Raw genomic sequence first — 125709 nt, forward strand, 5'->3', positions numbered from 1 at the left:
AGCTTCAGACCTTCTCTACTCTCCTCCCAGTAGAATGTGCCTCTATAGTACTGTGGTGCTTATTTTTTTTTTTTCAATTGTACTTTAGATGAAAGTTTACAGAGCAAACTAGTTTCTCATTAAGCAATTAATACACATATTATTTTGTGGCATTGATTGCCAACCCCACGACATGTCAAAACTCCCATTCTCGACCTTTGGTTCCCTATTACCAGCTTTCCTGTCCCCTCCTGCCTTCTCGTCCTTGCTCCTGGGCTGGTGTGCCCCTTTAGTCTCATTTTATGAGCCTGTGTAATCTTGGGCTGAAGGTTGAACCTCAGGAATAACGTAACTACTTAGTTAAAAGAGTGTCCGAGGCCATCCTCTCCAGGTTTCTCCAGTAAGTCTGGTCTTGTGTGTGTGTGTGTGTAGAATTTTGTTCTACATTTTTCTCCAGCTGTCTAGGACACTATTGTGATCCCTGTCAAAGCAGTCTGTGGTGGTAGCCGGGCACCATGTAGTTGTGCTGGACTGTGGTGGAGAATGTGGTAGTTGTGGTCCAATAGTCCTTTGGACTAATCTTTCCCTTGTGCCTGTGGTTTTCTTCATTCTCCCTTGTTCCAGATGGGGTGAGACCAGTGGAGTATCTTAGATGGCCGCTCACAAGCTTTTAAGACCCTAGAAGCTACTCACTATGGTGGTTAATTTCATGTGACAATTTGACTAGGCTGTGATGCCTGTGTTAGTCACCTAGTGCTGCTATAACAGAAATACCACAAGTGGATGGCTTTAACAAGCAGAGATTTATCCTCTCACAGTTTAGGAGGCTAGAAGTCCAAATTCAGGGCCTCAGCTCCAGGAGAAGGCTTTCTTTGTTAGCTCCGGGGGAAGGTCCTAGTCATCAATCTTCCCTGGTCTAGGAAATTCTCAGCACAGAAGGCCTGAGTCTGAAAAACTCACTATTCCGGCTCTTGTTTCTTGGTGGTATGAGGTCCCCTGTCTCTCTGCTAGCTTCTCTTTTTTATATCTCGAAAGAGATTGATTTAAGACACAACCTAATCTTGTAGATTGAGTCCTGTCTCATTAATATAACGACCTCTAATCTTGCCTCATTAACAGTATAGAGACAGAATTTACAACAAATAGGAAAATCGCATCAGATGACAAAATGGTGGGCAATCACACAGTACTGTGAATCATGGCCTAGCCAAGTTGACGCACGTTTTGGGGGGACAAAATTCAATCCACTACACATATTTCCCAATTTCATTACACAATATTAAATAGATGTGTACCCAAGGATCAAGATTCAATAACTTTTACTCCCTCAGGGATAATCTTAGGAGAAACTGGCTTTTTTTTTTTTTTTTATATAATAACTTTTATTAAGCTTCAAGTGAACGTTTACAAATCCAATCAGTCTGTCACATATAAGTTTACATACATCTCACTCCCTACTCCCACTTACTCTCCCCGTCTTGAGTCAGCCCTTTCAGTCTCTCCTTTCTTGACAATTTTGCCGGCTTCCCTCTCTCTCTATCCTCCCATCCCCCCTCCAGACAAGAGTTGCCAACACAATCTCAAGTGTACACCTGATATAATTAGCTCACTCTTCATCAGCGTCTCTCTCCCACCCGCTGACCAGTCCCTTTCATGTCTGATGAGTTGTCTTCGGGGATGGTTCCTGTCCTGTGTCAACAGAAGGTCTGGAGAGCATGACCGCCGGGATTCCTCCAGTCTCAGTCAGACCATTAAGTTTGGTCTTCTTATGAGAATTTGGGGTCTGCATCCCACTGCTCTCCTGCTCCCTCAGGGGTCCTCTGCTGAGCTCCCTGTCAGGGCAGTCATCGATTGTGGCCGGGCACCAACTAGTTCTTCTGGTCTCAGGATGATGTAGGTCTCTGGTTCATGTGGCCCTTTCTGTCTCTTGGGCTCTTAGTTGTCATGTGGGCTTGGTGTTCTTCATTTTCCTTTGCTCCAGGTGGGTTGAGACCAATTGCTGCATCTTAGATGGCTGCTTGTTAGCATTTAAGACCCCAGACGCCACATTTCAAAGTGGGATGCAGAATGATTTCATAATAGAATTATTTTGCCAATTGACTTAGAAGTCCCCGCAAACCATGTTCCCCAGACCCCCGCGCTTGCTCCGCTGAGCTTTGAAGCATTCATTTTATCCCGGAAACTTCTTTGCTTTTGGTCCAGTCCAATTGAGCTGACCTTCCATGTATTGAGTGTTGTCTTTCCCTTCACCTAAAGCAGTTCTTATCTACTGATTAATCAATAAAAAAACCCTCTCCCACCCTCCCTCCCTCCCCCCCTCGTAACCACAAAAGTATGTGTTCTTCTCAGGTTTACTATTTCTCAAGATCTTATAATAGTGGTCTTATACAATATTTGTCCTTTTGCCTCTGACTCATTTCGCTCAGCATAATGCCTTCCAGGTTCCTCCATGTTATGAAATGTTTCAGAGATTCGTCACTGTTCTTTATCGATGCGTAGTGGCTTTTTTGTTTTTTTAACTGCAATTGCATGGTGGTGATAAATCCAAAGACTACTAGTACCATTTGGTGCCACTGTCTTAGTTTATGCTAAGGTGTCAGCAGTTTACCCACAGCTGCTTTTGCACCATTGGTGAAAAAGGCAAACAATTTCTTTGTATGATCATGAAAAGAGTTCTGACATAATGGATTCCCTGGGTCTTGGGGACTTCCAGGGGTCTGCGGACTACACTTGGAGAACCAGTCTTCTAGGGCGGAAGGAGATTGGCTGGGGGTAGAATCTGCGTTTTCTGCAGGGAGGGCAAAAATTCTGCCTCCTACAAACATAAGCTGTTGTTGTTAGGTGCTGTCGAGTTGGTTCTGACTCAGACCGGTCCTGTGTGCAACAGAACAAAACACTGCCTGGTCCTGGGTCATCCCCACAATTGTTATGCTTAAACCCATTGTTACAGCCACTGTGTCAATCCATCTCATTGAAGGTCTTCCTCTCTTTCACTGACCCTCTACTTTACTAAGCATAATGTCTTTTTCTTGGGTTAATGTCTTTCTCCAGGGACTGGTCACTACTGATAACAAGTCCAAAGTATGTAAGACAAAGTCTGGCCATCCTGGCTCCTAAGGAGCATTCTGTTTGTACTTCTTCCAGGACAGATTTGTTCGTTCTTTTGGCAGTCCATGGTGTATTCAAAGTTCTTCACCAACACCACAATTCAAAAGCATCAATTCTTCTTTGGTCTTCCTTATTAGTTGTCCAAATTTCACATGCATATGAGGTGATTGAAAATACCATGGCTTTTTTTTTTGGGTCAGGCACACCTTGGTCCTTAAAATGACATCTTTGCTTTTTAACACTTTAAAGAGGTCTTTTGTAGCAGATTTGCCCAGTACAACAGATCTTTTGATTTAATGGCTGCCGCTCCCATGTCTGTTGATTGTGGATCCAAGTAAGATAAAATCCTTGACAACTTCAGTATTTTCTCCATTTACCATGATGTTGTTGGAAGGCACTCAAAAGACAACAGGAGAAGAGCTGCCTTCTCAAACTAGAGTCAACCTTAATGATATGGATGGCGTAAAGCTTTCGGGACCTTCATTTGCTGATGTGGCATGGCTCAAAATGAGAAGAAACAGCTGCAAACATCCATTAATAATCAGAGCCTGGAATGTAGGAAGTATGAATCTAGGAAAATTGGAAATCATTAAAAATGAAATGGAACGCATAAACATCAATATCCTAGGCATTAGTGAACTAGTATTGGCCATTTTGAATTGGACAATCATATAGTCTACTATGCCAGGAATGACAACTTGAAGAGAAATGGTATTGCATTCACTGTCAAAAAGAACATTTCAAGATCTATCCTGAAGTACAACGCTGTCAGTGATAGGATAATATCCATATGCCTACAAGGAAGACCAGTTAATAAGACTATTCAAATTTATGTGCCAACGACTAAGGTCAAAGATGAAGAAATGGAAGATTTTTATCAGCTGCTGCAGCCTCAAATTGATTGAACATGCAATCAGGGTGCATTGATAATTACTGGTGATTGGAATGTGAAAGTTGGAAATAAAGAAGGATCGGTAGTTAGAAAATATGGCCTTGGTGATAGAAACAATGCCAGAGATTGAATGATAGAATTTTGCAAGACCAATGACTTCTTTATTGCAAATAACTTCTTTCACCAACATAAATGGCGACTATACACATGGACCTCACCACATGGAGCACACAGGAATCAAATTGACTACATCTGTGGAAAGAGATGATGGAAAAGCTCAATATCATCAGTTGGAACAAGGCCGGGGGCCGACTGTGGAACAGACCATCATCAATTGCTCATATGCAAGTTCAAGCTGAAACAGAAGAAAATCAGAGCAAGTCCACGAGAGCCAAAATATGACCTTGAGCATATCCCACCTGAATTTAGAGACCACCTGAAGAATAGATTTGACTCATTGAACACTAGTGACCACAGACCAGATGAGTTGTGGAATGACATCAAGGATATCATACATGAAGAAAGCAAGAGGTCATTGGAAAGACAGGAAAGAAAGAAAAGACCAAGATGGATGTCAGAGGAGACTGAAACTTGCTCTCGAATGTCAAGTAGCTAAAGCAAAAGGAAGAAATGATGAAGTAGAAGAACTGAACAGAAGTTTTCAAAGGGCGTCTCGAGAAGACAAAGTATGGTATTATAATGACATGTGCAAAGAGCTGGAGATGGAAAACCAAAAGGGAAGAACACGCTCGGCGTTTCTCAAGCTGAAAGAACTGAAGAAAAAATTCAAGCCTGAAGTTGCAGCAGTGGAGGATTCTATGGGGAAAATATTAAATGAAGCAGGAAGCATCAAAAGAAGATGGAAGGAATACACAGAGTCATTATACCAAAAAGAATTAGTCGATGTTCAACCATTTCAAGAGGTAGCAATGATCAGGAACCGATGGTACTGAAGGAAGAAGTCCAAGCTGCTCTGAAGGCATTGGCGAAAAACAAGGCTCCAGGAATTGATGGAATATCAATTGAGATGTTTCAACAAACAGATGCAGCACTGGAGGTGCTCACTCGTCTATGCCAAGAAATATGGAAGACAGCTTCCTGGCCAACTGACTGGAAGAGATCCATATTTATGCCTATTCCCAAGAAAGGTGATCCAGTCGAATGGGAAAATCATAGAACAATATCATTAATATCACACACAAGCAAAATTTTGCTGAACATTCTTCAAAAGCAACTGCAGCAGTATATCAACAGGGAACTGCCAGAAATTCAGGACGGTTTCAGAAGAGGGCGTGGAACCTGGGATATCATTGCTGATGTCAGAAGGATCCTGGCTGAAAGCAGAGAATACCAGAAGGATGTTTGCCTGTGTTTTATTGATTATGCAAAGGCATTCGTCTGTGTGGATCATAAACTATGGCTAACACTGCGAAGAATGGGAATTCCAGAACACTTAATTGTGCTCATGAGGAACCTTTACATAGATCAAGAGGCAGTTGTTCGGACAGAACAAGGGGATACTGATTGGTTTAAAGTCAGGAAAGGTGTGCGTCAGGGTTGTTTTCTTTCATCATACCTATTTAATCTGTATGCTGAACAAATAATCTGAGAAGCTGGACTATATGAAGAACGGGGCATAAGGACTGGAGGAAGATTCATTAACAACCTGCATTATGCAGATGATACAACCTTGCTTGCTGAGATTGAAAAGGACTTGAAACACTTATTAATGAAGATCAAAGACCACAGCCTTCAGTATGGATTGCACCTCAACATAAAACAAAATACCTCACAACTGGACCAATGAGCAACATCATGGTAAACGGAGAAAAGATTGAAGTCGTCAAGGATTTCATTTTACTTGGATCCACAATCAACACCCATGGAAACAGCAGTCAAGAAATCAAAAGATGCATTGCATTGAGTAAATCTGCTGCAAAGGACCTCTTTAAAGTGTTGAAAAGCAAAGATGACACCTTGAAGACTAAGGTGTGCCTGGCCCAAGTCATGATATTTTCAATCGCATCATATGCATGTGAAAGCTGGACAATAAATAAGGAAGACCGAAGAAGAGTTGACGCCTTTGAATTGTGGCGTTGGTAAAGAATATTGAATATACCATGGACTGCCAAAAGAATGAACAAATCTGTCTTGGAAGAAGTACAACCAGAATGCTCCTTAGAAGCAAGGATGGCGGGGCTGCATCTTACCTACTTTGGACATGTTGTCAGGAGGGATCAGTCCCTGGAGAAGGACATCATGCTTGGGAAAGTACAGGGTCACTGGGAAGGAGGAACAGCCTCAATGAGATGGATTGACACAGTGGCTGCAACAATGAGCTCAAGCATAACAACGATGGTAAGGACGGTGGAGGACCGGGCAGTGTTTTGTTGCGTTGTGCAGAGGGTCACTATGAGTCAGATTCGATTTGATGGCACCTAACAACAACCACCACCACGATGTTGCTTACTGGTCCGGTTGTGAGATTTTCATTTTCTTTTTGTTGAGGTGTAATCCATACTGAAGGCTGTGGCCTTTGATCTTCATCAGTAAAGTGCTTTAAGGATGCATGGGGACTCACTTACTTACTCAATGTTTTGGGCATTTAAAATTTGCCAGGGTCTGTGTTAGGAAACCCTGGTAGCACAGTGGTTAAGAGCTAGGGCTGCTAACCAAAAGGCTGGCAGTTCGGATCCACCAGATGCTCATTGCAAACCATGTGGGGCAGCTTTACTCTGTCCTATAGGGTCACTGTGAGTTGGAATCGACTCAACAGCAACAGGTTCGGGTCTTTTTTGGTGGTAGGAACTGAAAATACAAGGACAGCGTCCTTCTCTCAAAATGCTAGAAGACAAGAAAACAAATCATTACAGTTGTAGCACTTGATCAGAGATTATACATGAGCAAATAAATGAAGTGGGAGCCCCAAGGAGGCACACTGGAAACAGTCCAGGCTCGTCTCTTCTGAACAGAGAGGACTGTGACTCCGGGGAGCTCCCAATGTCCTTGTTTTATGTAGCGCAGGCCTCTCTGCCCACCCAACACTCACCCACACCTTCTGACTTCTCAGAACCTTCTCTCGGCTCCTTCTGTCTCAGTGAAGGACAAGTAACTACCTGAGGTGTAATTCCAATTGTATTTGTATTTTAACTTGGTCTAGACTCAAAGGATAAAGCTCAGAGAGCCCTCATTGTCCAGTAAGACAGACTGGGCAAGACTTTGGACCTGAAGTCACTCTAGTTTAGGCTAGTGTCTCTTTGGCCTACAGGTACATCTGGCTTTTCCTCAGCACTCAAAGCCTGGCTGTGTTGGACCCAGGCCTGTCACAGTGTCTGGAGACTGCCCAGTTTGTGCCATTTCCACCCCAAACATGGGGGACGCACCCCCTCTACTGGCCGTTTCCTGAACTTTTCCAGACTCGCTGAAACCTCACGGGATTGATGAGAGGAGTGTGTGTGTGTGTGTGTGTGTTTGCACACGTGTTTGTATGCGTGTGTGTGTGTGTGCATGTGTGTGTGTGAATGTGTGTGTGTTGGGGGTGGAGATAAACGACATGCCAGTTCATTTCAGCCGTATCTTCAAGTTGGAAGAAGTCACTTGCCCAAACACATACACTCAAATATTTGTTAAATGGGTGACTGGCCCCCCACTCCCACCCTCTGGGCAGCTTAGCACAGGGCAGTGGTAAAACATTAGCCATCAACAACCTTCCAGGCTTCTAGTGAGGCTTCCAAGACTGTACAATAGTCTCTTGGGAAACAGTCCGGTGAATGAGTTGCCTCAGTTTACCTGGAGGTAGAAGTTGGGTTCAGTCATAAAATGGAAAACACTGCGAGTCTTTCCTTCATGGGAATCCTCGAACCACTCCCAGGGCCCTCTGGCTGCCCTCTGGCCATGCCGCCCCAGGCCCCACCAGTGCTATAGTGACAGGGTTCCTTTCACAGCCACCCATCAGCTGGGCCCGTGTGCGTTGTGGGTCCTCACCCCGACTGACTGGAGATCAAGAAGTGGTGGGCTTATGACAAGCAGATTGGAAAGTTACGTGAGTGTCTGAGCCAGGTGACTGGGGAGTCTGTGGAAACCAGCGCCCCATTTTGGGATAGGTGTTTATCTGCACCGGGAAGAGCGAGAGCATCGTGCCGTAGGTGACGCTGATCCTCAAACGCCCTCCCAACTACACCTGTCCAGCAGGCTCCCCAACCTCTTCCACCTGATGGCACACATGGAGAAGGAGAATATTTTTACGATGCACAGGCAAATGGATGAGGCAGCTCCAACCGGAGGGGCCCTGGCTTGACCTCCAGCCCCCCAGGCCCTGCCTTCTACCTCAGGGCTGAGGACTCTTGGCAAACCTTAACTCAGAGATCCTCAAAGGTGGCTTCTACCCTTAGAGGTTCTGATTCTGAAGGTCTAAGGTGGGAGCCAGAGTCCCTGGGTGGTACAAAGAGTTAATGCGCTCGACTGCTAACCGGAAGGTTGGAGGTTCAAGTCCACCCAGAGGTGCCTTGGAAGAAAGGCCTGGTGATCTACTTCTGAAAAATCCGCCATTGAAAACCCTGTGGAGCCCAGGTCTGCTCTGACACACATGGGGTCGCCCAAAGTCAGAACTGACTGGCCAGAAACTGGTGGAAGGTGAGGACCAAGAATGTGCATTGCTAACAAGCTCCAGACACTGTTAACAAGTTTCTAGGCGATGCTAACAGGTTCTAACACGTTCGGGATGACACTTTCAGAATTCTCTACTCTAGCTGCTCTCTGGCCTTGCTTCCCCAGGAGGCAAAACACACTGCCTCTTTGAGTGAGTCCCCTACCTACGGCCGCTTGCTCCGGCCTGGTTGGGAACATGACCTGGCTGCTCCTTCCATTATCCTAGTTGGCAGCTTTTGCATTTCCCCTGCAAAGAACTGCACACAGATTTGATTTCTCAGACACCCCACAGTTTGAAGTCCTGTGGGAGCATCCGTGATGGCAGTGGAGGAAGAATACAGATGTCATGGCTGGACCATCTCCAGACTGCGTGGAGTCACGCGCCACCTGGCACCTACTTCTGTGGAGAGACAAACTGCAGCCCCCACGGGCCCCAGGGAGGGCGAGGTTCTTTCCTAGACAGCGTCTGGCTAGCTATCTGTCCGTCTGCCCTGAACTCTTCCCTGTCAGACGTTTATCATCTCTCCCACCCCCTTTCTCAGGACTGATTCAGAAAAGGAAAACGGGGGATTTGAGGGGGAAGCAAAGGACCCTGCCTCGGCCAGGGAGAGTTGGAGACTCTGGCCTCCAGAAAATCAGCTTCCTTCCCAGAGAAGACATCACTAACACCCCCTTCCACAGCCCCTGGATTGCCACTAAAGGGAGGAAAGGAAGCCACACCCTCTCGTGGTTTGGAGAAGAGGCAGCAAAGGAGAGAAAAGGTTCTGCCCCAGAAACTGGGCAAGGAACGTGCCACTTTCAGCAGGGAAAGCTCCTAGGCTTGAACCTAGGGCCCCCTTTCTTCTGAGGGATGTGATGGTGAGGATGATAGCCACCTTTGAGTCAACTCCAACCTGTGGAGACTCCCGTTGCAACAGGAGAAGACACTGCCTGGTCCTGCGTCACCATCACCATCACCGCCATGTCTGAGTCCACCTTGCAGCTGTTGTGCCAGTCCATCTCACCAAGGGTCTCCCTTATTCTCACTTACGTGATGTCCCCCTCTTGTGATTGACCCCTCCTGATGATGTCCAAAGCAAGTGGGTCAGACTATGTTCTCTTATGATCCATAAGGTTTTCATTGGCTAATTTTTGGAAGTAGACCACCAGATCCTCCTTCCTGGTCTGTCTTAGTCTGGAAGCTCTGCTGAAACCTGTCCACCATGGGTGACCCTGCTGGTATTTGAAATACCATTGGCAAAGCTTCCAGCAACACAGCAGCCCCCACAGTACGACACACTGACAGACAGGTGGAGAGGAGAGACACTTAAGAGTCTTGGAATTTATGCTCTCAGGCTCACCTGCTGATCCCCAGGACTGCCACGCTGGGTCAGACTCACACAGGGATGCACCCCGATACCATTCCCTGGATTACTCCCTTCCGGAACTATTAGTTATGGGTTCACCAAACCCTTCCTCATCTTGGTTATGCTTTCCCTGCATCATTTAAAAAAGTAATGAGTTGTATGACAAGAACTTTTTTTTCTTTTTTAACTATGTCTTAAAATTCAAGATCTCTAGGTTTCCATCCCACAGTTAATTCCGGGGTTTGTTTGGTTATTCATTCAACAAGCATTTAATAGCACGCTGCGGTTGTAGAGCCAAACCAGACCTCCTGCTGGTGCTCCTATCAGGTGAGGGCCGACATACAGTGGATTTTAAGACATACAGAGAAAGCTGTGCAGGGTGCTGAGGCTACAGACCAGCGCCACTGGGTCAATTCCAGCTCATGCGTGGAGTAGAACTGTGCTCCACAGGGCTTTCAAATCTATGGACTTTCAGAAGCAGATTGCCAGGCCTGTCTTCTGAGGCACCCGTAGGTAGGTTCAAACTACCAACCCTTTGGTTAGAAGTCCATATTCTTGCCACTCAGGAACTCCCTGAGGGATATTAGGAAGGATTGACTCTTTGGGTGGGTGTGGTAAGGAGGAGATGGATGAGGGAAGGCTGCACCTCGGAGAAACATCTAAGCTGAGCCTGACAGGAACGTCCACCGTCCCCACTGTGAGGCCTCCCCACACAGACAGGAGGTTCTCCCTTAGCAAAAGCTCCGGAAGCATTTGAATCCTGACTCCCCCACCCTCTTTCTTATCCCAGGTTTCCTCCTGCATTGTCTCAGCTGACTCTCTGGAAAGGATATGTGGCTGCTATGCTTTGCGTGTTCCTGTCCAAGAAGGAGTCAGCACTGGGTAGCCACCTTGGGGAGGTCAGGTGCTGGCTCCCTTGTACCCGGCTGGGGTCTCCAGCTGGCACTTCTGGCTTCCCAGTGCCCCAACAGACAATTGCCAGGATTGCATCATGGCACTGGGTCCTGTGCAGGCCCTCAGGAAAGAGGGCCTCCCCCCCCCAAAAAAAACCCACATCTGTTGTTAAGTCAATTCCGACTCATAGCAAGTCTATAGGACAGAGTAGAACTGCCCTAGGGGGTTTCCAAGGAGCACTTGGTGGATTCCAACTGCCAACCTCTTGGTTAGCAACCGTAGTTCTTAACCACTGAACCACCGGGGTTTCCACAGGGCCTCCCACACCCACCCAATTTGGGGCAGCCACCTCTGGTGCCTTCAGAGAAGCCCCATTCTTCTCTCACCTCATCCTCTGGCCTGGCAGTGAGGATCTGAGTCAGTGACAGAGACTGGGGGTAATATTCCAGGCATATAGAACAAAAAAAAATTTTTTTTTTTTTATAGAAATGAACATCTGAGGCTTCCAATCATGATGACGGTGGTGGTAATAGTGAGCCACACTGGTGATTTGCAAATTTGGGGATCTTTGGGATCTTTTGGGTCCTTGGGTGGCAAAGTTTACCCTTAACTATTAACCTGAAGTTTGGAGGTTTGAACCCACGCAGCAGCATTGCAGAAGAAAGGCCAGGAGATCGACTTCTGGGAAGATTACAGCCAAGAAAACCCTATGGAGCAGTTCTATTTTGTAACACTTGGGGTCGCCATGAGTCAGAATCAACTTAACGGCAACAGGTACCGGTGGGATCTTTTGACAAGGGAAAAGAACCACACCCACCTGCTCCCGAGTTAGATGCCCGTAACAACCTGATGAGCACGTACAGTAGTTTCGTTGATGATAGAGGTATATCGATAAAGTTTAAAGCATAAACCCACTCGTGCTTTTCTCGGGTTTATTTTTATGACTGTTAATAGTTTCAAGTCTGCAGTTTAAAATGTTCTTAAAAAAATACCTTAAGACCAGACTTAATGGCCTGAGACTAGAAGGACCCCGGAGGTCATGGTCCCTGGACCCTTCGTTAGAACAAGACTGGAACCATTCCTGAAGCCAACTCTTCAGACAGGGATTAGACTGGACTATAAGACGGAAAATGATACTGGTGAGGAGTGAGCTTCTTGGCTCAATTAGGCACACGAGACTATGCGGGCAGCTCCTGTCTGGAGGCGAGATGAGAAGGTAGAGGGGGACAGGAGTTGGCTGAATGGACATGGGGAGTACAGAGCAGAGAGGAGGAGTGTGCTGTCTCATTAGGGTGAGAGCAACTAGAAGTATCTAACCCATAAAAAAACTCATTGCCTTCGAGTCGCCTCCGACTCACGGCGGCACTATAGGACAGAGTAGAAGTGCCCCATAGAGTTCCCAAGGAGTGCCTGATAGATTCGAACTGCCAACCTTTTGGTTAGCAGCCACAGCATAGCAAGGTGTATGCAAGTTTTTGTATGAGAGACTGACTTGACTTGTAAACTTTCACTTAAAGCACAATAAAAAAAGAAAGAAAGAAAGAAAGAAAGAAAAATATCCTAGTTTTGAGTGTCTTGTTCCCTGAGAGGGCTGTGGCACACCTGGTGGACCCAGAAGAACAGTGAGGGGCCTGGGGAACACCAGGCTGGCTGAGCTGGCTCAGAACTTACGCCTGGGGCTCACGACAGCGGTGCTGCTCAGAGAACCCATCTGCGTCTTCTCTACAAGATCTGAGCATGTGCCCCCTTCCCCCCAAATCCCAGGCTCTGCACCACCCCCACCACCCCCACCGCTGGGAGGCACTGAGGGCGGAGGTGGGCACCCTCCGGACAGTAGCCTTGTTCCAGGTTGGGGAGCTGCTGTGGTCTTAGTGGGCTTCGGGGAAGCCAGGACCCCCTTCCTCTCTAAGGATACTCCGTCAGGAACACCGTTTAAAAGCCACCGATACAGCTGGAAGAGCCCCGAATTTAAGTTAGAGCACCCAGGTGCTAATCCAGGCTCTGCCACTGAGAAAGAGTAAGGCTTTGGAGAAGTCTAACCTCTCTTAGACTCGATTTTTCATCTGTGAAATGAAGATAATCATTCTTGTCTACTTTGAACGCCGTTGTGAACACCCAGTGCAGCCACGCGGGTAACAGCAGCTGTAAGACGCCACATAAACGTGAAATTCTCCTTCCCGTGACTTCCCAAAATCCTTGGCCAAAGGGAGGAGCCAGGCAGCTTGGGACCCCAACAGTACGATCTCCTTACTGTTGTGGTTTCAAAAGAGGGACGTAATTGCAAAGGTACATGCTTCAGGTTTTCCCCGCCTCTGTGCGGCTCCTGGGTTGCTCTTCCTACTTTTCTCTGACAGGCAGGCCGATTTCTGTGCTTCAGCACTCCTCCCAGCACTCTCCCACCCTTGTCAGAGCTGCTTTTGGGCCACCAACAAGGGGCCTGGGTGCAGAGCGTGGCCAGGTAAGCCAGGAGGCTCTCTCCTCGGGCCCTAGGGGTTCTGGGTGTGAGAAACCACCTGGCACGATAACCAATTCAGCAGGGGTTCTGAGGTGGGTGTGAGGGAGACAGCAAGGCTTTGGTGTTAGATCTTAGATTAAACTTTTGCTGTGTGACTTTGGGCAGGTTACTAACCTCTCTGAGCTGGATTTTCCATCTGCATATGGGGAATTAGGTGAGAGTGGCGGGGATTGAGACAGAGACTAAAATTTTGCTTCCCACACCCAGCAAACGCTGGTTCCCATGCCCTTCCTCCTCCGAGGCCAGGTCTCCAGTACACAGTCAGGACAAGCCAGATGTCAGGATGGCAGCCCGCCCAGCAAGCTGGGCAAGTTCCTGGGAATCCTGCGGCTGCCAGCCCCTTCCACAAAAAGTGATAAGCGGACCAGGCCCGGGGAGATCCGCGCCTTCTCCTCCTTGTGTCTGAGGACAGAGGGCCAGGGAGAAAGCAGGCGGCCTTTGTCTCTGGACACCTCTTTGCTGAGCTCAGGTGCCACCTCCATCACCACCCCAACGCTGGGATGCCTAATGACACAGGTCATGCCTGGGGGGTGGTCTCGTTTTCTTTCTTTCCTGCTGGCCTCCCCCAGCCCCAAAGGTGCCTAAGTTCCTGACAGAGGCCCAGAGCAAAAAGCTGCCACTGAGTTGGATCTGATTCATAGAGACCCCAGGTGTGTCAGAGTAAAACTGTGCTCCACGGGATTTTTAATGGCTGATTTTTTTTTTCCCCAGAAGTAGATCATCAGGCCTTTCCTCCAAGGCACCTCTGAGTGGATTCAAACCTCCAAACTTCCAGTTCTTAGATAAACATGTAAACCATTTGCACCAGCCAGGGACTCTGAAAGAGGCCCAGGGAGGGCAAAGCTCGATGAGCACAGGGGCCTCAGAGCCAAGGTGGAAGGATCCCAGCTGGAATTCCTTGCTCTCCCTTGGAGGACGAGGACTCTGCTCCTCCTGGTACCACTGACGGTGATGGTGGCATTTTGGAGCCTGACTCCAACCATGGGGGCCCCTTCTAGCTGGGTAGGCCTGGTTCCCATGAAACGTAAATGCAGTTGGGTTGCCCTTCTGGAAACAGCTCTGGGTGTGGTTCTGGGCTGGCCTCTAGTTCGAGCCCAGAACACTGCCCTTGAGGCAGAGCTGGGTGAGCCCCTGCTGGGCTCTGTGGACTTCTAGTGCCTTCCCAAAACCCCTTCCTAATCCCCCTGTTAGCAGCCTGACTTCACAGTTCCCAGTGTGCCCCAGAAGCTCCAGGCTGACTTTTCTTCACTCCGTGGCCACCTGGGGCAGTAGGAAGTACTTTCCCACCTGCATGCTCGCCCTGAAGGCATTTTCACGCCTGAGTGTGGGTCCGGTTACCTGAAGGGCTAGTTGCAGCACTTACCCACCCTGTTTCTGATTCTGCAGGTCTAGGGTGGGGCTGGGAATCTGCATTTCCAACACCTTCCTAGGCGGATCCTGCTGGTCAGGGGACAAGAGCCCTCTCTTGGGAGCCTGGCTGCCTGGGATTGTGCCCTCTGTGGGGTTGCTATCAGTCGAAATTGACTCGATGGCGATGGGCTTGGTTTAAGGGTCACTATGAGCTGGAATCAATGGAAAACAATGGGTTTGGTTTTGGGTCTTGGTATCACAGGAGGCAGGTGAAGGTGGCCAGGGCTCTCCTCCCTGGAAGCCTTCTCCCCCAGCATCCCTCCCCCATCTCTGTCACTGAACCTTGCAGCACCTCTCCACCAAAGCTCAGTAGCCAAACAATTAACTTTTCTCCAACCGCAGAAGTTCAACAGAGGTCGGGGCCATTGAAGAGAAGACAGGAAGAAGGAAAAGTAACTACAGAAAGTCAGAGAACAGGACAGGTGAGGAGCGAGCCCTGTGTGCGGGCAGTGGTCCCGGTGCCTGTCCCAGAGAGTGTAGCTGCCATGGGTGTTGGGGCCTGAGATGGGGAGAAGGCAGCCTAGCCAGCAAAGATGACCCCAGGACCCTCACTTCCTCTGGGCCATTGTTCCCAGGCTCCCTGTGGCATGTGACTGAGTTCTGGCCAATGGAATGGGGTAGAATTGATGCCATCCCTGTCCTGGCCTACAGAAGCCTCACTTGTAGCCCTCCTCTCTTCCTCTCATTTTGTGTGTCACCTGGATGTCACAGCCCTAGGGTGCCTGGGGAGCCACACCTCGGAGATTACAGGTTTCTGGCACTCTGAGTGACTGCATGGAACAGAGCAGCTGCCCAGCTCCATTAGACTTGGCATGAGAAGTGAATGAGCTCCTATTGAATTAAGCCACTGAGAGTTCAGGGTCTACTTGTTATAGCATGTAACATTACCTTAACCAATATACCAGGTGCTTGCTCTGATGTAGATCAAGAGGCAGTTGTTAGGACAGAACAAGGGGGTACACGGGGATTGGTTTAAAGTCAGGAAAAGGTGTGTGTGTCAGGGTTGTATTCTTTCACCATACCTACTCAATCTGTGTGCTGAGAAAATAATCTGAGAAGCTGGACTATAAAAAGAATAATGGGGCACCAGGATTGGAGGAAGACTCATTAACAACCTGTGTTATGCAGATGACACAACCTTGCTTGCTGAAAGTGAGGAGGACTTGAAACAGTTCCTAATGAAGATCAAAGACAGCCTTCAGTATGGATTAGACCTCAACATAAAGAAAACAAAAATCCTCACAACTGGACCAATAAGCAACATCATGATAAATGGAGAAAAGGTTGAAGTTGTCAAGGATTTCATTTGACTTGGATCCACAATCAACAGCCATGGAAGCAGCAGTCAAGAAGTCAAAAGATGCATTGCATTGGGTAAATCTGCTGTAAAGGACCTCTTTAAAGTGTTGAAGAACACGGATGTCACCTTGAAGACCAAGGTGCGCCTGACCCAAGCCATGATATTTTCAATTGCATCATATGCATGTGAAAGCTGGACAATGAATAAAGAAGACCAAAGAAGAATTGATGCCTTTGAATTGTGGTGTTGGTAAAGAATATTGAATATACCATGGACTGCCAAAAGAACGAACAGATCTGTCTTAGAAGCAAGGATGGCAGGGCTGCATCTTACATACTTTGGACATGTTGTCAGGAGGGATCAGTCCCTGGAGAAGGACATCATGCTTGGCAGAGTACAGGGTCAGCGGAAAAGAGGAAGATCCTCAACGAGGTGGATTGTCACAGTGGCTGCAACAGTGAGCTCAAGCATAACAACGATTGTAAGGATGGCGCAGGACCGGGCAGTGTTTCATTCTGTTGTGCATAGCATGGCTATGAGTTGGAACCAACTCGACAGCACCTAACAACAACTTCCCTAATAAATCCAATAACTGTGAGTATGGTCTGTGAGTTCTATGTGGCCGTGGGAGCAATGGTTTGTGTCAAAACTGGTAAAAAGTTTGGAGGGTGGAGGTATATCTGAGCTCTGCCTCATAGGAACCAGCCTTGGGCTGTTGATCTTAATTGCCCTTCCTCCCTGTGAAGTTAGAGAAGCCAGACGCCACTCCATGCCATCAATTTTACACCAACCTACCCTTCTCTGATGCCCTTGCCAATTTATGTCTCACTTTCCTTCCTCCCTCAGCTGACCTTTAACCCACTCATTCTTCTCCTGATCAAAGTTCTCTCCAGGTCACCCCTGCCCCACTGAGCTGCTCCCCAACAAGACCTGGACAAAAGTGTGTTTTGCCTCCTCCATTTTCATTCTCCTCATTGGCGACTCCCCTCTAGTCTGGCCCCAGAGGACCCGGCTCTGGCTTCCTCAGAGCTGGCAAACAGCTGCCTTGAGTCCTGGCCTTGGAACACAAATAATCCGCTCTCCTTTATTAAAGAAAACCAGCAGCCAAAACAACACACTGATAAAGGCCCTGGTGAAGGATGATCTTCAGTCTGCAGTGCAGTAAATGAAACCCCACGTGGGGACTTCGCTGAGAATATGGGGGGGCGGTCTGGAGACTTGTCAACGGTCATCAGCTGCAACTAAAAGTGGGCCCACTGGAGTTTTACACACAGCCTCTAAGTATTGAGTGGAACCTTCAGTGCCTTCGTGCAAGTGTTCCTACTAGTCATGCCTCCCAAGCCCTCATGAGCGGAGGAGGCTATTCCTGTCTCACAGGGTGAAATCACTGCTGCTCTCACTCCTGACAACTTCCCCACCTCCCAGCCATAGCCGTGATGTCATTTAGAAAATTGCCAATACAGTGGTGTCACTAGGGGGTGGGAATGACACTGCCAGAGGGGGTAACACCAAAATGACTGTCTAGAAATCTTTGTACAGTGTTTCAGCCTGAAATTTACTATTTTTATAAAAATATCTCTGTAGTTAGTTATAACAACAAAAACATTTTTTGTAAGCTCAGCTTACATGTATCAATATAAGGTTAAAACTCTGTGCAAATGTACTTTTTGAACCTTCTAATGCACTCGTCAGAGCTGTCATTATCACCCAGTTACAATGATGCTTTGAATCAGGAGGCCTCATCTGCACGCGCTATAAGCACGTACCATTGTTTTTGTTGCTGCCGCATTTTTACAGCTGCTGATTTTGTCAACGTTTCTGGTGTTTCAGCTACAATATTGTGCTAATTAGCATAAGGGGTGACACCATGAGTTACCATGATGGGTGAAACCAACCCTAGTGACACTACTGTACCAATCATTTTTCGTTGAGGCATGTTACAGCCAAAGAAGCCAGCATAGCGCTGTGGCATCATGTAGGCGGCTCAAACACCTAACTCTGAGATACCTGATGATGTGTGGCTGTCCCTGCGTGCTGCGAACGGGTTGTGCTCTAATGCTAATCTAAAGGTTGGCAATTCAAACCCACCTAACCGTGCTTCAGAAGACAGACCCGGCAATCTGCTTCCATAAAGAAGACTACAGCCAAGAAAACCCTGTGGAGCAGTTCTGTTCTGTAACTCATGGAGTCACCATGAGTGGGAATCAACGTGATGGCAATGGGTTTTTTTTTTTTTTGGTTAATGGCGTATGGAAAGCACTTGGCACAATGTCTTTGATACAGAGCAAAGGCTCTAGCTAATTCATTCTTTGGTTCCTCATGCAGGTCTTATTTAGTAATCCTTACAGAACTTCTATAGGCCAGTTTTCAAATGAAGAAACCAGATGCAGAGTTACATGGCTTGGCCAAGTCTACACAGTACTCTCTGCACTACTATACCTTAATACAACTCTGGATCACTTTGGCACGCAACTTCCTGAAGGGAGGGGCTCAGAGTCTGCACATACTAATCCTGCTGATGGCAGAGTCATGGCCCAGGGGAGAGGCGGAAGGAGAAAGAGTGTAGAAACCATCTAGTCCAGAGGGGCCAAACCAAACACCGTGGGTCAAACACTGCCCCTAGATAAGTCTTAATTGGGCTGCACACAGTCTCATGATGAAATTCATTGCTAACACTCAAGAAACTTGAACTTTCCCAAAAAAGATCAAGACTTTCAAGTTTGTCTTGAAAACTGTAGCACTGAGTACACTAGCCACCTGGCCAATGTTTTAGGCTGGATTCTCTAGAGAAGCAAAACCAGTAAAGTGTATAAATACATACATAGAGAGATTTATATCAAAGAAACAGCTCAGGCAATTGTAGAGGCTGGAACGTCCCAAGTCCCTGGATTAGAATAGAGTCTTCTCTGATTCACATAGCCGCAGGGGTGGTTGAACCCAAGATTGGCAGGTTGGAAAGCAGGGTTCTTGCTCACAGGCTGTGAAGATCAACGAATCCCATTATTGGCAGGCAAGACCGCAAGCCTTCTCCTGAGTCACATAGCTGCAGGAGCTGGCAAGCCCAGGATCAGCAAACGAGTTGATACCTCAAGTTCCAAGAATTGGAGGTCAGATGAACAGGAGGTTGCTATAGGATCCAGAGAGAGCAAAAAGCCAGAACGTCTGCTTATATTCAGATGCAGGCCACACCTGCAAGAAAACTCCCTTTAAACCGATTGGCTACTCACAGTCGGTTCTATCATGGGAGTGATCACATATAAACACTGAGAATCATGGCCCAGCCAAGTTGACACACGATCTTAACCATCACAGCCCAAAACTCGTTGAAGCTGAAAAGTGCTGCCCTCTTAGGCCCAGCTTGCCACAGTCCCACTCAGCCACCTTCTCTTACTCTGTCACCTGCCTGACCCCCGTTGATATTTGCGTTTATCTGTTTCCACCCTCACCCTTCCCATCAGAAAACCAAGACCCTGAGAAGTGAATGGGGCAACCTTAAGAAAGCTACTTAGCTTCCATGCCTGTATTTCCTTACCTATACCAAAACAAAAAACAGTTGCCATCCAGTTTATTCTGACTCATGGTGACCCTATGTGTTACAGACTAGATCTGCTCCATAGGGTTTTCTTGGCTGTAATCTTTATGCAAGCAGATGGCCAAGTCTATCTTCTACGGTGCCGCTGGCTGGGTTCAAACCAACAACATTTAGGCTAGTAGTTGAGTTTAGACTGTTTGTGCCACCTAGGGCTCTCTCCTCGTCTATAAACTGGGAATATTGATAGGGCCGATTCCTAGGGCTGTTGCCTGGGAATGAGTAAACGCATGAAAATCACTTAGAACAGCATCTGGCACATAGAAAATTCTCAGGAACGTTAGCAATAGTGTATGATGATAATACTGAGGCTGTGGGTTTCTTCATCAGTTCTCTTCTGCTCAAATATATGCTTGTCACGGACAACCGTCCTGTCCCGGAACCAGCTGCCATCTTTCACACAGCCCAGGCAAGTGCTGCAACAAGTTAGGTAATTTGTCGGCACATTTCCAGTGCTGCTCCTTCCCTCACATTGAGCCCTAAGGGAGACTATCAACCAAGGGACCCTTTTTCTCTCCTCAGGGAAAGCTTAGCCACCTTCCTACACAACCCAGAGCACACTCTCTATCCTGCATTTTCATTCCACAAGGGAAGAGACTGAGGTTTAAAAAGTTAGTTAACTTGCATAAGGTAATACAGTGTCAGAAATGAAATTTAAAGCCAGGTTCTCTTTTTCCCTTTTCTTTTCTTAAAAACAGGGAGAGCATGGACTTAAATGGCAATCACGGGGAATTCCCAGACATCCTTGTGATCAAAAGAGTATTACTGTCCTGCTGCTTCAAATTTTACCTCTGGGGAAAGCACCTTGAATTTCAGATTCGTTTGTTTTCCTAGCCTATCCCGTAAGGAAGGGTGCCAGAAAAGAGCCTGGAGGGGGTGAGAAACTAAAAGACCAAGACCAGGGGAGCCAGAAGGGAAAGGACCCCCCTGGGGCCTGAACAGTCTGCTGGCAGCAGCTCTGGTTGGTGGCCCTTCCTACCAGGGTTAGAGTTCTAAGGTGCTTTGAGGACATTGGCTAGAGGGAGCAGAAATTTAATACTTTCTTGGATTGCACCTACTTTTTGCCCAGAGAAGAAGAGAATCATCTGCTGTGAAATTACTGCCTCCTCCTACAGTGACAGCCTTCAGGGAGAAGCCAGCTGACCTTTCTTGGCCGGGCAGACGGTGGCTCAGTGCTCCCTTCCCCCCTTCCTAGGAAATCAGCCATCTTGCAAATACTTGGACTTGGCCTCTGTGGGGCTTTCCTGACAGATTCCCACGGAGAGAGAAGCAGTTGCTCAGACGAACTCAGGGGTTTTGTGGGAAAGCTCCCCTTTTGGTTCTCAGGCACTCTAGGAAGGCAAGAATGAAACAAACTTAACAAGATGGCCTCTGTGTCCTAAAGGAAAATGGAGACAGACTGACTTGGGCTGGTCTAGTCTGATGACAAGATCTAAAGTAGCTTCTACAGAAGCTTGTGACTGGGGTTATTCAAAGGTACAAAGGGAGTCTCTGAAGGTCCAGAAACCCATGTGACATGAAGAGACTATATCTGCTAGTCTTAGCTCGAGGTGGCATAATGGTTAAATGCTCAGTGGTTACAGTGGGTGTGCCGACTCACTGGGCAAATGAGACCTGAGACCCTTCAGGCTGGGGTCTTCCTGGTGGATGGGGCGCCTCGGGGCACTGGTCTGCAGAGCTAGGCTTGCCCACCCATGGAGCTAGAGAGCTAAGTGCCTTCCAGCCAAGGCTGGCTGGGGGAGTGGGGTGCCCCTGGGAGTTTATTGGCAGAGCTGAAGAGCTTTGTAACAGTTGCTTGAGCAGGGCAGAGGCTGGAATAAGGGGCTAAAAGGTGGAGGGCCAGGGAGAGGCCTGCCTGTGGGTAGGGGCAAGGAGCTGTCCTGACTGAAGAGCTATATCCTTAGTTGCTCCTGATCCTGAGTTGTAACCTATTACTTCCCTAAAAACCCCATAACTGTGAGTATGGTCTGTGAGTTCTGTGTGGTCATTGCAACAAATTATTGAAGTATTGTGTGGTTGTCCACTATTTTGTCATTGGAAGAGATTTTCTGATGTGTTGTAAATTCCAACTCTATGACGTTAATGAGGCAGGATTAGAGGCAGTTATGTTAATGAGGCAGGACTCAATCTACAGGATTAGGTTGTATCTTGATTTCTTCTCTTTTGAGATATAAAAGACAGAAGCAGGCAGAGAGGAGAGGGACCTCATGCCACCAAGAAAGAAGCATCAGAGGCAGAGCATGTTCTTTGGACCCGGGGTCCCTGTGCTAAGAAGCTCCTAGACCAGGGGAAGATTGATGACAAGGACCTTCCCCCAGAGCTGACAGGGAGAGAAAACCATCCCCCGGAGCTAGTGCCCTGAATTCAGACTTCCAGCCTCCTAAACTGTGAGAGATTAAATTTCTGTTAGTTACTTGTGGTATTTCTGTTATAGCAGCACTAGATGACTAAGACAGAATGGCTGCAGCTTCCAGATCAGTGGGAAGCTTACTGTGTACCCTGGCAAAGGTAGTCTTCCCTGGAAATCAGAACCTCAACGTAATGTCCCTGTTTCCACAGTCCCTGCCAGGACCTATTAGCTATGGCCTGCAACGACTTTGCGGGGTAGCTTTTTCTTCCTGGAGTGGGAACTTCGATTCCAGTGAGGACGGTACTACTCCATGACTCTGGGTATTGGCGGAGGCAGTGAGGGTGGGGCCAGGACTTGAGGAGAACAAGCCATGGGGAAAGGGTTCTTCTTTAGCCAGGAGAGGTGAGGAAATCAGAAGCCTCAAGATAATCATCTATTTATCCAAGAGCTGCCACCCCTTGTTGTCAGTTTGTCGTACTGTGGTGGCTTTTGTGTCACTGTGATGCTGGAAGCTATGCCATCAGTATTTCAAATTCCAGCAGGGTCACCTATGGTGGACAATTTCAATGACACTTCCAAACTAAGACAGGATAGGAGGAAAGCACTGGTTGGTGATCTACTTCAGAAATGAGCCAATGAGAATCCTGTGGGTCACACAGAATGTTGTCCAGGATCGAGCCAGAAGACGGGCCCCCGAGGCTGGAAAGCGCCACACACCAACCACAACGATGGGTGAAAATCTACCAGTGATTGTGAAGGTGGCACGGAACCAGGCAGCGTCTTGTTCTCTTGTGCATACGGTCGCCGTGAGTTGGAGTCGACTCGATGGCAACTAGCAAGAATAACCCAAGATCTCAGGGTGGCCCTCTTCCCCTACCAGGCTCTGACTTTGACATGGAGGGCCTGTTAACGTCACACATTTGGTCTCTTTTTGCACTCTGCTTTTTTTTTTTTTACCATTATAGTTAGATCCTGGGCTTGATTTCCAGAGTCTGTCCTGTTGCTGCAGGAAACAAAGTTCTTCTTTGCCTTTGGGATCCTCTGGCTTTCAGAGCATCCCAAAAGCTGGCGATTAACTACCCTGAGCCTTTTGTTTTGTTTCCAAGGTATCTAGTACCTCATTACATGTCACAGCCACTTGATCACACAACACCTTGCTTTCCACCCAATTCATCTCCATTAAACAAAAGTGAAGGCCGTGATGCTATTGCATGCCAGCTGTTATTCCCACCCCACGGATCACCAGAAACTATTAATCAGTTGCCATGGAGTCCATTCCAACTCATTGTGACCCCATGTGTACAGAGGAGAGCTGCTCCATGGGGTGTTCAAGTCTGTGACCTTTTGGAAGTAGATTGCCAGGCCTTTCTTTCGAGATGCCTCTGGGAGTGTTGGAATCACCAATCTTTCAGTTAGTAGTCGAATATTTAACACTTTGTGCCACCGAAGAACTCTTTATTACCAGAAAAGGGGTCTCTATTGATTTTAGAAAGGTGGACGGTACAACCCCAAAAATCCCATCTTGAGGATCTACTTTCTAGAACCATTCTGGAACCAACTCTCTTAGCTTAGTTTCCCTAGAAAACAGAACCTGAAGCAAGGATTAAGAGCTGAGTGATTATACACAGACACACAGACACAGACACACACACACAACGGATTTGCACAGCTGGAAAGGACTGCCTCTAGACCCCAAGCAGTAAAAGCTTCTAAACGACAATGTAAATTAACCTGGCTCAGCTAAACAGAGTGACTCAGCTTTATGGCAAAGATCAAATTAAGAGCATATTCTTCTCAAACAAGGAGTCTTGGTGGTATAGAGGTCAAGAGCTTGGCTGCTAACCAAAACGTTGTGCCTGGCAACACCAGCCCCTCAGCTTTGGGTGGCAGCCCCATCCCCCAGCACACCTTAATTTCAGTTCCACACTCCGGAACTGAGTTGAGAAGATCCGAATCTTTGAAACCTAGGAGGCTGCGGCCCCACCTGTTGAGATTCAAGAAACAGTGGCCCCGCTCTTTGAAATTAGGAAGGTTCTTCTTCCTGTGCTCCTTACAACAGTTCTGCTGATCTCCAAGCTGCTCCAAGGATGGTCCTTTCATTTTTTGAAAGACAACAGATGTAGCTCCTTTGGTCTGTTTCCTGCCTGTAGAATTCCAAGAGGCAGACAGCGTCCTCTCCCTTTGTTCTTTCTCTGTCCTCTTCAGTCTAAGCTGATAGTTTTCACTGTTGCAGTTGATTAGATCCAGCAGTCACAGACTTAATCTCTTTAACAAAAGATTGTGTAGCCATGTCCTTGGTGAAGATTTTAGGACACGTGTCTTTAGTTTGTACAACAGAATTTTCCAAATCTTGGAGTTCTGTTTTCATTTTGCACAGTTCATTTTTAAGTCTGTCTCTTTCACATTTTAATATACGCAGCAAGGAGAAACTACACAGCCCCTTTAAGGCCTTGCTTAGAAATCTCATCAGTCATATATCCAAGTTCATCACTTACAAGTTCTACCTTCCACCAAATATTTGAACATAATTCAGACAAGTTATGCCACCACATAAAAAGTACCACCCTTCCATTGTGCAATCACATGGTCACTACTTCATTTTAAAGCCTCATCAAAAGCACGTTTCTAGCAACATTCTGTTGCTGGCACCATATGTATTCTCTAAAATGATAGAGATTATCTCTATAGCTCTCCTCACTTCCTTCTGAGTCCTCACAGGAATTGCCTTTGACATCCATAATTCCACCAACAATCTCTTCAAGGAAATCTAGGCTTTTACTATTAAACCTGTAAAACCCATTGCTATCGAGTTGATTCCGACGCATAGCAACCGTATAGGACAGAGTAGAACTGCTGCACAGGGTTTCCAAGGAGCAGCTGATGGATTCGGACTGCCGACTTTTGGCTAGCAGTCAAGCTCTTAACCTCTGTACTACCAAAGCTCCTTGGGTGAGAAGAGTATGCTCTTAATTTGATCTTTGCCATAAAGCTGCATCACTCTACCTGAGCCAGGTTAATTTACATCTTTGTTCAGAAGCTTGTTTGAGATCTAGAGGCAGTCCTTTCCAGCTGTGCAAATCCCTTGTGTGTGTGTGTGTGTGTGTGTGTATAATCAATCAGCTCTTCATCCTTGCTTCAGAACAAGGTCTGCTGGGGCCAAGGGACTGGAGACAACACTCAGATGGACTAGGAGAATGGGGCCGCACAAAGCTGAGGAAGAAGAGTTGCTGTTGCAATGGGCCTAGAAGGCAGAGCTCAAGCCCAGGGCTGAGGGCCCTCCACCCAGAATCCAGAGAGCATGGCCAACACCCAGAGTCTAGAGGGTGGGTCTTTGTCTACATGGTCTGAAAGAACAGAGGGCTATTTTCAAGCCTTGAGAAAAAAAAAAAAAAGCTAATGTAATTTGTTCTGCTGGGTTTTGGGCTTTCCCTTCTTTTCCTCCAATTTCTCCCATTTGTAATGTAAATGTCTACCTTACACCTGGCCTGTTCTACCTTTGTATTTCGGAGGCAGATAACCTGTATTCCAGATTTCACGGGGTCACAGATGAAGAGGAATTTTGCCCCAGGATGGAAATATGCCTGAAGTCTCAACCATATTTGATTTAGATGATTCAGAAGATGAGATTTTAGACTTGGAGTTGATTTAAGACTTTTGGGATGATGTGACAGGGTAGACATGTTTTGCATGTGGGAAAGACATGAATTTGCGGGGGCAAAGGGTAGAAGGTTATGGATTGAACTGTGTCTCCCCAAAATATGTATTGTAAATCCTAACCTCTACACCTATGGTTATAATCCCATTTGGGGATGGGTTGTCTTTATTATATTAATGAAATAGAGTTAACGTATGGTGTATCTTGAGTCAATCTCTTTTGAGATATAAAAGATTAAACAAGGGAGCTAGAGAAGCAGAGATGGAGGAAGAGAGACTTCAAAGCACATGAAGATTGCCCAAGAGCAGAAGCTCAGAAGGGACAAGGACCTTTCTCCAGAGCCTACAGAGAGAGAAAGCCTTCCCCTAGAGCCAGCACCCTGAATTCAGACTTTAACCTCCTCACATGTGAGAAAAATAAATTTCTGTTAAAGACATCCACTGTGGTATTTCTGTTATAGCAGCACTAGATAACTAAGACAACGTGTATTAGAAGTCCCTGGATGGTGAAAACAGTTAACACACTTGGCTGCTAACCAAAAAGCTGGAAGTTTGAGTCCGCCAGAGGAACCTCAGAAGATGGGCCAGGAGATGGACTTCTGAAAAATCAGCCATTGAAAACCCTATGGACCACAGTACTACTCTGACACACACAGGGTTGCCATAAGTCAGAATCAGCTTGATGGCAACTGATTGCCAACTGGTTGCTTACTGGTTAATACATTAAGCCTCTTTTCTGCCTGTGAACACCACCAAGGAAGCATCGTTGAAGCCTTCCTTCCCACTGCTATCATGTCTAAGTCAGAGTCTCCTAAAGAGCCCGAACAGCTGCGGAAACTCTTCAATGGAGGGTTGAACTTTGAAACAACAGTTAAGAGTCTGAGAAGCCATTCTGAGCAATAGGGGGTGTTCACGGACTGTGTGGTAATAAGAGATTATACCAAGCACCAGAGGCTTTGAGTTCATCACTTATTCTACTGTGGAGGAGGTGGATGCAGCCACAAATGCAAGGCCACACAGGTGGATGGCAGAGTTGTGGAACCAAAGAAGACTGTCTCATGAGAAGACTATCAAAGAGCAAGTGCCCACTTGACTGTGAAAAAGATCTTCGTTGGAGGCCTTAAAGAAGACACTGAAGAACATCACCTAAGAGATTTTTTTGAGCAGTATGGAAAGATCGAAGTGAATGAAATCATGACAAGAAGAGAGGCTTTGCTTTTGTTATTTTGACAACCAGAACTCTGTAGATAAGACTGTCATTCAGAAATACCACACTGTGAATGGGCACAACTGTGAAGTAAGGCCAGCCCTGTCAAAGCAAGAGATGGCCAGTCCCTCACCCAGCCAAAGAAGTCAAAGTGGTTCTGGAAACTTTGGTGGTGGCCATGGAGGTGGTTTTGGTGCAATGACACCTTTGGTTGTGGAGGAAACTTCAGGGGGTGAGGTGGCTTTGGTGGCAGCCGCGATGATGTGGATATGGAGGCAGTGGGAATGGGTATAACGGATTTGGTAATGATGGTTGTGGAGGAGGTGGTCCTGATTAGTCTGGAGGAAGCAGAGGCTGTGGAAGTGGTGGACCGGGTTATGGAAACCAGGGAAGTGGCTATGGCGGAAGTGGCAGCTATACCAACAGAGGAGGTGGAGGTGGCTTTGGCGGTGCTGGTGGGAGCAATTTTAGCGGTGGTGGAAACTACAGTGATTGTAGCAATTACAACAATCAATCTTCAAAGTTTGGACCCATGAAGGAAGGAAAGTTTGGAAGCAGAAGCTCTGGCCCCTTTGCTGGTGGAGGTCAATACTTTGCCGAACCATGAAACCAAGGTGGCCATAACGGTTGAAGCAGTAGCGGTAGCTATGGCAGTGGCCGAAGGTTTTAATGACTGCCAGGAAACAAAGCTTAGCAGGTGAGGGGAGCCAGAGAAGTGATGGGGAAGCTACAGGTTACAACAGATTTGTGAACTCAGCCAAGCACAGTGGTGGCAGGGCCTTGCTGCTACAAAGATGACATGTTTTAGACAATACTCATGCATATAGGCAAAAAAATGGGGCCCTGGTGGTGTAGTGGTTAAGAGCTCGGCTGCTAACCAAAAGGTCTGCAGTTCAAATTCACCAGCGGCTCTTTGGAAACCCTATGGGGCAGTTCTACTGTGTCCTATGGGTTCGCTATGAGACAGAACCAACTGGACAGCACCTAAGAACAATAACTTGGGCAACAAACTTGAGGACTGTATTTGTGACTAACTGTATAACAGGTTACTTTAGTTTCTGTTCTGTAGAATGTGTAAAGTATTCCAACAAATGGTTTTCATGTAACTTTTTTTTTTGCACCCATGCTGTTGATCGCTAAATGTAATAGTCTGATCATGACACTGAAAAAATGTGTCAAAAAAAAAAAAAATTAAGCCCACAGCAGGTGCTTTCACACAGCCTACTTTTCCGAATCAGCACAATGTCCCTCTAAGATATTATTACAACTAGTTTGAGGAAAGTAAGGCTCAAAGCCGTTGAGTAATTTACCCGAAACTGCACCATCAGCACACGCTGGGGTTAGAAATATACGACCCAGGAACGTAGGATTTTCTCTTATTTATCTTTGTGACCCTAACAGCGTCACTTAAGCAGTGGGATAGTATTTGAACCCAGCTGTCCTTGTCCAAGGAGCCCTGGTGGTGCACCGGTTCAGACCTTGGCTATGAGTTGCTATGAGTCAGAATTGACTCATGGCAACGGGTTGGGTTTTTTTGGTTTTGTTCTTGTCCAAACCTTCCCACTGTATTTCTCTGCTGTGCCTGTTGTTATCCAATGAATGGGAGTGAGAGTGCTCTCAGAGGTTCAGTATCTAGCTACCACGTATCCCTGTTCAAGTCATAAGTTGGCCCTGTCCCACCATGTGTATCCATGGCTTTGTCACTCTTATGAACTAACTGAACTTTCAAAACCTATACTCCATCTGGCCTGAGTGTCATGTAACACAAAATAAACAAGGAAATGAACAATGCTGGTGCTTTATGCCACTAGACCAACTCTTAAATGCAAAGAAATTCTGAACGAAGGAGCTCCTCTGCCTTGCATATCTTCTGCCGGGACCCTGCAGGTCACTTCAGGGGCCTCCTCACCACCGCTTTGGAAAGATAGCCAAATCTTGCAGCTGTCTTCATATGTCTTATCACTGCTCCTGTTCCTTCTTCCTGGGGGACAGGAGACCAGACAACTGGAACATTAGAGATTAAAGTTAGAACAAGGACTTTGCCCCTCAACCGTTTGGGAGCCCTGGGATGCCTGCAGGCTGGAAGATGAACCAACAACCCACTATGGTTCCTAGGGTTTTTATTCAGGGAAATCAGAACCCAAGCCCTGTTTCAGCAGGGTAACTGTAGTTGTTTGGACTTGGCCTGAGCAGGGACACTGGGAAATGAATCCAGGGAAGCGGACACCTGCCAAACTTTCTTCGATGTTCACTGATTGGTCTGATCAGTTGAGCTTTGAGAACTGTTTTCTCCTGAGGGATTTTTAGGACAAATTCTCATCCTCTGCATACAGGTCTTTACACTGAAACCCTTGTCTCCTGAACTTGAAACTCCGGAAAAGTGTGGAGAAAGGGACAGATTTGAGGGATGAATGAAAAAATAAGGCAGGAAGAACATTTCGGGTAAGAAAATAGACCATTCTCTAAGATAGTCAGCACAACTTGACCAAGGCAAAGTCAAAGAAGCTTCATAGATACATCCAAATTCCCTGAGGGACTGAACAATTGGGTTGAGGGCTGAGGGGACCATGGTCTCAGGGAACATCTAGCTCAATTGGCATAACAGTTTATAAAGAAAATGTTCTACATCCTACGTTGGTGAGTAGTGTCTGGGCTCTTAAAACTTGTGAGTGGCCATCTACTTCACTGGTCTCTCCTGACTGGAGCAAGAGAGAATGAAGAAAATGAAAGACACAGGGTAAGATTAGTCCAGAGGACTAATGGACCACATCTACCATGGCCTCCATCAGACTGAGTCCATACTAGACAGTGCCTGGCTACCACCACTGACTGCTCTGGCAGGGATCACAATAGAGGGTCCAGGACAGAGTTGGAGAAAAATGTAGAACAAAATTCAAACTGACAAAAAAAAGACCAGATTATCGGCCTGACAGAGACTGGAGAAACCTGAAGAGTACGGCCCCCAGACTCAGTATTGAAATCACTCCTGAGGTTTACTCTTCAGCCAAAGATTAGACAGGCACATAAAACAATACGAGACTAAATGGGCACACCAGTCCAGGGGCAAGGACGTGAAGTCAGGAGGGGACAGAAAAGCTGGACAAATGGAAACGGGGAACCCAATGTTGAGAAGGGAGAGTGCTAACACATTACAGCCAATGTCACAAAACACTATGTGTATTAATTGTTTAATGAGAAACTAATTTGCTCCGTAAACCTTCATCTAAAGCACAATAAAAAAGAAAATAAACCATTTTTCTGTGGCAACTTTTCCTTTTCATCAGGAAGCAAAATCAAGGCAATTACTAAAAAAAAAAAATTTTTTTTTTTTTTTAATTACTAGTAGGGGATAATTTTCTTTCAGTTTCCTGATTTTTTTTTCAGGTGTGTTTGTTCACATGAATTATTCAGATAATTTCCTGAATTCGCCTATTTCCTCTGTCTTATTAAATCTCTAAAGCCCCAGGCATGGCTTCTGTTTGTCTCGGGCAGTAGTGCAGCGTTAGCTCCCCAATCCAGGCCTCCTCACACGCGTCCTGGCTGCTCAGCTGTACTCCAGGGCTCGGCTGGCGCTGGCCCCTCAATACACCCTCCTGTGGAAGGCAAGGTCCAGTTCCTTTAAAGGCAACTGTAGGGTGAAGAGTCCAGAAGCTGATTCTGTCATCAGGAGTGCTTTGACGATTCTATCCTTAATTCGAGGTTCACTTAGCATTGCTATGACAACTGCTTCACCCAGTCAAAGTTACCTGCTGGCCTGGAGTTCAGAGACAAAGGCTATTCCAGTCATGTTCCCAGGCGTCCAGGAGGAAGTCAGAGAATCACAGAATCTTAGAGCCTGAACAGACCTGGAGAGGGAGGGGTTTGCTTTTCAGAAAGAGAAGCTAAGGCCCAGGGCAGGGAAGTGGCTTGCCCAGGGTACACAGTTCAGCTGAGCAACCAGCTTGGACTTAGAGCCGGGCCCTTGGGTCAGTCCTGGTCCTTTCCCCACCTTCCCACTTTAAGGAAAACGTGTTTCAGTAGTGAATGGAGGACCAACCATTTCACCATGGCTGCATCTTTCCATCCCGTCCTCTAGCTCCACAGCTGTGACAGAGCCATCAGGACCTGGCTGGGTCTCCAGCGTCACAGATCAGCTTGGCTTCGGAAAGACTTTACTAACCATGGCTAATGCCCGAGCGTCCATAGCTGTGTCCACTTGTTAATTTAGGGGGATTTGTAATGCGGATTTTTTTTTTTTTAATTAACGATTTAAGTTTTTGCCTGCATATAAACATCCCCTGCCTGAGCCATCCCGCATCCCGAGCAGGGACAGGCGACTGCGTCCAGCCCTCCCTCAGGGAATGCTGTCCTAACGCCGAGTCCTCCAGTACCTCCTGGTCACTTCTGGGCTGGCTTTTCTTCCCACCTGCTTTACACACTTTCCAGCCCTCGCCGTGCCACGACGCCGGGGGGGAAACTCGGTCTGAAGTCCTGTGGCCAAACGCCCGGCCCCGCGCGGCTCCCAGGACGCGACAGCGATCGGATTTCGCGTGGCCGCCCAGCTCCCCCAACTCCTCTCCCCTCCCGCCCGGAACCCCGAAGCCAATCAGAGCGTCGCGAAGCTGGGGGTTGTAGAGCCCCGAGCCCCGGGACCCGCCCCTCTTTGTTGCGGCGGCCAATGGACGCATTGGGAACATCGGCGCTGCCCGGGTGACTCGGTTATATGTCACAGAATCACATCGCGAATGGAAATGGAATGAGGCGACGGCCGCCGCCGCCGCAGAATCCGCCGCCGGGAGAGGCTCTGCGGCAATGAAGCCGGCCGGCCGGAGGTAGGGGCCGTGGAGCTGCGGCGCGCCCTCCCCGGGCAGCCGGTGCCTCGGGCGCTGGGGCAGGCACTCCGGGACGGGAAGCGGGTGGAGGGCTCCCACCGCCGGCTGGGGTCGGGGCCGCCCCCTCGCCCGCCCGCCGGGGTCCGGGAGGGATTCCTGGAAGCCCCGGGGCCGTCTTGGCAAGCCGAGGCTGCTGCTGCGCCCTCGCGCCAGTCCCGGGCGCGCGCGTGCCGGCACGTTCTTGGCGCGGCTCATCGCCCGGCCACATCTGGGGACCGTGGAACCTCGCGGGGACCTCCTGTTGGCTCGCGCTGCCCGAGCTGCCTTTCTTCTCGCCACACGGTCCACTCCGCACCCCCACGCTGCTTTTATGTTTTTCCCGGTGTTTAGGTGGGTGCGAAGCTTTGTGGCAATTTCCAAGCCAGCTTTCTAGGTAACTGCCGGGCTGGAAGCCCGATTCAATCCCTGGGGGTCTGTCAGCGTGCCAGGGGGAGCCGGGGGGCTGACGCGGAGAGACCTCGAGGCCCCCGCCGCTACCGGACCCACCCCCGCCTCAGTTGCTCTGGCTTCCACTTAGCTGGGTGTCTGCTGTCTCCACTGATTTCAGGCACGGCCGGTGAGCCGCGAGCCCCGCCGCCTCCGCGCACCGCCCGCCGCTCCCCTTCCCGCGTCCGGCGGCAGCTAGCGGCATGGACAAGGCCTCCCCCGCGGGGCGCTGACCCGCACGGCGCCCGCGCACACGCCCCCCGCCGCCGCCGCGCCCGCGCCCCGCCCCGGCCCCACCATGACCGGCTCCGCCGCCGACACTCACCACTGCCCCCACCCCAAGGGCGCCAAAGGCACCCGGTCCCGGAGCAGCCACGCGCGGCCGGTGAGCCTCGCCACGAGCGGGGGCTCGGAAGAGGAGGACAAAGACGGCGGGGTGCTGTTTCACGTTAACAAGAGCGGCTTCCCCATCGACAGCCACACCTGGGAGCGCATGTGGATGCACGTGGCCAAGGTGCACCCCAAGGGGGGAGAAATGGTGGGCGCCATCAGGAACGCCGCCTTCTTGGCAAAGGTCAGTGGCCTTGAAGGGGGGCAGTGATGGGACCATTTCAGCTTGCACACAACACACAGAGGCGAATCCCATTTCCTTGGTTCTGCTGCAAACTCCCTTCCGGTCCCGCTCCTCCCGCCAGCCTCCCGCTTAATTCAGACGTTTTTCTTGGAAGCCTTAGAAGTGGAGGCGGGGCGGGGCGAGGGGGTTGGAGACCCGGGGCTTGCTGCTCTGGGACCGTGCGCTCGGGTTGTGCCAAGGTTTTGTTTTGTTTTTCTTTTGTTGTTTTTTTCGAGCCTAGAGCCAAACTCTATTATTGTTTCCGCGCCCCCACCTGCTTCCCCTCCCTCCGCAGAAGCTTAACACCAGCGATGCCAAGAATTCGTAGGACCCCCAGGGATCCCGACCCTGCTTTTTCTCTGGAGTTCTTGCTCCTCCCTTCACCCCGCACTTGCACATGATTTATGGGGCTGTGAATGAATTTGAAATTACCCAGTCAGACTTCTCAGCGTGTGAATCATTTCCAGACTTTTTGCCAACATTTTTTTTTATGACAGTGACTTTCACCTCTGAAACTTGTAAAACGATGAACTGCCTCTCTTCCCAGCTTATCTGGGCTCCAGGCGAAAGGAAGAGTTTGGCTATGGGTGAAGGGAGCTTTCCAGTACACGTGGTGAATTAGTCTCACCGTCCCCTGGTGGAGGCTGAGGAGTGAAACTCATTTTCCTTGGGCAGAAGCCGATGGGCTGCGTCACACAGCCAGGATGCCACTAGCGATGGTTCAGGTCTGGAGGGAGGAGGTGTGCTGGCGGGGTAGCTACCTTGTGAGAACCGTCAGAATGCAGACTGGGAGAAATGCCGCAGAGCCTGGGGTGACAGTCTGGCGGGGGTCCCCTGGACCTCAGGATGCTGGGATGGCTGCGAACGTTCCTGGGCAGGTCTAGGAGCGCCAGCCTGAGACCTGGAACGTGTTCTGGTCGGGCATCTGGTCAGGTCCCCAGCGCAGTGACAGCTGAGCATTCGAGCCTGCAGGCCAGAAAGCTGAGTGTGCCCTTGCGGAAGTGGCCCAGCCGCTAAACTTCCTGCAGGAGGGCAGTCAGTTACAGGGTTTTATCACTTGGCTCTCTGGTCAAGGAGGTCTTCCTTATGCCTGGCTGTGATGGCAGCTGTCATTGCCCTTACTGAGTTCTTCATGAGCATGAGGACAGTGCTGGCCCTGGCCTGCAGTTTCTTACTTCTGGATGTTTCCTTCCTTCAGTGAGGAGCTGGGAGCCCCTAGCCTGGAAGAGAGGCTGTTCCTATCCCATGCCTCCTTTCTGACTCATACCCTCAGCACTGACCCAGCTCCTAACTGTGACTTCACCCTTCTCCCTACCTTCTTTGTGGGGACCCCGTTCTCTATGGGGAACCATGGAGCTTTAGAAGGGGACAATCTCCCACCTTCAGCAGAATTCCTTCCTCTGTGTGAACATCCCCCTGGGAGTGGGAGGCTCACACCTCAAAGGGCAGTCCATCCCCTGCTGGCCAGATTTGGTTGTTAGGAAGCTGTTTTCTTAGACTGAACAGAAATCCTCCTTCTTCCCCCACCTTGCCAGTCACATCTCCCCACAGAGTCTTCTGCTGCCCTTTGAGCTGGGAGGAACATGCTTTATTCCTTGGCGACTCACAGCTCCTTGAAGGCTACGAGGCAGTGCTGTATGGCAGAGGGACTGGGAGTGAAAGTCAAGGGCTGAATTAGCTCGGCGACCTCAACCACTTAAAATCTCTGGCCTTAGTTTCCCTATCTATAAATGAGAGTAAACCAGAAGGCATGTAAAGTTCTTCCCCACTCTCAGATCCCATGGTTTTATGCTGCTTGATGTCTCCGGGTCTTAGGGCTGGCTGCAGGACACTAGAGGGTGGGTGGACTCTGAGCCCTGGGAACTCTTACCCTCTGCATCTTTCCTGGGTTTTCTTTGTCTGCAGATAGCTCTTTCACCCCCTTTTTTGCTGTGTCATTTCCAGACCTCCTCACTGTCCTGGGGTCTTTCTAGGACAATGGCTAGTTGTAACCAGTCCCCTAAAACAAGCACATGTGAGGTACAGTGTCCTCAATGTTGTCTGAGCAGTTCCCAACATAGGTTCCTTCATCCTGTGACCTGTTTCTGATACTTCCATTATTGTTGCTGAATGCTGTGTTTCTTCTTTTAAGTATGTAGCAGCCACATCATCTTGTGCTTTCTCGACATGCTGAAGGTCATGTGAAGCTTCCAGACCTTTTCTTGTGAGCACTGCTGCCAACTCAGGACTCCTTCGGCCCAAACTTGGGCAGTTGGCTTTTCGAACCTCAATAAAGAAGTTACCATTTCTCTCTCTTACATTGCGTCTTACTGGTTGGTGGTCCGTGGTCATCCCCACCATGGCACACCACCCCAGCCCCCAAGCCCTGCACGTGAACCCCACAGGCCCTGAGACGGGAGCAGCCTCCTGAGCTCCCTTTTGTAGGGACCACTCTCCGATTCACAGGCTGTCCCTGCGCTCGGCTTGGTAGGCTTCTTTCCTCTGGATCCAAGTCCTTTTCTCCTTTAACCAAGTCCGTGTCTTGCTGAGGAATTTGAATGGAAGAGTGGGGGGATTGGGGGTAGCAAGGGCTGAAGAGCTCCAGGGAGATTAACTGCTTTTTTTTTTTTTTTTGGCCATTGAATGTGGGCTGAGAAGCAAAAGGGATGTGGAGGGGGAAGGCTTCAAGGGCCTAAGAGGACCGCTGGATGCCACTTCCTTGACCGCAGGGAATTCCACCAGCAGCAGTGGTAGGGTCACTAAGAGGTCCAGGTGCCCCCCGCCCATTGAGCTTCCCCGTTATGTGATCCTCTTTCTACATTTGTGAGTGCAGACCTCTCTCCTGGCGGCTACTGGGTCCAAGGTTAGCACTTGTCGAGGGCTAGGCTGGGGTTTTTTAGGGATAAGTTTAAGAAAACAGCAAGAGTCAGTGGAGGGTAGTAAGGGAGGATGGGAAGTGGGGCAGGGAGGGCTGCTGGCCCAGAAAAACAGCCAGAGTGTGCTTGGAAAGAGCTCCTCACTCTGGACTGGCTGGAGCTGACTCTAGGGGCCGAGAACCAGGATGGATTCAGCAGGAAACAGCAACCGTATTTCCTGTAGCTCTCACAGCTCTACTCCTTGTTCTCATGTTGATTTCAAATTGGGAAACAATTCCCAGTTAGAGACCTGAGCTTGGCCTGAGTGAAGTGTGTGTGCACTCCTGCCCCCTGCTGGCACACATGGGGAACTCACTCCCTCCTCCTCCCTGGATTGACCACCATCCATCCATCCGTCCATCCTGCTCAGCCCAAGGTTGTGACCCTAGGACCTCTGTGCCAGGCCACCACCCACGATTCCTGGATGCCTCTGAAAGGGGGATTGTAGCTGCTATGGTAGGCCTCCACTCCCCACATCCCCAGGTTGCCACAGAGGATTCTTCTGCCTGGTGCCATCATAGCATTTTTTCAGAGCAGAGACGGGCAAAAGGCTTTGCTTTCTCCTTGTTCTTCCAAGCTCGAGATGCCTGGGGGCTGCGGGGCTCTCACTGTCCCCTGGCTCCTTTCCTGCCTTCCTCTCCCTCCCACTTGACAATGCCAGTCACACACCTGTGTCCACCTGTGTCATTGCTTGCATTTCCCTAAGAGGTCAGCTGTGTTTGCAGGAATGGAGTGGAAGAGAGCTGGTCGGCAAAAGCCTTGCCTGTGGTTTGCTTCATTATTCTTCTTGAACAACCATCCTCCTGTCCATGCCACTCCGTCCTCTTGCCCCCTGTGCCTCCCAGGTCCCCGACCTCCAGACCATGGGACTCTGGGAATAGGCTGGTTTTGATCAGGTTCCTCTAGGTTCTACCTCTCTAGCTGGGCTGGGGCTTGAGGGTGGTAGTGGCAGGAAACAGGAGGTGGGAAGCTTGAGGGGAGTTGAGTTGGAGCTTCAGGTCGTAATTGATGAAGTGGGGCAGGAACATACCATCAGGAGGGACTCCGGGATCCTAGTCGGGGAGGGAAAGGGACGTGCCTGGGGCTTTGCATAGAAAGCTTATGCCAATTTCCATTCCCATCAGTACCATCTGAGAGCACCCTCACCAGCTTTGGGTACCCCCGTTTCAGAATATCTTTGCTAATTGGACAGGTGAAAATGACATTTTGCAATGGCTTTCATAAATTATTAGTGAGCTTGGACATTTTATTCCAAATATTTATTCACCATTTGCATTTCCTGTTTTGTGAATTGCCTTTTCATGGTCATCCCTCCCCCCCACCACCCCCGACCTTGAGGTCTGAAGAGTTTTCTTACCACTTCGTGTGAGTTCTCCCCAGTGAAGGATATCAGCTCCTTGTCATCACATGTTCCCGGGGCAGGGGGTGAATGTTTTCATCCTCTTCCATTAGGGTGAAAAGACCCCTTCATGACATGAAGCTCCTGAGCTGAGTGTCCAGGGAGTCGGGCCACAGCTGGCTCTGTTTTCCAGTTCCAGAAAAGTGTAAACCATTCAGGCTTCCCCTTCCAGGTCCCCGAAACCTTTGCTGATGAATAACAGCCATGCAGCTAACCCTCAAGCAGCACTGTGTGTCAAGCCCAAAGCTGCTGCTATACAAATGTTAGGTCGTGTAATCCTTGGAGCCAACTTAGAAGGTCCAAAGTAGGTGATCTTAAAAAACTGAGGCTTGGAGAGGCCATGCAGCTTGACCAGAGTCCACAGCTAGTCCATGGCCAAGTAGGGATTTGAACCTAGTTGTGTCTGTCTTGAAATTACACGCCGGGGAGCCCACCTGGTTTATGGCTCATTTTCTGACACAGCAGCCTGAGGTGCTGGCTGGAGGCTGACCCTGAGTCTGAGCCCCATCCAGCTGTCCCCTGACCTCAGGGTGAGGAGGAACTGGATGACATTGTCCCTTGAACAATCTGGGCTCCTCCTCCCACCACTGCAGCTTCCCAGCTGGGTTTGTGGAATATGTCCATTTGTCCTCTCAGGGGAGGAAGTGTGGCTGTAGCCCCTGCAGTCCTCACAGCTGGGCTGAGGTAACCCTGCAGCTGTTTTTAAAAGCCCTGGGGCACCACTGGGCTGCTATTCTGAGCATCAGCTGCCGCCTGCCTCCCGGTCCACCACCCGGCTCTCATGGGCTCTGTTAGGCTTGGGGGAGTGGAATTAATTTGGTGGTCTGTCCCCACAGCACAGCAGAACCAAATCGCCCTGGCTACCTTCTGGGGATCTCTTAGGTAACTGGGGATCTCGGGGATATTTTCCCGCACACACCAGCTTTTCTGTTAAATAGGTGCAGGCAGCACTTTTCTGTGTGGAATATGCTCTTAATAAACTGTATAACGTCTCTCCTCCTGGCCACTTTCCTGTCCTTTTTATACCTGGCATAGAGGTTGGGACACAGGAGATGCTGGAGAGTGTGTTCCCCTCTCCCCTTCTCTCCTCACTTCTGTGTGAACTCTCTAGCACAATCCTACAAGAATTCCAGGTGCGGGCAGATCATTAGATGTTACCACAAAAGACAAGGATAAGCTGGACATCCCTAGTGTGTGTTGGGGTGAAAACACAACACACTTCGTATTTTGTGGGTGTGGGGCAGGGTCACGGGAACAAATGTCTGAATTGGAACGGAACCTTCTTGCTCCCCAAAATGACTCTCCAAGATGGGAATACGGTTTATGTCAGCGGAGATGTCAACAAAATGTAGTTCGCAGGACACTGCTGCACGCGTGCGCTCTTCTGTCTCTGTCTCTCACGCACTCACACGCACGCACGCACGCGCCTTGGCTGTGAAGTAGGAAGCGTGACTAGTTTTCTTAAGGCGGAAGGGACAGTTGCTGTGGGGTAGGAAATTTCAAAGCTGCGAGACCAGAAAAAAAACCCGAGGCGCGGAGAAAAAAGCAGTGCCAGGGAGCCTTTTACCTAATGCAGCCAAATGCGCCAAGGTGTGGAAAGAGCTGTTTGCCCATGGCTGCGTCCCGAGGGGGTACCCTCCTGTGTCACTGGGGACTTGAGCCTAGAGAGCCTGGAGGGAGCCATGGGAAGGGAGTGTCCTCAGCAGCCTTGGGTCTGGTGCCCAGCCAGGCCTCCAGGTCCCACCGCAGGGCTGTCCTGAGTCCCTGCACCAGCAGCTTCTCCTCCTGTCAGCTAAGCTCTAAATCCCTAGGGCCCCTCTTCTGTTCTTTTCTCCCAGAATGGAGCTAATCTGTCCTGCAGCCCCGTCAGCTCCTCCTGAGCAGCCTAAGCCTGGAGGAACCCCCTCTGTCCTCTTCCCAGAAGCTGTGCTGCCGCTGCCAGAGCCCCTGGCCCACATGAGCTGAGTTTCTTTTTCACCAACAGTCCCACTCCACCAGAGAGGCGGAGGCTGAGAAGACTGGAAATAAGTGGAAATAAAGCAAAAAGCATGCCTGGCTGGCATCCCTTGCCTCCCAGGAGTGACTTAAAGTCCCCTTGGCTCTATTTGCACTTGGCTTCCTTTGCAGAGTTGCTCACAGCTGAGTGGGTTCTTAGAAAATTCCTGAGAAGAGGCGCCTCTCCCCCCTTCCAGTCCTCTCTCTTCCCAGCAGGGATCAAGCTTCAGTTGCAGACACTGGTGAGTGTTGACCAAAAGGCAGCACTCACTGGGCTGCCATGAGAGATGGACGGGGGGACGGTTCGCACAGGTCAGAGGAGCTGCGCTTGTCTGGGAAGGGTTAAGGCCCAAGAGCAATCTTTCCTAATCCCACTTGGGCAGGTAGCAGGTGGAGGGGTGCAGTGGCTGTTGGAGGGGAAAGGAGTGTTGAGAAGAAATGGAGCCAGTAGCAACATCTTGCACTTCTCCAGGGCACCTTGTATTCTGGGTAAGCCATGTCCTGGAGTAGAGCACGTACACTGTATGAGTGAGTTATTAGTCAGTGAGGATTCATGGAGACCTCTTTGTCCATCCTGGGCTGGGCGTGGTGATGAACATTATAGGACATGGTCCTTGACTTCGAGGAGGCACTTAGGCTGCCATAGGGCAAATAAGCTGTACGCACACTCACAACACCCGGAGGCCATAGAGAACCCATACGACCCAGAGCTAAGTATGTGTAGAAGGAATTCAGAGAGGGGGGATTTCAGTGAAGGCCTTGTGGAGGAGGTACCCCCTGAACAGCTGACCACGACATGGTGGCCATCTGTTCCCAGCTCTCAGGAGGTCTGAGCCCTGTGTCTGCCCCTTAAGGCTAGACTCCAGAGCAGCTCCTTATTAAAAGATCCCTCCCTCTTTTTCTCTGCAGCCTTCAATACCCCAAGTCCCAAACTACAGGCTGTCGATGACGATCCCAGACTGGCTCCAGGCGATCCAGAATTACATGAAGACACTACAGTATCCTTCTAACCAGCATCTGAGCAGACCCAGCAAGGGAATTGGGATGATGATCCCCAGCCTGGCAGCACGTCTGTCCCAGCAAATGCTCCCCAAGGTTGGTGAAGCCAGATTTGAAGGGATCCCCATGAGAGAGCCTGTTGTTGGGTGCTGTCGAATTTTTGCCAATCCCATGTAGGGTTTTCTAGGCTGTAATCTTTTCAGGGGAACCCTCGTGGCGAAGTGGTTAAGAGCTCAGGCTGCTAACCAAAAGGTTGGCAGTTCAAGTCTACCAGCCACTCCCTGGAAACCTTATGGGGCAGTCCTACTCTATCCATAGGGTCGCTATGAGTTGGAATTGATTTGACGGCACACAACAACAACCACAACAGTCTTTTCAGGAGCAGATTACCAGGTCTCTCCCATGGAGCCATTGAGTGGGTTAGAACCACCAACCTTTTCATTAGCAGCCTTGTGCTTAACTGTTGTGCCACCGGCCTTCTTCAGGAAAGTCTAGAAAGACTGATAACAGGGGATTTAATTGCAGTGACCTGACCTTTCTCCCTTCAGACAGGCTTAGGACAAGGGTGCTAAGGGGCTGTAAGTCAGTGGTGGTGACCCACCTTCAGCCCCTCTGGCTTCTCATTCCCCCTCCCTTTCCCCGTCCTGGCCTTTTTCCTCCCTGGGCTCCTCTGTTTGCTGATTTCTCCTTTTTCTCTACCTCCTTCCTCTCTGCCATCTTTCTTTTCCTCTTCCTCTCTTTCTCTACTATCTTTCTTTCCTCCTCTTCCCTCCTATTCTTCTCTTCCCTGTCTTTTCTCTCTCACTATATTACTTTCTTCTCAGACCACCCCTAGATCTATAAGAGGCCCTCTTGAGACTGCCGTTGGCTTCCCAGATGACATAGGCTGATGGCCTTGCTCAGGTCGGCATGAATGGATAGAGTTCTGGGATGAGGCTTTGTTCCCACTTGAGCCTGAAGAAGACCTGAGGAATCCTGTGGGCCAGGCTGGGTTCAGAGCAGCCAAGCTTTTTGTCCCATTCTTTGTTGTCCCCATATTGTTTGCAATCAGGATTAGATCTGTTCTGACACCACCCCCTTCACCTCCCCCGGAAACACTGTAAGAACGAGACTGCAGAGACAGGTGGTCCACTTGCCACTTGTGGTTATTTCTTCAGGGCTAGGAGTCAGCTGGGCAGACAGGGTTGATGTGAGAGGGACAGTCATTTGTCCCAAGGAAGTTGGTGAGCCCTTTTCTGAGCTAAACCAGGATCAGACTCCCTGCTGAGGGCAGCTGCCCCTCCCCAAGCCCCCAGTGCCTTGTCCAGGAGATCAGACCCCTCTGGCCTCTGCCCTTCCCCCATAAAGACACAAAACTTAGGCTGTCCTGCCAGCCCCCAGGCACACTGGCTTGATTTCTCTTTGTCTGTCCAAACCCGGCCTGGAGGCAGAAGGGATTTCAGGAGCCATCAGACTAATGTTCCACAGCCCTGAAGGAGGCCCTCCTCTCAGTGCTGTGGGCAAGAATCTCTCTTGGAGATTTTTGAGCCTTCCCTGAAGGGCGGAACACCAGCACCTCCTCCATAAGGCTGCATATTACCAGGCAGGAGTAATGCCAATTGCTGCTCAATGTGCTGGAGAGATTACATGATTAGCTTCGCAGTTTCCGCTTCTTGGATCCTGAGTTTCCCTGCATGGCATCTTCCCATCCCAGTGAAATCTGGAGAAGATCTTCTAGGGAAAGTGGAGCACCAGCCACCAGGGTGAGGCGGACAGCTCCAGCCTGGGGAAGGCGGACAGCTCCAGCCTGGGGAAGGCGGACAGCTCCAGCCTGGGGAAGGCCTGGTGGTGCTGGTGCTGACCCCCCAGCTGGCACCCCACAGGGGGCATTCTGTGTGGGCCCCGCAGGGAGATTCCATGTGGTCCCAAAGAGGGAGTCCATGTGGACCCCACAGGGGGAGTCCATGTGGCTCAGAAGCACAAACTCCTGTCAAAAGAATATTCCAGAAGGTAACAGAAATTAGAGTGGCTCCCCACTTCCATCTAGGGCTCGGTCTTCACAAGGGTTATCTGGGCAGAGATTTTAGAGAATGAGTTTGTCCAGGAATGCATTTATAGGGATGTCTTATTTATCTGTAAAAAAAAAAAAAAAAAAATCTGTTGCCATTGAGTTGATTCTGACTCAGAGCAACCCTACAGGACAGAGTAGCACTGCCCCATAGGGTTTCCAAGGAGTGGCTGGTGGATTCGAACTACTGACCTTTTTGGTTAATAGCTGTGCACTTAACCACTGTGCCACCAGGGCTCCCTTAGTTACCTCGCGCTGCTATAACAGAAACACCGTAAATGGGTGGCTTTAACAAACAGAAGTTTATTTTCTCACAGTTTAGGAGGCCAGAAGCCCAATTCGGGGAGCCAGCTCAGGGGAGAGCTTTCTCTCTCTGTTGGCTCTGGAGGAGGGTCCTTGTCTCTTTGAGCTTTTGCTCCTGGGCAATCTTCATGTGGCTTGGCATCTCTCTTCCCCTGTGTCTATCTCTTTTATATCTCAAAAGAGTTTGATTCAAGAGGCACCCTACACTAATTCTGCCTTTAACATAACAAAGACAACCCACTTCCAAATGGGATTCTAACCACAGCATAGAGGCTAGGATTTACAGTAGCACACATTTCTGGGGAACGCGGTTCCGTCCACAACCAGGAGCATGTTTGCATGTGCTTCACATAACGCCTGCTCAAGCTGCCATGGACCGTGGAGCACATCCTCGGCCCAGTTGTAACGGTCGCCCTGAAGTATCTGCTCTTTTGTTTTTCTTTTCTCTGACCCGTTATGGTGGTCAGTGATCTAGATCATAGACTACAGAGTGGGCTGGAGAAGAGAAAGCGCCAGCAGGCTGCTGGGATTTTACGCCTGGTCACCTGGCCATCAGAGCCACCACACAAGGAAAGCAGAGTGTGGACTCTCTCCTACCTTCTGACCAGACTCAATCTAGTTCCTCCGGGCTGCCTACTGCCTTGTCCTGGACATGGTGACAGGGTACGGAGACTGCTTAGGGCCAGCCCTGACTTTAGGTGTGCTCAGCTGGCAGGGGGGTTGTGAAAGACAAAACCTGCCTTTCCCTCCGACAGCTCAGAGCAGTGGCCAGGAGGAGGGCTGATCTTGCATGGGGTTCTGGAAGGAGATGTCAGCTGTCCAGATGGGGAGAATCCTTCTGAGAGTGAACTCGGATTCAGTGGGTGTCTTACTGTGAACTGAACGTTTAGAGGAGGCTTCCCTAAAGATGACAACCTTGGAAACCTTATGGGGCAGTTCTACTCAGTCTTACAGAGTCGTTATGAGCCGGAATCAACTTGATGGCAATGGGTTTGGTTTTTTCCTCTGGTTGACATACTCAGCTGCTAACTGAAATGTTGGAGGTTTGAGTCCACCCAGCGGTGCCCCGGAAGAAAGGCCTGGTGATATACTTCTGAAAATCAGCCATTGAAAACCCTAGGGTTTGGCTTGGGAGTGTTTCTTTAATGTTTTTTATGCACAGAAAAGTACACTATATAAAACTAAAAAAAGAAAAAAACCCTGCCGCCGTCAAATCAATTCTGACTCATAAACCTCTATACGGCAGAGTAGAGCTGCCCCATAGGGTTTCCACGGGGCAGCGGGCAGATTGAAACTGCTGACCTTGTGGTTAGCAACCGAGTTCTTAACCACCGTGCCACCAGGACTCCACACTGTATACTATTTACTAAGAAAAACATTTGGCTAACAGAAGTTAGGTACAAACCGTACTTAACTGCTCTGTCATAGGTACAAACTCAACTTAAAGGCAGACTTAGGAGCGGAACTCGTTTGAAATCCGGGACCTGCTTGTGTGTAAATGGAGGGAAAGTTGAGCATAAAACTAAATTTTTGCCAATTGAATTCTATTCTAAATGTACCAGGAACCCCCCTGCTTGAATGAAATCTTTGATAAAGTTAAAAAAAAAAAAAAAAAAATCACTTCACAATGAGAATACTTAGTCCTTCATTTTTCTGGTTTATCTCTAAAAACAAAAACCAAACCCGCTGCCATTTAGATTCTGATTCATAGCAACCTTATAGGACAGAGTAAAACTGCCCCATAGGGTTTCTGAGGCTGTAATCTTTACCGCCACATCTTTCTCTTGAGGAGTGGCTGGTGGGTTTGAACCACCGACCTTTTGGTGAGCAGCCAAGTGCTTAACCACTGTGCCAGTGGGGCTCTTGTTTGACCTCTAGAGTTTGGCATATCAAATTTTTTAAGAGCTGGGAAGACCTGTATCATTAATGGTTATTCTTATGACCCAGGTTAGTAACTCCAAAACTGATAAGCTTGTTAGAATCATCACCCGGCCCTCACCTGGAACTTCCAATCAGTAGTCTGAGGTGGGGAGACTCTGAATGGTAACCAGAGTTCAGAACCATGGCCTGAAATCAGTCTCTGAGGGTGGAGCCCAAAATCTGCAGTAACAAGCTCCCCAGGTGTCCTTGTGTATGCCCATGTCTGAGTGGCCAAGAATGTTGATGCCAGGGGAGGGATCCCAGCCCTCCTCAGGAGCATGTGCGAGACCTCCAGGAACTCATCACCCCCTTCTGCGGCTGTATTTCCCACTGTGGGGCACAGATCTACCCTCATGCCCCCTGTCTGGGTTGCAGTAGCTCCACGCATACAAGTTCATGGTTCAGTTCCACCTTCCCAGCATGCAGTTTTTCTGTAGGATTTTGTTTGAGGCAGGAGAGGGAAATATACAAAGCAACTTTTCTTTAGGCTCAGAAAACTTAAAATCCAGTCTCAGAGATTACAACATCGAGGAATCGTTGATCTCCTTGTGGATGACCTAGTACAGCCTGCCATTCCTTGAGACCTGGGCAGCCAGCTGAATCCCAGCTCATGGAAAATCGTATCCGATTCCCAGATTTTATCATGTCCAGTGTTAGTCCAGGCAGGAAATACAAGTGATGTCTCCACAGTAAGCTCTGCTGCTGTCTGGCTCTGCCAAGAGAACCTACGGCCACTTATCCTTCCTTTCTGCCCCTTCCCTCCCATCCACTCATCCATGCATCCATCCATCCATGCATCCATCCATCCATGCATCCATCCATCCATGCATCCATCCATGCATCCATGCATCCATGCATCCATCCACGCATCCGTCCGTCCGTCCGTCCATCCATCCTTCCCACTTATCCATCCCTTGTTCTATTCTTCCTTCCATCCACCCATCCACCCACTCATTACTGATTTATTTTAATAATATTTGCTAACCAATGTACGTCAAACTTGCGCCAGGCTTTATGGGTGATGTAAAGATGATAAAGGAATGGCCCCAACCTTCCAGCAGCTTATACCCTAGTAGGTGAATTAAGACATGTATCAACTAACTAGGAATATAAAGCTAATCAGAAAGAGCCATTACAAAGGTACAAGGTGTTAGGGGATTTAAGTTAGAAATTAGATTTCCAGGACAAGTGGTGAAGAGTTAGAGGCTGTTGTCTGCCTTTTGGCTACTGGACCCCTGGAAAGCCCGCTTTTTTATCCAGTTGGGCAGTGAGAATGCTGGATCATTGGGCCTTTGGAGCTTCCTGTCACTTTCCCTTGACTGACTTCTCACAGATACAATCACACAGGGACCCAGTTCTTTGAAATTAGGAAAATGAGACCGCTGAGTGGGTAAGTGGTGCATGGTCTTTGGGCTGAGAGCTGCCACCTCCCTCTCCCACCCTCTATCCCTGTCTTCCAGTGCACACTAGACTAGTCTCTAAAGGGTGGGGGTAGGTTGGAGGTGGACTTGGCCACTCTGACCACCAAGTTCAGTGGTGAAGACTCTTCAAGTGGAGGGGGCGGCTTGTGATATGTTTGGTGTGAACCTCCTTTCCTTGCTCCAGTATAAGCTTTTGGAAAGGCCCCCTGTCCTGGAGCAGTGGCAGGGGGCTGTGGAAATTTAGCACTAACCTCTGGACCTCACTCCTGGTGAGGGGCATGGAGAATTTAGGATTTTAGTTATGCGAAGTGCAGATGTGTTTTGGAGCCCCCCTACAAGGCAAGTTCTCCTCTCCCCCTCCATATTCCTGCATGGTGCTGTGTGTGAGGTCAGGCATACAGGTGGACTGGCTGACAGACTGACTACAAGATTAAAGCAGTCCTGAAATTGAAATCCTTTGCTGTGCTCTATCCTACAGGTTAATGGAAACAGCAAAAGAAATGACCCGAGAGTCCTTGCCTATCAAATGCCTTGAAGCTGTCATCCTGGGCATGTATCCTTTAAGTCTTGTGTGGTCCTAAAATGGCGGCCTCACTGTGGGGGCTGGCTGTGCCTTTCCATCCTAGAGTCATGGTGATGATGTCCATTGTCTCCTTGGAGAAAAGTTTCAAGCTTCCCTGGCTTCTCTTTAACTTCTAGCATCTGGAGCTGAACCAAAGCTTGGCTCCTGAAGCATCCTCAGTCTGGCCTGTTAGCTGCAGTCTCCAGCAGGGCCAGATTCCAGGCCAGTGACCCTGCAGGTTCACTAGTCACGAGAAGAATTCTGACTTAGAGGAGTAAAGACAGCTTGTGATTATTTCTTGCGTTAATCTGACATCGCAACAGGAAAGACACTCAAGGAGAAACGGGTTCAGGGCTGAGAGGGCTGGTATCCAAACCTGTCTCCAGGGAAAATTGTAGGTGTGCATTGTGGGGGAGACCAAATAGTGGTGTGACTGGGGACTCCCACCAGTTTTGAGTCCTCGCCTTATGGAACACAGAGCTTAAACAAAGGACTGGTCTCCTACACTTTCTTTTCCATTTTCCACCAGACTTCTGGCTCCGCAGCCAAAAAACTTGTGTGGCACTAACTTATTAGAGATGATGGCAATAGAATGTGATCAGGTAGAAGAGCAAAGAGATTCTAAGTCCCCTGGGGTGGATGACTGGAATTTGTTGTTAGGTGCTGTCGAGTTGGTTCCAGTTCATAGCGACCCTATGTACAACAGAACAAAGCACTGTCCTGTTTAATCCTCATAATGGTTGCTATGTTGAGCACATTGTTGCAGCCACTGTGTCAGTCCGTCTCTTTGAGGGTCTTCCGTTTCTTTTGCTGACCTTACCAAGCATGATGTCCTTCTCTAGGGACTGGTCCCTCCTGATAACATATCCAAAGTACATGAGATGAAGTCTTACCATCCTCGCTTCCAAGAGCATTCTGGCTGTACTTCTTCCATGACAGATTTGTTCGTTCTTCTGGCAGTCCATGGTATATTCAGTATTTTTTGCCAACACCATAATTCAAAGGTATCAATTCTTCTTTGGTCTTCCTTATTCATTGTCCAGCTTTCACATGCATATGAGGTGATTGAAAATACCATGGCTTGCGTCAGGCGTACCTTAGTCCTCATGGTGACATCTTTGCTTTTCAACACTTCAAAGAGGTCTTTTACAGCAGATTTGCCCAGTGCAATGTGTCTTTTGATTTCTTGACTGCTGCTTCCATTGGCGTTGATTGTGGATCCAAGTAAAATGAAATCCTTGACAGCTTCGACCTTTTCTCTGTTTATCATGGTGTTGCTTATTGATCCGGTTGTGAGGATTTTTGTTTTCTTTATGTTAAATGTAATCCATACTAAAGGCTATAGTCTTTGATCTTTATTACTAAGTGCTTCATGTCCTCTTCACTTTCAGCAAGCAGTGTTTTGCTACCATTCATAAGGTTTTCACTGGCCAATATTTTCAGAAGTAGACTGCCAGGTCCCTCTTAGTCTCTCTTAGTCTAGAAGCTCAGCTAAAACCTGTCTATCATGGGTGATCCGGCTGGTATGTGAAATTCCGGTGGCATAGCTTCCAACATCACAGCAATACGTAAGCCACCACAGTATGACAAACTGACAGACGAGTGGTGGGTGGCTGGAAGAATCTATGTGAAAGGGATACAAGATATGAACTTGAGAGGTGGTTCCAGGTAAAACCAGCTAGGTTCTTGAGTGATGTGCTAGGAGGTGTGGCCTTTTTCCAAAAGGCCTTGAAAAGCCCAGCTTTGAAGCAGAGGATGACACGGCTAGGTGTGCACTTGGGTAGGTGGCTCTTAGGGCAGATGTTAAGGAGAACCTGGGACTGAAGTCTACAAAGCCAGTTAGCGGTGCTTGTTGTTGTTAGGTGTCTTTGAGTGGTTCTGACTGTAGCGACCCCAAGTGACAGAGTAGAACTCTTACATGACAGAAATGGTGATGCTTGAACCAAGGCCCTGGCAGTGGGAATGGTTTCAAGAGATACCAGGGAGATAGAATTAACAGGACTTGGAGGCCAGGTGGATGCAGGAGATGAAGAGAAAAGAGGAATAAAGGTTCCTGGATCAGGCAGCGGTCTTTGGAGGATGGGTTGGAGGGATGAGAGTGACAGAGAGGTGAGGTACCTCAGGGCAGATGTGAACTAAGAGAGCAGCGGTAAAAATGCAGGAAAGGGGAGCAACCATCAACAATAGTCACGGACTGACTAAATGTGAGGAATTAGAGGAGAGCTAAGCAATGAGTCCATGTTTCTGGAAAATTCAGTGGGTGAGTGATTTAGTCCAAGTATGAGGTAAGGACTTCAAGGGGAAGACCAGATTTATGGGGGGATGAGTTCAGATTTGGACGTGTTGAATTTGAGGTGCCTGTGGGATGTTAAGGAAACCCTGGTGGCATAGTGGTTAAGTGCTAACCAAAGAGACCGGCAGTTCAAATCTGCCAGGTGCTCCTTGGAAATTCTATTGGGTAGTTCTACTCAGTCCTGTAGGGTTGCTATGAGTCGGAATCGACTCGACGGCAGTGGGCTTTTTAGTGGGCGGGATGTTGGGGTGGGGCACTGGAGTGTAGCACTCAGGAGGAAGATCTACACTGAAAATACAAGTTTGGGAGCCATAACGTTTAGGGGGTGGTAGTTGCTGTTCAAGCCCCTGGGTGGCGCAAGCAGTTTGTGCTCAACTACTAACTGAAAGGTAGGCAGTTCTAACCCACCCAGAGGTTCCTCAAAAGGAAGGCCTGGCGACCTACTTCCAAAAAATCAGCCACTGAAAACCCGATGGAGCACAATTCTACTCTGACCCATGTGGGGTCGCCACGAGTTGGAATCAGCTCGACGACAACTGGCTCTTCTGGTTTTAGTTGCTGTTCAAGGAGTGAGAAGATAAAAACATAAAGGAAAGCCCAATATTTTTTGGTCAGAGAGCCCATGAACGTGACCAAGAAGGGCGTCAGAAGAGGTAGGAGGAAAACCAGGAGAGGGAAGAGAGACAGAGAAATGGGTGGGTCTCTTGGGAACAGTTGTTAGCTGCTGTCAAGTCAGCCCTGGCTCATGGTGACCCAAGCACAACAGAACTAAACGTTGCCTGATGCTGCGCCATCCCCACGATTGATTGCAAATGGGACCATTATAATCCAGAGGGTTTTCATGGGCTGAGTTTTGGTCTTTCTTCCTAGCCTGTCTTAGTGTGAAGCTCTGCTAAAACCTGTTCAGCATCATAGCAACACACAAGCGTCCAGTTACAGACGGGCGATGGCTGTGCGTGAGGTGCGCTGGCCGTGCGTGAGGTGCGCTGGCCGTGCATGAGGTGCATTGGCCAGGAGCTGAACCTGCATGGAAGGCGAGAATCCCACCACTGCAGCACCAGTGTCTAAGCTGGTCTAGTCTGCCTCCTGGTCTCTGGACACTTGCGTAGGAAGGGGCATTTCCAAGCCTCCCTGTCGTCTGCAGAGCACCTGCAGACCTGTTCTGAAACAAGATTGTCCACAGGTGCCGTGGCTGACATTTGAAAAATGGACACTTGAGCTTTATTGAGGCCCCTCCCCAGCTCTCCTGCCTACTGACCCCCCATCCCCACAAAGGAGATGAACATCGCCTGGGGAGCCCAGCAGGGGAGCAGGACTGGCGGTGGGGGGTGGTGGTGACGGTAGCAGATGGCTAGGAGTGGGGGGCCAGCCTTTTAGTGGCAGGAGCCAGCTACAGCTGCTCAGCAGAACCTCCTGCAAGTTTAATGGGGGTGAACAATTGGCCAGGGATTTGGCGGTGGGTACCAATGAGGGAGAAATGAGGCCAGGCCATTCACGGGGTGCGTGTGTAAACGTCAGTCTCTGTGGGCTGGTGGATCCCTGAGTGACCTGGGTATATAGGCCATCTTATCTGTTGGCCTCGTCCCTGCACGGTTTTATTAAACCCAAGCATCAGGTTCCTGGAATTGCCTTAACTTTTTGGTTGTCAGGGCTAGCCCTGTGACCAGCCTGTGGGCCTGGCCGAATCAGAGGAGAAGGGAATGCTCTTGGTTCTCATTTGTCCCTAATGGTGTGACACTGATGTGACATTTCAGAAAGTGGCTTGGGGGGGTGGAGAAGGTCAGCCCACACGGCTGATCTCAGGGAAATCTGGCTCTTGGACAGAGACAACAGACGCAGACCTGAATTCTAAAAGTTATAGTATCTTTGTCTCTCCCCTTTGCTTGGTGTCAGCATCCCTGTGGCCTGTTTTCCAAGCAGGGATGGTGAAAGATTTGACCTGGGTACTCCGCCTGTGTCCCATAGGCCCTTTGGCAGGTCACAAAACGAGTGCTGCCTGACAGCTTTGACACAGGTGAACCTGGTTCCTGCTGAGAAGCCTCTACCCATTGGCTCATCCTTCTTTGCTTTTTCTTTTTTGACTTTAGCTCAGAGATGAGGATTCCTCAGCAGAGAGCCGCTTCTTTTTACCCAGCTTGAGGGCCTGTGTACGCTCTCTTACATGTGCTGCGGACCCTCTCACGCATGTCGTGGACCCTCTCACGTGTGCTGTGTATGTTGTCACACGTGCTGTGGACCCTCTCACACGCATGCTGCATACATTGTCACGTGTGCTGCAGACCGTCTCACACATGTGCTGCATACGCTCTCACACGTGCACTGTGGACCCTCTCACATGTGTGCTGTGTACATTATCACACACGTGCTGTGGACCCTCTCACATGCGTGCCGTGTTAGTTGTCACACACGTGCTGTGGACCCTCTCACATGTGTGCTGCGGACCCTCTCACACGCGTGCTGCGTACATTATCACACGTGAGCTACGGACTGCCTCACACACGTGCTGCATACGCTCTCACATGTGTGGTGTGGACCCTCACAAGCGTGCTGCAGACCCTCTCACACGTGCTGTCTATACAGATCTTTGGTCCCACCTTACCTTCTGCATCATGGCAGCTGTTTTGGGGGCCTCCCTGGTGGGCTGAATCATGGTACTGAAGGACTATGGTTTATTAAAGCAACAGCGCCATTAGAGGTATGTTAGGCATATCCCCAGATCTCCCAGGAGCTTGGGACACTGCTTCTCGCCCTTCCCTGGAAAAGCTCAGGCTGCTTCCCTGCCCTAATCTACACTCCTTGTCCCCGCAACCCCATTCCCGGTTGCCCCAGGTCCCAAGCCTTTGTGATCACTATAAAAAAAAAAAAAATCCCAGAGATCAGAGATGCGTGACTCGATGGACTGCTGGTCTCTGTGGTCCCCTCCCCACTCCCACTTGTCGTCCTGGCTGACCTCTACTTGTCTGGGAAAACCAATCCTGGTGTCACCTCGCCAGGCCCTCCACTGTCCTCCCAGAGATTGCCGGGCCTGCCCCCTACACTACACACCCATTGTGTCTCCCGTCTTCATTTTGAGCCCGTCTCCCACCAGACTCAGCTGTCGCAGAGAAGGGCTGCCTTTGTCACCTCCCACACCACAGTGCTACCTGGCAGGGTGTCTGGCACAGTAGATACTCGCTTAGTAAGTGTTTGTTATGCTGACTTAAGCAACTAAGGAATGCCCTTATTCCAGCCCCAGAGAACTCGCCCCAGAAAGCAGGCAAGAATTCATGTAAGAGAACTCAAGGATGTGATTTCACACTTTCTTGCCAGACCGTCTCGCCTGATGAAGGGAAGAGAAGCCTGTCGACGTTTTTACAGTGAGGAGCCATCTGTGATTAAACTGCAGGCACAGGACAGGCCGGCCTCAGTGCTGGGGTCCATCAGCGTCTTTCTTGTAGGTGTACTTGGGTTAGCCCCTGGAGTCCTGGAGGTACAGTGGTTAAGAGCTCGGCTGCTAACCAAAAAGTCGGCAGTTCGAATCCACTAGCCGCTCCTTGGAAACCTTATGGGGCAGTTCTGCTCTGTCCTGTGAGTTGGAATCAACTCAATGACAACAGATTTGGTTTGGTTTCCAGAAAAGCTGGGTCTAAACCAAACCAAACTCATTTCTGTTGAGTTGATTCTGACTCATAGCGACCCTATAGGACAGAGTAGAACTGCCCCATAGGGTTTCCAAGGAGTAGCTGGTGGATTTTAACTGCTGACCTCTTGGATAGCAGCTGAGCTCTTTTCCACTGCACCACCAGGGCTCCAAGCTGGGTACAGGGGCCACTAAAGGGTCCCTGGGTGGCACGAATGATTTGCACCTGACTACTAACCTTTTTTTACTAACCTAGGCTAACCTAAGGGCTGGTAGAGGCACCTCGGGAGAAAGCCCTGGCGATCTGCTTCCATAAAGATTATAGCTGAGAAGACCTTACAGGACAGTCCTACTCTGTAACACGTGGTGCTGCCATGAGTCAGGGGCCGAGTCGACACCAGCTAACAACAACAACATGGCCTAGCAGGCTGTCTTGGGGCTTCTGGATGACTCGAGGTTGTGATGCTTCTTGTTCATAGTTCAGTGCATGGAGTTAGGGGGGCTATGCCCTGTGCAGTTGCTGGACCAAAACGAAGGTCACAGTAAGAGCCTGGGTTACTATATCCAGATGTGCCAGTAATTGGAGAGCGCCCACGTGCGATGCCAAGATGGTGGGGACTGAGTGGAGCCTTGAGCTTTGGGTGCGGGCGGCAACTTTCTATGTGGTGTCTGAGGCTGCTGGCGTGGCTGTGCCAGGGCTGAGTAAAGGAGCTCACGAGGTGGAGATCCCACCCATTCTGCTGTCTTCCTGTTCTTCTGTTGGCATCCAGATAACCAACCAGTCTGACTGGTCTTTGTCTCTCCATTGCCTCTGCCTTGATTCTGGTTTTCGTTTCTCACCTGGACCATTGCAATGGCCTCCAGTTCCTGGTCTGCCCCTCAACATCCTAGCACCCAGGTTTAATGTTCTAACAAGGTCTGACCATATCATTCTGACTGCAAAAAAGTTTAATAGAGTAAAACTTGCAAAAGCCAGAACGTGTGTAAGGCTTAAACCTGTCGGAGACGGTTTTATTATTTTCCATAGCTAACATATTTTCCACTAATAGAGAGTGGTAGAAAAGTAGTGAGACTGTACCCTGCCAAAGGCAGAAAACTTGCAAGCCCCATTGATTTCCGGCTCTCATAGGTTTCGCTGCAGCTCCTCATCCCCTGTAGAAACCCACGGGAGGAAAGGGTACCTTGTTGTTGTTCTGTTTTGCATTTACTTAATCACTAAAGAGAATGACAAGTTTTCTCCATGTCGCATATTAAGTTGGCTTTGATACGCACCATAGAATAAGTACTTGAAAATATCAAGTAAATCTTTTTTAAGAGAATTAGCCTGGAAAGGTAAGACGTGGCCCGCTTTGAGCCAGAAGAATGGACTCACTGACCCCTGTGGGCCAGTTTCCTTTCCTGGGAGGCCAAAGCTTGTGAATTTTCAAGGCCTCCTTTCTCTTCCTTGACTCAGATCATCTAAGATACTTAACCAACGGGCAGCCTTCCATTGAGCGATTCCCCATCAGCTTTAAAACCTATTTCTCAGGAAACTACTTTCACCACGTTGTGCTGGGAATTTACTGCAATGGCTGCTATGGCTCCCTGGGCATGAGCCGAAGGGCTGAGCTGATGGACAAGCCGTTGACCTTTCGGACGCTGAGTGACCTCGTCTTTGACTTTGAAGACTCCTACAAGAAATACCTGCACACGGTCAAGAAGGTCAAGATTGGGCTGTATGTCCCCCATGAGCCTCATAGCTTCCAGCCTATTGAGTGGAAGCAGCTGGTCCTCAACGTCTCAAAGATGTTGAGGGCTGACATAAGGAAGGAGCTGGAGAAATACGCGAGGGACATGAGAATGAAGGTAGGTGCAGGGAAGACATGAGTCCTGGTGGCGCAGAGGTTAAAGCGCTTGGCTGCCAACCCTAAAGTTCGGCAGTTCGAACCCATCAGCGGCTTTGTGGGAGAAAGACCTAGTGATCTGCTTCTGTAAAGATTACAGCCAAAAAAACCCTATGGTGCAGTTCTACTCTGTCCCATAAGGTCGCTGAGTCGGAATTGACTCTGAGGCAGACAACAGCAGGAAAGACAAAGGGGCGATCCAAGAAGGCTCCTTCCCCACGTGTCCTCTCTCTCCCCCTCCTCCCTCCCTCCCCACCTCTTGCCACGTGCCCCTTGTATCTGAAATGGTCACTGGCCACCCTAATAAGACAAAAAGATAAGTCATTTGCCGCTGTTTGATGTGACAAGTAAAATCTCTTTCTGTACATGTCATTGTTCGGTGCTGTTGAGTTGGTTTCAACTCGTAGTGACCCTACGTACAACTGAACAAAACCCTGCTTGGTCCTGCACCACCCTCACAACTGCTGCTGTGTTTAAAAAATCAGAGCTAAAACCAGTGTTAGAGCAGTGTCTTGGCCTGCAATTTCTTAATGAAATCAAATCCAAAATCTTAGTAATTTTATAATGAAGCTCTAGTTTTATTCTGTTTTGACCTTATAATAGGGTGACCAGCCATCCCAATTTTCCCACAACAGAGGGGTTTCCCAGGACACGAACTTTTCAGTGCTAAAGCCAGGAGAGTCTCAGGTCGCCTCACTTTACAGGATGTAGAGTCACGTGGCAGCGCGGCATTGCTTTGTGAGTCGCAAAGCCCTTTGGTGTGAAGTTCTGATCTGGTGTCATAATAACAAGCAAGGCACATTCAGTGTGCTGGCCCCATGAAGTCTATGCTCGTAAACCCTTGTCTCTACCAGTGTCATTTCCAAGGTGACATGATGCCCCCTTGTCCTGTCCCTCCGGGACCATGGAGTCCCTGGGAGAAGGCTTATGCATACACTGAGGAGAAAAGGATTATGCTGACTTCAGGCTTGGTTAGGATTAGCACCTGAGGACTTGTCATTGTCCCTCTGTGGGGCCTTGAGTGGAGACTCTTGATAAATTGACCACTCTGTGCATGTGTGTGAATGGGAGATTTGGAGGAGAAATAAGCTGGTTTCTGGAGACGTGTAGATGGGACAGTGCCTTCAGGAGGAGAGGAACTTGCAAGCACTAGACATAGCCCCAGGGGTTTGATGCACAGGGCTCTGCGTCCCTCTCTGGCCTGCAAAGGGGGGCAGGGATGTGATCATCCATAGTACTCTCTGGAAAGTGGCACCCTGCTTCCTGCCAGTGCAGAATGAGAGAGGAGCACCTCTGTCTTGGGCCTCCTCCTTTAGAAGCCTTTCTGGTCCATGCCTTCTAAACTATGGGATGGTGAATGGGCCGGGGCTGTGTTACAGGAAGACATGAGGGTGGGGCTCCTTTGGGAACTGGTGTGGTGACTCCTTCTATCTCCTTCAGATCCTGAAACCTGCAAGTGCCCACTCTCCTACCCAAGTGAGAAGCCGGGGAAAATCCCTGTCCCCACGAAGGAGACAGGCAAGCCCTCCGAGACGGCTCGGCAGACGAGACAAATCGTGAGTAATATTTTCTCCTCCCCAACTCAAGGCCAAACTCACACTCTCCTGGGGCTATCCTGACCCTTGGGGACAAAGCTGTGTCCTGGGCTTGGCATTGGACCTAGACAGTGATCTCCAAAAGGACTGCTCCTCACTCAGGAGACAGGTCCTGTGGAAAAGGACCCACTGTGGGTGTCAGCCCATTGCTGTTACTCTAGGCACAGTCACTTGTGCACACAAATGGGGGAGAAGCTCCAGACAGCATGAGAGGAAAGCTGTCCTGAAACTGGGCAGCGTGGAAGGAGCTCTGGACCTACAAGTAGGACACCTGGGTTCTGGAACCAGCTCAGCTGTGTATGAGCTGTATGAGCTTCGGCATGCCATGTAATCTTTCTGGGCTTTTCTTACCCATAAAATGGAGTTGTTAGAATTTGTGAGCTTTTCTAAAATTTTATAGTCTTTTGAGCCCAGCAGAAAGTGTGGTTACCACCAATGGATGGTGGCATCTGAAATACCCCCAGGCTTATCCTCTTCCTTGGCCAACTCTACTCTCCCGTTTTAGTCCTAAAGATGGTTTCAGCACAGGTTTGTCCTTTTAAGGGGCAGGATGGCTTCGGACCTTTCTTATGTGGCCTCCCAACCCTCACCCTAAGCTGATCACCACCCCTGACCCCTGGCCCTGGCCCAACCTTGTCTCTCTTCCTCTCTGATTCAAATATCTATTAATTGCTGTCACTGAGCAAGATGGCAGTTCCCCTATGAGCATATAAACTCTCCCCAGAGGCCAGTTAGCATAGAGTGAGTGACCAAGAGACAGGAATCTGGCCACTCATAAAGCAGAGGAAGGGGACACTTTCATCTGATTCGTTATCTTTGCTGTCAATCTCCAGCCAAAGTTGAGCATACTACAATGTAAGGCTCTTCCCTTAGCCCCAAGAGTCCAGAGCATGTGAAAGCCTAACTGTCCTACCTGGCAAAAGATTTATGCACGGAATGAGAGCCATTGGTTTTATGATGATTCCTGTTTGGATCCATTTTACATGTGTCCACAGGGACTGCCAGGTCAGAGGCATGTTAAGTTTTTTTTTTTTTTTTTTTTTTTTTTTTTATCTTTTTTTTTTTTTTATAATAACTTTTATTAAGCTTCAAGTGAACGTTTACAAATCCAATCAGTCTGTCACATATAAGTTTACATACATCTCACTCCCCACTCCCACCTACTCTCCCCGTCTTGAGTCAGCCCTTTCAGTCTCTCCTTTCCTGACAATCCTGCCGGCTTCCCTCTCTCTCTATCCTCCCATCCCCCCTCCAGACAAGAGTTGCCAACACAATCTCAAGTGTACACCTGATACAATTAGCTCACTCTTCATCAGCATCTCTCTCCCACCCGCTGACCAGTCCCTTTCATGTCTGATGAGTTGTCTTCAGGGATGGCTCCCGTCCTGTGCCAACAGAAGGTCTGGAGAGCATGACCGCCGGGACTCCTCCAGTCTCAGTCAGACCATTAAGTTTGGTCTTCTTATGAGAATTTGGGGTCTGCATCCCACTGCTCTCCTGCTCCCTCAGGGGTCCTCTGCTGAGCTCCCTGTCAGGGCAGTCATCGATTGTGGCCGGGCACCAACTAGTTCTTCTGGTCTCAGGATGATGTAGGTCTCTGGTTCATGTGGCCCTTTCTGTCTCTTGGGCTCTTAGTTGTCATGTGGGCTTGGTGTTCTTCATTTTCCTTTGCTCCAGGTGGGTTGAGACCAATTGCTGCATCTTAGATGGCTGCTTGTTAGCATTTAAGACCCCAGACGCCACATTTCAAAGTGGGATGCAGAATGATTTCATAATAGAATTATTTTGCCAATTGACTTAGAAGTCCCCGCAAACCATGTTCCCCAGACCCCCGCGCTTGCTCCGCTGAGCTTTGAAGCATTCATTTTATCCCGGAAACTTCTTTGCTTTTGGTCCAGTCCAATTGAGCTGACCTTCCATGTATTGAGTGTTGTCTTTCCCTTCACCTAAAGCAGTTCTTATCTACTGATTAATCAATAAAAAAACCCTCTCCCACCCTCCCTCCCTCCCCCCCTCGTAACCACAAAAGTATGTGTTCTTCTCAGGTTTACTATTTCTCAAGATCTTATAATAGTGGTCTTATACAGTATTTGTCCTTTTGCCTCTGACTCATTTCGCTCAGCATAATGCCTTCCAGGTTCCTCCATGTTATGAAATGTTTCAGAGATTCGTCACTGTTCTTTATCGATGCGTAGTATTCCATTGTGTGAATATACCACAATTTATTTACCCATTCATCCGTTGATGGACACCTTGGTTGCTTCCAACTTTTTGCTATTGTAAACAGAGCTGCAATAAACATGGGTGTGCATATATCTGTTTGTATGAAGGCTCTTGTATCTCTAGGGTATATTCCGAGGAGTGGGATTTCTGGGTTGTATGGTAGTTCTATTTCTAACTGTTTAAGATAACGCCAGATAGATTTCCAAAGTGGTTGTACCATTTTACATTCCCACCAGCAGTGTATGAGAGTTCCAATCTCTCCGCAGCCTCTCCAACATTTATTATTTTGTGTTTTTTGGATTAATGCCAGCCTTGCTGGTGTGAGATGGAATCTCATCGTAGTTTTAATTTGCATTTCTCTAATGGCTAATGATCGAGAGCATTTTCTCATGTATCTGTTGGCTGCCTGAATATCTTCTTTAGAGAAATGTGTGTTCATATCCTTTGCCCACTTCTTGATTGGGTTGTTTGTCTTTTTGTGGTTGAGTTTTGACAGAATCATGTAGATTTTAGAGATCAGGCGCTGGTCGGAGATGTCATAGCTGAAAATTCTTTCCCAATCTGTAGGTGGTCTTTTTACTCTTTTGGTGAAGTCTTTAGATGAGCATAGGTGTTTGATTTTTAGGAGCTCCCAGTTATCGGGTTTCTCTTCATCATTTTTGGTAATGTTTTGTATTCTGTTTATACCTTGTATTAGGGCTCCTAGGGTTGTCCCAATTTTTTCTTCCATGATCTTTATCGTTTTAGTCTTTATGTTTAGGTCTTTGATCCACTTGGAGTTAGTTTTTGTGCATGGTGTGAGGTATGGGTCCTGTTTCATTTTTTTGCAAATGGATATCCAGTTATGCCAGCACCATTTGTTAAAAAGGCTGTCTTTTCCCCAGTTAATTGACACTGGTCCTTTGTCAAATATCAGCTGCTCATACGTGGATGGATCTATGTCTGGGTTCTCAATTCTGTTCCATTGGTCTATGTGTCTGTTGTTGTACCAATACCAGGCTGTTTTGACTACTGTGGCTGTATAATAGGTTCTGAAGTCAGGTAAGGTGAGGCCTCCCACTTTCTTCTTCTTTTTCAGTAGTGCTTTGCTTATCCGGGGCTTTTTTCCCTTCCATATGAAATTGGTGATTTGTTTCTCTATCCCCTTAAAATATGACATTGGAATTTGGATCGGAAGTGCGTTAAATGTATAGATGGCTTTTGGTAGAATAGACATTTTTACTATGTTAAGTCTTCCTATCCATGAGCAAGGTATGTTTTTCCACTTAAGTATGTCCTTTTGAATTTCTTGTAGTAGAGCTTTGTAGTTTTCTTTGTATAGGTCTTTTACATCCTTGGTAAGATTTATTCCTAAGTATCTTATCTTCTTGGGGGCTACCGTGAATGGTATTGATTTGGTTATTTCCTCTTCGGTGTTCTTTTTGTTGATGTAGAGGAATCCAAGTGATTTTTGTATGTTTATTTTATAACCTGAGACTCTGCCAAACTCTTCTATTAGTTTCAGTAGTTTTCTGGAGGATTCCTTAGGGTTTTCTGTGTATATAATCATGTCATCTGCAAATAGTGATAACTTTACTTCTTCCTTGCCAATCCGGATACCTTTTATTTCTTTGTCTAGCCTGATTGCCCTGGCTAAGACTTCCAACACGATGTTGAATAAGAGCGGTGATAAAGGGCACCCTTGTCTGGTTCCCGTTCTCAAGGGAAATGCTTTCAGGTTCTCTCCATTTAGAGTGATATTGGCTGTTGGCTTTGCATAGATGCCCTTTATTATGTTGAGGAATTTTCCTTCAATTCCTATTTTGGTAAGAGTTTTTATCATAAATGGGTGTTGGACTTTGTCAAATGCCTTTTCTGCATCAATTGATAAGATCATGTGGTTTTTGTCTTTTGTTTTATTTATGTGATGGATTACATTAATGGTTTTTCTGATATTAAACCAGCCTTGCATACCTGGTATAAATCCCACTTGATCAGGGTGAATTATTTTTTTGATGTGTTGTTGGATTCTATTGGCTAGAATTTTGTTGAGGATTTTTGCATCAATGTTCATGAGGGATATAGGTCTATAATTTTCTTTTTTTGTAATGTCTTTACCTGGTTTTGGTATCAGGGAGATGGTGGCTTCATAGAATGAGTTGGGTAGTATTCCGTCATTTTCTATGCTTTGGAATACCTTTAGTAGTAGTGGTGTTAACTCTTCTCTGAAAATTTGGTAGAACTCTGCAGTGAAGCCGTCCGGGCCAGGACTTTTTTTTGTTGGGAGTTTTTTGATTACCGTTTCAATCTCTTTTTTTGTTATGGGTCTATTTAGTTGTTCTGCTTCTGAATGTGTTAGTTTAGGTAGGTAGTGTTTTTCAAGGAATTCATCCATTTCTTCTAGGTTTTCAAATTTGTTAGAGTACAATTTTTCATAATAATCTGAAATGATTCTTTTAATTTCATTTGGTTCTGTTGTGATGTGGTCCTTCTCATTTCTTATTCGGGTTATTTGTTTCCTTTCCTGTATTTCTTTAGTCAGTCTAGCCAATGGTTTATCAATTTTGTTAATTTTTTCAAAGAACCAGCTTTTGGCTTTGTTAATTCTTTCAATTGTTTTTCTGTTCTCTAATTCATTTAGTTCAGCTCTAATTTTTATTATTTGTTTTCTTCTGGTGCCTGATGGATTCTTTTGTTGCTCACTTTCTATTTGTTCAAGTTGTAGGGACAGTTCTCTGATTTTGGCTCTTTCCTCTTTTTGTATGTGTGCATTTATTGATATAAATTGACCTCTGAGCACTGCTTTTGCTGTGTCCCAGAGGTTTTGATAGGAAGTATTTTCATTCTCGTTGCTTTCTATGAATTTCCTTATTCCCTCCTTGATGTCTTCTATAACCCAGTCTTTTTTCAGGAGGGTATTGTTCATTTTCCAAGTATTTGATTTCTTTTCCCTCGTTCTTCTGTTATTGATCTCTAGTTTTATTGCCTTGTGGTCTGAGAAGATGCTTTGTAATATTTCGATGTTTTGGACTCTGCAAAGGTTTGTTTTATGACCTAATATGTGGTCTATTCTAGAGAATGTTCCATGTGCGCTAGAAAAAAAAGTATATTTTGCAGCAGTTGGGTGGAGAGTTCTGTATAAGTCAATGAGATCAAGTTGGTTGATTGTTGTGATTAGATCTTCCGTGTCTCTGTTGAGCTTCTTACTGGATGTCCTGTCCTTCTCCGAAAGGGGTGTGTTGAAGTCTCCTACTATAATTGTGGAGGTATCTATCTCGCTTTTCAGTTCTGTTAAAATTTGATTTATATATCTTGCAGCCCTGTCATTGGGTGCGTAAATATTTAATATGGTTATGTCTTCCTGATCAATTGTCCCTTTTATCATTATATAGTGTCCTTCTTTATCCTTTGTGGTGGATTTAAGTCTAAAGTCTATTTTGTCAGAAATTAATATTGCTACTCCTCTTCTTTTTTGCTTATTGTTTGCTTGATATACTTTTTTCCATCCTTTGAGTTTTAGTTTGTTTGTGTCTCTAAGTCTAAGGTGTGTCTCTTGTAGGCAGCATATAGATGGATCGTGTTTCTTTATCCAGTCTGTGACTCTCTGTCTCTTTATTGGTGCATTTAGTCCATTTACATTCAGGGTAATTATAGATAAATAAGTTTTTAGTGCTGTCATTTTGATGCCTTTTTATGTGTGTTGTTGACAATTTCATTTTTCCACATACTTTTTTGTGCTGAGGCGTTTTTCTTAGTAAATTGTGAGATCCTCACTTTCATAGTGTTTGACTTTATGTTAGTTGAGTCGTTACGTTTTTCTTGGTTTTTGTCTTGAGTTATAGAGTTGTTATACCTTTTTGTGGTTACCTCATTATATACCCCTATTTTTCTAAGTAAAAACCTAACTTGTATTGTTCTATATCGCCTTGTATCACTCTCCATATGGCAGTTCAATGCCTCCTGTATTTAGTCCCTCTTTTTGATTATTGTGATCTTTTACCTATTGACTTCCATGATTCCCTGTTATGTGTATTTTTTTTTTAATTAATCTTAATTTGTTTGTTTTTGTGATTTCCCTATTTGAGTTGATATCAGGACGTTCTGTTTTGTGACCTTGTGTTGTGCTGATATCTGATATTATTGGTTCTCTGACCAAACAATATCCTTTAGTATTTCTTGTAGCTTTGGTTTGGTTTTTGCAAATTCTCTAAACTTGTGTTTGTCTGTAAATATCTTAATTTCGCCTTCATATTTCAGAGAGAGTTTTGCTGGATATATGATCCTTGGTTGGCAGTTCTTCTCCTTCAGTGTTCTGTATATGTCGTCCCATTCCCTTCTTGCCTGCATGGTTTCTGCTGAGTAGTCAGAACATATTCTTATTGATTCTCCCTTGAAGGAAACCTTTCTTTTCTCCCTGGCTGCTTTTAAAATTTTCTGTTTATCTTTGGTTTTGGCGAGTTTGATGATAATATGTCTTGGTGTTTTTCTTTTTGGATCAATCTTAAATGGGGTTCGATGAGCATCTTGGATAGATATCCTTTCGTCTTTCATGATGTCAGGGAAGTTTTCTGTCAGAAGTTCTTCAACTATTTTCTCTGTGTTTTCTGTCCCCCCTCCCTGTTCTGGGACTCCAATCACCCGCAGGTTATCCTTCTTGATAGAGTCCCACATAATTCTTAGGGTTTCTTCATTTTTTTTAATTCTTTTATCTGATTTTTTTTCAGCTATGTTGGTGTTGATTCCCTGGTCCTCCAGATGTCCCAGTCTGCATTCTAATTGCTCGAGTCTGCTCCTCTGACTTCCTAGTGTGTTGTCTAATTCTGTTATTTTATTGTTAATCTTTTGGATTTCTACATGTTGTCTCTCTATGGATTCTTGCAACTTATTAATTTTTCCAGTATGTTCTTGAATAATCTTTTTGAGTTCTTCAACAGTTTTATCAGTGTGTTCCTTGGCTTTTTCTGCAGATATCCTAATTTCATTTGTGATATCATTAAGCATTCTGTAAATTAGTTTTTTATATTCTGTATCTGATAATTCCAGGATTGTATCTTCATTTGGGAAAGATTTTGATTCTTTTGTTTGGGGAGTTGGAGAAGCTGTCACAGTCTGCTTCTTTAAGTGGTTTGATATGGATTGTTGTCTCCGAGCCATCACTGGGAAACTAGTTTTTCCAGAAAATCCGCTAAAAAAAAACTGCAGTCAGATCCCTATCAGAGTTCTCCCTCTGGCTCAGGCTATTCAGATGTTAATGAAGCCGCCTGGGGAGGGTGGGGGAGGGAACAGAGAGATAGGAGAGTAGCACCTCAGAATATAGCCAGAGTTGCTTGTCTTGCTTGGAAAGACTATTATATCTGAGATTCCCGCGGGCGCGTCGCCTATGTGTGCTGTCTGTGTGGAGATTGCCCCCGGGGGGTCTGGCCCGCTGGAGTCACGGTCAGATCCTCCGCTTCCAGCCCCACGCCCAGCGTCAAGGCTCCCCTACTGGGACGGTGCACTCTCGACTCCAAAATCAGTCGCTGCCTCCCGGGGACTTCTCGTCCCTCCAGCCGCGTGGCCGTGCCGCCCCCGTGAACCAGGTGGGCCCCCTCCCGGGGTTAGTTCAGATGGGTGGAGTAGCTCCCCGTGCTTGTGCCGCGACCGAGTGTCCCGGCTGGAACGCTGTTCTCCCCGCTCCAATACCAGTCGCTGCCTCCCGGGGACTTCTCCTACCGGCTGCGTCCCACGCCGCCCGCGCGACCCGGATGGTCACCTTCCCGGGGTTAGTTCAGGGGGTGGAGCAACTCTCCGTGTTTATGGCGTACCTGCGTGCAGTCCAAATCCCTGTGGGACGGTTCCCCGGCTCGGGTGCTGCTCTTTCTGCTCCAAGATCAGTCACTGCCTCCCGGGGACTTCTCCTAACGGCTGCGTCCCACGCCGCCCGTGGAACCGGCTAGTACCCCTCCCGGGGTTAGTTCAGGGGGGTGGAGCAGGTCTCTGTGCTCGTGCCGTACCTGACTGGTATGCTGGCTCCAGGCTCTGGAAACAATCGCTGCTTCCCCGTATTAGTTCGTTCTCCGTCTCTAAATCTGTGTTTGTTGTTCAGGGTTCGTAGATTGTTATGTATGTGATCGATTCACTTGTTTTTCCGTGTCTTTGTTGTAAGAGGGATCCGAGGTAGCGTCTGCCTAGTCCGCCATCTTGGCTCCGCCTCGGCATGTTAAGTTTTTAATCAGAGAAAGTTACCGTGATTGCCTGGGGATGCTGAAGTCAATAAGATCTTAGAAACTGGCTGTGGGGACGAATGTCAGGACGATAAGCTAGGCGGTGGTGGCTGTGTTTGTCGTTGCTGTTGTTTGAGAAGAGGGGAAGAAGAACATGAGTTGAAGTTGAGACTGTGAACTTGAGGTGCTTCTTAGGCATTCAGGAAGAGCGTCCTAGAAGCTGCTGAAAATGCAGACCTGGAGGGGTCAGGAAGGAAGGCCTGAGGGAGATGGGGATTCTTTCCATCACCTTCCTCCCTCTGTGCACAGAGGAGGTTGATCTCCAGCCCCAGAGCGGGAGGCCCCAGAGCCCCAGCCCCAGAGTGGAAGGCCTCAGAGCCCCAGTCCCAGAGCGCAAGGCCTCAGGAGCACAGAGGTGATTGCTTGACATTTGTTGAAAGCATAAACTTCAAAAGTGGTGAGGAGTGGCTGCAAGCAGCCTCTGAACCTCCCAGGCCTATGACCTGTCCTGCAGCCCTTTCTCCTGGGTAGAGAGAATGGGTTCCTAGGAGTCTTTCTTCATAAACTCCTTCCGGTAGGTCAGAAGTCTTAAACAAGTAGGACCAGGTGACCTTGAACCAGTTTGAGCATCGAAACACTAAGTGGGAAGAGGGAGCCAAGGTGGCTTTTGGGTCTGTATGGTCAATTTCATATGAGCAAACTCAGTCAGACCGTGATTATTTTTGGTGGCAGAGTCCTTGCCATTTTTCTTCTCTATTCCCAGTGTTTGGAGATTGGGTAGGGAATCAAGAGAGCGAATATCTTGGCTGAAGTTTCAAAATAGATTGAGGTGGTATGAGGGAGGAAGATTCTCTTCCCACTTCCTCCTAGCCCTGACTTCTGAGTTACAGGGCAGGGGAGGAGGTTGCAGGGGCCACCGCGCAGGAGAACAGTTCCTCCTAGCCCTGACTTCTGAGTTACAGGGCTGGGGAAGAGGTTGCAGGGGCCACCACACAGGAGAACAGTTCCTCCTAGCCCTGACTGCTGAGTTACGGGGCTGGGGAGAAGGTTGCAGGGGCCACCACGTAGGAGGAGAGGGAAGAGAAATGCAGAAGACGAGAGTAAAATGGAGGGCTGTGAGAGCTGGGAACCCAAAGAAGAACCGGAGCACCAAGCCCCTCCCTCCCTCTCCAGATGCCTGTTTCCGCCATTGCTACAGTCTAGAACCCAGGACACCTTGCTTCCTAGAGGGATGCTTGGAGAAAAGCAGTTTCTCAGCTTCTGCCCGTGGCTCCCAGCAAGCATGTTTTTCTCCAGGTAATCTTGCTTTTGGTGACAAAACGAGAAAGTGACCAGTATGATTATGACCCAACAACTCCAAAACTCTGGGGATCCTTCTACAGGATCGTCAAGACAAGGAAAGGGTTGGTGACTGTCACTGTGTTATTATTTCAGCATTACATAAGGCCATCAGGCCATTTCTAAATGTGTTGGGTGCCATGATGAAGCTTGGGAGTGGCCTAAAGGGCGGAAAATTACCACAATAGGCAAGAGGCCCATCAGCTGTGGGGTCCCACCCCACCTGTGTGTAGATAATTTTAGTGGCTTTCTATCCCCATCCACCTCCTCCCTACAGCTGGGGCTATTTCCAGCCCTGGATTCCTCTCCATTTTTGCACTTGTCTGAATAATCCTTCTAGAAGGGAAGGAGGATCAGTGTCACTGGGTTGACAGAAGAGAGTCAGCTGAGTGGGAGGTCAGGCAGCAGCCAGGGCACTGCATCCGTGGAGACAGACTTCCAAGAGGGAAATGGGGACTCCCCCACCCCTTCCACCCAGGAGTCCTTTTTTATACTCTGCCTCCCTGGGGTGTTTAAATCCTCTTCCACACAGAGCGGTCAAGCGGTTTCCTTTGGTTCTTAAAGAGACAGGGAGTCGGAGGTTGAGATCCCATGTTTGAAAAGCCCTCTGTGAACTTAAACTGGCCCCTCCACACCATGGGGTTCAGTTTTCTTGACACTGTTTCACTGAAGGGAGTTCGCAGTAGTTCCCAACCAGGGCCAGGCTGCCCTCTGGGGGTGGGAGAATAGAAAGGTGATGGGAGAGTTTTTGCTTATTACAGTAATAGAGGGTGCTCCCCATTTGGAGCCAGGCACCAGAGATGGTCAAGACCATCCTGCCCAATAAAGAGCCATACCATTTAAAATGCCAACAGTACACCATTACTGAATGTTTTGATCAAAGATTCTATAGTAGAATCCTGATCAAAAGGGGGGAAATGAGGAACAGAATTTCAAATTGTAATGGAATCCAGACTTTCTGGAGCCAGTGAGGCTAGATACACCCCAAAAACTATAGACCTGATATAATCTTTAAACCCTAAACCAAAAATATCTCCTAAAGTCTTCTTTAAACCAAATAGTAGTTTAGCTTAATTAGTAAAGAGTGTCTGCCTTGAGCATTGTGTTCTTTTAAAGATCTATATGGAATCAAATTGATAACAGCAATGTGAAAGTTAGACAGGAAGCTTGGGGGCAATGAGTTTATGTTATTGAGGAAGGAACAACATGGAAAAGGAGGGTGAGAATGGTTGCACAGTTTGAAGAATGTAATCAGTATCGCTGCATTGTGCTTGTAGAAATTGTTGAATTGGCGTTATGTTTTGCTGTGTATATTTTCAACAATAACAAAAAAAAGAGAATAAATTATTAAGGGGAAAAAAAGACACCCTATGGAGTACAGTTCTACTCCATGGGGTTGCCATGAGTTGGGATCAACTCAACTACATCCGACAACAGTGTACGGATTGATAGTACATAGCCCATAGATAGGTTGTGGAGCTTTAATAAGATAGGAGACACTCCACAAGAAGCTCAGTGCCAGAACGTAGCAGAGGCTCACTATGAAACTAACCAACATAAAAACATAAAAAAAAAAAAAAGTAAAATGCCGACAGCGCCCCCACTGAGAATTCAGTGCTCCCTGAGGCCCTTTCATCTCTGACAGTTGACTGTCTTGATTTGCTGCCCGTGACCTGAGCCTGGGAGCGGGAGTGAGTGGACAGTGCTTTTCTGGCTCAGCTGCCTGTGTTAGCGTGAAAGCAGCTCCTGCCAGTTGGAATGACCGTGTGGAACGTTCTTCTGAACTAGGGCAAGAGTCCCTGAGGACCCACAAGAAACTTTGTATTCTCTCCTCTGTATTGCTCCTTTTCCCCCATTTCTCCTCCTTTTCTCTTTGCTGTTGATGTTTCTTTTCCTCTTTTTCTTCCTCTTTGATTTCCTTTCTTCATCATGTGTCTCTGTAGCAGCTTGTGGCTCTCGTGGGCATTGCTCTCTCTGCTAGAGTCAGTCCCTTCAGGCTCCCAGAGGCTCATCAGCCCTACCTCAAGATAAAGTCTTCCAAGCAGAGCTGCAGGCGGGCAATGGAATTGCCACTCCCTTGTATCCTAGGAGCCCTGGTGATACAGTGGTTAAGCACTCTGCCGCTAACTGAACATTTGGCGGTTCAAACCCACCAGTCACTCCGGAGGAGAAAGATGTGGCAGTCTGCTTCTGTAAAGATTATAGCTTTGGAAACCCTGTGGAGCAGTTCTACTCTGTCCTGTAGGATTGCTACAAGCCGTGATCCAATTGACAGCAGTGGCTTTGGTTTGGTTTCTGTCACGAAGGGTTGCCTGGCTTCAGGCATCTGCAGAGTAAGGCCACAAATCCCCAAACCAGACCAGCTGCTGTCGAGTCGGTTCCAGCCCACGGTGACCCCAGGTGTTACAGAGCAGGCCAGAGGCTTTTCAAGGATGTTGTAGAGAATAAATTTGGTTCCATAATCCAATCACATTGAAGAGATTTTGACCAAAAGAAGTTATTCTCCTTATACCCGAAATGAGGAAAGATCTGAGGGTAGAAAAGAGAAAATTTCCTTAGGTGGAAGGCAGAGGGGGAAACAAAAAGGAAAGAAGAGAGAACTGGGAAGCTATGGAGGCAAAAGTGAAACCTCTCAGATACTAGGGGATTTCTTTCCAGAAGAGGCCCAGTTTCCACCCGGATGACTGCCAACTTAGCTCCTCACAGAATTACATATGGCCCAGGGTCCCTGGGGGGGCAGTGCTAGATCAGCAGTAGAATTCTCACCTTCCGTGTGGGAGACCTGGGTTCAATTCTTGGCCAACACACCTCGTGGGCAGCCACTACCCATCTGTCAGTGGAGGCTTATGCGTTGCTCTGATGCTTCCAGACTAAGGTCGACTAGGAAGAAAGGCCTGGCAATCTACTTCCAAAAATCAGCCAAAGAAAACCCCGAGGATCACAATGGCCCAATCCATAACCAGTCCTGGGGATGGTGTAGAGCCAGGCAGCGTGGGGTCGCCATGAGTCAGGGGCAGACTCCATAGCAACTATCAACAACGGAGCCCCTGGGGTTGCTTGGAGAAGCCAGCAGAAATGACGGGCCTTATCAGGAATGACTGCATCAAGCAGAATAAGTGGGGAACCTCCATGACCTCACTGTTGCAGGCGGTCAGGCAAGGTCAGGGTTCCCAGTGCTGAGGGCTCTCAGAACAGAAAGGAGGGGTGAGAGCAAAGCCTGGGCCTGTGCCCTGGGGTCTCAGGTAGGGGCCTGTGACTCAGCCTCCGCCCAGAGCCTCCCCTTAGGGAAGACCTGGGGGAAGGGCAAAGGGCTGGGGAATCTCTCCGGGGCCAAGTCTCTCTTGGCTGAGGCCTCTCTGTTTACATAAGGACTTCAGCTGCCTGCCCTGTCAGCTGCTCCTGTGGTGTCTGCAGCCCTGGGGAGGGAGGAATGTGAGAGTGGAGCGGGGCTGTCCTTGAATGAGGGTGACAGGTGTGAATGAACTTCCTCCATCTCAGTGCCCCTCCACTCAGGCCACACTGCCTCCCTGGCCTCCCACCTAGGCCATCAGCCCTAAATCGGGCCTGGCCTGATTCCCGCCAGCCTGGCAAAACAGGAGGGCCTCGGGTCTCTGCCTACACTTCTAAAGGCGAGGCCCGTGCCAGCCCTGATTTAACCTGCTCCAGGCTGCCAACATTGAGGACTAAGAAGTCAGTGTTAGAGCTGCCCTTTTACTGCAGGTGAACATCCCACCTTCTAGAGCTATGACCTCAGAGGGGCAGGAGCAAGAAGCACAGAAGACTGGCTGCTGTCTGTGCTTCCCCATCCTGCAGCCCTGAGCCTGGTGACCCTCTAGGGCAGGTGGCCCATGCCCACAAAGTGCCTCCACATGTAGGAGAGGAGCTGGAGGTCAGTGTTCTTCAGAAGAAAAGGAATGGCTACTGGCCCTGTTGAGAGCCATTGTCTTGGTAACATGAATACCTAACAAGGTTCTTGGCACAAAGTGCTGCTTAGTAAATTCTCCAGAGTCATTAACAGGCAAGCCTTAGGGGCCCAGCTCTGACACCACCACTGGGGTCTTTACATCCATCCTGCCCAGCAGCAGCTGGGGTGGGGGGAGGTATGGACAAGTGAGGAGGGGAGGTGCTTCAGACAGCCCTCAGCCAGATCAGAGGCTGGTGGCCTGGGCGGAGCCCGACACAATCTCCTTCCACTTACTGCCGCTTCTCTTTAATCCAGTCTCCCACACCTCTTGTATGTACAGCCCAGGAAGTGGTGGGGTCCTCACTTCCCTTAAACCCAGTCTCCCACACCTCTTGTCTGTACAGCCCAGGAGGTGGTGGGGTCCCCACTTCCCTTAAACCCAGTCTCCCACACCTCTTGTATGTACAGCCCAGGAGGTGGTGGGGTCCCCACTTCCCTTAAACCCAGTCTCCCACACCTCTTGTATGTACAGCCCAGGAGGTCGTGGGGTCCCCACTTCCCTTAAACCCAGTTTCCCACACCTCTTGTATGTACAGCCCAGGAGGTGGTGGGGTGCCCTTTCCCTTAAACCCAGTCTCCCACACCTCTTGTATGTACAGCCCAGGAGGTGGTGGGGTCCCCCTTCCCTTAAATCCAGTTTCCCACACCTGTTGCATGTACAGCATAGGAGGTGGTGTGGTCCCCACTTCCCTTAAACCCAGTCGCCCACTCCCGTTGTATGTACAGCCCAGGAGGTTGTAGGGTCCCTTTCCCTTAAAACCAGTCTCCCACACCTCTTGTATGTACAGTCCAGGAAGCAGGGGGTTCCCCTTCCCTTAAACCCAGTCTCCCATACCTCTTGTATGTACAGCCCAGGAGGTGGTGGGGTCCCCCTTCCCTTAATCCAGTCTCCCACACACCTATTTATGTACAGCCCAGGAGGTGGTGGGGTCCCCTTCTCTTAATCCAGTCTCCCACACACCTATTTATGTACAGCCCAGGAGGTGGGGGGGTCCCCCTTCCCTTAATCCAGTCTCCCACACACCTATTTATGTACAGCCCAGGAGGTGGTGGGGTCCCCCTTCCCTTAATCCAGTCTCCCACACACCTATTTATGGACAGCCCAGGAGGTGGGGGGGTCCCCCTTCCCTTAATCCAGTCTCCCACACACCTATTTATGGACAGCCCAGGAGGTGGGGGGGTCCCCTTTCCCTTAATCCAGTCTCCCACACACCTGTTTATGTACAGCCCAGGAGGCGGTGGGGTCCCCCTTCCCTTACTCCAGTCTCCCACACACCTATTTATGTACAGCCCAGGAGGCGGTGGGGTCCCCCTTCCCTTAATCCAGTCTCCCACACACCTGTTAATGTACAGCCCAGGAGGCGGTGGGGTCCCCCTTCCCTTAATCCAGTCTCCCACACACCTATTTATGTACAGCCCAGGAGGCGGTGGGGTCCCCACTTCAGTCCCCAACCTGCTGCCATCACTTCCTGCCTCTCAGGCTTTTAGTGGCTTCACTGGTGCCAATATCCATCCAGTGGGCTGTTCCTCAGCTTGAGGCTGCCTCAGAGTGTGAAGGACTCAATGCGACACTTGGCACATTTGGGGGATGATTCACACTCCCCAGATTGTCCAGAGCTAGTTAGGGTGGTAATAGTCGTAGTGTCTCCGGGCATAACTCTGTGGGCCCAGCCCTGCTCCTCCCCACCTGCTTCCCCTCTGGACACCCTGGGCCATGGCTGGCTCAGTGAGAGTGCTGCTCCTAGAATGGAGACCAGCCAGGGTCAAGGGGACCTGGGAAGGCCATCAGGCTTTTACCCTGGGCACGTTTGCCTGGGGAGAGTTGAGGCTGAGTTCATCTATCTGTGTGGAGAGAGAAGTGGCCCTTTGCTCCTCCCACAAAGCAAGTCAAAGGAACCCGAAACAGTGCCCCTAAAACAGGCCACCTGAGAGCTCTCCAACAGGAAAATCCTTTGATGTCTTTCCCCTCTTTGGATTGGGGAGGGGTTTGGAGAAATATACTGTCGAGTCTAAAATAATCACTCCGAATCTGATGAAAGGTTCTGGGCAAGTGCAGGCCCAGCTGAGTCATCCTCTTGGTGCTTGAGTTTCTTAAAAATAAACCCCTTATAATGTTCTAACTATAGCTGGGGGAGCCCCACAGGGGGCCTCCCCACACACAGCAGCTCACAGCTCTGCCCTGAGATGAGCTGGCAAGGCCTGAACGGGATTTCTGGAGGGGCCCACAGGCAGGCGGAGGTTGTGAGAACCCACTCCTGCCCTTCACCAGGCCAGAAGGGGAGAAAGAAAGAGTCCCTTTTCTGGGCAGTCCATCTGGAGTCCCAGTTTAACTCTTTTTTCTGCTGGCACTAACCTTTTCCTCTCCTGGATTCTGGGTACTTCGGATGAGGTGGGGGATGGGGGGTGGGCAGAGACCTAGAGGAGAGAAAAGACAGACTAACGTAGAGTCACGCTCAGCTTTTCAAGCAGGAGGCTCCCCAGGCTTCGCAGCAGAACAGCAAGGCCTCTCCTAGCCAGAAAAAATGTCCTTCCTACTTGCTAATTCTCAGTGCCATCATGGCAACTTGGATTTCCAGCTTAGGACTTAGTTAAAATGAAACTATTTCATGATAAAGGTGACATATGAAACTCTATCAGCCATTTACACATTAGTGAGAACTAAAGTTTACTGAGAGGTACTAGATATTCAGCAGTGGGGAGTTATAGATGAATTCACTTGGGCCCTGCTCTCAAGCTGTTCACAAGGATTATAAATCGGCAGGATTCTCTTAACAGATTTACAAAAGAAAGTGCAATGGAATACAGAAGAAGAAGCAATGGGTTGTGAGGGTAGGGTATCACAAAACATCTCACGGAAGAAGTGGCACTTGGGTTGGACCTCGCAGGAGGGTCAGCAGATGTGGGGGAGGGCATTCCAGACAGAGCAGCATTAGCCAAGGTGCAGAGTGGGAGAGTAGGTGGTGTACTAGAGGCTTGAGAGGCTGTTTTGGCTAGGTGGGGACAATTGGGGCCAGTTTTCGTAGCGGTAAAGGGTGTGGGCTCCAAATTCACACTGCCTGGGGACGGCTCTGGCTCTGCTACTTGCTAACCATGTGACTTTGAGCAAGTTCCCTAATGTTCTGGGCCTTCGTTTTCTCTTCTGTGAACAGGTAGTAAGACTGTCAACCCCGTAAGGTTGTGGCGAGGATTAATGAATATGTGCAAACTTCTTAGAACAGCGCCTAGCACATAAAGTGCTTAATAAAGGCTGTTTATAATACCCTGGCACCTGGTAGGAGTTGGGGGATTGGTAGGATTGCCAGGGAAAGGTTTAGAAAAAAGGAGGCCAAAGACCCTGAATTAAATTTCATGTATTTTCAAGGATGCCAGTAGCAGAACACAGGTGAAGGTAAAAAGTCAAGCTTCAGGAGCACACAAAGTACAGAAAAAGTGGAAATTCTTCCCTCAGGGCTGGAGAGCACCAAAGTGAAGAATTCGGGTGACTGGCCAGAAAGCAGCTTCTCTGAGGAGGTGCCAAGTCTGTGGCAAGTTAGCTACAGGGTCCTGTAGAAGCTCACACTGCAGGAATGAGAGGGGAGCCCTTGTCCTCCTGGTTCCTGTCCTGTATCTGTCCTGGCACCAACTCCCCAGTGGTGCTGCTGGTGACAGCACTCAGTGAGAGAAGACAGCTCAGTGCAGATCTGTCCTAACCCTCAGAAGCAGTTGTAAGCATTATTCTCATACAAGGGCAGCATGTTATGTTTCAGGGGTAGAGGCGTGATGTGGTGTTGAGGAAGACGCTAGACCAGGAAGAAAGAATGCAAGAAAGGCTCAGAAACTGGGGGTGCTGGAGCTGACTGTTGGGTTCTGCAAGGACCATGGAACAAGGAATTTTCTTGTTAAGTTGTCGTTGTTAGGCGCCATTGAGTCAGATGCGACTCATAGCGACTATACGCTCAACACTGCCCGGTCCTGTGCCATCCTCACAATTGTTGCTATGCTTGAGCCCATGTTGCACCCAGTGTCAATCTGTCTCGTTGAGGGCCTTCCTCTTTTCCGCTGACCCTCTACTTTACCAAGCATGATGTCCTTCTCCAGGGACTGATCCCTCCTGACAGTAGGTCCAAAGTATGTAAGATGTAGTCTCAAACCATCCTTGCTTCTAAAGAGCATTCTGATTGTACTTCTTCCAAGACAGACTTGTTCTTTCTTTTGGCAGTCCATGGTATATTCAATATTCTTCACCAACATCACAATTCAAAGGCGTCAATTCTTCTTCGGTCTTCCTTATTCATTGTCCAGCTTTCACATGCATATGATGTGATTGAAAATACCATGGCTTGGGTCAGGCGCACCTTAGTCTTCAAGGTGACATCTTTGCTTTTCAACACTTTAAAGAGGTCCTTTGTAGCAGATTTGCCCAGTGCAATGCGTCTTTTGATTTCTTGACTGCTGCTTCCATGGGTGTTGATTGTAGATCTAAGTAAAATGAAATCCTTGATAACTTCAATCTTTTTTCCATTTATCATGATGTTGCTCATTGGTCCAGTTGTGAGGATTTTTGTTTTCTTTATGTTGAGGTGTAATCCATACTGAAGACTGTGGTCCTTGATCTTTATCAGTAAGTGCTTCAAGTCCTCTTCACTTTTAGCAAGCAAGGCTGTGTCATCTGCATAATGCAGGTTGTTAATGAGTCTTCCTCCAATCCTGTTGCCCCATTCTTCATCATATAGTCCAGCTTCTCAGATTATTTGCTCAGCATACAGATTGAATACGTGTGGTGAAAGGATACAACCCTGACGCACACCTTTCCTGACTTTAAACCAATCAGTATCCCCTTGTTCTGTCCAAATAACTGCCTCTTGATCTATATAAAGGTTCCTCATGAGCACAATTAAGTGTTCTGGAATTCCCATTCCTCACAGTGTTATCCATAGTTTGTTATGATCCACACAGTCGAATGCCTTTACATAGTTAATAAAACACAGGTAAACATCCTTCTGGTATTCTCTGCTTTCAGACAGGATCCATCTGACATCAGCAATGATATCCCTGGTTCCACGTCCTCTTCTGAAACCGGCCTGAATTTCTGGCAGTTCCCTGTCGATATACTGCTGCAGCCGTTTTTGAATGATTTTCAGCAAAATTTTGCTTGTGTGCAATATTAATGATATTGTTCAATAATTTCCTCATTCAGTTGGATCACCTTTCTTGGGAATGGGCATAAATATGCATCTCTTCCAGTCGGTTGGCCAGGTAGCTATCTTCCAAATTTCTCGGCATAGATGAATGAGCACCTCCAGCACTGCATCCGTTTGTTGAAACATCTCAATTGATCTTCCTTCAATTCCTGGAGCCTTGTTTTTCGCCAATGCCTTCAGAGCAGCTTGGACTTCTTCCTTCAGTACCATCGGTTCCTGATCATATGCTACCTCTTGAAGTGGTTGAACGTCGACTAATTCTTTTTGGTATAATGACTCTGTGTATTCCTTCCATCTTCTTTTGATGCTTCCTGTGTCGTCTAATATTTTCCCCATAGAATCCTTCACCATTGCAACTTGCAGCTTGAGTTTTTTCTTTAGTTCTTTCAGCTTGAGAAACGCTGAGTGTGTTCATCCCTTTTGGTTTTCTGTCTCCAGCTCTTTGCACATGTCATTATAATACTTTACTTTGTCTTCTCGAGCTGCCCTTTGAAAACTTCTGTTCAGTTCTTTGACTTTATCATTTCTTCCTTTTGCTTTAACTGCTCAACGTTTGAGAGCAAGTTTCAGAGTCTCCTCTGACATCCATCTTGATCTTTTCTTTCATTCCTGTCTTTTCAATGACCTCTTGCTTTCTTTATGTATGATGTCCTTGCACAACTTGTCTAGTGTTTGGTCATTAGCATTCAGTGTGTGAAGTCTGTTCTTGAGATGGTCTCTAAATTCAGGTGGGATATACTCAAGGTCATATTTTGGCTCTCGTGGACTTGCTCTGATTGTCTTCAGTTTCAACTTGAACTTGCGTATGAGCAATTGATGGTCTGTACCACAGTCGGCCCCTGGCCTTGTCCTGACTGATGATATTGAGCTTTTCCATCGTGTCTTCCCACAGATGTAGTTGATTTGACTACTCTGTATTCCATCTGGTGGGGTCCATGTGAATAGTCGCTGTTTATGTTGGTGAAAAATGGTATTTGCGATGAAGAACTTGGTGGTCTTGCAAAATTCTACCATTCGATCTCTGGCATTGTTTCTATCACCAAGGCCGTATTTTCCAACTACGGATCCTTCTTTGTTGTTTCCAACTTTTGCACTGCAATCACCAGTAATTATCAATGCATCCTGATTGCATGTTCGATCAATTTCAAACTGCAGAAGCTGATAAAAATCTTCAATTTCTTCATCTTTGGCTTTTGTGGTTGGTGTGTAAGTTTGCACAATAGTTGTATTAACTGGTCTTCCTTGTAAGTGTATGGATATTATCCTATCACTGACAGCATCGTACTTCAGGATAGATCTTGAAATGCTCTTTTTGACAATGAATGCAACACCATTCTTCTTCAAGTTGTCATTCCTGGCATGGTAGACTATATGATTGTCCAATTCAAAATGGCAAATTCCAGTCCATTTGAGCTCACTAACGCCTAGGATATCAATGTTTATGCATTCTGTTTCATTTTTGATGATTTTCAATTTTCCTAGATTCATACTTTGTACATTCCAGGTTCTGATTATTAATGGATGTTTGCAGCTGCTGCTTCTCATTTTGAGTTGTGCCACATCAGCAAATGAAGGTCCCAAAAGCTTGACTCCAGCCACATTGTTAAGGTTGACTCTACTGTGAGGAGGGAGCTCTCCCCCTGTCTTTTGAGTGCCTTCCAAGCTGTGGGGGCCTCATCTTCTGGCACTATATCAGACAATGCTCTGCTGCTATGCATAAGGTTTTCACTGGCTAATTCTTTTCAGAAGTAGACTGCAGGGTCCTTCTTCCTAGTCTGTCTTAGTCTGGAAGGTCAGCTGAAACCTGTCCGCCATGGGTGACCCTGCTGGTATCTGAATACCAGTGGCATAGCTTCCAGCATCACAGCAACACACAAGCTCCCACAGTATGACAAACTGACAGACATGTGGGGATCTTGTTAAGTACATCAAAGAAAAAAAAAAAAGCCAGTTGCCATCACGTTGATTCTTCCAACTCATGGCAACTCCATGTGTGCAGAGTAGAGCTATGCTCCATAGGGTTTTCATGGCTGCAACCTTTCGGAAACAAATGCAAGGCTTTTCTCACGAGGCGCCTCTGGGTGGGTTGGAACCGCCAACCTTCTGGTTAGCAGTCAAGTGCTTAACCATTTGCTCCACCCAGGGAGAAATTGCTTCACCTTCACAGACAATACGGAGATCTGAAGAGCTCCGTGGCTTAGGTCCTGCATAGTCGGTAGGGTACAGGGGAGAAGACTGTCTCTTAGAAGCATGCAAGACTCCTGAGTGGAATTACAGAGTTTGCCAGGAACATGTTCTCCTTATTCCACATACTAACCTTCCTCTAAGGACCCCTGGTGGTGCAATAGTTAAGTGCTTGGCTGCTAACCAAAAGGTGAGTGGTTCGAACTCATCTCCTACTCCACAGGAGAAAAGACCCAGCAATCTGCTCCCATAAAGATTACAGCCTAGGAAACCCCGTGGGGCAGTTCTACTCTGTCCTGTAGGGTCGCTATGTATCAGAATTGGCTCAATGGCACACAACAATAACAACCTTCCTCAGGCTTTTTTTTTTCAGGCTGACTCAACACTGACTGTTACTGGAATCATGTCATATTCATGAGGTAGTGGTGGGAAATGGTATCAGTTAGGGTTAGGTTTGGCCACGGGTGAGGTCTGAGCTGTGGCTTGAACATCATTCACTGCACGTGAAAGAAGTCCAGCAGAAGCGGCACACGGCTTCCGGCTCTGCCTTCCTAGGTGCGCCAGCTCAGGGTGCAAGCTCCAGCCATCACGTCCACACTCCAGTCAGCAGGGAGAGAAAGGGGAGGAAGAAGACAAAGGCACATACCAGTTGTCATAACTGACGGCCGTACCACACTTCCACTTAAATCTCATTGGCTACCACTTAGTCCCAGGCTATACCAGGATACAGGGGGGCTGGGAAATGTAGTTGTATTCTAGGCAGCTGTGTGCCCAGGGGAGCCCTGGTGGTGCCGTAGTTAAGAGCTTGGCTGCTAACGAAAAGGTCAACAGTTCAAATCCATCAGCAGCTCCTTGGAAACCCTATGGGTCAGTTCTACTCTGTCCTATAGGGTCACTATGAGTTAGAATCGACTCAATGGGAATGGGTTTGGTGTTTTTTTTTTTGATATGCCCAGGTAAAAATCAGGAGTGTTTTTACTAAGGAGGAAGGGGCGAGTGGGTATTAAAAGGCAACTAACAGAGTCTGCTACACAGAGATAATTAAAAACATCAGCTAAAAAACATATGTGTGTGTATATGTCTATACATATATTACACGTACGTTGGACATGTTATCAGGAGGGACCAATCCCTGGATAAGGACATCATGCTTGGTAAATTAAAGGTCAGCAAAAGAGAGGAAGACCCTCAATGAGATAGACTGACACAGTGGCTGCAACTATGGGCTCGAGCATAGCAACGATTGTGAGGATGGTGCAGGACCAGGCGGTGTGCCGTTCTGTTGTACACAGGGGTGCTATGAATCGAAACCAACTCAATGGCACCTAACAACAACAGTATATATTTGGATAAGGGACGTAGGTTACATAGTTACAAAATCAGGGGGGCAGGGTGGGAATCATACAGGTGCTTCAAGGTTATCTTTTGGTATGTGGATTTTTGAATACTGAATTTTCTGAAACTGTGGTATATTTGGGAGTAGATTTACCTTTCCAACCACACTTGCCTTGGGCTGATGCTAACTTAGTCTACTTGAGGGGAAAGCTCCCAAATGAGCCATTTGTAGACAAAGAAACAGAGGCTTCATTTTAGGCTTTGTGACAAAAAGAACAAGATACATATGGATTCTTCAAACTTGATTGTCTGTGAGAACCCTAGTTCTTTCCTCATTACTGAGCTGAGGGCTAAGGCAGAGATAGATGTTTAAGTTTGAATCCCCAACAAAATGATGCTCATTTAGCCACCAGCCCAAGGATGGCCCTCACTGTGGCCCTTGAAGCCACTCTTCCAGGCTGGTTGGCACTGGTTCCATTTAAAGGGAATGGCTTATCTTCCAGAGCATGAATGGGCTGGACAGACACCATCACCCTGAAGGTCAGAACCCTTGAGTCCTTTGATATAATAAGCAGGGGTCTACACGCAAAGAAGTGTTGGGATTTCTACCAGCAGTCTGCCATCTTAGCATCATCTGTGTCCCAAGCACCATGAGAAGAGACACAAAGCAAGAAGAGGCATGATTCCTGATCCTAGGAATTTATTCTAATTACAAAACAGGGCATATGGTCAAATTGATAAGTAAGCCCCATGCAACAGAGGCAATAAGGTTACAAGTTATTTTAGGAGGGTGGAGCAGCGAGTCAGAAGGTTTTTTGACCACTTTGAATAATAACCTTTCAGAGGGGATGATCCTAGACTGCTAATGACCACCCGTCCCATCTCTGAGAAGGTGTGTGTGTGTGTGTGTGTGTAGGGGTGGTAGGATGTTTTGCCAAAACCTCTAAGGTCCTTTGCTTGGTAGATGCTAGCTCTTGATTTCTAGCTCTATCAACATTGAATGATTTGGACCACTTTCACGCCAGAGGAAAACCATTTGCTGTTAGGAAATCTTTCTAAGGTATAAACCAAGAAACCCTCCAACAATTATATCTACATTTTAATTTTTTTAATACTGAAGAACAAGGTTCATGTGTAACCTAAAAATGTCTTTGATATTCTTGAAGAAATGGCTAAATGTGAAACTTTTAAGTTAGAATTCGCTAAACATATTGAACATCGTTAAGCTTGGTTTACAACCTTGGTATCTCTTACCTAAGAACCTGAGAGAAACGAAATAAAAAATGGGAGAATTGTAAGATAAATTGTGAGAATGCGTGGGCTCAGTTCTGTATTGGAAAGTCGTCTAATGAAGAGAAATGATGTGCTAACCAAAAACCAAACCCATTGCTGTTGAGTCGATTCCGACTCCTGACGTCCCTGTAGGACAGAGTAGAACAGCCCCATAGTGTTCCCAAGGATCAGCTGATGGATTTGAACTGCCGACCTTTTGGTTAGCAGCTGAGCTCTTAACCACTGCGCCACCAGGGCTCCGATACTGTGCTACTGAATATTTCCCAGTCCCAAGTATTTTCTTTCGTGGCTTCACGTAAGCTGCTCAGGTGTAGTTTTATATTGGCCAGTACTTTCAGGCATGTTTTTAGAGAAGAGATGATTTTTCACTGAATGACTTTCCACATTGATATCTTTTTTTCAGATGAATTCTAAAATATCCACCCTGATCTTACACATTCGAGCCTGGAATACTAACTCTCTCTCAAAGATAACTGAGAACCTGGGTTGCCTTGTAGCTCCAGGCCTTCCCCCGGGCACAAACACTGTAGGAAGCCAAAGTTTCAAGGAGGACTTGGCTCAAATTTTTAGTTCTGCCGTAGTACGTATGCTTTTTTAGACCTTGCAAGGTTTGCAGATACCTGGTTTTAAAAGTTATAGTGTGAGCAAATTCAGGCTTAAAGATGAACAAGCTCATTTAGCTCACTGCAACATTTTTTGAACTCTACATTGAAAGCCTGTTAAAACACTCCTTAAAACCTGTAAGGTGGACTTCAGAACAAGAGGTCCAGTGGGAATCTAAGGCTAGCAGGGGGCCCAAATATCAGAAGGGTTAGGAAAACTGAGTAGAGACACTTGAAAATGCTGAGTTACCTTTCTCTGTCCTGTCCTCTCTCCCCACCACCTTTCTGTCTTTTACCCTTAGGCCTGCACTGCCTGAAAAGAAGGTGGCTGACCTCAGCACTCTGAACGAAGTGGGCTATCAAATCCGAATTTAGCTTGGCCACAGTGGCCGCTAAGAGCTTCTACAGTGCTTTTCTCTGCACGCTACCCAGAGTCTTCAGGAGGAACTGTAACTTTTAACAACGTATGAATTTTATTTTTCAGGATTCCCCTGGAAATAGAATCTGAGCGGGTGGTAACAATTAACCTTAAAAAATTCACGAAGGGGCAACCAGGAAAACACCAAAGAACAAGCCCCACTGGGGCTGGGTTGTCCCCTCACTCAAGGTTCCCAGGACACCCACCCTAACTGTGGTTTTGTATTTTTCCAGCACCTTTCTTTTCCTTGCTCTGAACATTATGCCTCACTGGTAGTCCAGGCTCCTGGAATCCTCCCTCCCGCTCTTGGTGCAGTATGGCCACTCAGTCAGTACTAATGTCCTTCTCAGCAATAACGGAAGCGGCAACGGGTGGGTTTTTAAGCAGTCGGTGTTACCTCAGCACCCTGACATCAGATATGCAAACTTAGCCTGTTGTGTTTTTTAATATTCTATTTGTACTGTTTCCCCAATATTTCTCATGGGGATCTCCACAAGTTTGGAGGTTTTTGTTTTTCCTGGTGCACACATGTGATGAGATTTAAGGTATTTTGTACAAGTGTTTTACTAAAAAGCACTGAAATTCTTCTGGCAATATGGGAAACCACCTTCAGGATCTTGGAGTTACTTCCTTCTTAATCTTTCTTAAAGCATTCACTGACAGTTTTTGTCCTTTCAAAACAAAATAAAAAACCACATGTAGAAGCAGGTGTATGTTCTGTCACTAACATTTAAACTTTGCAGATTCCAGCAGAAAGCCCAGGAGGCCGAGCCCTGTCACACATATCTGGTAGTGTTGCAGTGACCTCTGGCAGTGTCACCCTCAGAAAGACCAGCAGCCAGGACTGAGTCAGTAGGTCGAGAACCAGAAAGCCTTTCTGTCCACATTTCATCCGATTTTTGAACTCTGAGTCAGGCTGATTCTGAGGACTAACTGCTGTTAGAGATGTTTTCTGATGTCTTATATTAAGACCAATATGACATAATGTGATTTTTTTTCCCCCAGTACCTTGCTTTTCAGGTACCACTTGATGACATTTGGGAACAAGTAGTGGAAAATACAATGAATTAGAGAATCAGAACTTTTTTTTTTTAATGGAAAACTCTTCCGGTACAGTGTTACACCTTAGAGTGTGATTACTCCACGAAGCACAGTATAAGCATCTGGCCTGCATACTCAATGGCCACGCAGAGTGGCCCTAAGAACATACACAGTCTGTGTGTTACCAAGAGTACAGCTTCTATTTCATTTCTTTTATCTCGGCAACCATGCCAACTGATAACACCAAAAGGCATTTTAAGGGAAGCTTGCTACAACAGACATGTTACTTCAGTCTCATTGCTTCTCTCTGGCTGTCTGACCCAAGGTGGCTATAGGAAGGGAGTTTAAAAAAAAAAAAAAATCTGTCCACTGAGATTTTTTCCGGTAAAACTGCTGGCGGTGACATGAAAAGCAAAACCTTATCCTTCACCATGTGCACAAGAGCCCATTTTTCCCTAAAAATCAGTATTATTAATGGAAAGTATTGTTTTCTTTAAAGAAGTCTAATGTCCTTTATGTGAATAGGTGCAAGCAAGTGTGCATCTCCATTACATTAAAATGCAGTACATGTTAAAAATCCTGACCTCACTTCCTTCAAGTATATCACTACCAGTTAGGACAACTTACAGTGAGTCATCTGTGTACACCTTCACAAGGCAAACCCAGATATGCCGCGTGTACTCAGAGGTCTGGAGTAGTCCCTGAGTCATTTCTGTCTCATTCTGGAACAATACTGATTTAGCCATTTCTGTAGCGATCTATACCTTCTGTTTATCAATCTGAAACTTTATTGTATCCAACCTTCAGTCTGAAACTTTATCGTATCCGATCATATCATTTGCAAGCATTCTAAGAATTTGGAGTAGGATTTGCGAAGTATTCCTGTTGTCCGTTCTCAGATACAGAAGGTCAGATAGTGGCACAGTCTCTTGTTTCCCACAAAAATGGGGAAAAGAACAGGAACACAAACTCTTTCTAATGTCCTGATATATAAGTCTTAAAACTGTCAACTGACTTGATGATTCAATTTGTAACCTAACTTCTTCCACCCTCGTTTCTTGATTTTCAAATACACTTCCAACAGCAAAAGTTAATCACAGAAACATGAAAATTCATTTCAAGTATTCTTAGTGGTCATTCTGATTTCCTATGGAATATGTTAATTTCTAAAATGGTAAGGGAAAGGCACCAAGCCCTTGAATTCTAGTGCAATAATTAAAAACCTCATTAAGGCAAGGAAAAAAAAATGACGTATTTTACCCCTCAAAATTGATTTTAAGACTGGCTATAACTCAAAAGATAAAATTGAAACTATGATTTGAAATCTAGTTTTAAAAAAGCTATTAACGCAAGATAAGTTTTATGCTTAAGCCGTCATGGCAATATATGCAAAGTTTAAATGAGTGACAGAATCTTGATTTTAGACTCCATGTTGTCCTGTTTTGAGTATACTTTGTATTCTCTGTACACTGATTTTAGACTCCGTTGTGTTTTGAGTACACCTTATTTTTTCTATACACTGAAATCATGCGCATTACACTTTTTCTAAGTCAATTATTTCATAAGGATTTTATTAATAGATATTGGTAAACAGTACTTTGGAAATTTTAATTCAGTATTCTTATTATACCTGAGTCTTTTGTAAGCTACAGTTTTATGTACAATCTTGGACAATTTTTTTGACATACACAATTCCGAATTTGTTTATTCTCTTGGACTTTGTTCTGGCCAATACATTTTTTTAAATCTTAAAAAAACTGTGATTGTTCTAGTGGTATTTTTCTAAGTAAATGAAAACTTGTACAATGGTATTTTAAAGAATGCTCGATAAGTGCATGTCGCAAGTTAGTGTTTTTCTCATTACTTGTATGTTTATAGACAGCATGGGACTTTAATAAAATCATCCTGGAAACTTAGAGTCTAACTTTTTTTCCTTCTAAAAAATGTAAGCTGGTGTGATTTTTTTCTTGTCCTCTCCTTACATACTTGTTTTAGAGAGCCAATTTACTATTCTCTCACTGTCTTCTTTCACAATTTTCAGATTCTGTACAAACATCACTATTCTGGTGTATCTCAGTTTACTCATTTTTCAGCATCACCCTGGGCAATAAAGGCTGGAAAGGGTAATGGAATAGTTTAGAAGGGGCAACAGGCTGGCTCACACCTAAGTGCACCTTCTACGAGACCTTCAGGCACAGGTGTGCTAGTAGACTAATTTATCAGGTAATTTACAAAGTGCAAGTAAACTGACACCTGTCTCCCCACCCACCTGAACTCTCTGGATCCCTAGCTTTGATTTTTAAGAAAGTAAAGGATTAAAAGCAGACAGTTGCTAAATTCTAAAACAAGATGAAGTTTTCAAACATCCACACTATCTTGATATCAAAAGGTAAAACCCAAATTTCATTACGATTCCTCTTTCCATTTAAAACTGGAATAATACAGCACCAGAGACAGCACGGAAACCCTGGTGGCCCGGTGGTTAAGAGCTACGGCTGCTAACCAAAAGGTCGGCAGTTGGAATCCACCAGCCGCTCCGGGCAGTTCTACTCTGTCCTATAGGGTCGCTATGAGTCAGAATTGACTCGACGGCAATGGGCTTGTTTTTTTTTTTTAGAGACAGCATGGAGATTTGGTTTTAGCAATGAACTAGATTTTATTGCTCTTGGAGGGTATATACAAAGCTTCAGCAGAGTTACCAACTCTTCTGACAGAAAAAAGTAAAGACAGATGGATAAATACTTGTAGTGAAGCTTTAAAAATGTGTGAGAATGTTACATTGAGCCTTTGGACTCCAGTGCACAAAATATTACTTCATTGTATAAGCTAAAGTAGAAAGCAAGTTTGTGAATTAACTCTACCAAAGTGAAGCACGCAAAAAAAGGCCTACAATCACACGGTCTGAACCAGGATGTAAACAGTTAAATTTTCACACACGTTTTCAGGGGGCTTAGTTTGTTAACAATGATCTGTATGAAGTTAATTGTTAATGAATGCACAAAACACAAAGCAATGATTAATCAATTTCCATTTTTCTCTTCCCAACACTAAAAAGGGTAATTATACTATCTATTATTATAACTTCATGATGATTCTATCTGCTAATTAGGACATACCTTAATATTCTGCCAACTATTACTAGAAAATGTGGAAAAAACCTAGAACTATAGTTAATACTATAATAAAAACTGAAAAAAAAAAGAGGAGAAAAATTTAAAAGTACTCACTTATTATAACTTTTACTAGCCAAATCCTTATAACCCACATGCCCTCTCTGAAGTTTTCATCTGATTTTTAAAAAATAATTGTGCTTTGGTATAAAAACCTCTCAAACCCAAGACTATGAACTAACTACTGGCTTTTTTGCTATTTAAGATGAAACATTCTCTTAAGAAAATTCACTGTAAAAACTTTCATAATTCAGTGTAAAATTACTTAGTAAAAATGTACTTGTTTGATCCCAATGTCTAAAACAGGAATTTTTCACTTTTTTATTTTAAAATTTTTGATTCAAACACTTATATAGTCAACTGCAGGATTTATTAGACCTGCTCTTAGTCACTCCATAAAAAATGTCAGCACCATCTTCTCAGGCTGGTGAATCATTGTAAAAGGAAACAAAAGACCACATTTTAGAAACAAGGTCATTAAAGCCAGGAACTAAAATTACTACATAGGAGCAATACCTCTCCAAGTGGGTATCTGACTAGCAGAGTTTCGCAGGCTTCACGCACTTCTGACGCATGTGTGGAAACTAGCTGTGCTTTGCAAGAACTCAGGTACTCTGGATCCACTGGAAAGCTTGTCAAAAACACGAAATTCTTTACTAAGAGGACTAAAGAAGATGCACTATATTTAAAAATCACCATCAATTTTACTAAGATTTACAATAAAAAAAATTTACATCTCTTTTACAATAAAGAGCATTTAGATCTCACTTTTCAGGAAAATATCTTTCATTCTTAAAAAAAGAAAACTGTTGTAAACTTGTTTCTTCTACTGTCTGCTTCACTGAACATAATCTCTTCGGAAACTCCACGTCGCAGAAATAACATGCAAACTGTACATTGTTTGAAAAAGATTATGAGATGGGAAGAAAACCATGTAGGTGATGAAGGAAGAGTCAGAGCTCAAGTCTGAACTTCGCCAACAAAGGCAGATGATCTGAGGAGCTATTTTCATTGGGAAGTCCGTTTACAGTCCATAGGTCTTGTTCCGTAAGAAGTGACAGTCGAGCTAGAAGCTTCAAGCCACCAACCAAAGCTACTGCAGCTCCTATGTGAAAGAAGCACTCGTTTCGTGAAACTGTCAACAAGTTACTGTAAATTAATCAGTGTTTTCTAAACAACGATATAGAACTTGAGACCCTCTAGAAGACTAATAGGGAACTTTTTAAAAATATAACTGAAATTGTATTGAATAGGAGCCCGAGTGGTGCAGTGGTTAAGAGCTCAGCTGTTAACCAAAAGGTCCACAGTTCGAATCCACCAGCTGCTCCTTGGAAACCCTATGGGGCAGTTCTACTCTGTGCTATAGGGTCATTATGAGTTGGAATTGACTTGATGGCAACGGGTTTGCTTTTGGCTTGCAAGAGGTTTAGTTTTTTGGTTTGGTTCACTGAATAACAATCTAATTAAAATCTCAAAGGCAGCGGTTTCTGATGATTTCCCTGTTTCATGTATTTCTATTTCAAGTTCTGCAAATAATTTTTAGATAAAAACATCAATATTAACACATACTGTCAAGAGTAATTTGAGATTGACAATTACATAAGAAATTCATCTAGCAACCATTCTGTAGTTGCATGAAACCACAGCTGGCAGCAGGTTTACAAGCCACAGCTGAGTAGCAAGTTTATAAGGTGACTGGAGAATAAGTTCGTGTAACTTGGCCTCACAGAATCACGACCCACAAAAGTAGAGTCAAAGATGACACGCTCTTAATGTTGAGATTTGAGTTGCTAGTCCATGACTCTCTCCTGCCACCTAGTGAAGGTTATCAGCATGACGACTATCAGAACTTGGACATTTTGTAGCGTTGATCTGGCTGGTGGGGGAGAGTCAGCCATCTCCTGAGGGTTAACGAGGTTATCCCCAGTAAGGGGGAAAATGATCAGAAGGGGAAGGGAGAAAAGAAAATCAGCACAAGAAAAAAGGAAGAGGGGAAAAAAAGGTATAATCAGAAAAGAAAAAGCAGCTGCCCAGATAATAATTTTGGATTTCCAAATTTTTCTGAATATTTTTTGACTTCCAGTTATTTTAAACTGCATTTTCTCCTCCACTTTAAAACCTTTGGTTAATGTTTTATGCCTGATTTTCACTGAATCATACAAGGAAACATGTGTTTTCATCTTTGCTTTTTGAAAACACACTGTCACAGTACAGATTTTTCTTTGGCAAGATCTAGACTTCCAGAGTCAACGTGACAAAACTGTCTGCTGCTGGTGGCGGAAGTATGGTCCTATAATGAAGGCAGCATGCCTTAGTAAAATTTAAGCACAAAAATGGATGAAGACCCTTAACACCATTTATTCAGTTGCTGTCACAAGAAACTAAGTTCATGGCAAGTAAAACCAAAGGGTAGTAAGACAGACCTGTAACTCAGAAGATGACTGAAACTGGAGGGTAAAGCTGAGGATATAATTCTTAGGTAATAATTTGCTTTGGAGCGTTTCATAGACTCCCTCATCCTGTGTGGCTCATTAACTGATTAAAATATACTACCAACCTGCCAATTTGAAAATAAAAATCTAGAACTTTAACTAGAAGTCGAGCTGATTTTCTCAATCTCAGCCTTGACAATCTAGCTACTATGCTATAGGAGCCCTGGTGGTACACACAGTTGAAGTGCTGGGCTGCTAACTGAAAGGTTGGTGGTTCAAACTTGCCCAGTGGCTCCAGGGGATAAAGACCTGGTGATCTTCTGGGAAGATTACAGCCTAGAAAACCTGATGGGACAGTTCTGCTCCCTCACGGGGTCACTGAGTTAGAATCGACGCGACAGCACCTAACAGCAGTGCTAGCTAGCAGGATATACCTGGCTCCTCAGCAACGCCCTCCTTGTCTGCAGAGTAGAAAATATAATCCACGGTTATGGCACTTCGGGAATGACAAGTGGTCACTTCTGGGATCCCAGTGTCAGGAAAGTAATGTGAATAAACAGATGACAAGCTGAAATGGTGCTGTAAATTTGAAGATAATCTAAATTGAAAAGAAAAAATGTTTAGCCTTCATTGAGTTTCATGATTTCTATAGTTTCTCCTATTTAAAGTCCTTTTTCATTTAATTTCCAAACTAAGGCCAGCCATTAGGACAAGCTTTATTTAAACAGAACGTGTAATAATTTGACATTGATATATGAATGTGATATATTCAAATATACGATCATCACATGTGATGAAGTTCAAAATCCATTAACAACAAAGCTATAGTACACGTCAGGGAAAAAGCCTGACAATGAACATACTGATGAGATCCTTTATGAATGACAACACGCCTGAGACCTCCACATGCTGCTGAACACGCATTCTAAAACAATTTCCCACATTTTTATGCAAATAACGCACACCTTCTATGTGGGCCAGCCTCTCCCTCCCGCTGTCAGGTATTTTCACAAGCACTGTTATGCCACTTTTTTTTTTAACATGTTGTTGTAAAAAAAATTAGCATAGCATGCTTATGAAAATACCTTGGAGGTAGAAGGCATGTGTTATCTGCATAAAAATATGGTATATATTTCTGTTGTGTTTTTAAGAAAGAAAAACAAAATGGCCTTCAGAAATTCAATTTGGAACCCACCAGACTTTTGGTGTCAGAGGGGCCATATTTTTCTATACCTATTCTTGTAACATGTCATTGTGTGCCACTGAGTCGATTCCAACTCACAGCGACCCCGTATGACAGTAGAAATGCACCATAGGGTTTCCAAGGCTGTAATCTTTACAGATGCAGGCAGCCGTATCTTTCTCCTGCGGAGCAGCTGGTGGGTTCAAACCACCAGCCTTTCCATTAGCAGCTGAGCACTTAACCACTGCACCACCTGGGCTCCTGTGACAACATTAGAGATATTTTGTACTGCATCTTTAAATAGGCTGGTTTACATTTACCCCGTACTCACTGTAAGCCACTATGAGCTGGAATCAACTCAATGGCAATGGGTTTGTTTTTTTTTTTTGGTTTATAAACATACGTGATGTTACGGGTAAAGGGTTTAAAAACCATTTCCAGTTAACACACCATAACTTGAAGGATCTTATATGTCATGAAGGAAAACAAAATTTGATTAAAAAAATTTTTTTTTAATTCATCCAACATTTACGAAGTATCTGCTAAGTTCTGGGAACTTTCTCCAGTGCTAAGGATACACAGATAAAGATGCTTGCCTTGGTTTTAAAGAGCTCATGTGACAACGAACAAAGGTAATTCCTTAAGTGTCATCCAAGTTTTAGGAACTTCTTTATAGGTAAGGGCTTTACAATTACCATTAAATGTAAAGGTAATACACCTATTTCCCACCATCTCGTTATCTGACATTTCACATTTAGGACAACAGTAGAAAATCTATTTGACTATTTTGCACATTAACAAGGCAGCGGGCATGGCAGCAATGGCTGCAGAGTGCCCCTTTCCTTGAGGAGGGTCTCCCCCACCCTTCAGGAGGGTGTGCAGGCAGCCTCCAGGAAGCTGGGCCACGCTGCCCTGTACCCTCGCTCCCTCCTGCCAGCAGGGCACTGCATCCAGCTGCCACACCAAGCCAGTCTCCTCTGTGGCCACGGCCTCCAGGCAGACACTCAGGCGGCACCAAGCCAGCGGGCAACTGTTCTGGGTTCCCAGTTCCCACATGGCCTAAGGCCCCTGCAGCTCAAAACTGCTGTCAGGTGGGAAGGGAGGGAAAAAAGAGGCATCGGAGAGGGTGTTTGGAAAAAATCAGCTCGAGTTTAATGACATGCCAAAGTGAACCAAACTGGGCCTGAGGCCTCCAGCTCAGTTGGTTTGGGTGTGTGGCCAGGCTCCGAGCGCCCTCGCAGGAAGCCGAGATGCTCTGGAGAGCAGAGCAGGCTCCAAGATGGCAAACACGGGGCTTGCAAGGCTGGGAGTGGAGCCCTGGAGGCGGCTCTGTGAGGGAAGCTCTGAGCCAGCACAGGAGGAAGGTGAAGTGGTTAAGCCGTGGGCCCTCCAGTCGCACGGCCCAGCTTTATCCAGCTTTGTTTCCTCCAAGCCTCCCTCTCCGCAGAGGAAATAATCCATAACTGGACTCGTCACAGTGATGACCACACCAGTAAATCTGTTACTATTTCTATGATTTTATTTTCAAAATAAAAAATATCGGAAAAATGGATGGTCTGAAAACTGAAGAACTGCTGACTGTCACATTTAACGACCTGGTCTTTGGAACCTAACCATGTTGATAAGTAAGGAATAAGTGTATAGATCTGTAAACTATTTATCTGATTTTCATTTTACAGATATAATCTATACATATAAAACACACTACCGAAAACTATCTTATACCCCATTCGATTATAGAAAGATTTAAGATTTACTTAAAACTAAGTATTTGTTAGCCTTCTTTATTATTCTAGCTCAGGGAAGTTTTTGCTATATTTGAAAAGTTCAATCATAAATTTTTAAATGTTAAAAAAAATTGCCCCCTTTCTTATTAGGTTATTATTTATAAGACAATCTTTTCTCAAAACAATTAAGGTATATAAACTAAGATGGGAAGGAAAGCAGATAAAATGAATGAGAGTTGTCTCTAACTTATTTCCTAAATATAAATGTTAAAACAAAAATCAGAACTATAAAAGAGCCAGGATATTTAAAAAAATCAAGGCATTTCAGGAATCCCCCAAAGAGACGAACTTCAAGTCTCCATCCGGTTGCACTGAACACATCCTCTTCTCAACCACAGCCCCAGGCACTGATGCTTCGCTAACAGTGAGAAATCTGCGCATCTCCAGGCCTGCACCTCCTACGAACTTCCCTTGCAGTTGAAGAGAGAAGTGAAAATGTGCTTTTCTACTGGCATATTCTTTTTTTGGATCAAGTCTCCTATAAACTGTTCTGAGGATCTAAAGATCCTCTTGAAATCTGGATGAAAATTTTTTTATGATCTCGACCTTTGTTTAATTAAAAATATGATGGCAATAAATTTCAAAGTGTACTAGCTGTCTAATTCTTTTTAATAACATTGCTTAAACACTTCCTATGTGTCAAACATTGTGCTTTACGTATTTTGTCTCATATAATCCTCACAGCAGCCCAAATTACACATAAGGAAACTGAGCCTCAGACAGAAATTCTTGCTCAGGATCACACAGCTATAAAGTTGCAGAGTCAGGATTAGAATTCAGGTCTATCTGATTGAAGAACAAGCATTCTTTACCAGCACAGAATATAATCATTTTCTTCCTTCTTTTATCCAAGTGATTTCTGAGAAACACATTTTTTAACTCAACTGAAGTTAGCAAACATCTACCACTGTTTTCCAGAACTTACTTTTCAGTTGTCACCATGACGTCTGTTTTCTCAAGCTGTGTCTGTGTCAGGCTGTCATCTGTAAAAACAAAAAGGCATCTATTAATACTGGTGATGTATGGTTTTGCCCTAGTGTGCCTTAACATGGTCTCTTACTGTAGAGATAGGACTCAGGACAAGTGTGGTTCAGACAGATGCCAAGTTGCACATTGCATCCTGACATCCACATGCTCCAAAATTAAGAGCAAAAATAAAACGCAAACATTTCCAAAGCAACATGCAAATAATTCATCAGGGATAATTTTGGAAGTTCAACTTAAAAAAGGTTAATTTAGAGCTTTAAAAAAAAAGGAATAAGGAAATAACCATATATATATACAAATATTCATCTCTGAGATGTTACCCCTTTAAAAATATAATGTCTTCAAAGGGACCACTATTAGTGAGAAGGCAGCCAAAGTGTACTGCAAACACTTACCTGTCTTTTCTACTTTTGGTACCTGCTGTACCTCATACACACAGTTCTGTGAGATACCTAGGTTTGGGGGCCAAATTGGAATAGATAAAATTCTTTGTCCCCGTGAAGACTGTTCCTGGCCAGATACCTAAACAAAATTTCAACAGGTATCTTAAGTGAATAGATTTTAAAGAGTTTATGTATTGAAAAGCTTGTCTTAAATAAAAGGTCTTCCAAGTATGATAAATACTACCCTTTATTCATTGTACTAAGTGATTATGTAAGCTCGTAACATAAAATCTCGTTCCGATACAGTTCAGAGCGTACTCACCTTTTCCACGAAGAGGACAACCTCTCCTACGTGTTTTTCTCTACTCTGGGCGCCCCGATCATCTATTAGCTCTGGACTAATGCTGCTCTTCCCTTTTGCTTCCTGCAGTATCCACGGCCAACCCACTGCCATCGAGTTGATTCCAACTCACAGTGACCCTATGGGACAGAGGAGAACTGCTCCACAGGGCTTCCAAGGCTGTAATCTTTATGGGTCACCATGAGTAGGAATCTTTACAGAAGCAGACTGCCACTTCTTTTTCCCAAGGACTGGTTGGTGGGTTCGAACTGCCAACTTTTCAGTTAGCAGCTGAGCGCTTAACCACTGTGCTACCAGGGCTCCTAAAAAAAAAAAAATCCTACTAGCTCCTATTATATAAAATACTAAGAGAAACTAACTCCTATAAAATTTGTAACTATCACTCAGAATTCCAGTGGTGAAGAGCTTATTTTGGTTAAATACAGATAATCAAATGATCTAAATAAGGGGAGGAAACCACAATAAAAAAAAAGATAAAGAAAATTTATGTAATAGGTATTTACTGTTTCAAAAAAAAAATTAAAGCATTATTTTATTGCCAACATCCAGCATTCGAAATTCTGTTCTGCTACACTGTCAGTGGCCCCATATCTGTGAAGAAGCCATGTCTTTCAATTATCTTCTCTCCCATTTGAAGTTTTTTTTTTTTTTTGCTGTCTGCTATTCCTCCAAACATACAACTACTTACTAGTAGTTGTGGAAAATCATTACAGCTTGGTGAGTTGCAGCTCCTGGACCAGCTGAAGTTTGTGAACAGCTGCACAACATTACAACAAACAAAGCAAATAAGTCTATCCACTAGTACTGAAGGAGCGAGTACTTACCTTTCCTATGGCAAGTCCTTCATAATTCAATTTTCCTTCTTTTATAAAACTATAGAGTGGAGAACCAGGAACGGAATTAAAATCACCACACATGACAATAGGGCAGAAGCTACCATCTTTCTGATGGGCAACACTGGAGATCTCTGCCAGCAGCATTGCCAGCTGAGTCAGCTTAATGTCCCCCCGCCGAGGATTATACAACAGATGTGTGTTAGCTACACAGATTGCGGGAGAGGCAGCACATGGAACTTTGGGCTGCAAGAGCAACACTAATCCAACGTTGTCTCTGTCCAACAGAGGAATATCAGGGCGGTAGAACTCCACTGGGTTCACCGACAAGAGCGAAAATTTGGAATGTTTAAAGCAAACGGCACAGCCATCAGGCTTCCTTCCTGTCCGCATCTTGTATTCACAGTGATAACCTATAAAAAACAAATGAAATTAAGAGACTGTTATTTCATTTATTCATACATATATACACACATATATATGTGTGTGTGTGTATATATATATATATACACACGTGTATGTCAAAACACCGCTCTCCTAATGTGTCTGCCAAAGCATATTCTGTGAAACATTAGTTATGCAGATGTTAAAACACCTGGGACAAACTTCTCAGACTTCAGTGTGCGTTATCACTCTCCCATTCCCATTCTAATAAAAGCAGAGTCACGACAACGGCAGCAACGTCGTACGTCTACCCGTCTCCTCACCCTCCGCCCCCATCTCCCGGATCTTTTCTGCGTGTAGCTCTTCCCCACTCACGCCACTCCAACCTCAGGGCCTCTCCCCTTGCCACCTCCACCACCTGGAATGCTCTAGGTATGGCCTGCTCCATCACCTCCTTCAAGGCCACTCAAATGTCACCTCTGCTGAATCTTTATCTGATTCTTTTTGTTTAAACCTTCCCTATTCTTGCTTTTCTCCAGAAAACTATCACGATAATGTATGATTTGCTTATTTATTTTATTGTCAGCCTTTCTCCAATGTAACACGTGCTCTACAAGGGCAGAGTTTTATGTTCTGCTCACTGCTGCGCCCCCACTGCCTAGCACAGAGCATGCCATATAGAAGGTGCTCAGACGTGTGCTGAATGAGCAAATAAGGCACAAAGCAGGCAGCACTTCTCAAACTTATGTGACCCCAAATAACCTATTTTCAAAATAATCCGTTTTCCACAACAGGTTTTTAGCTTCTATCCATTAGGCACTGGTAGACGCTGATGCTAAAACAGGTTAACTAGACAGAATGGTCCCTGATCTAATGGAGTTGAGAATCTCAGAGGCCTAGTGGCGGGCAGAACAACTCCTAGGAAAGGAAGATACTGAGAGTTCCTTACACACCTTTCTTTCCATTTGAACTATAATTATGTACCAACACAACAGTTTCCACTTGAAATACTTTCATCTTTTCCTGACCTTTTAGAACAGGTATGAAGTTTTCAATTAAGATTTTTTTGGCCCAAATATGCCACAAAATCTGTTAGCAAGTTATGCTTTAATATGCATACATCTTTGAAAGTAAATTTGGCTAAAATAAAAATTACGTTGTACCCAGTGATTCCAAACTTGGCCTGATCTCTGTTCCATAATGATCTTCTTGAACTTCTTGCAAACAGAGTACCTTGGAAGACAAAAATGACTTGAATTAAAATATAAATAGACATGCAGATATGAATTTTTTGGTGCTTTCACCTTTAAAAATAGGCTTCTAAAATTTCAAATCTGATGAGAGCTGAAATAAGAGACTTGTAATCCTTTTTTCTTATTACTTACAGAGCTATCAAACTCATGTTTCCAAACTTGATAGCTCTGAAAACCCCGGCCTTCAACGACATGAAGCTCTCTTACTGTCCAAAATCAGTATTTTCCAAAGGAAATATTTTTATTTGCCAGCGTATTTTCCCCAAATTTACAAGCTCATTAGCACAAAATCCTTCAGGTCCTTCCTTAAGATGTTGGTTTCTCTGCATGCCACCATCTAGATTAAATCTTTACGTGAATTATTAAATATAAATTTCAAACCAAAGGAACTACTGAGTACTTAACGTTTCCAGTTCCTATCTCAAAACTGAGTAATACTTAAAACTTCCTGGATTCTTTTTGAAAAGTTAGATGATGACTGATACCAACAGCCATTTGCAAATGATTCCCTGGAAGTCGTGATGCTTTGTTCAGCCTTGTTCCATCACTACTGCTCAACACCTTTCCTTCTTACCCCACAAACAAAAAGGTTAAATCGCTTAGTTCACAAATGTACAAACGAAACATCTAGAATTTTAACGATATTTTGCACTTACATCTGCGTCGAAGTGTTTAATTTCTCTCAGGATATTGGGAAATCTGAAGCTCCAGTGTAATAGTGGCCGCCGGCAGTGTCTGTAGAGGTGTGAATTGTCTTCCAATAAATCTTGTGAAAGTATATTATAGGATACTACTGAGAAGTCAAAGTTGTTCTCACTGTCTTCACATTTGGGGTCGACATTTTTCTCTCCTAGGATCTTCGTGTTTTCTTTATTATGGTTAGATAGATATTCCCAGTGCCGTTCTATTGTGCCTGTCAAAATATATTGGACAAAATAGAAAGAATTAATTTTAAAAAGACCACGTATTCTCCTACATATAAATACTTCCTTGCCTTTAAAAAATTCTAATAGGCAATGAATAGAAATTTCTTCCTTAGGAAATGGCAATATAGCATTTAATAACTAGAAATTCATCAAATTTGTTACACAGGTGCAAAAATGATATACTGACAGAACAGGAGGAACAAAACAGGCTTACAAGGATATAGCGAGTCATTCTGGAGGCTGAGAGTATATGCCAACAAAACACAAAGCGATGGTGCTTTCCTACTTCTTTACGATTAAGAAGCAGCTCTGCCAGACCTGGTTAGCAACTTTATAATCATGATAATATATCTTATGTCACAGTTGGCTTTTCAATAAAATAATTTCCCATCATATTTAATCCCTACTAGTAAGATCATCAAATGATTAACTAGGTTCCAGAATCAACTCTTAGCTTAGGATTCTGGTTTAGATATAAACGAAGAGTATATAATGACAATCTGTGGAAGCAGTTACTGTCTAAAACACTAACGTGGAACAATGCAAATAAAATGAACAAAAGGAATCTGTTGCACACCAAAGTAAAAGTTAAACGTGATACAGAATGCTAGTACATGATAACAGCTGGTTGACTGACCTAGCATGCAACAACCAGCAATGTGTGATACTTTATATTCTGCAAAGACATTATGTGCCCTGCAAAAGTGATGAAAAGACAATCAAAAGGATAAGAACTTTGCAATTATAGGCAGTCCTCAATTTAGAAATGACCACCACATTTTTAACATACATATATATGGAAACCTTGGTGGTGTGTGGTTAAGAGTTCAGCTGCTAACCAAAAGGTCGGCAGTTCAAATCCACCAGGCGCTCCTTGGAAACCCAACAGGGCAGTTCTACTCTGTCCTGTAGGGTCGCTATGAGTCCAAACGGACCCGATGGCAATGGGTTTTTATATACATACATACATACATACATATATACATATATATATAATTTTTCCCCCCTCCACCTTCAATCTTCTCCCTTTTACTCCACCATGGAAAGACATGGACTTTAAAAAAGGCAGGTTTTAGAGAATCTATGGGCTTAAAAAATTCCTGGGTGGAACAAATGGTTAAGTGCTCAAGTAACCAAAAGGCTGGCAGTTCAAGCCCAACCAGAGGTATCTCAGAAGAAAAGCCTGGCGATCTGCTTCTGAAAGGTAGCCTTGAAAACACTATGCAGTACAGTTCTACTCCGTAAAGGGTTGCCCTGAGTCCCAACTGACTCAACAACTGGTTTTACTGCTGTATGAGCTTAAAAGAAGAGGAAAACAAGAAAAGGGGAGAAGGTAGGGAAACGGATCTGGTGGGCAGTCTATACAGAAAATCTCAGCCTCAGGGTACGTCCCTCCATCCTGCGGGAATTGTTCACTGCCTGGGTTACAGCCCCTAAAGTTTCCATCAGTTAAAAACTGGGGTTAAAATATTCTATACGTTTGTACATGGGGAGAAAAGACTGAAAGGAAATACTCTGGTATTTTAAAAGTAGTTATCTCTGAGTGGTAGAACTGTGGAAGGTTTTTCCAAATGTATATTTACAATCAGAATATCAATACAGTGTACATAAAAATGCAAATAAAAATACCTTCTAGTAAACTGATCGGACTGCTTTCCTCAATATCTAAGTGGCTGATGCCAGCTGCACCAAGGATAGTGAAATTTGGACCAGAAAAGAGAAGAGGAAGAAAATTTTTAATGAATAGTAAGGTCTGGGCTGGACAAGGGAGAGAGAAGACTATGAAGGTACTGGGAGTCTGACGAGAAAGGCGAAGAAAAGGTAGAAAGAAACAAACGTAAAATAAACAAAAACTTTCAACTATTTCAAAATTTTGCTTGGAGCTTGTCCTATTCCCAAGAGCGGATAGGAAACTAACTCCTTCCCTGTCCTTTACTGAAGAATCTCACCAGAAAGGCCCCAAACTAAGGCTATCTGTACTAGCTGATAGAGCCACTTTGAGATTTAGAACATAGTTTCCCTGGAGGAAACATAACTGATTATCAACAAGTTTCTAGAACACAATTTATTCATAAATTGGGGACTGTCTATAAGGCTTTAGCTGCAAATCAAAAAGTCCTCATACGTATACAACATAATCATGCAAACAAAATGTTAACCTATCATCACAAATAGCACTATATTGGTGTCATCACCACTTTAAAACATGAAAGATGAAGGTCTGAAAACCTTATTCGTATTTTCTTACAAAATATAGTATATGTAAGGGCATACACATGCATTAGTATTTTTATAGTCCTGGCAATTAAGAGTTTATAAACCAACTTTTTTCCCTATTCCACTTTTTAAATAGCTGGGACTACAAGGTTCTCTAATTAAAACAGTGGCTTTCAAACTTCCAGGGCTTGTAGGGCCCTTCAGCATCACTTTTCATGTCATTAAATACCAATTCACAGACAGCTGGGGCTGGGATGACAGGGTGAACACGCATTTTGTCCTGACCACATTGTTCTTAGTAAACTTATAGAAATGTCTTCAAATGTTAGGGTTCCATGAAGACAATTTGAAAACCACTGGTAGGGTGGACAGTCTCTGGTCTTCATATATTTCACAATATAAATTCACACCACAAAAGCTTATATACCTTCCATGTCAAGAGGCACAAGGTGATCACAGCAGAGAAGACAGATGAATCAAAGAAAGTGAGCATAGGCCTGATTGGGTTTCTAGGGTGCCTAATTAAAAAGTCATAATTGTGTCACATAAATCCTTCAAATACCACTTGAAAGTGATAGGCAAGTTAGCAATGCTGTTCTCTTGATTGAAAAGTATTAGTGAAATATCGGAAGTCACAACTATGGTTAACGGAGAGCACTTTCCTTATTCACATCACCTAGGAAGAATGGACATATAAAGAGTCAGATTGCAGTCAAGGCTTATCAGTATGTAAACTTAACTCCCATCCACTAAAGGGAAAACAACTTTCTGAGTACCTACTGTGAAGCCCACAGGGTGTCAGGCAGATCTCATTTCGCCCTCAACAGGCTTTCACCTAGGTATTTACATTAGGAAACCATGGAGCAAGAGGTTAAGTCACCTAAGTTCAAACAATTATGGTGGTGCTGAGGTGAGAGCAGTCCTGAGCCCATGCTCATGCAAAGCTCCACGTGAGCACACACCAGGTTTACAAAAGGCTAAGGAGTGTGCTGACCTGATGAACAGCAAACACACAAATGAAGAGCAGCGATGTCGTCATACGGCCTCAGGTTTAGACTATGGATTACTCTCAGAAACCTAGTGTTAATGACTCTAAATATACCTTACGTTCATTCAAACAAATATTTCTTGTTTATCTACTTAAAGTCCCTGGGTGGTGCAATTATGTGATGGGATTAAGTAGTACCACACAAATAGATTTTCACTTTTGGGTGCTTAGAATTTCTACTTAAATGTGTTTGTTTTTTCTAAGTAGGTGCTTTTCTAACCCTGTAGCAATAAATTATACGTTTATGTGAACAGCAGTTAAGCCAGTGAGACTGGAACCAGGCGGAAGCCTATACACATGGGCTACTCTCTGATAAAAAAGGCAGAACCCTCCTGAAGACCAGTAACTAACACATCTAACTCCTCTAGCTCTGACGTCCAGATGAGACTCACTGACTGCCTTCCTTCACCAAAAGGACGTATCCGCTCCCTGCAGGTGAACACCCACACTGCCTACTTGCAAACACCTTCAGGGAAGTTACTTTCCCTGAAAACTATAGCTCAGTAAGAAAAACAATTCCAAATTCTACTTAGAAAATTCATTTACACTTTCTGTGGGATAGAGGGGAAACCCTGGTGGTGCCGTGGTTAAGTGCTATGGCTGCTAACCAAAACGTCAGCAGTTCAAATCTACCAGGCGTTCCTTGAAAACTCTATGGGACAGTTCTATTCCGTCCTATAGGGTCACTATGAGTCGGAATGAACTCAACAGCAATGGGTGTGGTTTTTGTTTTTGGTGGGATAGAGAGCTGGCAGGAGAGAGGGAGTCTAATGAATTGTTTAGAGTAAAAAGAATATGAGGAGAATAGAAGGAATCAACACATTCCGAAAAAAACTTTCTCAAACTTAAACGCAACGTAGTTCCCTTTTAAAAGGTAAAATAAGACCCCACTTTGAGAAATACTGACTTGAGAAACTAAAATCTTATTCAGTAAGAAAATATCTTTCATTTATGATTGTTTTTATTTTAAAAAAGGTTCTTACCTAATGCTTTTTTAAAAAGCTAGCACTGAAAATGAAAACAGAGGATTGAATTCTCATGTAGATCTGTGTGACTCTGGGATTCATCCACCAATTTCTAGGAAGTCTAAGGACCTTAGTTTCAAAAACACTGGGTTTGAAAACGATTCTTAAACTTGCTATTTTTAATCCATTTCTCCATTCTTTCCCAACTTTATTCTACTGTAGCATCACTTCTACTATTTTTACTGCTGAAAATATACAATTAATTCAAAAGAAAAAGACTTCATTTAAAACAGAATTTTTTTTTTTTCCTAATAGAAAACTACTGGCTAAAAATAAACACCAAACATCTCTAAAATATGCAGCAGGTTTTCTTAAGGAAAGTTTCAACTTAGTCCATCACTTATGTCTATTTCTGCACCAAGACAAACATCACCTTTACCTTGGTGTTTTCTTCGTTTTGACGAAGGCTCATCTCCCTCAGAGCTCATGCTGTAACTAGAGAGATGAATCAAAGATGTCTGGCTCAGGTGCTCGGGTCTCCAGTGCAAGTACTGAAACTGAGTTCTAGACTCAAACAAACAAGCTGGTCTCCAATGTAGTGAAAAATGCCTAGTACTGAAGTATGGATACGGAGCACGAGAATAATGTCCAGGCCACCTCATACAACTAGAGATATGTCTGTCCCAGCAACACCTCTGCAGATCCTCCCACGGTGTGGTCCAGTCTCTGCCCAGACTCCTCGGGCGATGTGGTAACATGGGGCATCTACAAGAAATAAATACACTCTTTGAGGCACCACCTTCTGTTCTGCTATAATACATACACTCTAAATCTCATCTTCCTCAAGGGAAGATAACGTCATTTGAAATTTGCCTTCTAAATCTGTGAAGGATGGCCGAAAAACATCCAAGGTTTAACTATTAGTAGTATCTCAATACTCTCTTAAACAATCATGAATGGTATTCTAAATACTTAACCTAGGATGCCACCGAGGCTCCCCAAACACCACACACCCTTCAAAAAGCCCACAATTCAACTGAGAGATAAATCAACCATCAAACCTGATGTTCAAAGTAGCTTTCTAGCACCTAGTAAAACTCAATGGAAAATAAAATCCACAACATAATACTTACAGAACACATCTGACTACAGTTACAGCGAATCTGTACTACAACTTGGGTTTGTGGTAAAAACACATCTGAACAGTTTTAATACCAAGGCTGGATTTTCCAAACATATGTATACCCAAAAAAACAAGTGCCCATCACAACATCACAAAAGTACTTCCTCTTGCTAATCAGTGGGTGGATAATTTATTTTCCTATACTTTATAAAACAAATAAAAACACGTTTCCCCTTGGAGGAAAAGAAAGGGAATAGAGATGACTTAGTAGGAATTCACCAACACTCTAAATCCAACAGCACCAGTTCAACCCATCATCCAAAATACCTTCAAAGTAGTGCTAACAAACTCCCTGAAGAAACAACACAACAAAGCACCACATTCTTCACACCATGCAGTCCTCCTCTGGCAAAATGCTAGGGTTCAAACACTTCTAGCCGTCCCTCCAGGATTCATTAAAGGTGCGTCTCCAAGACAGTGTCAGTAACGTCCACTTTCAGTACTACAGGAATTTTACTAAGTTGCACTTACTGTTATTTGATTTTCATGTTAACATTTAAAATTCTTTTTATATATTTTTGCAGTCCATGCATTCTCAAACTGTTCTCTAAATTAAGCTGTAAATCTTCGAAGGTGATACATGCGCAGTCTTCCCTGCTTTTAAAAGACAACTTTAAAAGCCATAGAGATTTGGGCACCTGCTCTATCCTAATAAGCCACTGTATTGAAATAAAATGCTTCTACTCCAACACTTTTTCTCAACATTTGTTGTCGTTTATACAGATGTCATTTTCTCTTACAACAACGAACTTCTTCAAGGTTAGACTCTTCCTATTCGTCTTAATCCCAGTCTCTTCCCAAGCACCTAGCACAGGTCTGGCTCAGGGTTAGAGTCTTCCTATTCGTCTTAATCCCAGTCTCTTCCCAAGCACCCAGCACAGGGTTAGAGTCTTCCTATCCATCTTAATCCCAGTCTCTTCCCAAGCACCTAGCACAGGTCTGGCTCAGGGTTAGAGTCTTCCTATTCGTCTTAATCCCGGTCTCTTCCCAAGCACCTAGCACAGGTCTGGCTCAGGGTTAGAGTCTTCCTATTCATTTTAATCCCAGTCTCTTCCCAAGCACCTAGCACAGGTCTGGCTCAGGGTTAGAGTCTTCCTATTCGTCTTAATCCCGGTCTCTTCCCAAGCACCTAGCACAGGTCTGGCTCAGGGTTAGAGTCTTCCTATTGGTCTTAATCCCAGTCTCTTCCCAAGCACCTAGCACAGGTCTGGCTCAGGGTTAGAGTCTTCCTATTCGTCTTAATCCTGCTCTCTTCCCAAGCACCCAGCACAGGGTTAGAGTCTTCCTATTCGTCTTAGTCTCTTCCCAAGCACCTAGCACAGGTCTGGCTCAGGGTTAGAGTCCTCCTATTCGTCTTAATCCCAGTCTCTTCCCAAGCATCTAGCACAGGTCTGGCTCAGGGTTAGAGTCTTCCTATTGGTCTTAATCCCCGTCTCTTCCCAAGCACCTAGCACAGGTCTGGCTCAGGGTTAGAGTCTTCCTATTGGTCTTAATCCCAGTCTCTTCCCAAGCACCTAGCACAGGTCTGGCTCAGGGTTAGAGTCTTCCTATTCGTCTTAATCCCAGTCTCTTCCCAAGCACCTAGCACAGGTTTGGCACACGGCCAATACTCAGGAAACACAGTTGAATCTAATTACCATGAAGCCCCAGGCTTACAAGAGTTAAAAGCAGCTCCCCAAGACTTTGTGATATTATTTTTAGTTTTAGTATGGTACAACAGCTGGTTTTATACGGTACACAAACCTTTCGATTTTTAATATCTAAGAATTTATTTTAAAGTGTATCAGGTAGAAAAAAATCGTAACCAGTACATCAAACTCAAGATTTCGCAGATACAGCTTAGAGCAGCGTTTACGTGAGTAGCACCTATTTAAGCGCTTTTTTTAACTGAGTAAATTTAAAGAAAAATTTCCAGTAAGTACTAACAGTACAGGTGGAGCGAGAATTTGGTACTGATCGGAAAGGCGGGCATTAACAGAGACTGAAGTTGGAGAGACTCGAACACACCAACAAACGCGCGCTGCCCGCGGGGTTGGGCCGGCCGGGGCCGCAGCCTGTCAGCCGGGCCCCGAGGTCGGTCAGCCGGTCGGCCGGGCCCCGAGGTCGGTCAGCCGGTCAGCCGGGCCCCACGGTCGGTCAGCCGGTCAGCCGGGCCCCACAGCCGGTCAGCCGGGGCCTCAGCCGGTCAGCAGGGCCCCACAGCCTGTCAGCCGGGCCCCGAGGTCGGTCAGCCGGTCAGCAGGGCCCCACAGCCTGTCAGCCGAGCCCCGAGGTCGGTCGGCCGGGCCCCACAGCCGGTCAGCCGGTCAGCAGGGCCCCACAGCCGGTCAGCCGGGGCCTCAGCCGGTCAGCAGGGCCCCGAGGCCCCTCAGCCGGGCCCAGAGCTGCGGCCGGGGAGGAGCCGCGGCCGGAGGCGGAGACTGGCACCGGCTGGGCTGGGGAAGGGGGCCGGGGTGGTGCCGGGCCGGCGTCCAGGCCGCGCCCGGGGTACTTATCCCGCAGGTCCCCGAGGCTCGTCCCAGCGACGGCACCGCCCGCCCTGCCCGCCTTCCGCCCACCGCCCCGCCTCAGGCGGGCCCCAGAGCCGCCCTCCCGTCTCCCCGCCCCTCCGGCCGCAGCCCCACTGACCGGCCTCGCCCCACCGCACAGCGGCCGTAGCCCCTCCTCACACAGCGCCACGCTTCCATCCTCCCGCGGGGCCCGGCCTCAGGCGCGCCTCAGACTCAGCGGCTGAGGGCACCGGAGAGGCCCCATTGCCGCGCGTCCGACACCCAGCCCAGCTGCAAGGCATGCCGGGAAGCCCGGCTCGCCGGCCGCCAAGCCCCCATCTTGCGCGGCGAGATCACGGAATTGCCGTAACCGCGCATCCTTCTCAGTGAGCATGCGCAGAGCGTGTGACCCGGGACAGCCATTTCGGGATAGGGCAAAGTAGCGCTCTCCGCCTTGAGGAGAGAGGTGAGCTAAACAACTTTTTCAAGGCTTACGGGCAGATACAATGTGCTTACTGTATGAGAAGAAGAAGAAAAAAAAAAAAAAAAACACCCATTGAGACAGGAAGAAAACAAATTATTTTAGACTCTTTTTGTGAGGTACTTGGGGGAGATTCCACAAACTAGGAAATGACCCAGGTCAGCGTTCCCATAAAACAGTGGTATTACAGGCGGCTGCAGCAGGATAGCGACAGGAAACTGCCAGAAATTCAAGCCGCATTTAGAAGAGGATGTGGAACCAGGGATATCATTGCTGATGTCGGATGGATCTTGGATGAAAGCAGAGAATACCAGAAAGATGTTTACGTGTGTTTTACTGACCGTGCAAAGGCGTTTGACTGTGTGGATCATAACAAATTATGGATGACGTTGTGAAGAATGGGAATTCCTGAACACTTAATTGTGCTCATGAGGAACCTGTACATAGATCAAGAGGCAGCCATTCATACAGAACAAGGAGATACTGTGGTTTAAAGTCAGGAAAGGTGTGAGTCAGGGTTGAATCCTTTCACCATACATATTCAATCTGTATGCTGAACAAATAATATGAGAAACTGGCTATATGAAGAAGAATGGGGCATCAGGATTGAAGGAAGACTCATTAACAACCAGCATTATGCAGATGACACAACCTTCCTTGCTGAAAGTGAAGAGGACTTGAAGCACTTACTGATGAAGATTAAAGACTACAGCCTTCAGTATGGATTACACCTCGACATAAAGAAAACGAAAATCGTCACAGCTGGACCAATAAGCAACATCCTGATAAACAGAAAAATTTAAAGTTGTCAAGGATTTTACTTTACTTGGATCCACAACCAACACCCGTGGAAGCAGCAGTCAAGAAATCAAAAGATGCATTGCATTGGGTAAGTCTGCTGCAAAAGACCTCTTTAAAGTGTTGAAAAGCAAAGCTGTCACCCTGAGAACTACGGTGTGCCTGACCCAAGACATGGTGTCGTCAGTTGCCTCCTATGCATGTGAAAGTTGGACAATGAATAAGGAAGACGGAAGAAGAATTGATGCCTTTGAATTGTGGCGTTGGCAAAGAATATTGAATATACCATGGATTGCCAAAAGAACAAATTTGTCTTGGAAGAAGTTCAACCCGAATGCTCCTTAAAAGCAAAGGCAGTGAGACTATGTCTCACATACTTTGGACATATTATCAGGAAGGATCAGCTCCTGGAAAAGGACATCATGCTTGGTAAAGTAGACAAGTAATCGAAAAAGAGGAAGACCCTCAAAGAGATGGATTGACACAGTGGCTGCAACAACGGGCTCAAGCATAGCAACAGTTGTGAGGATGGCGCAGGATTGGATAGTGTTTCGTTTTGTTGTGCATAGGTTGCTATGAGTTGAAACCGACTGGATAGCACCTAACAACAACTAGTTTTTGTTAACTCATTTTGTAGGAAAATAGCGTCAGAGCTCACTTTTTGTTATTAAAACGTTATAGTGGTAAAATATGCATAACAAAAAATTTACCATTCAAGTGTACAACTGTTGTTGTGTGCCCTCCAGTTGATTCTGACTGAGAGAGACGGAATCTATAGCACAGAATAAAACAGCCCTGTAGAGTTTCCTAGGCTGTGATCTTTTTGGGAGCAGATCAAGAGGTCTTTTCTCCAGCGAAGTGGCTGGGTTTGGACCGCTGACCTTTTGGTTAGCACCTGAGCACTTAACTATTGTGCCACCAGAGCTCCTTTGTCCAACTATAACTAGTGTCTATTTCAAGAAGTTTTTATCACCCCAAACAGAAACTCAGCACCCCTTAAGAAATAACTCCATCTCTCCTTCCCTCCAGCCTCTGGATATTTCATACAAGTGGAACCATACAATATTTGTCCTTTTGTGTCTGACTTATTCACTCAGCAGTCCATCCGTGTGTGTGAGAAGGTTCATTCCATCTCACAGAATGTATCAGAACTTCATCTCTTTATAGCTGAATAACATTCCATTGTATGCCCCACGCTTTGTTTTTCCATTCATTTGTTGATAGATACTTTGGTGGTTTTCACTTTTCAGCTATTGTGAATAATGCTGCAGTGAACACCGATGTTCAAGTATGTGACTCCCTGATTTCACATCTTGCTGGGTCATATGGGAATTCTATGTTTAACTTTATGAGGAACTGCCAGACTGTTGGCCACAGCAGTTGCAGTGTTTTACATTGTCAGTAACAATATAAAATGATTCGAATGTCTCCACATACTCTCCAACACATGGTTTTCCACCATTTTTCTGATAATACCCATCTGTGAAGTGGTATCTCATTGTGATTTTGATGTGCATTTCCCTAATGATTAATGTCATTGAGCATCTCTTCATGTGCTTGTCACCCATTTGTATATCTTTAGAAAAAAGTCTATTCAAGTACCTCACCCATTTTTTAATTGGTTAGTTTGTCTTTTTGTTGTTGAGTTGTAGGAGATCTTTATATATTCCGAATATTAAACCCTTACCTGATATATGATTACCAAATACTTTTTCCCATTCTGTAGGTTCTCTTCACTTTCTTGATAAAGATATTAATTAATTTTGATGAAGTCCAATTTATCTACTTTTAGTTACTTGTGCTTGGTGTCATATCTAAGAAACCATTGCTTAATCCAAGGGCACAACGGTTTACACTTATGTTTTATACTTTCAGACCTTACATTCAGGTGTTTGATCCATTTTAATTCTAGTATATAGTGTGAGGGAGGAGTCCAAATTCATTCCTTAGCATAAGGAGGTCCATTTATCCCAGCATCATTTCCTAAAGAGATTATTCTTTCCCCATTGGACTTGGCACCCTTGTCAAAAATCAATTGGCCATAGATGTATGGGTTTATTTCTGGACTGCCAATTCTATTCCATTGGTCTATATGTCTATCCATATACCAGAACCACACCGTTTTGATTATTGTACTTTGTCGTACGTTTTGAAATTAGGAAGTGTGAGTCTTTCTACTTTGTTCTTCTCTTTCCAGATTGCTTTGGCTATTGCAATTCCATATGAATTTGAGGATCAACTTTTCCATTTCTGCTAAAAAGACTATTTCCTCTAATTGCTTTGACTCTGCAGATCACTTTGGGTAGAATTAACATCTTAGCAGTAGTCTTTAAACTCATGATCACAGGATATGTTTTATTTAGGTCTTCCTTAATTTCTTTCAGTATTGTTTTATAGTTTTTAGTATACAAGTCTTTTACCTTCCTGATTAAATTTATATTCCTAGGTATATTATTCTTTAAGATGCTATTGTAAATGGAATTGTTTTCTTAATTTCCCTTTCAGATTGTTCATAGCTGGTGTATAGAAATGCAACTTAGTTTTGTGTGTTGATCTTGTACCCTGCAACTTTGCTGAATTCATTTATTAGTTCTAGTAGTTTTCTTGGGGCCCTAGTAGTTTTCTTATGGATTCCTTGGGATTTTCCATGTATAGGATCATGTGCGAATAGAGTTAGTTTTACTTCTTCTTTTCCGATTTGGGTATCTTTTCTTTCTTTCTTTTTTTTGGCCTAATTGCTCTGGCCAGGACTTCCAGTATAATGTTAAACAGCAGTGGTGAAAGCAGGCATCCTGTTTTCTTCCACATTTTAAGGGGAAAACTTTCAGTCTTTCACCATTGAGTATGATGTTAGCTTTGAGTTTTCCATAGATGGCCTTTGTCATGTTGTGGAAATTCTCTTCTATTTCTAGTTTGCTAGATTTTGTCAAATGCCTTTTTTTGCCTTGAGATGATCGTGTGGTTCTTTTCCCTTGTCTATTAATATGGTTTTATTACAGTGATTGATTTTCTTAAGCTGAACAACTCTTGAAATACTGGGATAAATCCCACTTAGTCATGGTATATAATCCTTTTAATATGCTTTGAATTCAGTTATAGTATTTTGTTAAGAAATTTTACATCTATATTCATAAGGTACACTGGCCTATAATTTTCTTTTCTTGTGTTGTCTTTATATAGCTTTGGTATCAGGGTAATACTGGCCTCATAGAATGAGTTAGGAAGCATTTTTTTTGGAAGGATTTGAGAAGCTTTGATGTTATTTCTTTAAATGTTTGGACCATCTGGTCCAGGACATTATGGTTTTGGGAGATTTTTGATTACTAATGTAATCTCTTCACTTGTTACAGGTCTGTTGAAATTTTTTATTTCTTCCTGAGTCAATTTGGGTAGTTTGTGTGTTTCTAGGAATTTGTACATTTCATATAAAGCCAAAAAAAACCAAACCTGTTGCCATCGAGTCAATTCTGACTCATAGCGACCCTATAGGACAGAGTAGAACTGTCCCATAGTTTCCAAGGAGCGCCTAGGTGGATTTGAACTGCCGACATTTTGATTAGCAGCTGTAGTTCTTAACCACTACACCACCAGGGTTTCCATATAGGTTATCTAATTTGTTGGTGTACGAATTGTTCATAGTATTCTGTTATAGCTCTTTTTTACTTCTGTAGTCAGTGGTAAGGTCCCACTTTCATACATGATTTTAGTTATTTGCGTCTTCTCTCCTTTTTTCCTTCTCAGTCTAGTTAAAGGTTTGTTGATTTTATCGATCTTAAAAAAAAAAAAAAAAAAAAACTTTTGGTTTCATTGATTTTCTCTTCTGTTTTTCAATTTCTTTTATAATTCATATCTGCTCTAATCTTTATTAAAACTCATTAGCATTGTCATTTTTGACTCATAGTATCTTTATTGGAGCCCTGGCCGCTAACCAAAAAGGTCAGCAGTTCAAATCCACCAGCCACTCCTTCGAAACCCTATGGGGCAGTTCTCCTCTGTCCTATACGGTCACTATGGGTCAACTCAACGGCAATGGTTTTGTTTCTAATCTTTATTATTTCCTTTTTCTGGTAGCTTTGGACTTTTTTTTTTTTTTTTTGGACTTAGTTTACTCTTCTTTTTCTAGTTCCTCAAGGTGTAAGTTTAGGTTATTGATTTCAGGCCGTGCTTCTTATTTAATGTAGGCATTTACAGCTGTAAATTTCCTTCTGAGCACTATTTTCACCGTATCCTATGAGTTATGGTATGTTGTGCATTCATTTTCATTCATCTCTAAGTATTTTCTAATTTCCCTTGTGATTTCTTCTTTGATTCTTTGGTTGTTTAATACTGTGTTGATGAATCCTCATATATTTTTGAAATTTCCAGTTTTCCTTCTGTTATTGATTTCGTTTCATTGTGGCTAAAGAAGATACTTTGTATGATTTCAATCTTTTAAAATGTATATTTGTTTTGTGACCTAGTGTTTTAGTTATCTAGTGTTGCCATTACAGAAATACCACAAGTGGATGGCTTTAATAAACAGAAATTTATTTCCTCACAGTAAAGTAGGCTAAAAGTCCAAATTCAAGGCATCAGTTCCAGGGGAAGTCTTTCTCTCTCTGTTGGCTCTGGGAGAATGTCCTTGTCCTTAATCTTCCCATCATCGAGGAGCTTCTCAGGCTCAGGGACCCCGTGTCCAAATGACATGCACTGCTCCTGATGCTGCTTTCTTGGTGGTACGAAGTCCACCAACTCTCTGCTTGCTTCCATTTTCTTTTATCTCTTGAGAGATAAAAGGTGGTGCAGGCGACACCGCAGGGAAACTCTCTTCACTTTGGATCAGGGAGGTGACCTGAGTAAGGGTGGTGTTACAATCCCACCCTAATCCTTTTAACATAAAATTACAATGAAAAAATGGATAACGACCACTTAATACTGGGAAGCATGACCTAACCAAGTTGATACAAACATTTTTTAGGGACATAATTCAGCCCAAGACACCTAGCAATGGTCTATCCTGGGGAATGATCCATGTGCACTGGAGAAGACTATATCTTCTGGTTTTCAGTGGTGTGTTCTATATATGTCACTTAGGTCTGATCTTCTGTCTAGATGTTCTATCCATTATTGAAAGGGGGTTATTAAAGTCTCCAAATATTATTGTAGAACTGTTTACTTCTCCCTTCAATTCTGTCAATATTTGCTTCATGTATTTTGGGGCTCTGTTGTTAGGTACGTATATATTTACAGCTGTTATGTTTTCTTGATGAATTGACCCTTTTATCATTACACATTCTTCTTTGTCTCTGGTAACAGATTTTTGACTTATAGCCTATTATGTTCGATATTAATATAGGCACCTCAGGTCTATTTTGATTACTATTTGTATGGAATATTTTTCCATGTTTTCACTTTCCACCTATTAGTTTCTCTGGATCTAAATGAGTCTCTTGAAGACAGCATATAGTTGGATTATTATTATTTTTTTTAATCCACTCTGTGTTTTGATTAGAGTTTAATCCATTTACATTTAAAGTAATGAACGATAAGGAAGGACTGACTTCTGCCATTTTGCACTTTGTTTTCTGTGTCTTACACCTTTTTTTTTTGTCCCTCATTTCTTCCAGTATTGCCTACTTTTGTGTTTAATTGATTTTTGTAGTGCATCACTTTGATTCCCTTCTAGTTTCCTTTTGGGTGTATATTTTAGATATTTGCAGTTACCATGAGAATTATAATTAACATCCTAAATTATAAAAACCTAGTTTAAATTCATACCAACTTCAATAACATACAAAAACTTTGTTCCTTTAATAATCCTCGCTTCCAGCTTTACATTGTTATCACAAATTACATCTTTATGCTTGTGTGTACAAAACATAAATTTATAATTATTTTTTATGCATTTGATTTTTAAATCATGTGGGACAAAATAGATATAACAAGTAGAGTTACAAATAAAAAATATCATAAATCTGGCCTTTATATTTACCCACGAAATTACCATTAATACGGATCTTTTTTTTTCTTCATAGGGTTTCAACTTGCTGTATAGTGTTCTTTCATTTCAACCTGAAGGACTCCCTGTAGCATTTCTTGTAGGACAAGTCTAGTGGTAATTAACTTTTCTTCCAGCACTTTAAATATATCATCCCACTGCTGTCTCATCTTCCTGGTTTCTGAGAAGAATTCAACATTTAATTTTGACAATCTGTTGTATGTGAGAATTCACTTCTCTCTTGCTGCTTTCAAGATTCCATCTTTATCTCAAGTTCAGCAGTTTGCTTATAAAATGTCTCGGTGTGGATCTCTTTGGGTTTATCCTACTTGACGTTTGTTGAACTTCTTAAATGTGTAGGTTCGTGTCTTTTGTCAAATTTGGGACATTTTCAGCTATTACTTCTTCATATATTTTTTCTACTCCTTTCTCTGTTTTCCATCAGAGACTTCCATAATTTACATGTTGGTTTGCTTGATGGTGTCCTACATGTCCCTTAGGCTATGTGTGCTTTTTTTCATTCTCTTTTATTTTTTGCTCCTTAGATTCAAGAATTTCAATTGTCCTATGTTCAAGTTCACTGATTCTTCTGCCAGCTCGGATCTGCTGTTGAGCTCCTCTAGTGAATTTTTCATTTCAGTTATTGCGTTTTTCAGCTCCAGTATTTCTGTTTGGTTTCTTTTTGTAATTTTTTTTTTTTTTTTATTGATGTTCTCATTTTGTTCATGTGTCATTTTCCTGTTTTCCTTTAGCCCTTTGTTCGTGTTTTCTTATAGGTATTTGACTATATGTAACTCTGTTATTTTGAAGGCTTTGTGTAGTAAGTTCATTTTGGGAGTTTCCACAGGGGTGGTTTCTGTCACCTTTATTGTTCTTTTGAATGGACCTTCCTTTCCTGTTTCTTCATATGCCTTCTGATGTTTTGTTGAAACTGAGACATTTCAATATTATAATGCAACAACTTTGAAAATCAGATTCTTTTCCTTCCCCAGTGTTTGCTCTTTTCTCTCTCTCTCTGTCTCTGTTTTTAATTGTTGAAGGCTGTAGTCATCAATTTGTTTCATGGTGTCTTCTAATGATTTTTTCAATGACTGCCCTCCTGGATGTATGTGAGCACTGAAGTCTAGTATCTTGATAGATATTTTTTTGAACACCAGAAGACAAACAATAACAACAACAACTTTGCAAATTGGCTCTATTTTGGGGCCCTCCTTCAACTCTTAGCCAAGCTTGCACTGAGCCTAGGATTCAGCCCAAGGTGAAGGCGTAGGGTATTAGGCAATTTCTGAGCATGTACTATAAGTCTAAATGTCATTCCTTTGAAGCTAATCTGTCTTTTTTCTCTTTTTAGCCTATAAGATCTACATTGTAGATATGGAACTTTTTTTTTCTGATCAACACTCAGTATTTGCTTTCATTCTGAAGATTAATTTCTTTGTTCAGTTCTGGAAAATGTTGACCTATTATCTCTTTGAATATTGTTTTCACCATTTCCTCTTTTATCTGCTTCTGAAATTCCATTAGATCACTATTAAAGACTCTTAATTCTTTTGCCTCTTGACTATTCTTAACCACTTTTCCTTTTTCTCCTTCTCTTCCTAATCTATATTTTATGCCTCCTTCTCTAGTGTCTCTATGAGTTGGAATCGACTCAATGGCAGTGTGTTTTTGGTTTGGTTTCTCCTGTGCCTCTGTGCTGAGATCTGTGTGAATTCCTTAGTTCTACTAATTTACTAATTCTTTGTTTAACTGAAACCAGTATAGAGTGTATCTTCTCTACTGATTGTTTATTTCAATGACTATATTTATTTTTATATTTTATTGTGCTTTAGGTAAATGTTTACAGAGCAAAATAGTTTCCCATTCGACAATTTATACACAGAATGTTCCAAGACATTGGTCGCTGTTCCCTCAATGTGTCAGAACTCTTCCATTTCTGCCCTGACAGTGACTATATTTATTTCCAGGATTTGTAATTGTCTTTCCACATGTACCTTTTTGTTGTTTGTTAAGGCTTGCTTTTATAATTGCTTGTTTTTTGTTTTCTTTCTGTCAACTCCCTTGGAGAATATTAAACATGCTTATTAAAAAGTCATTTTCAGGTCACTTTGTTATGTTCATTTTGGCTAGAATGAATTCATCTCTTTTTTATTTTGTTGGTCAGTGTTCTGAGTGTGAATCTGTCTCATATGTTTTGGAATTTTGATATGCAGACTTTTGATTAGATTTGTTTTTCTGTTCTCTCTTTTAACGTCTCTGTGTTGATTGCCTCTATTTCCCCTCAAGGGAGACTCATACCAGAATCTGGTCTTATATTGTTGCCTTAGGCCTGTCTAGCTCTGTTATTAGAGGTAGTGCTAGTCCAGTCTTTGAGCCAGTGGATGACCTGGCCCAGGTCTTAGATGTGAAGCTGTGTCAGCTTCCTCCTAACTCCCAATGCCATGGCTCTGGGAAGCAATTATTGCAGTTCTTTTAACCTATTTTTAATGTGTGAAGAAGTTTCTAGTTTCAAGTAACGAGTTTGACTTCATCCCTTTCCTTTCTTGGGAAGACTTTTGGTCCCTGTTACCCATTCCAGAGGGTAAAATTCCTAGATGAGGTACCCAGCAGACTTCAGCCTCATATACTATAATTTGGTATTTTGGGGCCTCAGAGAAGTTTATATTGGTTTCGAGCATGACAGTGTTTTTTTGTTTGTTTTGGTTTATAAATTTCTCTTTTTATATTTTGCCTCTTATTGCTATGTGTTTGGAATGGAGGAAGCTTCAGTGCAAGAAATCCTAAGGTATCTTAGCTGGAAGTACAAATACACTGTGTTATGTAAAGTTCAGGAAGAATTTCTTTATGAGCACAACGTCTGGGCCTCAAGGATCATGAAGACATGGAGATGCAGTGAAGTAAAATAAAATAGGAAGACTCTTAAGAGCCAAATAGACCTGGGTTTTAACATAGACTCTAACATTTTGAAGCTGTGGCATTCAGCAAATAAATCATCTTTGATCACAGTTACCTCATTGGTAAATGGGAAAAATAATACATTATGAAATCTTGTGAGGATTAAATTAAGTGATAGATGTGAAGAATCTTTTATAAGACAAGTAAGAAATGTTTTGTTTTTCATCAGTTTTATAAGCAAATTTTTGAACACATAAACTTAAACAAACTAGCATGTACTGAGTAGATAAAACATTTGTGACAGAACTTTATGCACAGTAGACCCTTTGGGAAACAGGAGAGAGGGAATTAAAAGCAGAAGACAAAAAGTGATATAAAAGCAAGTGAAAAGAAATATAGTATAGATTCAATATATAAAGGAACTGATGCTTTCAGGTTTTCTAGCCAAAGATGGGTATACTAACATATAATAATCTATTCTGAACTATTGATTGATGTAAATTTCTGTTCTTCAAGGAACCTAGTATCCTTTGTTAAAATGAAAGCCCTCCATAATTATATGTAAATGTACAGAACCTATAATTATGGGGTATAAAAATTATTTTTGACAATATGTGAATTGCAAGGAAAAGCTAAAAAATAAAAATCCAACTTAAAGTGTCTCTCAGTTCCCACATGTTCTTAATCTTCACTCTCAACCCCCAAATTCTAGAAAATGTTTTCATATAGCCTACAACCCTTGCAGAACCTTGTAGCTTGGTGCAGTGGTTTTCTAATTTTTTTTATAATTGTAGAATTTTTTTTTTAATTTAAAATTTCTTATACTGTTTCTGCTAGAGTGGTGGCAAATTAAAGATTTAGTTTGGAGCAGGATGCATTTAATGGCCTCAAAATAGTAAGTCAGTCTGTAATGATGACTGAGTCCTCCATGGATATTATGTCCTTGATGAAAATATTACAGGACTCAGGTCTTGATAGAATTTCCAATTTCTTTTCTAATCTGTGCGGGCCGATTAAATTAAGAACTATTAATGTCCAGGCTTTTAAAACAGAAGCACCATTATAGGAATTTGGTGGTCAGAATATAAAATTCAACAGCCCTTCTTTTCTTAGTTTTCTATTGCTAATGTAACAGAATATCACAAGTGGGTGGCTTTAGTGAACAGAAATTTACTTTCTCACAGTTAGGAGGCTACAAGTCCAAATTCAGGACACTGGCTCTAGAGGGAAGCTTTCTCTCTGTCAGCTCTGGGGGGAAGGTCCTTGTCTCTTTTCGGCTTCTATTCCTCAGTTCCTTGGCGATCTTCATGGGTGTGGCATCTATCTTCCTCCGTCTCTGCTTTCTTGCTAATCTGCTCGTTTATATCTCAAAAGTGATTGGCTTAAGACACAGTCTACATTGATATGGCCTCATAACCATAAAAAGAAAACTATTCCCAAATGGAATTACATCTATAGGTATAGGGGTTAGGATTTACAACACATTTTTTGGGGACACAATTCAGTCCATAACACTTTCCCTCCACCCCACCAACTCTTTTTAATTCCTGTCTCTCAGTCCCAGAATGGGGCTTTGCAGATTTGTGAATCCCTGTAGTGCAGAGACTGTGGATTAAGTGGAATCTCACCTCTGACAGATGACCTTGCTGCTTAGTCTGGTCTATTTTAGGGCTCTGAGAATTATCTTTCTGGAGAGGTATTAGAGAGTAGGATCAGGCCTCAGCAGGGGTCCCTTGGGCACAGAGAAGAATGAAGAGGTAATCTAGACTGGTTGATGGAATGTCAGAGGAGAGCATGAGAAAGCTACACGTAAGGGAGAGCAAAAAGGCTCATTCCAACTCTTTGGTTGTCTAATACCCATTTGAGAAGATAAACCATGTCTTTTGTTTGCTTAAATAATAAATAAATAAATAAATGACTATTTGGTGTTATCTCTCCAAGTATTCTGATTCTAAGTCAAAACTAGATATTCAGCTGGTGTATGTTCTTCGTGATGACTAACAACAAGGTGTAAGGTATGTTGCTGTTGTTAGTTGCCATCACGTTAATTCTGACTCATGGCAACCTCGTGTGCAGAGTAGAACTGCTCCACAGCGTTTTCAAGGCTGTGTTTTATGGATGATGCTAAGGGATTTGACTGTGTGGATCATAAACAAATTATGGATTACACTGCGGAGAATGGCAATTCTGGAACACTTAGTTGTGCTCATGAGAAATCTATACATGGATCAAGAGGCAGTTGTTAGAACAGAACAAGGGGATACTGCATGGTTTAAAGTATGGAAAGGTGTGGGTCAGGGTTGTATTCTTTCACCATACTTATTCAATCTGTATGCTGAGAAAATAACCTGATAAACTGGACTATATGAAGAAGAAAAGGGCATCAGCATTGGAGGAAGACTCATTAAGAACCTGCGTTATGCAGATGACACAACCTTGCTTGCTGAAAATGAAGAGGACTTGAAGCACTTACTGATGAAGATCAAAGACCACAGTGTTCAATACGGATTACACCTCACCATAAAGGAAACAAAATCCTCATAACTAGACTGATAAGCAACATCATGATGAACGGAGAAAAAATTGAGGCTGTCAAGGATTTCATTTTATTTGGATCCACAATCAACACCCATGGAAGCAGCAGTCAAGAAATCAAAAGATGCGTTACATTGAGCAAATCAGCTGCAAAAGACTTCTTTAAAGTGTTGAAAAGCAAAGACATCACCTTGAGGCCTGAGGTATGCCTGACCCAAGCTATGGTGTTTTCAGTGGCCTCATATTCATGTGAAAGCTACACAATGAGTAAGGAAGACCGAAGAAGAATCGATGCCTTTGAATTGTGCCGTTGGTGAAGAATATTGTCTATATTATGGACTGCCAAAAGAACGAACAAATCTGTCTTGGAAGAAGTACAGCCAGAATGCTTCTTAGAAGCAAGGATAGCGAGACTGAGTCTCACATACTTTGGATATGTTATCAGGAGGGATCAGTCCCTGGAGAAGGACATCATGCTTGGTAAAGTAGAGGGTCAGTGAAAAAGAGGAAGACCTTCAATGAGATGGACTGACACAGTGGCTGCAACAATGGGCACAAGCATAGCAACTATTATGAGGATGGTGCAGTACTGGAAAAGTGTTTTGTTCTGTCGTGCATACGGTCGCTATGAGGTGGAGTTGACAGCATCTAACAACAAGAACAATGTGAGCTAGTATATTTTGAAAAATATAAATTATAGATTTATCTACAATAAGCAAGTACAGGTTCACCAATATCTCGTTTCTTTGTTATTGGCTTACAGTATATGAACCTAATGTGGTTATATTTGTTATCACATTCTGATCAGAAACTCAGATCAGTAGTTACATGTCATTGACTTTGATTGACAAAGAAAAGAAGAACAAATAATTATAACAATATATTCAATTGGCTTGGCAGGAAAAAAATCTTTATAGCCTTGAAGTTAATTCATTCAGCTAATACTTCCTATCTTTCTGCCACTGCAACAGATTCTGTGGATACAAAGATAAAGGAAGAAGAGGCCCTGCCTTCAAGGTGTTCAAGGAATGTAAAACTCAGAAAAACCAAACCTACTGCTGTGGAGTCAATTCTGCTTCATAGCAACCCAATCAGAGAAAGTAGAACTGCCACATAGGGCTTCCAAGGCTGTAACCTTTATGGGAGCAGGCTGTCACATATTTATTCTGTGGAGCAGCTCATGGGTTCGAATGGCTGACCTTTCAGTTCGCATCTGAGCACTTAACCACTGTGCCATCTTGGCTCCTTTAAGGAGTGGAGTGGGATGAACATATGTCAGCCATTAACCACCTATGATTATTAAGGTAGTGTGTCAACTTGGCTGGGCCATGATTATCAGTGGTTTGCCAGTTATGGTGTAGTTTGACAGTCATACACTTCCATGATGAGATATGATATAATGTGGTCTTCTCTATTATGGCATCTATGGTGAGTAGCCAATCATTTGAAAGGGAGTTTCCTTGGGGCTGTGGGCTGCATCCAATATATGTGGATTTTCTGGCAAAGCTTGTGGGCTCTTGCTCTGTTCTGGACCCTTCATTTGGCTTGTCAGCATCTGACCTCCAGTTCTTGGGATTTGGGCCAGCAGCCTGCCATCTAACCTGCCAATCTTGGATTTGTCAGCCATTGCAGCCATGAGCCAGCAGCCTGCCGTCTGACCTGTGAATATTGGGTTCGTCAGCCCCTCCAGCTACGTGAGGGAGAAGCCTCTAGCCTGATGCCTGACCCCCAGACTTGGGATTTGCCAGCCTCTACAACTGCATGAGCCATTTTCTTGAGATAAATCTCCCTCTCTAAGCCTGGTGGTGCAGCATTTCAGAACTCAGCTGCAATCAAAAGGTCAGCAGTTTGAATCCACCAGCTGCTCCTTGGAAACCCTGTGGGGCAGTTCTACTCTCTCCTATAGTGTCGCTATGAGTTGGAATCAACGCCAACAGGTTGGGTACACACACACACACACACACACACACACACATTCACTGGTTTTCCTTTTCTAGAGAACCCAGCCTAAGACATTTGGTACTAAGAATGGTTCTAGAGAAACAAAATTGTAAGCATGAGTATTCTAAACTGGTTCTTGTACAAGTGGCATGGGGGTAGTGTCTGACTTCCTCTGACTTCAGAAGGGGGAAGGAGAATCAAGATCGACAGCCCAAGGCTGATTCCTATGAGGCCAAAAATGCTTCCTTTCTCCGCCACCTTTGCCAATTCTGACACCATCTGTCCCTCCCATAGCACTCTCTACTTGTTAATTGGGTTTGATAATTCACTGCAATAGTCACACGGAACTCACAGATGATACTTACGATTATGGGGTTTATTAGGGAAGTACCAGTTACAGTTCAGGCTCAGGAACACTCAGGATATAGTTCTTCCATCAGGATAGCCTCTCCCCAGCTGTGCTCGCAGGCACACCTCTTCCTGGCCCTTGGTCACTGCCCAAAGGCATTCAGCTTTCTGCCTCCAAGGGCTGGGAAGCCCACCACACCGTCTCCTCCTGCCAGGTCTATGCTGCCAAGTGTTTCTTGCCATCACTTCTGTCATCTCCAGGGTTACAGCTTGCTCTCTCTCTTGATCTCCTGCTTCCAGGGGCTTCTCAGCACAGGGATCCCGGGTCCAAAGGATGTGGTGACTCCTGGCTGTTCTTCCTTGGTGGTTAGTGGTATCTTCTCTTTCCTGCTTCTGGGATGGCTCATTTCAAACCCAGCGGGATGTCAAAACTGACCAGTTCCTCTGTGGGCCACAATTACTCTATCACTCAGCCCTGCCCAATTACTTGGGTGGGAGTTACAAGACCATGGCTAGAAAGGCCATACAACTGATCCATCACACCGCAGTTTTCAAGTCTGGTTAGTCTTAAATTTGTTGACGACTCTGTTTCCAGTAGTAAAGAGGGCACTGCTAATCCATGGTATGAAGTGGCAATAGAAATACCGAAAATACCACCACCAATAGATCAGGTATTGGTGAAAGGCAAGGCTCTGGATGATTGCATGTTTGATAGCTTTGTATAATTTGTTACAATGAGAAGGATAAGGAAGCTGGTTGGTTGGTCCTACTTTTGCTACACAAAGTGGTAAAAGAAAGAGATGAGCTCAAGGCTTCACAGTCAAAGCTCAAGTGCCACATAAGCAATCTCAAAGTTTCCACTTCTGCCTTGAAAGAAAGTCTCATTTCTTGTAGTAACAGCTGATATTGCCGAAAACCAAACCTACAGTCTTACCATCAGAGTGGCTAAATTACAACACCAACTGAATTCCCAAACTTGAGTGATGTCTGAAGTTAAAGTGAGGGCACTGATTGGGAATAAATGGGATCCTGAAACCTGGGATGGGGACATATGAACAGATAACCAGGAAGCTGGGAACACCGAGCCCCTAAATTCCGTTGAATCGCTCCTGCCAACAGAACCAGCCCTCTCACTCCCATCTGAAGAGATTACTCCATCTTTGTCTGCTAAACCACCCTCCCCAGTAAATCCATTAACCCTTCCACCCCCATCTCATGGGATTAACTCAGCTGTGTCTGAAGAGCCTTTGTCTGAGTCATTGCCAGGGGCAGTGCCTGTGGCAAATGCCTTACAAGCCAATGCTGAATGTCATCAAAACATATCCCCATCACCCATTTTGGCTTCTAGGCCTATAACTAGATTTAAGTCCCAGTGAGCACCACAAAGGTGAAGTACAAAGTGTGACCCAGGAGGAGGTACACTACACTTCAAAAGGCCTGCTTGACTTTTCTAATATGAACAAACAGAAACTGGGGGAATATGTGTGGGAATGGCTATTAAGTGTGTGGGATAATGGAGCCAGGAACATAAAGTTGGATCAGTCTGAGTTTTATTGATATGGGCATACAAAGCACAGACTCTTCATTCAACGTTTCAGCTCTACAGGTTAGGAAAGGATCTAATAGTTTATCTAGTTGGGTTACTGAAGCATGGATTAAATGGTGGCCTACACTAAATCAAGTTGAAGTACTAGACCTGCCTTGCTATACTGTAGAAGAAGGTATCCAAAGGTTTAGCGAAACAGGCATGGTGGAGTAGAATTATCAGGTTAGACCCACAGGCCCACACATGGAATGCCTAGAGGACACACCTTGGTGAGGAACAAATTTGTGAAGATGTTACAGTCTGAATCCCAAAAAGTGAGTCCTTGTCTTACCCTGGAGAAAAGAATTACTCAGGGAGACTTGGCTGACTTTCAAAAAGAAAGCCTTTGTTAGAAAATGAAAGCAGTGCGCAGTGGGGCACCAGCCAGGTCTACAGCACTGTAGCAGGCTACTCCCCCGCACAAGTCTTTGCCTGGAGCTTTTATTGCTCGCTAAGATATGGAAGTCTTCCTCCAATCCTGATGCCCCGTTCTTCTTCATATAGTCCAGCTTCTCATATTATTTGCTCAGCATACAGATTGAATATGTATGATGAAAGGATACAACCCTGCCGCACACCTTTCCTGACTTTAAACCAATCAGTATCCCTTTGTTCTGTCCGAACAACTGCCTCTTGATCTATGTAAAGGTTCCTCATGAGCACAATTAAGTGTTCTGGAATTCCCATTCTTCGCAATGTTATCCATAGTTTGTTATGATCCACACAGTCGAATGCCTTTGCATAGTCATTAAAACACAGGTAAACATCCTTCTGGTATTCTCTGCTTTCAGCCAGGATCCATCTGACATCAGCAATGATATCCCTGATTCCACATCCTCTTCTGAAACCGGCCTGAATTTCTGGCAGTTCCCTATTGATATACTGCTGCAGCCATTTTTGAATGATCTTCAGCAAAATTTTTGCTTGCGTGTGATATTAATGATATTGTTCTATAATTTCCACATTAGGTTGGACCAGCTTAATAGGCATAAATACAGATCTCTTCCAGTCAGTTGGCCAAGAAGCTGTCTTCCATATTTCTTGGCATAGATGAGTGAGCACCTCCAGCGCTGCATCTGTTTGTTAAAACATCTCAATTGATATTCCATCAATTCCTGGAGCCTTGTTTTTTGCCAATGCCTTCAGAGCAGCTTGGACTTCTTCCTTCAGTACCATCAGTTCCTAATCATATGCCACCTCTTGAAATGGTTGAACATCGAATAATTTTTTTGGTATAATGACTCTAAGTGTATTCCTTCCATCTTCTTTTGATGCTTCCTGCGTGGTTTAATATTTTCCCCATAGAATCCTTCACTATTGCAACTCGAGGCTTGAATTTTTTCTTCAGTTCTTCGGCTTGAGAAATGGTGGGCGTGTTCTTCCCTTTTGGTTTTCCATCTCCAGCTCTTTGTGCATGTCATTGTAATAGTTTACTTTGTCATCTCGAGCTGGCCTTTGAGATCTTCTGTTCTGTTCCTTTACTTCATCAATTCTTCCTTTGCTTTAGCTGCTCGACGTTCGAGAGCAAGTTTCAGAGTCTCCTCTGACATCCATCTTGGTCTTCTCTTTCTTTCCTGTTTTTTCAATGACCTCTTTCTTCTTTGATGATGTCCTTGATGTCATTCCACAACTCGTCTGGTCTTCGGTCACTACTGTTCAATGCATCAAATCTATTCTTCAGATGGTCTCTAAATTCAGGTGGGATATACTCAAGGTCATATTTTGGCTCTCATGGACTTAGTCTGATTTTCTTCAGTTTCAGCTTTAACTTGCTTATGAGCAATTGATGGTCTGTTCCACGGTTGGCCCCTGGCCTTGTTCTGACTGATGATATTGAGCTTTTCCATCGTCTCTTTCCACAGATGTAGTCAATTTGATTTGTGTGTTGCATCTCATGAGGTCTATGTATAATAAAAAACCCGTTTATGCTGGTGAAAGATGGTATTTGCAATGAAGAAGTCGTTGGTCTTGCAAAATCCTATCATTCGATCTCCGGCATTGTTTCTATCACCAAGGCCATATTTTCCGACTACTGATCCTTCTTCTTTGTTTCCAACTTTTGCATTCCAATTGCCAGTAATTATGCATTTCGATTGCAAGTTCGAGCAATTTCAGACTGTAGCAGCTGATAAAAATCTTCTATTTCTTCATCTTTGGCCCTAGTGGTTGGTGCGTAAATTTGAATAATAGTCGTATTAACTGGTCTTCCTTGTAGGCGTATGGATATTATCCTATCACTGACAGCGTTGTACTTCAGGATAGATCTTGAAATGTTCTTTTTGAAGATGAATGCAACACCATTCCTCTTCAAGTTGTCATTCCCAGCATAGTAGACTATATGATTGTCTGATTCAAAATGGCCAATATCAGTCCCTTTCAGCTCAGTAATGCCTAGGATATCGATGTTTATGTGTTCCATTTCAGTTTTGACGATTTCAGTATGGACTGCACCTCAGCATAAAGAAAACAAAAATCTTCACAACTGGACCAATGAACAATATCATGATAAATGGTGAAAAGACTGAAGTTGTCAAGGATTTCATTTTACTTGGATCCACAATCAATACCCATGGAAGCAGCAGTCAAGAAATCAAAAGATGCACTGCATTGGGTAAACCTGCTGCAAAAGACCTCTTTAAAGTGTTGAAGAGCAAAGATATTACCTTGAAGACTAACCTGCGCCTGACCCAAGCCATGGTATTTTCAATCGCATCATATGCATGTGAAAGCTGGACAATGAATAAGAAGACTGAAGAAGAATCGACGCCTTTGAATTGTGGTGTTGGCAAAGAATATCGAATACACTGTGGACTGCCAGAAGAACAAACAAATCTGTCTTGGAAGAATGCTCCTTAGAAGCAAGGATGGCAAGACTGTGTCTTACATACTTTGGACATGTTGTCAGGATGGATCGGTCCCTGGAGAAGGACGTCATGCTTGGCAGAGTACAGGGTCAGCGGAAAAGAGGAAGACCCTCAACGAGGTGGATTGACACAGTGGCTGCAACGATGAGCTCAAGCATAACAACGACTGTAAGGATGGCTCAGGACTGGGCAGTGTTTCGTTCTGTTGTTCACAGGGTCGCTATGAGTCAGAACTGACTTGACAGCACTTAGCGACTACAACAACAAAAGATATGGAAGTGAGGTAATAGTGAATCAGTGGTTAGCATTTCAGATAATTCCTTTTTTGGTATAAGCAGTCCTACGTGGCTCTGAGGTTCTTTATCTGCATGCGCACTCTGCCAGTAAGATGGAGTCCATGACGAAGGCTTTTGGGAAGGCTGGCAGCACTTGTTATGGGATGTTGCACCTGCAAAGTCCCTCTTGTGGTGCGGGTTCGATTTCTGTCTTGAGTACTTGGATCAGGCAGAAGTCATCTCTCGGTCACCTCGGTCACCTTGTGGATGTCTGCGCATGCTCCAAGGACCAGGTTGACCTGGTCCTTCTGAAAAACATCTTCCAAGGGAGTACATTGTTTGTTCTTTCCTTATCACACATTCCAGGATGGGGGTTTTACATCATTAGCCAAACACATAGTATTTTAAGTAAATTGCAAGTTGCAGGTGTTGTAGGGCTCCTTGCCTATGGGCTCAGTCCCTGTTTCTTCCCTATCTCAAAGGAGCCCCAACATCCTTGCAGACTACTGTGATCGCTATTTTATGTAAGTCAGATTTGAGAGTGGGAACTGCCCTAACTGAATTAAGACACCTAACTATAACAGGGTTGATTTGACCTTGTGGTGGTAGGGGCTAAGTGACTCATATGGACTTATGGTGTTGGCTGCTAAATTACAGTGTCCCTAGGAGTGAAATCGATACGAACCCTACTAAGGTAGTGAGTGAGAAGTATTTAGTTGATCTGTACAAGCAGAAGAATTCTAGCTCAAGTGAACAGCAGTCTAACAGGAATAGCCAGGATAGAGAGTCACATCTCCTCAGTCAGGTCCCAGACTGGAGTGAGATTAAGACAGGGAACAGAGGGGCCCCCAAATCTGCAATTCACATAACAGTTTCAAGTAGCAAAGTAGCAGGAAATGGACCAGGGGGCAGAAACAAAGCCATTCCCCGGAACAATGGGGCAAGGTATTAGAATACAGCAGGGAAACTTCCTTAAAGTTGTTTTTCAGAAGCAGCAGAATGAAATCAGCCCCAGGGACATGCGCAGAACATTTGGGTCTCCTGGAATTAGTGTCAGTTTAGAGCCAGTATCCAGTAATCCCTGAAAAGTCTGATTATTTCCTTTTCCCCAATGAACGGTCACTCTCATAAAAGGCCATAGATCCCTTCAGGGAAGGCTGGGAGAAAGATTAACAGTATAAATTTTTGGCAGCACAGAGGGGTGACTGCTGTGTGACCTTCCACCAGGGGCAGTGAGGGGCTGCAGCCGCAGCTGGGGAATTGAACTCTGGGAACAGGTGACTGTGCAGGTGTGACACCCTGTAAGTTCTGCTATGGATCCCAGAAGCTTCCGGGACAGGAGCCGTCTTAAGGCCACCTTAGAAAGCTGCTGCATGTGCACCTTAGTTAACCTATCCCTGCCCAAAATGGGCCACTTGCCGGAAAACCCCACCTATGTCTCTGAATAAACATGAGTCTTACCGCCCCCAAGAATTTAAAAAAGCCCACGCATGTCTTTTGTTCTGGGGCGGGGCGGGGGGGTGGTGGGGTAAGTGTTGCCTAGGCCCTTCTTGTCTCCACTTGCAAGCCTCTTTAGTAAAGCTTCGCTTGTATGGAAAATTCTCTGTGCCTTACCTGCTCATTCTTGACCAGTGAGAGGCGAGAACCTTATTTAATTAAAGGCATAGAGGCACTGGTAACAAGTTTACAGACCCACAACCCCTTGAATGAAGGGGAGGCCAGGTCCCTTTGAGGAAGGACCCCTCTGCGCTGCCAAAAATTTATACTGTTAATCTTTCTCCCAGCCTTCCCTGAAGGGATCTATGGCCTTTTATCAGAGTGACCGTTCATTGGGGAAAAGGAAATAATCAGACCTTTCAGGGATTACTGGATACTGGCTCTAAACTGACACTAATTCCAGGAGACCCAAACGTCACTGTGACCCACTGATCAAAGTGGGGGCATATAGAGGTTAGGTTATTAATGGAGTCTTAGCTGATGTCTGTCTCACAGTAGGTCCGGTGGGTCCACAGACCCATTCTGTAGTGATTTCCCCAGTTCCAGAATGCATAATTGGAATAGATATATTCAGGAACTAGAAGAATCCCCACAGTGGGTCCGTGACAAATGGAGTAAGGGCTATTACGGTAGGAAAAGACAAGTGGAAGCCATTACAACTACACCTACCTAGGAAAATAGTAAACTAAAAGCAATACCACATTCCTGGAGGGACTGCAGAGATTATTGCCACCACCTAGGACTTGAAGGATGCAGGGATGGTGATTTCCACCTCATTCCCATTCAACTTGCCTATTTAGCCTGTGAAAAAAACAGATGGGTCTTGAACAATATCAGTGGATTATCAAAAACTTAACCAGGTGGTGACTCCAACTGCAGCTGCCGTTCCAGATGTTTCTTCATTGCTTGAGCAAATTAATGCATCTCGTGGTACCTGGTGTGCAACTATTGATCTGGTTAAGGCCTTTTTCTCCACACCTGTTATGAAGGACAACCAGAAACTGTCCAGCCCTATGTCAAAATTTGTCAGCAGGAACCTTGATCGCCTTCCCTCGCACAAGATGTCACACTGTTCCATTACATTGATGACATTATGCTGATTGGACCTAAAAACCAAAAGGCCAAACCCACTGCTGCTGAGTCGATTCTGACTCATAGCGACGTTATAGGACAGAGTAGAACTGCCCCATAGTTTCCAAGGGGGGCCTGTTGGGTTCAAACTGCTGACTTCTATGGTTAGCAGCTGTAGTACTTAACCACTATGCCACCAGGGTTTCTTTATTGGACCTAGTAAGGAAGAAATGTCAATGACTCTGGACTTATTGGTAAAACATTTGCGTGCTAAAGGGTGGGAAATTAATTTGACAAAAATTCAGGTGCCTCCTACCTCAGTGAAATTTCCAGGGGTTCAGTGGTGTGGG

At 45.2% G+C, this 125709-nt stretch overlaps 2 protein-coding genes and 1 pseudogene across 8 annotated transcripts; 2 read left to right on the forward strand and 1 right to left on the reverse strand.

The window, feature by feature from the left end:
- Positions 1-26476: 26476 nt before the first annotated feature.
- LOC126066916 (heterogeneous nuclear ribonucleoprotein A1-like) lies at positions 26477-27561 on the forward strand (annotated as a pseudogene).
- A 4887-nt stretch (positions 27562-32448) lies between these two features.
- VASH2 (vasohibin 2) lies at positions 32449-83031 on the forward strand. Of its 4 annotated transcripts, XM_049868361.1 has the most exons (8): positions 32449-32762; positions 39999-40087; positions 45692-45748; positions 46258-46332; positions 53717-54098; positions 55577-55692; positions 65310-65432; positions 80335-83031. In XM_049868361.1, exons 1-8 carry the CDS (start codon positions 32487-32489, stop codon positions 80405-80407), a joined length of 1191 nt encoding a protein of 396 aa, XP_049724318.1. In that variant the 5' UTR covers positions 32449-32486; the 3' UTR covers positions 80408-83031. The 4 variants fall into 4 exon arrangements, with proteins under 4 accessions (XP_049724318.1, XP_049724319.1, XP_049724320.1 ...); XM_049868362.1 differs by lacking the exon at positions 65310-65432; XM_049868363.1 differs by lacking the exons at positions 45692-45748; positions 46258-46332.
- Positions 83032-83033: 2 nt separating this feature from the next.
- Positions 83034-103436, reverse strand: ANGEL2 (angel homolog 2). Of its 4 annotated transcripts, none has more exons than XM_049868357.1 (9): positions 102611-103165; positions 99860-100185; positions 94921-95177; positions 94175-94244; positions 92619-93040; positions 91446-91572; positions 90989-91046; positions 87528-87691; positions 83035-85766 (listed from the first exon to the last, which is right to left on the reverse strand). In XM_049868357.1, exons 2-9 carry the CDS (start codon positions 100176-100178, stop codon positions 85615-85617), a joined length of 1569 nt encoding a protein of 522 aa, XP_049724314.1. In that variant the 5' UTR covers positions 100179-100185; positions 102611-103165; the 3' UTR covers positions 83035-85614. The 4 variants fall into 4 exon arrangements, with proteins under 4 accessions (XP_049724315.1, XP_049724314.1, XP_049724313.1 ...); XM_049868356.1 differs by lacking the exon at positions 102611-103165 and adding an exon at positions 103232-103436 and having other exon boundaries at positions 83036-85766; XM_049868358.1 differs by lacking the exons at positions 99860-100185; positions 102611-103165 and adding an exon at positions 97835-98353 and having other exon boundaries at positions 83034-85766.
- Positions 103437-125709: the final 22273 nt, after the last annotated feature.

This window comes from Elephas maximus, chromosome 24 (assembly GCF_024166365.1).
Source record: "Elephas maximus indicus isolate mEleMax1 chromosome 24, mEleMax1 primary haplotype, whole genome shotgun sequence".
Classification (NCBI taxonomy): Eukaryota; Metazoa; Chordata; class Mammalia; order Proboscidea; family Elephantidae; genus Elephas; species Elephas maximus.

Coding starts and splice junctions, on each gene's coding strand:
- VASH2 (XM_049868361.1), top strand. CDS start 32,487: ATGACCGGCTCCGCCGCCGACACTCACCACTGCCCCCACCCCAAGGGC. Junction 32,763..39,998: donor ACGCCGCCTTCTTGGCAAAG/GTCAGTGGCCTT, acceptor TTTTCTCTGCAG/CCTTCAATACCCCAAGTCCC. Junction 55,693..65,309: donor CTCGGCAGACGAGACAAATC/GTGAGTAATATT, acceptor CTCCCTCTCCAG/ATGCCTGTTTCCGCCATTGC.
- ANGEL2 (XM_049868356.1), bottom strand. CDS start 103,290: ATGGAAGCGTGGCGCTGTGTGAGGAGGGGCTACGGCCGCTGTGCGGTG. Junction 93,041..94,174: donor GCCAAGTTTGGAATCACTGG/GTACAACGTAAT, acceptor TGTTTTTTATAG/GTTATCACTGTGAATACAAG. Junction 87,692..90,988: donor GTCATGGTGACAACTGAAAA/GTAAGTTCTGGA, acceptor TTTTCAATTTAG/ATTATCTTCAAATTTACAGC.